This window comes from Ursus maritimus, unplaced genomic scaffold (genome assembly GCF_017311325.1).
Source record: "Ursus maritimus isolate PB19 unplaced genomic scaffold, ASM1731132v1 scaffold_12, whole genome shotgun sequence".
Taxonomy (NCBI): domain Eukaryota; kingdom Metazoa; phylum Chordata; class Mammalia; order Carnivora; family Ursidae; genus Ursus; species Ursus maritimus.
In genome coordinates this window covers 34,821,514-34,965,692 of record NW_024423564.1, presented here as the reverse complement: position 1 = coordinate 34,965,692, position 144,179 = coordinate 34,821,514, and the positions used below count along the sequence as shown (strand labels likewise).

Here is a 144,179-nt window from a genome sequence, read left to right as displayed (position 1 = left end):
AAATGGTCGTCAAAAATAAATGAACACTTAGAATTTGTTCCTAAATTATTGTTGTTGTTGTTGTTGTTGTTGTTATTAAAATTTGTCCCTAAATTATTGTTTGCTTTTTCAAAGGACCAATGGTGAAGATGGGCAGAGAGAGCATTTGAAATCTCTCTCAGTGATGATCTTTCACGAAGTTGAACGTTTCTAATACCATTCTTGGAATAAATAAGAGAAAAACTTTTGACTTTGAAATTCAGGTTGCAAATGTAGATTATAGTTTCTGATCTTCTTCTAGGGCCCTTAAAAATTAGTAAAGAAAAAGGAGACCTGTCGCTTTCTCCTCAATTCTTCCTGAATTCTACACAGTCTTATAGCAACAGATGATTTTTTTTTTCTAGGATACTTCTTGGGAACCTGTATTGTCTGCCCTATCTTGAGTGGTTTAGTTGACATCTTGACCTAAAAGTGTCCAAATATTGATTGTTGTTTATTTCGATGACAGCTATGCATGCTTCCTGTGTATCTATGACATATTTGTGGAATGGAAATGTTTCCCTTCAGCAGTGGTTCCCAGCCAAGCAAAGGAACTGTGAGATTGACCAGGGTAGTTTAAAAGATCATGCCTAGTCTGTCTATGCCACCTTCCCATGTCCTGAATGGTAGGAGATACTATGAATTTGGGGGTTGGCACAGTATCTTTTTTCATATGTAACTAATATAGGACCCAGTGCTCATAGATAGTGTTAGTTAAATTTGTTGAATTACGCTTTGTGTGCAACTGAGATAAACAATTAAGATTAAACCTCCCAGAACTAATTGTTTTTATAGAATGAGATTTGTTTCATTTTGAATTTTGGCTGACTTCATCTGGTAGGTTGAATGACAAAATAAAAGAATGTAGGTGTTCTCAAAAGATCTGGTCATCTACCTTTCATCCTCTGAAATATGTTAGTTCCTGCATAAGGAAGAAAAGGATTTTCTGCTGGGCAGTGCTTTCCTTATTCTTAAAGAGATTACTTAAAAGCCAGCCCTGGGAACTTTGTCCATGAGTCTGTTAGGAAGAAAGAGTAACACAGGACTGCAGCTTCTGAATATTCACTGGTTATAGCCAATAGTGCTAGGTTCTTTCTCTTATTTTCTCTTGTTTTTCTCTCCCATGGGGGAGAAAAATAGTTTTCAAAACATGACATCCCTGCTCAGAACAACAGCAAGGGTCTATCATGCAGCAACAATGAAGGGGAGGGAGAAAATAAGAGGCTATCGATACCGCTTGTTTTTCTTTACAAGACAGATGTGGGGAGAATTCTGCAGTTCTTGGACTCCTGATTCATTCACTTCCACTAATTGTGCTGAAGGTAGTTAGCAAAAGTGAACAGGCACACTGTAGCTTTAAAAAGTCAGCCATGAACCAGAAGGCAGTTGGTGCAGCTTGTGTGTGATTCCTAACGTCATGTTGGCTGAGAGCCAGCCTGGTTTTATTTCACTGTGTCAAATTGTACCTCCTTATTGAATTCCTTTGCCAGCCTACTTTGTGAAAGAAAACATTGGGGTTTCTTTGGCTGTTCTTGATAAGCCTATAAAAAATGACATGTTTTAGTTGCTTCTAGGTAGGTTTTCTTTTTACTCTTCCACAAAAAAAGAAAATAATAATAATAATAATAATAAGACAATGTAGTGTGGTGTTACAGAGTATCATTGTGAGTGTTTTGTTTTGTTTTTTTCTGAGATGCTTAGAAAATGGTGAATGTATAACAGTTTCCAACTGAAGTGAAATCATTTTGGCATGGAGCAGCAGCACTATCTTCTGTCTACTCTGTAACGGTGTGTGAATGTATGTTAATATCTATATGTATATTAAATGTTGGATTTCTCTGTGAATGATCTAAGTGGTTTAGCAACTGGAAGTTTGTGTGTGTGCGTGTGCGCGTGTGTGTATGTGTGTATATCAGGAGTGAAGATTATCCCACACTTAACAGTATTATTTGCTAATCATCTACTTCTCGAACAGTGATAAAATCTTGTGAATATACTAAATGATGCACTTGTCATGTCAGAGTAATCCCTAGAGAAGGAGTGCCGAAGTATAAAGTAATTTGAGAGGAAATGTATTTAATTTATGGCTTCAGCTGTAGAACAAGCACGTTTCAGAACTAGTTTTTTAAAGCAGTTTTGTTCATAGCTTTTTCATCTTGCTAATTACATATTAATTGTGGAGGGTTTTTATTTTTTCACAGCCCTCATCCTACTAAATAAAAAGACAAAGTGATGGATGCTACTATATCTCCTTGGATGTTTTGGTGATTTTCATATAAATCTAATGAGCTGCCTCCCCTCTCTTACACACATGCGCGCAGACACACACACACACACACACACACACACACACACACACACACATCAGCACCACCTTTCTGTGCTAAGGGCTATCTGACATTTTTGTGAGCTTCCAGCTTTACCACAGCATGGCCATCTCACAGACAGGTTTTGAGGCTTTCGTTGAGAATATGTGAGGTAGGGGAATACTTGCTGACAAAAGCTTTAAGTGCTCTTTTGCATTGCAATGAAAAAATAGAAGGTTTGTGAGTGGACAAAAAAAAATGCAATTAAAAAAAAAGAGAGGAAAAGAAAGAAATCATAGCCCGTGGTCTGAAGGGGCAGGAAAAGGGGGATTGTTTTTCTCGACTTTGACTCATTTATGAGTTGCAATGTCTTAAGTGAGAGCTTGGCACCCAGGGGAAGCTGTGCCAGTTCACACAGCACTTGTTTTGAACGAGGATTCAATTTCATTTGCAAATGCTTATTGTCAAGGCAGGGAGTGCCAGTACAGATGAAAGCACCCCAATCCGTCTCCTCTAGTTCTTTAGGTTTAATCACATCTCTCCAATCGCTGAGGGAACTGGAGGTTTAAACAAACATACGTGAACTGGTGTGAAGCTGTAAAAGGGACCATTATGTTTCCGATTCAGAATATATATTCTTCTCTCACTTTCTAAGAATTAAACACAAGCTTTTCTCCCTTATTGATTAGTTGCTGAAGTAAAGGAACCCTGCAGCCTTCCCATGCTATCTGTTGACATGGAAAACAAGGAAAATGGCTCTGTCGGTGTAAAAAAGTAAGTGAAACTGGCTTGTGAGTTCTGCTTCTGCAAACAACAGAGGGACTTGGTTTCTATTTTTATAGTTCTTGCTTATCTACTACAATACACTGTTTGGGGTTGATTTTGCGTGGTCTGCACTGGCCACCAGACTCCCTTCTCCCCCCGCCAACCCCAATTGCCTTTTTCTTTATTCCATTTCTAAGATGGAGATGACTCAGGCATCAAACTGTACATAAAGGGTTAGGGTGTCAGGCTTTGGAACAGGGACGGTGGAGGTTCTCAGCCCCGCATTCTGTATATTGAAACAAAACACTGAGCATACAGACTCTGCCTTCCAAGTTCATGGGCTACAAGGGTGGAGGCAGAACAGAGAATTTGAGTCTTTTTAAATAAAATCACCTCTATCAAAACTGAGACCTGTAGTAAAGGAAAGAAAAAAAGCTTTGGTTAGAATGTCCTACTAATTTTATGAACTGATCCTTGAATGTGAAACATTTTAGTACATAACATAGTGTTCTGTTTTCATGTCTGTTCTCACATTTGAAACTTTGTTTGTTGTGAGTTATATGCTTGATTCTTTTAAAAAGGATAATTTAATTGCATTATGTAGCATATTCTGAAACATGCTACGTATTTCAGGGGACCTCATAAGGTATCTGTGAGTATACGAAAAATATGTATATCCCTATTTAGATGTTATTTTGAGGCTATAACCACTTTGACTACCAGGAGAAAGTAAGTTCCCAAGACAGTGTTATCTGTTCCATTTTTCCATGTCATTTAGTTTAAAATTGCCCTCAACTTGAGCTTTGGAGAAAACTAATTAAATATAATCCATAGAAGTTATGATATCTAAATGAAGGAACTGTGCTACATGTTTGTGAGTAGAGGGTATATTTTGCTCTACAGCAAAGTTAGATTAACATAAACTTAATAAGATCTGCTTTTAAAGATTCTCATATAATATATATCAGTGCCATGCTGGCGTATGTCCCATTCTTGAAGTTTAGGTAAATGTAGGAGAAATAAAAGAGACAGATGCACTTTTTTTTTTCCTCCTGTATGAGTCTGATCAGTGCTTTCCAGTAAGTAGTACTTTGAACAGTGATGGAAGTGTTCTTCACTTGCACTGTCCAAAATGGTAGCCACTGGCCACATGTGGCTGTTTAAAAATTTGAAATGTGACTAGTATAACTGATTATATGAACTTTTAATTTTAAGCAATTTAAAAAGTTAAAAGCTTTATTGAGATATAATTGACATATAATAAACTGCATGTGTTTAAAGGATAAAATTTTTAAGTTTTGATATCTGTATACACCCATGGAACCATTACCACAATTATGATAACCCCCCAAATTTCCTCATAACCCTTTATAATCTCTCCCTCCTGTCCTTCCCTGCTACCATATCCCCAGGCAACCACTGATATGCTATCTGTCACTATAGATTAGTTTACTTTTTCTACAATTTTGTATAAATGGAATTAGTAAGAGTGTACATTTTTGAGCGGAGTGTGGGGGTGTGGTTTCTTTTATCCAGCATAATTAATTTGGGATTCACCCATGTTATAGCGTCTATCAATAGTTCATTACTTTTTATTACTGAGTAATATTTCATTGTATGGATATACAACAGTTCATCCACTTGCTGATAGACATTTGGGTTGTTTCCATTTTTTAGGTATTACAAATAAAGCTGCTTTGACCATTCGTGTACAGGTCTATGTGTGGACATATGCTTTCATTTTTCTTGAATATACAAGAATGGAATGGCTGGGCTATCTGACGGGTGTATATTTAACTTTTTAAGAAACTTACAAACTGTTTTCTCAACTGCTTGTCATTTACATTCCCACCAGCAGTGTGTAAACATTCCAGGTGTTCTATATCCTCATGAACTCGGTATGATCAATCTTTTTCATATTTGATATTATATTACGTATAGTTTGCATTTTCATTTCCCTAATGACTAAAGATGTTGAGCATCTTTTCATGTGCTTATTTGCCATCCATATATCTTTCTTAAGTAAAATATGGTCCAAATCTTTTGCCTTTTTATTGTGCTAGCTATTTATGTATTATTTTGTAGACAATTTTCATATATTCTGGATACAAGTCCCTTATAAACATGATTTGAAAATATTTTCTACTTGTATGTGATTTTATTCTCTCTACAGTGTCTTTCAAAATGTAGGAATTTTTAATTTCAATGAACTCCAGTTTATTTTTTATTCTATGAATAATGTTTATCTTTTTATTTATTTATTTATTTATTTATTTATTTATTTATTTATTTTTAAGATTTTTTTTTATTTATTTATTCGACAGAGATAGAGACAGCCAGCGAGAGAGGGAACACAAGCAGGGGGAGTGGGAGAGGAAGAAGCAGGCTCATAGCAGAAGAGCCTGATGTGGGGCTCGATCCCATAACGCCGGGATCACGCCCTGAGCCAAAGGCAGACGCCCAATCGCTGTGCCACCCAGGCTCCCCTATCTTTTTATTTTTTAAGATTTATTTATTTATTCAAGAGTTCGCACATGTGTGAGAGCAAAGTAGGGGAAGGGCATAGGGAGAGGGAGAGAAAATCTTAGGCTCCATGCCCAGGATGGCCCCACATGGGACTTGATCTCATGACCCTGAGATCATGACCTGAGCCAAAATCAAGAGTCAGATGCTTATCCAACTAAGCCAGCCAGGCACCACATGAATAGTGCTTTTAGTGTCATGTCTAAAAAATATTTGCCTAACCTAAGGTCACAAAGATTTACATTTTCTTAGATTTGGGACTGTGATTTTTGAGTTAATTTTTGTGTATGCTATGAGATAAGGATTAAATTAGTTTCTGGTGGTGGTGGTGGTGGTGGGGTTTTTTTGCCTATGAAGAGCCAGTTATTCCAGCACCATTTGTTGAAGTGTTCCTGCAACTTTGTTGAAAAATAATTGATTATATATGTGTGGATCTATTTCTGGACTTTTTTATTCCATTCATAATTTTGTATGTATTTATGTCAATGTAACATAGTTTTGATAACTATAGCTGTATAGGAAATCTTGAAATCAAGTAGTGTTATCTATCTAATTTTGTTCTTTTTCAGACTTGTTTTGTCTCTCCTAGGTTCTTTGCATTTCCAAATGATTTTTAGAATCAGTTTGTCAATTTCTACAAAAAAAAACACCTGCTGGTGCTTTGATGGCATTGCATTGAATTATAGATTAACTTAGGGAGAATTGATCTCTTAACAATATTGTATCTTCCAACCCATTAACACAGTATTTTTTTACTTAGGTCTTCTGTAATTTCTCAGTGATGTTTTATAGTTTTCCATCTGTAGGTCCTGCACATCTCTTGTCAGATATATCCCTACATAATTTTATAACTTCATGTTATTTTAAATGGTATTGCTTTTTAAATTTTAATATCCAATCATTTATTGATAGTGTATAGAAATACAATTGATTTTTGTATATTGACCTCATATTCTACAATCTTGATAAACTCATTTATTACTTCTAATAGCTTTTAGGTAGATTCCATTAGATATTTAACATAGATAATTATGGGGGCACCTGGGTGGCTCAGTTGGTTAAGCATCTGCCTCCGGCTCAGGTCATGATCTCAGGGTTCTGGGATCAAGCCCAGCATGGAGCTCCCTGCTCAGGGAGAAGCCTGCTTCTCCCTGTCCCTCTGCTGCTCCCCCTGCTTGTGCTCTCCTATTGTCTCTCTGTCAAATAAATAAATAAATCTTTAAAAAAAATAGGTAATTATGTTTTGTGAGTAAAGACAGTCTTTCTTCCTTCCCAATGTGAGTATATTTTATTTCTTTTACCGGCCTTATTGCACAGAATAGGACCTCCACTAACAAGTTACATAGAAGTGGTAAGATTAGACAGGCTAGTTTTGTTTTGTTAAGGAAAACATTTAGTCTTTTTTCTATCTTTGGTTTTCTATGTATAATATGTCTCTTTTTTGTCTGCTTTTAAAGATGTTTTTCTTTATCATTGATTTTAAAGCGATTTGATTATGAGACTTAGTATATAGTTTTCTCCATCTTTTTTGTGCTTGGAGTTTTGTTTTGTTTTTGTTTCTTGACTCTATGGGCTTGGTTTTCATCAAGTTTGGAAATTTTCCAGGCATTATTTTTTGGTTTCCCTCACTCCTCCTTTGGTGACTCCAGTTATGGTGTATTTGATCACTTGATATTGTGCCACGATTCACTAATGCCCTAGGTTTTCTTTCATTCTTTTTTCTCTGTGTTTCATTTTGGATAGTTTCTATTGTTTTGCCTTCAAGGTCACTAATCTTTCCTTCTGAAATGTATAATCTATTGTTACTCCCACTCAATGTGTTTTCCATTTCAGACGATGTAGTTTTCATCTCTAGAAGTTCAACTTGGGTCTTATTTTTGTACCTTGATATCTCTATTTAACATATTCAGTCTTTCCTCTTGCTTCTGAACATGTAAAGTACAGTCATTGTAACTGTTTCAGTGTCCCTGTCTACTATTTCTATCATTTCTCAGTCCATTTCAGTTGACTGATTTCTCAGTGAGAATGAGTTGTATTTTTCTACTTCTTTTCATACCTGGTAATTTTTGATTGAGTGTCAAATATTGTGAATTTTGCCTTGTTGGGTGCTGGATATTTTATAGGAATTATAAATATCCCTGATCTCTGTCCTGGATGCAGTTAGGTTACTTGGAAATAATTTGATCCTATTAAGTCTTGCTTTTAAGTTTTGTTAGGCAGGACTAGGGCTGCATTTAGTCTAAGGGTATTTTTCCCCTCTTACTGAGGCAAGACCCATCTTTGTACTCTAGCCAATGCTCATGAATTATGAGGTTTTCCTCCCTGGCAGATGGAGACAAACATTTTTCCCATCCCTGCATTATCCCTGAGGATTGTGCTCTCTAATTATTTGGGGTGGTTCTTTCCCCAGACTCAGTTAGTTTCCTCACATGTATGTGATAATCAGTGCTCTGCTGAGTACTTGAGGGAGGCCTCTGCAGATCTCCAGAGTTTTCATGCTGAGAGCTCTCTCCTCCCTAGTCTTTAGGACTGGCCTCTGTGCACAGCTTAAACTCTTTCTTCAGGCAGTAAGTGAATAGAACTTACCTTGCTTGTTTTCCATCCCTCAGGAATCACTGTCCTTTATTACCTATGTCCAGTGTCTTGAGTGCCATTCTTTCATATGTTTTTTCTACTTTTTTAATTATTTAGGCAGAAGGATAAATCTGGGCCTCATTACTCCATCTTGACCAGAAACAGAAGTTCCAGTTCATTAATACAACCACAAATGTCTAGTGACTAACCTAATGGACAGTGTAGAGTTCGATTTTAATAGAACCCCAAAAGGCACAAAACATAGGCTCTTATGGCTGTTTCTGAGATCTGCCAAAACTGGCACTTGTTTTGCTTTCATTTTATTTCCAGGCATGGAAAATATAGTTGCTTTACTAGGAAAAGTACTGTCACAAAGGGTCATTTCCAAAGAAGTCTAGGATAATAACCCTTATTCACTGGCCACATACTTGTGATCAGAGCTTTAGTTTTGCAAGGCTACTGTTTATGAAGTCCCTTCATATGTTTAGTACTTTTGTGTGAGACTTGTCAATCCTCACAACCATATTTTGAGGTATACATTTTTTATGGATGAAAAAACTAAAGCTCCAGGAGGTTAAAACCATATTATTAAAGAGGCATTTCACATGTTTTGTACTAAATTTTCTAAATCCATTGTGTATTTTATACTTTATATCTCAATTTGGATATAAAATTTTCATTGGAAATATTTGATCTGTGTTAGATTTCATAAGATTTATAGTTGAAAAATTAGAATCACATACCCAAATAATTCCAAAGTTAAAAATTCAAATAAATGAATGAAGTACCAAAAATATTATTTTTGTATTATACGCATATATATTGACACAACTGGTTCTTCTTTTTTAAGAGTGTTGATTTGACTTTGAAACAAATGCATATCAGTTTCAAAATGTCTGTCCAAGTTAAATAAATGTACTAAAACTTATACCAACTCAATATACTTAACATTGAATTCAAAGGGTGTTGTATAAATTTACAAGCAACTGTAAGTTTATCAGTGTCAATATATCATTTTTCAAATTTTTCTTAAAACTAATTTATTTAGAAAATGTAAAATTATTATTGTATACTACTATGGCTCTATTGTATACTCTGAAAAGTTTCAGTTTCAAATTTAATGCCTGTTTGGCCGGGTTGCAAATCAGCTTTTCCTTTTTTTTTTTTTTTCCTGAGGTATAAATTTAGTTCATTCACATGTAGTGTGATATCAATGAGAAAATATAATTTACTGTGCCATTTTGGGATCTTCATTGAAAATTTGGCAAGCACCCATTTGCTTTAATATTAAATCTTGAATTGGAACAATACAGTAGGTGTTTGTAAAATTCTTCTAGGACTTTTCCAACAAGCATTGGCAAAGAACACACATCATTATATTCCTTGTGTTCTATTTTTTTTTTTTTTCACAATTCCATCACCCTGGCATTGATCTGTAGCATTTGCAAATATATAACGAATGATTTAACAATGGTATCCATGACATTTCAAGAGTCTGCTTTAGAAAACTGAACATGAATATCATACAGTGGATGGAATAAAGCAATAAGGGAAACATCAGTCAGTTGTTTTAGAATTACATTAAACCCAGATTTTTTTTTAGTTAATATGGCTGAAGTACCATCCGTTAGAATAGAATTTAATTTTTTCATATCTAGCTGAAATTCTTCTTTGACAGATGTAAGAGACTTAAAAATATTTAAAGTTTGAGTTCAATTTTTCAGGCCATAAATTGACAATATTTCTTCATAAATTTGGAAGTTTTTTGAGACAAAGCATACTTCAAGTACTAATTGGTCAGTGTTTTTTATGTTGCACTATTCATCTAAAGCTAAAGAAAAGTAATTGTGTTTTTCAAATTTTGAACCAGTTGATCTTAGATGTTGTTAAAAGATTTTGTCTTCCTCAGGCAATTGTTGGGTGGCTTGACTGAAAAATCTTTCACTTTTTATGAAATACCTTTTTAGTCTTTTCTCGTAATAGCCTAAGAAAACTGAATATAACCAGATGTCTATGGAAAAATTGTTTTCTTTTTTGTGCAAGAATCCAAGCCATTTATAGCTATACAAATTTATAAGCTCAGATTCTGTTTGAAATCACTTCAAAACATTTTGTTGGACATTTAATTTTGAATTCAAGTGGCTAATGTCATTAATTCCTTTTTGATCATTGAGAAGAAAGTTACCAAATTTACTATATATTTGCTGAAAATGTCTCTTAATACTGTCCATTTTATTATCTTTACCATGTTTTTTACACAACAAACGAACAGCTTTTTCCTTTCGCTCTGCTCCAGCAAATTGCAATTGCTATTCATTGTGAAATTTCCAATATACTTTCAGCCAGCCTCCTTTTTTCTTTTTCTTTGTTTTTTCAGCCTCCTTTTTTCTTTACTGTTCTGGTTCAGTGCTAGTTTCGGCATCTCCTCTCAATTCTGCATCAGTAGTATGCTACCTTTTGAAACTTTAAAATTTATCCATACTTATTTTAACTAAAAAATATTTATTATAATTAAAATATTAAGAATGTCAAATTAATTACCCCATATGACATACAAAGAGATTCTCATAACTTGAGCTGTCCGCATCAAACACATTACAGTGTTATGTGGGTATGTAGTAAAACATCATTTGAACTGAGTCAATCAGTTGATACCAACTAGATTGGCCATGTATTTATGTATAATACTAGAGAGTACACATGCATCTGATAGGAGAACTTCAACAAATTAGCCTAGGTGATGCAGCAGTAAAAGTGAAATGTTGTCACTCCAAAACAATGGAGTTGTGTTTAACAGAAGCATATTTTATACCTGTTCAAGTTTTTACATTTAAATTTAAACTAATAAAAATTAAATACAATTAATAATTCAGTTCCTCAGTCAAATATTAAATGCCCGATAGCCACATAGGACTAGTAGCTACCATATTGCACAGGTATCTAGCCAGGTGAAGCTCTTGCACACCTGCACCAGGAGAAAGGTTACATGAATATGAAACTGAGGATAATGATTAGCTCAGGTCAGGGGAGTGAGGGGGAACAGATGTAGTTCCTGTCAAGATCCTAGCTTTTATTTTGCCTGGTGGGTTCATGGGTGTTTATTAAGTTTAAAAATAACTAACTAAATAACTAAGAGGGAGCCATTTTAATAGTTTGGACTATATCCCTCTAGACAGTTTGTATACAAATACTTTCTGTATCCATATGTATACGCATAGTCATATAAGAATATACACCTATATTCACATGAATTCAAAAATATACACCTACACACACAAGAATGTACACATGTATTCAAAGGACACATAAAATAAGCTTCTATTGAACAAGTGGAATTATAGTATTCTGTTTTTGTGGATTGTACATGCACAGATTTTGGATTAATCATAAACCTTGGTACATGACACTGTTATTATTGATCTATGTTTGGACGTGTTAGATCAATGTTAGAATTTTTACTAAATTCTAAAAAAAATTCTAGGTGTTTTACACGTATGTGCCTATCTGTACAAATCACAAGTATTCAATGTCAAATATGTATATTTTGCCAATCACTTAGTCTTAGTCTTACTCCCTTTTTCAACAGTTGGCCTTTTTTCCCTTCTTTTGTTTTCTTCTAGGATAGAGGAAGAACCAATGCTCCCACACAATAGATGCTTATAATAAGTTAGCAGCTTTTCAACAAGAAGCAGTTTATTTCTCTACCACCACGATGCCCCTCACCCCTCAGTGGGGAAGCTCTACTCCAATAGAAAACTGACAGTAGCAATGTTTAGCAAGGTCTGTCTTTCTTTCTTTCTTTCTTTCTTTCTTTCTTTCTTTCTTTCTTTCTTTCTTTCTAAAGATTTTATTTATTTGTTTGAGAGAGGGAGAGAGGGAGAGCTAATTAGTCAGGGGAGGGGAAAAGGGAAAAGCAAACTCCCCGCTGAGCAGGGAGCCCAATGCAGGACTCGATCCCAGAACCCTGAGATCATGACCGAAGCCAAAGGCTTGCTTATTAATCGACTGAGCCACAAAGGTGCCCAAGGACTTTCAAAAGAAGCTATTTCTTATTAATGTCATGTCTTTTCTTGCATCCATATCTCACCATATCCTCTGCCTTTGCAGTCAGTGTATGGTTTCATTTTGAAGAAAGACTTTTTTGTTAAATTTAGGACTAAAATTCCTTTTATAATTAGTAATGTGATACTTTTCTTTGTAATGGGTGCTATAAAGTTTTAAACTTGCTTTAATAGGGTAATACTAATTTTTGAGAGGCTGTTAACTATAGTAACTATTAAGCTAAGCATTAAGTTTTTGCCCATGTGAATTAGAGGGTTAGCAGGTGAATGGTAGAAGTAAAATATTAAGGTAGAGTGAGAAATTATTATTAGCACTGTTAGAATTTCAAAACTCTGGCCTTATTGTAGAATTATTAAAAAGACTTTTCATATAACGGTAATAACAATGGCTATTATTATTTAATCTCATTTAAAAAATCTAACAATGCTTATGTGTACAACAATCCACCAGTCAGGTCTCCATCTCTAAGGGAAGCAGTCACATTTAGGGTTAAATAAAGAACTTCATGGGATATAGGACACTTGGTTATTTGCCTGGAACCGTTGCCTGGCTCCTTAGCGAAGGAGGAAGAGGAAACTGATAGAAATAATTGCGTGCCTGATCACTGGCCTTCAGCTTTTGCTTATTTACTCCTAATCCTGTCCTTCTGTGGTGCTGCATAAACGATCAGCGGTCCTTAGATGTATGTTCTTTGAATGCAGTGAGGGAATTGTATCCAGCTGCTAGGTAGTTCCTGGGTACTCTCTCCCCATCAGGCCCCTCTCATCCGTTCTGTCGTCCTTTCCCAGACCCACAACCACACAGCTTGACTCTACCTGAATGCAGTGAATGATGGTTTCCACCATGCTGTTCTTTCCAGGAAACAGCAATCTGGAACAGGGGGTGATCATGATGGTAAGATACCACTATACTAAAAAGGAAATAAAACTCCCAAAACATTTTAAGTAGCTAAATAGGGAATGCCTCTTGATGGTTTGTCAGGAAGGAAGGAAGGAAGGAAGGAAGGAAGGAAGGAAGGAAGGAAAAGGAAAGAAAGAAAAAGAATAGGGAGGGAAGGGGAGGTAAACTGAGCCCATAATTCAAACTTGAAAAATAACCTTTCTAATCAGGATCTGTTGTTATAACTCTTCTGTAGGTATGTTTGGTGGGATAAGTTAGAGTGCTATGTGGTTTCTTGAATACAGATGATATATAGGAGTTAATGGTGATACTTGTAACTGGTACAATTTTATTTTTCTTAGTGAAGATAAAGTTCATTCCTTAATATTTTATAGTGATCTGTTCACTCTGATATATACTGTATTGGCTCAGGCAGCCATAACAAAATACCATGGACTGGTCTATCCCATTCCCCCACCCCCCTCCCCTCTGAAGTCCTCAGTTTGTTTCTCATAGTCCATAGTCTTTCATGTTTCATTCCCCCTTCTGATTACCCCCCCTTTCTTTATCCCTTTCTTCCCCTACTGATCATTCTAGTTCTTATGTTCCATAGATGAGAGAAATCATATGATAGTTGTCTTTCTCTGCTTGACTTATTTCACTAAGCATTATCTCCTCCAGTGCCGTCCATGTTGTAGCAAATGTTGAGAACTCATTCTTTCTGATTGCTGAGTAATATTCCATTGTATATATGGACCACAACTTCTTAATCCATGGACTGGGTGGTTTAAATAACAGAAATTTATTACTCACAGTTTTGGAAATGGGGACGTCCAAGATCAAGGTACCAGCAGATTCAGTTCCTGATAAGAGGTGTCTTTCTGTCTTGTAGATGGTCACGTTCTCACTAGGTCTTTACGTGGACTTCCTACGGTATGTGCATGCTGGCTCTTATAAGGCCACCAATCATTTTGGATTAGGATCCTACCCTTATGACCTCATTTAACTTTAATTGTCCTATCTCCTAAAAGCCCTATTTCTAAATGCAATCACATCAAGGGGAGGGCTTCACCATATGAATTTGTGGGGGTAGGGCACAATTCACTTTTGTCATATGGCCTTATGATAAATATTTCATTATTCCCTTAAATTAAATGATAACTTGAATTAAGAATTGAGTCTGTTTATTGTTTTGATTTGTCCCATTATGTCCACTGCAAATGACTACCTTAAAGAAGTGTACATTTCGGAAGAGTAAAATGCATAAACCATTGAGTCAGCCAAGCATATCACTTAAAGCATGAAAACAACAGGAGTTTCATCAAATCCAGCAAAGTTCACAAACATGCTTTATGTATGTTTTATACATTATCAGCCCTGAAGGGCTGCTGTTTTCTACATCGTTTCTGGCATGCTACCCATATCCCTACAAAAGGAAAACCGAGTTTGTCTAAACAGTAAAGCCACACCTAAATCCTCTGGATTAGTGACCACTGTGCTGTGGCTCAGAACAGGGAGGGAAAGCTCTTCAGGCTTGCACAGTTGTCTTTAGTATTGATTGGGATATGAAACATACACATGTTTGTGTTTAGCCTGACTTTTGGCATGACTTGTATCTGGTAGTGAATAAAAAATTAACTCATTGCATCCTCTTGAGAGGAGTGTCCTTATTTACCCGTGTTCAGAGGTCTTTTTTTGTACTACAAGGTTGAGGACAGGTAGGAAAAGAGGCAGTAATAGAAATCCCTTGTTTTCAGGGAGATGGGGGGAGTGCTGGGGAGACATGCCCAGCAGAGATATGTCCAAGACCGAGTGCCGTGTGATTTCAGAGGAGAGCCATCAGCCTGAAGGAAGATGTCTATTACAGAGGAAAGAAATGCAGGAAGAAGTCCTGTCTGTCCCTGGGACCTGCTCCTGGTGTTTCTTCTGAGTCAGGGCTCCAAAGCCTCTCTACGTACCTAGCACACCCTGACTCACCTTGCCGTGGTGACTTTTACTTCTCTGCTCTCCTTCCTCCATCTCTCAATTCCTCCTGCTCCTAAACCACTTTTTGGAATAAAGCGGGGTACACACATAACCATAACCTTTTTCGTCATTTAGCTGACTTGAGATTTTCCCCTTCGCTAGACAATGAGTTCCCAAGGCTCATCAAGTGCCTGACTTATAGTAGGCAGATTAAAATCAATTAATGACTGGAATAAAAGATTAGGCATATTAGGAACAGGACTTTTAACCAGTACCTTTCAAAAATGAGTAAGGTTCTAACCTTTGGAAGCTGAACCAACAGAGCTTTGAACAGCATAACCAAGCTGAGGATATGGGAAAATCCAGGGTGTTGCTCAGTTAAATTTCGGTACAGACTTAGAATGGGAAATAAGCCCGGAAAGTTATGTTTGAATCAAATTTCTCAATGCCAAGAGAAAGAATTTGAAATATACAGAAGGCTTGAAGAATTATTTGCTTTCTCAGTGCTTTCATTGCTTGAGTATGCTACAGCTAAATGCAGTCAACTCTTATTTAACAGAGTATTAAAAAATGAAAAATGTCCTGTCAAGAACCTTTGAATCATCCTTTCTCTTTTTAGGCCTGCCTTTTAGCCAGATCCCTGCTAGTTTGGTTGAAGGGAGAGGAAGAAAGGAGTAGAGATAAAACTAAAGCTCATTTAGTTGCTTCATTGTCAGATATGTCATAGGCAAAAAAAAAAAAAAAAAAAAAAAAAATTCAATATTAATTTATTACAATCAGAATTATATTGCTTTTAGCCAAAGGCTGTTCTAAGATATGGGCAAAGAGTAGTTTAATTTAATTTTGAAAATAAGTTATAAAGATCAAGGCAGTATAAAATTAGAATGCATTTCTGAGTGGAAACATAAGTAACATTGAGAATTACCTTTATAAAAGGAGTAATGTGATAAATATATCACCATAATAAATTAACTAGTGTCTAAAATAACTTTTGCTCTGAACTTTGAAGCAGAATTGCAATTAATGAGTATAATGGGGTTTTGAAATCTCATATGGATTGTATTTATCCACAGTTTCCTTTTGGTCTGATCAACCCTTAGAATCTAGAATATCATGAGTACTAACAACTATACACGTGCTAGATTCCGAGAAAATGTTTCAGCTATGTTCCACCTGCCTTCACTAATGTGTAAAGGGGAAGTGGAGACTTCTGCCAGCGCTTAAAATTATAATATGTCAACATGAAAAACACTCACAATAAGGTCTCCATCTGCATGTACCTGCCAAATTTGTTATTTATTGCATTTCTGTCCCAATGATTGTGTCTGTAGCTCTCTTTAAAAGTGAGGTGATTGTTTAATTAAGGGATAATTGTTTCCCAGTGTGAATTATCCATGCATGATATAATTTTTATCAATATACGATGTACTTAACCCATATGCACAGGGACTAAATGGTGACTGGGTTAAATGGAAACATTGGTTTGGTAAGTGATGGGACCATAGATAAATCTGCCCTTCATTTCTTGCTAATTTTTTGTAATAAGTTAAAATGCGTATATATTTTTTAAAGATCCCATGCCTGGAAAAATATTCATGAATTTATCATCCGTATACATGATATTTTAAGAAATGTTTTTGCTATGATGATGGTAAATAATAAATATCAGATGATAATGGAACTTTTATATCTGCCATCTCATTTCATCGGTGCAAAATTAGCAGCCACAATGGATACCACCATCTGGGAGGTGTTTTAAACAGCGCCATTTAAATTCCTTCTAGAATTTGACATGCACAGGTTATAAGAAAAATTTGGAGAGAATGGTCCATTTAAAAGGGAACAAAGTGTCTTAGTTTGGTCACAAATAGCAGTCCTTTAGGAGACGTATGGCTTTCCCAATGGGGAAGGGTGACACTTAAATCCATCCTCTGAAATGTACTCATAATTTCCTGGGGCCTCGGCACTCCGCCCCCACCCCCAACTCCCACTTTCATGCTGCCCTTGATCGTTGCCAGTTTTCTCCTTAAAACTGTTACCAAAACCACTGGAAACCCAGCGAAATTATTCATCATACTTTATAATAAACAACCTTCAAGTGACAACATGTGCCTGCATGTTCAGCCTCTGCAAGCCGTCCCGTCTCAAGGCCTAACTTAGGATGAGTTTGGAGCAACAGATACCTTTCAAAATCTCCGTGGAAGATCCTAAGGTGTCCATCAGACAGAACCTTCTGGGCCCTCCAGCCGTTGTGTCCTCAGCAGCACTTGTTCAGGCCTCAGTTCTAGTATTACTTAGAGGTAGCTATTTACACGTCTGCTGCCCTCGCCAGATTGCTAGCTCTTTGAGGGCAGGGTCTATGCCTTCCTATCCTTATAACCCTACATCTAGTCCTGGACTGAGAAGTTGATAGGCTTCAAGTAAATATCTGTTGTATCAAGGAGTTGAGTGGAAAAGCATAGATTTGGGAGCAAGCATATATGGAATCCAATCCTGGCTTTATCTACTATGTAGTTTGGGGTGAGTTTCTGAATCTTTCTGAGCCTTAGTTTCCTAAAAACAGGTTACAGTAGCCAGATGACAAGGAGTTCAGAGGCTGATAATAGAAAATGTACGAAAAGCATATTGTAGACTCTATGTCCTCTCTGGCTCTTAGTCCACCGATGTAACAGAGCTTTGCTGTGCATGAACAATGCACCCGAGACCTGCGCTAGGCGCATGAGAGCTGACAAGATGAAGACAGACAGGTTTCTCCTCTCGGGATGTGAGTAGTCTAACACTGTGATTTGTCTTCTAAGTTATTTTGGGATTCTTTGCTATCAGGCCTAAACTTGGGATGGATCAGTCACTAAATGCACTGGTTGGTTTCATGCCCATTTCTTCTGCTTGGGTCTCCTTACCCTAAATATGAGAGAGCGCCTGGTGTTCCATTGCTCCTCTTCTTCATGCTACACTGTCAGCAGTGTTGTAAAGTCTTTGTTCTCTGCCGTGTTGCTAATACTCAAGAATATTTCACAATTATGGAAGTGATGATGTCATATCCCAGTGGAGTAAGAATCAGGAAAGCCTCCCATCCTAAAATTACAATGCAGCATACTTTGTTATTACAATTAGATGACTATTCTTTATGAGGAAAGGCAGTTAATTGAAGTCAGCCACAGGGAGAGTGAATTCAGATGTTTTCTGGGGCACTTGAAAGTATATCCGATGGGACTCTCTGCTCACTGCTAGAAGTGAGCTGATCAGGAAACTTAAAAGATTTGTTAGAACAATGAACGCCTTTATAGACATTCTTCAAACCCACCTTAAGCAAGAGAGGGAAGGAAAAATGGTACCTTAAAGGAACTGCCCAGTGTCAGCTCATGATTGCCTGTATTAATGGGATGATAGAAAAATCCCAGCATGTGGATAATTTTTTAAAAAGCCATTTAGCTTTGACTTTATTTTTTTTTTTATATTTTATTTATTTATTTATTTGACAGAGAGAGAGATAGCCAGTGAGAGAGGGAACACAGGCAGGGGGAGTGGGAGAGGAAGAAGCAGGCTCCCAGCGGAGGAGCCCGATGTGGGACTCGATCCTGGAATGCCAGGATCATGCCCTGAGCCGAAGGCAGCCGCCTAACGACTGCGCTACCCAGGCGCCCCTAGCTTTGACTTTAAAATGCATAGTTAATGTTTGGCAATATTAGGGAGAAAGTCGTTTTTTCCCCATGTATACTACCTGTTAAATGGTAGGAAGGTAGGGGTGTGTGTGTGTGTGTGTGTGTGTGTGTGTGTGTAGTAAGCATGCATATATATAAGTGTATATGTACATGGGCATGCAGTGTTTATAGATTCACAATCTCTAAGCTCAAAAGGGAAAACACTATTAACTAGTAAGCATTGCTTTTCAATTAAATGTTGTGTTGATAAATCATTGATCCTGTGTGCCATTGATTAAAGGCTCTTTTGGCTTGAGATAGGACAAAAGTTTGGTTATTTAATCAAATATTTTAAGTTCCTACTATGAGCAAAACATTATGTGGGAGATGAAGCAGCGGTACAGCTAGTCCCTTGACTTTTGGATGTTTGAAGGTTTTCAGGATTCCTCAAAGTCTGGGCAATTTCATTTCCATTAAAAATAACATGAATCCTTTCAACTTTCACTAACATGTTGAACCTCTCACCCATGCTTAGCTCTAGGCCCAATTTTCTTCTCACCCTCTCCCAAGATTTCAGTTACTGTCTAAAAATTAAATCTCCGAAATGTGTACCTCCAGCCCACTCATCTGCTTTGAGCACCAGACTCAGTCTCGTATCACATCTCTGCTTGGATGTAGATGACACCCAGAATTCAGTGTATTCAACTGAACCTGGCAGTGCCATCTAAGTGAAGTTACACCATCCATCCAGTTCCATGACACTTCCATCTCCTTCATTCTGTCTAGTCCACCACTAAGTCATGCTGATTTTCTTGGTTAAAAATCTTTTAAATCCACACACTTCCTCTCCTTGTCTGTAGCCACCACTCTAGTCTGGATCACCATGATCTCTTGCATGGATGACTGCAGTAGACCACCTCTCACTGGCACCCCTTCTTCCCCTCTGGCTCATTTCCAGTTCTCTTTTTCAAGATGCAAATCTGATCAGGTCACCCCCTTTATGTAAGACCATTTAGCAAGTTTCATTGCTCCATAGACAAAAATCCAGAATCCTCAATGTGGGCTCCAAGACGCATGGCTCCTTTGACTGTATATATTCCTCCAAAGAGCCTGGAATAATCTTCACCCGATTTCATATGGTTAACTTCTGGCTGCTTTCTAGACCTTACGCCAAGAAAAACTTCCATAGGAATGCATCCCCTAGGCCCTTAAACTGTCATAGTACAGTGTATCTGTCCTTCATGGCACTTACCACAATATGCGGCTATGCATTTAGTTGTATGATGACTGATCATTGTCTGTCCCCACAGGACTGTAGGTCCACAAGAGTAAGGACCGTGTCTGCTCATTAGTGTATTCCTAGCAGGAGAGCTGGCAGGAGTTTTGTTCTGAAGGATTTCTCAAGCCAAGTTAAGCTATTTGGAATTCATCTTAAAGGCGATGGACAGCTTCTGATGGATTTTAAGCAGGGGAGCAATGTGATTAGATGTACACTCTGGAAGAATTACTTTGGATGAGGTGTAGAGAAATCCAGATGAACACTCCTGAAAGAGAAATGAGGCAAAGTCACAGTAATGGCGGGTCCTTGCCATTCTTTCTCTATTCTACTTTTCCTACCCCTCCTTTCTAAATCCAGTGAAGCAGATTACCCATAGAACCTCTCAGATGCTTGATCATCATCTAGTCATGTGAATATTGGTTGAGTTCCTAAGTATATGCTTGACACTAGGAATAATAAAATGTTTCAGGCCCAGATGTGTATCCCTAGCCCACATCTCCCACTCTGATGGGAGAGACTGTCCAATAAGTAGAGAGTATAATCCAGTGTGGAAAGTGCTGCAATGGGAGTTTGAATGGAGTTCTCAGATGCAGAGGTTATAATTAAAACAGTTCCCTGGTGGGGCCAGGGATGAACTAGGTAGGAATGGTGGATTGTGCCAAGTAGAAACAAATAAGGGGGCATTGTAAGTGGCTGGAACAGCATGTGCAAAGGCCCAGAACTGCACAACATATTCGGGAATGGCTTTAGCTCTGCAATTTCCCAGCTGCAGAGAGGATATGTGGGGTGGGGATGGGGAAGGTGGTAAGAAATGGGAAAAGATAGGTACATGGGGGCCATATTGTACAGGGCCTGGTGTTCTTAATTTAGGAGTATGAGTGTCATCCTGTGAGTTGTCAGAAATCATAGAACCACTCGTAATATCTCTGGATTAAAAACCAATTCATAAGGAAGCACTTCATATGAAGAGTCTAATGGTTTATGAGGAAAACAATGACTGAGCCAATAAGAGTAATGATGTCTTGAACCCAAGAAACACAAGAATGATTATAGTCCTGAGAGGTAAACCGGGATCTGGGCCTCTGAGGGAAGAGAGGGCCGTGGTTCTAGCAAGCTGGCCAGGGCCTGCCCTAGGAGACTGAGTAGTGAGCCAGGCCACACACTCTTGCACACTCCACCACAACAAGTGTCTGGGTTTGTGTTTTGCAGTTCCATGGAGAACGGGAGGCCGCCGGATCCTGCAGACTGGGCAGTGATGGATGTCGTCAACTATTTCCGAACAGCAGGATTTGAGGAGCAAGCTAGTGCTTTTCAGGAGCAGGTAAGTCGGTGTAGAGAAACCCATGATGAACACAGTTACGTCTTCCTCACAGCAGGCAGAGGGAGTGAGGAGGAAGAGGACCAGAGGGCAGTGAGGGATCTGTGAGGCTCTGCCTGTCTTCCACATCAAACACCGATTATACCAGACCACTGAGGAGGGTGGGAAAGGGAAGAAGAAAAGTGACAAGCTAAGAGAGAGAAACCCAAGCCCTGGGACACATTCACAGCTGCAGGAAGGAGGGCTAGCGCTCATTTACAGCTGCACCTTCCGAAAGATGGAACAGCCTTACCTGCACCACAGACACACTGGAGAGCAGAAATAGAGAAGAAAGGGAAATGTGGGACGGATCTGATGAGACATGTAGCACCATCCGCTCCTGGCCCCAGCACCAACCGAGCTAGGAAGCCCCCTCCAATCTGTGTTCCAGGTGCTTAGCAAAGTAGAGTGGAAAGAGCACAGATTAGAGTCAGATCCTGGTTCTTCTAACTCTGTGTGACTCTGGGCAAGTTACTCTCTCTCTCTCTGAGTCTTGCTTTCACATCCACAACTTGAGGCTATCAATGCCCAACTCGGTAGGGTGGTGATGTGAGGATTAGGGACTTTGTCTGCACAGTACCTAGGGTAGGTCCTGGCACAGTGTTCATGGCCCTAAAGTGTTAATTCCCTTCCCTCAGATCCAGGGTTGGTATTGGAAGGAGGGAGTAGAGGTCCCTCTCCATTATCTGGGTGATTCCTGACTCCCATTTTTTAGGCTGGGCCAGCACTGTAGGGATGGTGCTTTGACCATGAGGGAGCAAATTGAGGGGACATGTTGTGGTCCACACCAGACCAGCTCTGTAAGGAAACAGAGATCCTGTCTCCCTATCAGTGAAGGCTGCAGTTTTCTAAGCATTACATTTACTTTCCCAGTATTGTAATATAATTGATAGAATTATAAATTGAAGAATGTGTCTGGCTGCTTCTTCCATATCCATTTAGCTATCTCTTATTCTCTTAAGCTGGGTTTGGCTAGGGAAACTTTTCTAATATATATCTATATCTATCTATCTATATGTATCATATATATATAATATATAATTTCTAATATATATATATATATATATAAATCTCCTTCAATATTTTCTTTGAACCTGATCTCCGATCTCTCTCTCTCTCTCTCTATATATATATATATATACACATATATACATATATATACACATATATACACATGCATATATAGTTGTTGCTGTTGTTATTTTGGAAAATTTGCTGAAATAGCAGCTTAAATCACTTCACACCCACCAGAATAGCTAAAATTAGAAAGCTTGATAAATTTAAATGTTCATGAGGATGTAGAACAAACACATGCCCCTGTATTGTTGGTGGGGATGTAAAGTACTCATACGTCTACCCCATGATCTAGCAGTTTCATTCCTGAGTATTTACCCAAGGGAAATGAAAACATATGTCCATAAAAGGTCTATACAAAATTATTCTTAGTGGCTTTATTCGTAATAGTCCCAAACTGGAAACTGGGAGAACGTGGTATAGTCATTCAGTGCAATACCGCTAGTAATACAAAGGAACAAACTAGTAATATGTAAAGCAGTTGGGATGAGAAAGTATCATACTGAGTAAGAGAACCCTTGCACAAGAGTTAATAGTGAACAGTTCTTATCTTAGTCTGTTCAGGCTGCTATAACAAAAATACTATAAACTGTGGGTGGCTTATAAGCAACAAACATTTATTTCTCACAGTTCCAGAGGCTGGGGATTCCAAGACTAAGGAGACTGCAGACTGGGTGTCTGGTGAGGGTCTGCCTCCTCGACAGCTGTCTTTTCTCTGTGTCCTCACATGGAGGAAGGGATGTGAGAGCTCTCTAGGGCTCCTTTCATAAGGGCACTGCTCCGTATAATCCCCTCCCATAGGCCCTACCTGCTAACACCATCACCAATTACCTCTAATACCCCCTGGAGATCACGTTTCAACATATGCATTCTGGGGAACATAAGCATTCAGATCATAGCAATTTCATCTAGGTGAAGGTTGAGAACAGGAAAATGCATCATTGGTAGCACGAGTTGAAACAGTGGTTGCCTCTGGATAGGTGGGAGTGGAGAATGGCTGGAAAGCGGCATGAAGGAACTTTCTGGGTAATGGTAGCGCTCTGTGTCTTGGTGAGGGTTTGGGCTACACGTATCCGCTTCAGTGGGTACACCGCAGGTGCACAGGCATATACAGATGTTACAGATGTGTGTGCTACATGACCTGTACATTTTACCTCAGAATAAAAGGAACTATAAAAAAATATTAAGCAATTAGTAGTATGCAAACTGAAGTGATTAGGGGAATACACTGATTTATGCAACTTACTTTGAAATGCATCAAAATATGGATTGACAATTGGTTAGAGGAATGAGTAAAAGGATAAACATGATAAAACAAGTATAGAAAATGTTAATTGTAGAGTCTAGGTGGTGGTCTTGTGGGTGTTCACTATATGTTCTTACAACTTCATGTTTGAAAATTTTTATAAAAAATCGTGGGGAGAAATAGCTCAGGTTGAAAGGTGAAGGCCTATCAGCTGGAACATATTTTATTTTAGTTTTTAATGGAGTAATATCCATTTGTGTCATTACAGTTGAATAACTCTCTTCTAAAATTAAATTTAAATAATATTGTAAAAGGTTAACATACAAAAAGGACTCAGCTAAAAGGTCTCTTGGCCCAATTCCCAGCTGCCCAAAAGCATTTTTCAGATTGGGCTTTTACTCAGGCTCCTCTGAGGCAAATGGGGGGAGGGGGTGTCCTTTGGGCCTTGCAGATTCTGTGCAGGACCTCAGAATGGAGCTGGCCAGCTCTGAGCTTGGCCCAGGAGCGGGCCCTTTCTCCCAGGAATGACATCACTCTGGCACCAGCAATACCGGGAAGCCAAAGGGAACAAACTCTCCCAAAGCACTTCATTCAGAAGTCCTTCAAGTGGGGAAAGGGCATCATCTTGCTACTGTGCTGAGTCCAACTCAGGAGCCTGAGAGATGAATTCCCAGGGTACTGGAGTTTTGCAAGCATGGTCTAGAAGCTCGAGCTCCTTCATTCTCATGGAAGGGCGGTTGGGTGGAGGAAAGAGTCTGCCTTACGTTATTCCCTGGAAGTGATCCAAATTCTCCTGCTGCTGTGTATTTCTCATCATCTTTCCTCTTTTCCTTAAAGAAGGTAGAGGGAGGGCAAGGAGGGAACTAGTCAGGCTCATCCTGATAAGACAAGGAGCCACTGTGATTTCCATGAGGACTGAAGATCAAGATTTTTTTACCATGTTACCCTGCCTCTTCCATCATCCTTCCAAGGCATGATGATGGGATCCTTCAAGGATCTTCCTGTCAGTGAACTTCAAGTTCACCCTAGATAGGAAGACCGCCACCTCCAGCCCAACCACATGACCCTTTCAGGCACATCTTCCAGGTCACAGCAGCTGAGAAACAATAAGGAGGACCACATGCTGAAATCTCCTCAGGGAAATCTTTGCCCTGCCATCGGACAGAAACAGGACAGGGCTGGAAAGTACCCTTACACCACCTTGGAAAAGGGCAGGTCCAGAAAGGATATTCAGTTGCCAGTGATGTGGGGAGCTTAATTCCTTGGCCAACTATGAAGGACTGAATGTTTGTGCCACCTCCCCCCAAATTCCCGAATTCATATGTTGAAACCCTAACTCCCAATATGATGATATTGTGTGGTGGGCCTTGGGAGATAATCAGATTTAGATGAGGTCATGAGTGTGGAGCCCTCACGATGGGAGTAGTACCCTGAAGAGAAGAGACCAGAGAGCTTGCTCTGTCTTTCTCTGCCATGTGAGGATGCAGCAAGAGGATAGCCACCTGCCAGCCAGGAAGAGGGCCTCACTGAGAACCTGATCATGCTGGCGCTGTGAGCTTGGACTTCCAGGCTCCAGAACTATGATCAGAACTTAGAGCTGAGTAAGATAGTGACATTGATGCTGGACATGTCCACCCTCAGCTGGGCTGACTTTCAGGAGAACATCTGTCTTCGTGGTATGGTCTCACAGTACGATACTGGATATTCTGTTGCTGTAGCAACCAGACAGATGTGGCTTTCTAGCACTGAGACTCCCTGGAAGATGTCAGGCCATTGAGCGAGGTTTGTCCAAAGGGCAGGAATGGTGTCCCATGTTTCTATGGTGTGAAGCATCTGGTGAAGCCGGTGATCTTTGCATGACCTCCTTTTCTCTGAGCAGGCACAATGCCACGTGAAAATGATTTCCATTAAGTTTCCTTCTGGTAATGATCTCTATCAAGTTTTCTTCTGGAAAATCTCTTTTGAACCTACTGTGTAAGCCACAACTATAAGCCAAAAGAACTGTTGGAAGGGAAGTTCTAAGCCCCTGCCCAGACCCTTGCCCCACCCCCCATGACCCAGTGTCAATAGTATGTGTGTTTCAAGTTGTTTTACTCTTCTGGTCAGTCCCCTTTAAGACCAGTGATATCCCTCTTCTTTGGCTCACTGACCTCGTTAACAGTGCTCCAGAGAGTTCACTGGCCAATAAGAACAGGAGGCAGTGGGAGTCCTTCCTAGAGGCGGCAGTAATGACAACTCTGTCAGTATTCTCTTTCCCATGGACATCGTGGGGTGGTGGCTGTTTTCCCAAGTGTCTTCTGGCAGGCAGATCTCTCATGCTGTGGTGACTCCTAGTTTCTTTTCTCTTGATTGACATTGGTCACTGGAGGATCCTGAAGAGTTCGCCTTTCTAAGACTCAGATTTCTATAAAGTAAATGTTGATTTAAACAGACAGAATATTGCTCAAGCGGTTGCTTTAATAGTCAAGTGTTAGCTTAGAACTGGCCTTCATGAAGTATGCTTTCAATGCACAGCAAAGAGCATGAAACTACTTGAGCTCTTGTATATACACAGTTGAATTTTGGTGACTAGATAAAAAATTGGCACTTGCCCATGGATATGGGTTGCCTGGTTTTCAAGAGTCAAATGTACTTCAGAAACTTTGCTTTCCTAAGAGCGTTAGTTTTGGTGAAAAGCCATTTCTATTGACAATACTTTTAGTTGCCAGTTAAGGAATGCTGGCAGTCCAGTACGGCGCCATCACCACTCAGACTGGACCCTAATGCAGGTCCCAGATAGCTCTGCCCCTCATAATGTAGTCACTTCACTTCCATGTCTTCATCTATCTGACTCGTGTACTCAGATTATATGTGACGAAGATGGAAGGCAGTGATCTGCCATTCACTCAGTGTCATATAATTCATATCGTTCAGATGCCTCAAACTTACACGTGAGTAACATCAGTGATTCTGTTTCTAGAACAATATGTATCACTGAGATAATTTTTTTTATCAGAGTATCATGACAATATAGCAGGCAATTCATGGTGACAAATTAATTTTACTCTGTTAGCTCCTCACTTTCCCAAACCATATGTATAAGAGCAGTATTTTACTCTGAAATGCCCAACTGGTTGTTTAAACCATTCATTTGAAATGCAAAACGATTGGCATTTTTTTCATATGACTATTTGCTAACTTTCTGAAGCCACTGACTTAACAAATGTGAATAAAAATTCTCAGTGCTACAAATTGCCAAATAACACTACTTCCAAAAGGAGTAGTAAAGTGGGGAGGCCAATCAGAGCAAGTCTGAGCCTAATGGCCTAAGTCATCGCCAGATGGATTTCAACTGTAGTGATTCTGGTGGATATGTCTTTTCTTTTCTTTTCTTTTCTTTTTTTTAAAGATTTTATTTGTTTGAGAGAGAGCGAAAGAGCAAGGGAGAGAGAGAGAGTGAGTACAAGCTGGGAGAGGGGCAGTGGGAGAGAGAGAAGCAGACTCCCTGCTGAGCAGGGAGCCCCATGTGGGACTCAGTCCCAGGACCCCGAGATCATGACCTGAGCCGAAGGCAGATGCTTAACCGGCTGAACCACCCAGGCGTCCCTGTGGTGGATATTTCTACTTAGACCCAGGACAAATCCAGATTTTGGAAGGCCTAAAGCTTTTACAACGTTAAGAGCCCTCCTTGGGGAAAGAAATTCGAAAATATGAATACAAAATTTCTGAGACTAAGCTAAGCTTCATTAGCTTCATGGTAAATCCAGCTCTGAGTGAGACCTGTTAAAACCCCACAAATTGGAAGTAACTGTATAACTTTGTCAGCATTTTATAATACCAACTACTGAAAATATTTAAGGTGCCTTGACACCTGATATTTCTTAACAGTTGAAGGCTTCTGATATGCTTAAAATATTTTATAACATAATCAATAAGGGAAGTGGCAAGTCAAACTCTGCTGCTGCATCCTTCCCATCTATGAATATTTAGGAAGTAGTTAAAAAACAAATGGATGATGCTAACAATAAGAAAATAGCCAAGAGAATTGAAAACAAAACTGATAAGGAAAGGACTTTTTGAGTTTTTGATTGAAATAGAGTGGATTTCTATGAACCAAGAATCCCAAATGGTTGTTTAAGTCATTTATTTGAAATGAGACCAGTTGTAAGACATGATCACCTAGCCAGGTACATACATGGTGCTTCTTTGGCTTATTCACTCGTTCAAATATTTCAGTAGTTGTTGTAGCTTTTTCTAACACTCATTAAAATGAATATAAAATTACTGAAGTAAATAATGCTCATTATCACAAGAATTGTGATAAAATTGTGACAAAACCACCGAAACCATTGTAGGTATGAGAAACATTTGAAGGAAGCACAGAATTCCTGGCAGGGGGAGATCAAATACAAAGGCATGAGGACATGAGAAAACGTGGTTTATCTTGAGAATTCCAAGTGCATTGGAGTAAGAGGTGTGGAGCAGGGAACATCAAGAAAGAAGACTGAAAGAAACAGGGGTCCAGAATACAGATAGTCTTCTTTGCCTGGCAGAAAAGAGACTTCACCTGAAAGGCAGTGGGAAACCATGGAAGGATAATAAGTGGGAAGTGAGTGCCAGGATGAGATTTGTGGTTTTGAAAGATCAGTCTAGTGGCAATGTGGAGAATGGATTGGAGGACAAGGAGATGGAAGGTGGGAACACTGCTGCAATAATTCTACTGGGCAAAGGAAAAGATGAATTAGAAAATCTGGGGAAGATGGCCAGAAGAATTTAGTGGATCACTAGAAATGGCGAATGAAGATTTGTCCAATCTCTGTTCTCGGCCATAACCCAAGACCACTCAAGTTCACTGCCCACAGGTGGGAAAGGGAGGAGCTTGGATGACTGCCAAGTTTCCAGATTGGGTGGTTGTAAAGTAGTGCCATTAACTAAGATGTTTGTGGGAGGAAAGTTGTAAAAGGGATATAATGAGCAAAGTTAGGGGCACATTAAATTTGAAGGCCTGTGGTACATCCAGGTATATATAGATCTAGCAGACAGTTTGGGGAAGAGTGAGACCTAGAGGCAGAGATAAGAGGTCATCAGCAGTCATAGGAGAGATGAGACAGAGAGACATTTAGAAGGGGGAGAGGAAAAAGGCCAAGTTCAGCACCCTGGGGAATACCAAGGTTTTAACCGTTTAGAGAAGAAAGGCAACTAGCAAAAGCAACTGAGAAAGAACACTCAGGTAAGTGGGGAGAGAATCAGTAATGAGAGGTTGTACAGAAACCAATGAAGGAGTGAGTTTCAAGAAAAATGAAATGATCAACAAGGTCAAATTCCTCAAAAAGGTGAAGCCCCCGTGGGGTCTGTGAATACTGGTGGAGTTTCAGTGGAGTTGGGGCGGGGGGAGGGTGGGTGACTGTTTGGAAAGTGGAGGACCCTTTCTTCCAAGTTGAGGAGTGAGTGGGAGGCAGGTAAGTGAAGGGAGAACCAGTAACTGGAGGGTCATGTAAGCATGAGGATTCTTTTCTAAGAGAGGAGACGCTCAAACTTATTAACATGCAGGAGAGCAGCCAAAAGAATTAGATAGGTTAAAATTGAATGAAATTGAGGACAGTTAAATAAAGCAAACTCCCTGAGGATAAGAAAAAGGATGAGATCAAAGAGTATGGAAGGGCAAAGACATGGAGAAATTGGAACCCTCATGCATTGCTGGTTGGGAATATAAAATGGTGCAGCCACTGTGGGAAAGTTTATGGTTCTTCAAAAAGTTAAGCATAGAATTACCATATGGCTCAACAATTCCCCAGAAAGAATTGAAAAGAGGGACTCAAATAGATACCGGTACACAAATGTTCATTGTGGTATTAATCACAGTTACCAAAAGGTGGAAACAACCCAAGTGTCTATGAACAGATGAATGGATAAACAAAATGTGGTATATATCTACAACAGAATATTACTCAGCCATAAAAAGGAATGGAGTTCTGATCCATGGATGAACCTTGAAAACACTACACTAAGTGAAGTAAACCACTTAAATATTGTATGATTCCATTTATATGAAATATCTAAAATAGGCAACTTCATAGAGACACAAAGTAGATTAAAGGTTATCAAGGGCTGGGGGGAAGGCAAGTTACTGCTTAATAGAGTTTCTGTTTGGGGTGATGGAAAAGTTTAAAAAACAGATGGTGGCAATGATTTCACAATGTTGTGAATACAATTAATGCCACTAGCTTTTACACTTAAAAATAGTTAATTGAAATGGCCTGCTTCATGTTATACATATTTTGCCAAAATAAAATGTAATGTCAGTCATAATATATACGATTCAGTCCATTCAATTTCGTCAATAAAATACTCAACTCTTATTTTTTTTGTTTTAAAAAACTATGAAGGGGTTAATTCTGAGCAAGACAGGGATATCTTCCTCTATCTTTCCTATGCCCTGGGGACAAAGATGAGGATGTGTGCAGATCTAGCTAAGATTGCTCTTGTCCCCAGGGACCTTAAGGGAGTTCCTGACAGCCTCTATTTCCTTTGCTAAACAAGAGGCAAGCTCCTGTGCTTGGAGTGAACAGAATGGGGAAAGGTTTAATAAGGAATTAGAGGAGAGCAGTGAAGGTTAAGAGTGGCCATCAAGGGGAATGTGAGAGGAAGCTGACCAAGGATACATAGAAGAACCACTGAGGAATTTTCCTGACCCAGCCGAGACTGGCGCACGGCTCCTGTGTAGTGTTTCATCTTCACAGCTTGTTTTCCTCAGCTGCACCAGGCACAGGAGTCAGAGAAGCTGGATTGCTATTTTGCTTCTGGATGGGGTGTTTGTGACATGGGCACAGTGGATAACTAATGGCCTAAGAGGGCAATTTGAGAGGGCATATGAAAGAATGGTTCCCAGGGCCAACCAAGGGGTGCAAACTTGATACAAACGAGGAGTCTGAAGGCGACCCATGACCCTGGAGAAAGTGGAATTGAAATGTGAAATGTGAAATGAGAGTAAGGAGAAGAAGCGAGAGATCGGATAGGATTTTGGACTTTAAGTGTTGCAGAGGTAGGACTCTGCTGGTTGATGGCATTATTGAAGGTTCTAGAAGTGAAGGTGAAGTTGTGGAAATGGTGTATTAGAGTAGACTAACTGTTGTCACAAGTAGATGAAAAGATGTATAATGGCTTAATTATAGTAGAAGTTTGTTTCTTATTCATATAAATAGTTTATGGTGGTCTTGGGAGTGTTCTCCTTCGCTGTAATTCAGGAACCCAGGGTGATGGGGGCTCTGTCATCTTCAGTCAGATCAAGATCATCCAGGTATTGACATCTAGTTGGCATAAAGATAAAGAGCAAGGAGGAGCACACGTAGGTGGTTTTGTGGGCTGGGTGCACACAGAAAGAGGTACACATCATCTCTTCAGAGGTCATTGGCCAGAACATGGTCACATGGCCACACCAAATTGCAAGGAAGTCTGAGAGATGTGTAGTTATGTGTCCTGGAAAAAAGAGCAATCAGCAGCCCTTGCTACACTTGAGCCTCGAAGCCATTTTTTAAAGCATCTGCTGTTGTGATGCTGCTACTTAGTTTTGTTCTTAAGTCCAGAGATAAGTTTCAAAAAGGCTAACTTTATAAAGATAGCTGAAGTGAAAAAGCCTTGTCTGGCCATACATGGGAAGCCTTTACTTCTAATTCTGTTCCTTGTATCTATTCTGGTGGGGTTTTTTTTTAATCTATGCAGACATCTCTGTAACCCAGTTTCCTCATTTGATGAAGTGAGTTTCATTCTTTTTCCTTCATCAGAAATGTGTACAAGACTTTTTTGGTAATAGAGCCCCTTTATCACCCACTTTGTGCCAGCAGCAAATATTAAATAACAGGGAGATACACATTAAGTCACTGAAGGCATTAGCCCTCACAATGAACCAAAATGGATTTTGTATCGGATTTCAGGGCAAGACCCATTTTACTTCTGACTGTTACTTTAACAAATGAGGTAAAGACTTCTTTTTGAGCCACATAGATGTTTTTTTTTCTGTAAACAAGCTGCTCGGTGTTGGTTTTTTTAACTAGATGAAGTTTTCCTAATATGTATATTGTCCACCTCAGATTTTCCACCAATAGGAATGCAAGGCAAGCACAGCATCAGCTGAGAGTCATGAGCTGATAATGTTGAGCTCATAATCACTCCCCCCATATGAGCTGTGGGGGGCGTGGTGGGGCGTGGGAATTGTAGAGGACATCAAAGAGGAATTTCCTCACCAGAAAAGAGTTTGTTCTGACGACTATGTGAGAAGATTCAAAGGGTCTTGGTGTAGACTGGAGTAGCTTACCATCCTACTTTCCAAAATTATATGGAAGTTCTTCTGAAAACAAACTCTGCGTCTTGTAAGGAAAGGTCCTTTAAAGAAACATGACAAATTACTACAAAGTACTAGGGGTGCCTCAAAACGCATCCCCCTCTGATATTAAGAAGGCTTATCACCAGTTAGCTCTTCAGGTACATCCAGACAAGAACCCAGAAAACAGGGAGGCAGCTGAAGAGAAATTCAAACAAGTAGCAGAAGCCTATGAGGTCTTGTCTGATGCTGAGAAACGCAACAACTATGACAAGTCCAAAGAGAACTACATCAAAATTGAAAATACAGGTGGCTACAGAGACAAAAACTGCTTGAAAGAGGAACCACGGTTTGAGAGGCCACACTGTGGCTCACGAAATGTCTTTGAAGACAAAGACCTCTTCTCAGGAGATTATTTTTCCACTGATCGTGTGGGTAAGGCCACAAGATTTCGCTCCTCCTTCTTCGATGTGATCCCCATATTGGACACAGGATTTTCCACATTTGTATCCTTGGGCTCCAGAGCAAGTCCCCCTTCCTCTGGGACATTTGTACCCTTTGTAAGCAGTGGAATGGGAAACTTCAGACTGGTCACCACTTGTAGCCAGATAGTGAATGGCAAGAGAGTTGTTACAAAGAAAGTTCTAGAAAATGTGAGAGGGAAGACTGAAGTGGAAAAAGACAGCCTACTTCGTCAAATTCCTCCACGTCATCGGTAAGGAGTCTGTGCTTTGTTCTTTCACAGGGAGACTTTCCTATAAGGCTGGTGAATCTCATGCTTATAAAAGATGAAATTGGAATCTGAGAGTGTGTTGAACTAGAATGGACAGAAGTCAGCTTAGTTCAAACCTCTCCCTTCACAGAGGAAAGAAATAATGGACCAGATGATACACAAGAAACTAAGAAGCAGCAGAGTTTGGCTTCCATCTCATCTTCTGATTCTAACTGAGCCTTCTTTTCCTCTGCACCGTGTTTGGGACAGTAGAGACCACCACCACAAATACGGCCTTCTGGGTTAGTTGTAGGACCCTACCATCAGAAAGCCCATGGACTTCTCTTTGACTTTTTCCCTGTCCTTCCCTGCTTTTAACCAGTTTCCTCTTTCTTGACGGCCACTCTTTTTCTCTTCCTAACCTCTGTCTCTTCTCTCTTCCCCCCTCATTTTCTTCCCGTACATTTCCAATGGACCATATCACAATTAGCCTTGATTGAAAGAGCTACCAAGGTGTAGATAAGCGTTTGCAGAGAGAAAGAGTGAAAAGTATATGGTTTAAGATTTTTTAATATATTTTTTAATAGCTAGCATTTATTGAGTACTTGATAGCTATCAGGCATTCTACTTCACATGTGCTATCTCAGTAATCCTTTCAGCAGTGAAATACAATAGCTACTTTTCCTCCATCATATAGATAAGGAAATGAGGCTTAGGGAGATTAAGTAACTTGCCCAAGCCCCACCTAATAAGCAATAAAATAATGTCTTACTATAAAACACATGCTTATCTACTGAGCTACAACATCTAAGGATCCCTCTCATTTATTTTTACATCTTGGGTCTCGCTCTCATTGGAAATTTACACCTATCATCTCTAAACCTTACTTCCATGCATGAGTACTTGCTGGAACTTATTAAGTAGGCAAAGATTTTTTGCATCAATATTATTGTCCAACAGGTACTTGGTTACTCTTACATAAAGACAGAAGCCATGTACAAAGTTTCACTGAAACTGACAAATGATTATCCCTTAACACAGGGATGTAAACAGGATCCCAAGATGTGAACTATCTTTTTGTTTTGGCTTTAATCATGATGTACATGCAAAATCATGGGATTTTTAAATATCTATTTAATTGGATTTGGTCACCCACCAACCCCTTTATTTATGCTAATAAACAGACTGGGGTACAGAGGAGTGGTTGCTTGTGGAAAATTACTGATGGAGTCGGCATCAGAAACTCTGTCTTCCAGTTTCCAATCTCATGCTCATTCTAGTACACCATGCTGACTGGCAAAATTTGGATTTCATTTGCATCTCAGTCTTTTATAGAAGTTATGTAACAAATGATTCGCTTCCTTAATCAAGGAACTTTTCTGTGTTTGCAATTTTTATGAGACAAATTTTTGATGTAGTCTTTGAGCTTTTTTAATCTCACCGAGTCTTCTGAACTTGAGCAGGAATACGCCTACATCCCTCTGGCAAAGGGTAGCATTCAGGCAGGGAGCACACTTCCAGAAAGGAAGCAGTAGATGGATTTGGAATTGGAACATATCCTGTTCTTGCCGCTTAGTAGTCATTGAGAACCTCCTGTCTGTCCGGCACTGTGCTAGGTGCCTTACGTGAATGAATCGTATCTAATCTCTGGAATCCTTCAGGGGTTTATTTTCATTTTGCAAGTGAGGAAACCGAGGCTCAGGAAAGTCTGGTCCTTTACACAGGGTCACACAATAAATTGTGGAGACAGGGTTCAGACTGCAGTTTGCTTGACCTGGAAGCTCTCATTTCCATCATGTTGTGTTCCACTGCCATTCATCTGAGCTGCTATAATCATGACCAAAAAGGAAAGTTCTGTTGTATGTATGAGTTATATTCATTTCCAATTTTTAAAATGAGGATTTCCAGATGGAGCTTTCTTTTACCAACCCTAGTGTGAGGTGAACTGCAGTGTGGCTACTGAACAAAAGGAAAATCAAATTGGAGCATGAAACTTGATTTTCCATTTTGTCTTAAATAAAATCCAAATTTCAGCATTTTTCAGACATACTTGGCTTTTGACAGAAATGCTGAGTTGTAGAAGGACTTTTTGCCAGCAAAGATTAAAAAAAAAAATCACTTTCAGTTAGTCAAGGAAGTTTTCTTGTAGTGTAGAAATGAAAGCAGGGTCATCTCTTCCTCATGCCCTTTTAAAATATGTAAGAAGTTAAGTATGAGCAAACAACAACAAAGGAAAGTTGGAGAGCAGGAAGGGCTCTGCTGTTTTCTAAAGCGTTCCAAGTGAGTCCATCTTCAGCTCAGTTAATCTAAGCTAGGCGGTGAGCTTTGAAGGGACCTATGATTCAGATTCCTGTGACCTCATAGTGCCTTCAGAATTGCTACCGTGGTTTCCGCATGTCACAAGCTCCTCTGCCAGTTCTCATCCTTACGGGTTTTACTGACGGGCAGTCTTTGGGCTTACTAGCCGTGAAAGGAGAAGAAAATATTTTAGGGTTGGAAAGTCAAATCCTATGTCCTGAAATAATTTTCTACTTTTGCCCTGTCAACTAACTGCTTTTTTATACGCCATGTTTTTGAATCGTTGTCTCTCACAAATTAATGTGAGACTTTTTTTTTCTAGTTGTCAGCTTTCCAGAGTTCAGAAGCTCCATTGAGCAGTTAGAAGTAATTCCTTGTCCTTCTGCTCTGGTTCATGGTAGGTGGTTGACAAATGACGTGAGGACCATGGTCCTGTTGAGGAACGATGACAAGTGATTGTAGAACTCATAGCTCAGGAAGCATTTGCAAAAATAATCTCTTATGGAATCCTGTCAGAAACCCCCAAATCCCCACATTACCAACCGAGGAGGCAGAGGAGGAAGGGATTTACCTAAAGTCACAAAGTGGGTGTTTCTTCAGCCCGCTAGCCCAGTGCTTTTTCTCCACACACTGAGACATACGAAGCCCATTTTCTTTAGAGCCTGGCAAAACACAAGGGAGTTTGGAGGAATGGCCTTGTTGGGGTCAGTGTAGGAAAGAGTCAGTTTTGTGTAGTTGCAGTTACACCCCCATCCCTTTGTCTGTCCACCAGTGGGGGAGATGGGTACATGTGTCTGTACAGACATGTCGAGGCTTACTGAAAATGCAGAGCTGGTCCATCTCTTGAGCCCAGGCCCCCTAAAAGCCAGCTCATTTGTCCCCACAATAAAGAATAACAAAAAGAAGGTGGTATTCAGCATCCTTCTCAGTGATTCCTTTCCAGAAGTTCCAAACTACTTTCTGTATTTGGGATCCACTCCCTTTCATGGAAAGCCTGTTTATATTTCACCCCCAAAGCTTTGTGATCTCCAGGGCACTCTGGTTGGGTACGTGAAGGGGGTGGAAAGCAGACTCTGAGAGAGGAGGGGCAGAGCCCTGCAGCTCACTACCTTATTTGGAATCTTGACGATCCACTGAGAGGAAGTATGGTGGGACCCTCAACATGAGAGGTTGATTTTTGAGTTGATGCAGGATGATTCTTCTTTGAAAGGACAGGAAAGAAGTTCACAGAGAGTGAATCATTTTTCCACTGCCCATTGTTGTGATTGACAAGATTCCAGAAAACCTAGGATTCTGTGACCCCATTGGTTCACCTATACCACACATGTTTACTTGCAAGTGTCAGGAGAGACAGAAGGGTCTTATGGAAAGAACATCGGCTTTGGCTGTAGGCAGATGATTCAAATCCTGTTTCCCTTGCCTAACTTCTTAATCTTAGGCACATTAACTTCTCGCCTTGGTCCTTGGTTTGCCTGTAAAATTAAGCTGATAATCCCTGCCTGTCCTAATTTATAGAGTTGTTTTAGGAATTAAGTACACAGAAATTTTGCATAAACTTCAATACATTTTATAAATGAAAAGTGTCATTATTTCTTTCAGAAACAATACCTCTGATCCTTACAGGGGTATGTGCCAAGCCTGCCTGTCATTTTCTTAAGATGCGACTTTAGGGATGTGATCTTGAAAACGGGATCAGCTATGGGTTGTATTTAATCCAAAAATAAAAGTGGGAGATGGAACATAAAAATAGAGGAGTCCATTTTTTCCATTTAACCCAAGTGAAAAAGTAATGTTTTTAGCTTGAGGACAATCAATATGTATTTTCCTTTGAACTTCTTTTGTTCTTCATTATCCTTGCACTTTTGGACTTAATGTTGGTCTTACCCTCGGCTTCCGTTATAGGAAATTGATGGAAAATCCCTGCTATTGATGACAAGAAATGACGTGTTGACGGGACTTCAGTTAAAACTGGGGCCTGCCCTGAAAATCTACGAGTATCATGTAAAACCTCTGCAGACAAAGCATCTAAAGAACAATTCTTCATAGTACAGTCAAATTGGGGTCTTAGACCTCAAAAAATACATGATGACATAATCTAGTTTCATGTGATGAAACTTTGTAAACAGAATACATACATGTGTATATGTAAAGAATTTCAGTCAAATGAAACGTTATCCTATGGGATAGACTAGGCAATCCATCAGCTGACCTGAACTCAGCCAGGAGGAGCAAGGATGACTTGTGGACAGCATGGTTTTCCTGGTGGAGCTTGTCGAACAGAGTAATCTTTAACATAGTTGGACACCCCTCCCCACCAAAGGGGTTTTGTTCAGATTGCTTTCCCAAAATCCTTGAAAAAGGGTGGAATGGAATGACCCTCTGCTTACAGATGTAGGGAGATTAAAGACAAGAAAGCTTGGGGAAGGGGAGAAAAGAGAGAGAGATTGCTGTCTCCCTTGAATCCCTCTGCTCCTTAGAGTTTGTGTTATTTGGATGGAATTGCCGACACCCTCCTTTATAGAGGGTCCTCCACTTGACCTTATTAAGGTTTCACTGGGAAATACTGCGATGTTTGAGAGGAACGTGCGTCAAGGCCCCGACAGGAGCACAACCTCTGAAAAGAGAAACTCTGGTGTGTCTTGGGGATCTCCATCCACATTCAGCTTCTTTCACAGGGGGTAATGGTATTTTCTGCATAGATTTACTTTCCAATTGGCTCTTTATCTCTGAAGAAGAAAGCATTTTTTCACTTTATGGTTTGTATTTATACTGATTTGTTTCTGAAGGAATTTGCCAAGAGTTACAGATCAAAAAGCCTTGTTACTAGTACAGAATATTTTTATATATATTCCTTCATGATGGTGTAATATTTTTTTAATTGCTCTGATACTTTGTTTGATTCTTGGTTTGAGTACTTGTTTTTAAGAACTTGAAGAAAGTGAGCTTGCTACATCTCTGTTCAAAGAGACATTTGTTCAAATCTCTGTCTGTCAATGCCTTGTTGAATTGGTGCTTTGTGGTCGCAATAAAGCATTGCTTCAGTTTATTGCCAGCGTATGTTTGATCTTTTCTGTTTGGTTGCCTCTTCAGTTGGGATTAAGGATTGAGGTCATTCCTCAACACTGTGGAAAGAAAGTTAAGCCTAAAAAAAGCAAACAAACAAACAAACAAAACCTTTAGAAATATAAAACATTTTGATCTATTTGTGGGTTTCTTTATAAACTACATTTTCCAAATAGGCCTTGTTCCTTCTCTTGCCCCCATCCAAAAACCACGTTTAGGTGTCATTTTAGCCAAAGAATTATTATTTCTTCTTCTTCTTCTTCCTCTCCTCCTCCTCCTCCTCCTCCTCCTCCTCCTTCTTCTTCTTCTTCTTCTTCTTCTTCTTCTTTTTCTTTCTGTAGGCTAGTGGGGGTCATGATTTTCTGGAAATTTTGATGAAAGCTATGTACTTTCCCTCCAAGCAAAATCTTGTATTCCCACATCTAAAACTTTGCAGAGTTGATGGACTCCCCAAAGTTCTTCTGTCTTCCCCTTCCTCAAGTTAAGAGCCGCTATTTTAGAGAGTGTTATAATTCAGTCTCCTGTGAAGATAATTTCTCTAAAGAGCAGAAAATCTGAAGATGAGAGTGAAAAAAACACAGGAAGTGGTGTAATGAGTGGGGTTGAAAAATGCATTCCAAATTAATTCAATTATGGAGTGTATGGAGTGTCTGAAATTTAAGTAATGCTTTGTTTTGCAGGATAAGTGGGAGAAGGGGTTACAAAAGAGACATTTTCCATCCCCACGTTCTCGCCGTCTACAAAACATGCCAAACTAAAAGGCAGCATATAGTTAAGTACTGTGGGGAGGGGTGGTGATAAAAAGTGAGAGGTGCGCCTGCTGAAGATGTGGGCGGGAAAGAAGGGACACAGGATACAATAGGAGGAAGATGGGATGAAGAACTGAACTCACCCCTCTGAAAGACTTTCCCACAAGTGAAATAGTGATGATGTGTGACCCCTCTCTGCCTCAAAGGGATAGCGTGAGAATGTCCTAGCTCCGCTTCTGCACACCCACCTGAGACTTTCTGTATGACTCTGGAAAAGATTTGGCTGTAATCTAAAACTGCCTCCCTGCCTTCACCCCCACCCTGCCAGGTAATGTAAACAAGACAGAAAGGTGTCTTCATGTAAAACGTCCAGGGGGACCAGAAATAGCATGGCCCTCGGTAATGTTAGGGATTCCTCCTACCTTTTTGCTCCATCATGCATGCTATTTATTCCCAGAATCCTCTCATGGCCCAAGATGGCTGCTTCAGCTCTCCCCATCACCACTTGACTTCCAAACAGTAGGAAGAAGAAAAGGGGGAAGGAACATACCTCCTCCCTCTAAGGACACTTCCAAGAAATTGTACATACTTCCTCTTATATCTTGCTGTCCAGAATTCAGTCACATTGTCATACTGAAGCCACATGAGAGGCTTGAAATATTCTTTTCCTTAGAGCCCATGGGTCCAACTAAACAAAAGTCCCATTATTCTACAAATAAGGGAGAACGGATATTAGAGGACAATGTCCCATCACCACCATCAGCTGGCCATTGAATACTTGGAGCAAATGTCACTGAAAGTATGTCTTTAGTTGTATTTTTCTCTAGATTTGAACTTGGGCTTATTCTCCCTTCAGACCCTGGATGCTTTTATCCCAGGCACCTTTCACAACTACTGGAAGCCTTGTTCACTAACCCAACCTGACTCAACTAAGCTTTAGACCTGGGCTGCTCATAAATGCTTGTGGCGGCGGCAGGGGGAGAAAAGGAAAATATCTTAATTAAAAAGCAAGCTGAAGAGAATCAAATAATTTCTTAGGCTTCTGTTGACAGCTTTCAGGCAAAATTAGGAAATTAAAGATATTCTGCCTTTTCTTACACCCAGAATAATGCCTTGGCAATAACTGAGGGTGCTTTCTCCCCACCCCCAACCCCCAATTCAGGGGAAAGGAAGTGTTATCAAAACAAGGCCATCCGGAGAGGCGGGAAGTACTTGAAATTCAGCAGGTAGGCATCCTTTGTCTCCAAACAGCCCTAAACCCAGAAATGTCTGACTCCTTTCCGATCATACCATATTTCTATTAATGTGATCTAGGTCTGCAACTAGTAGCAAATACACACACATATGTGGAGAAGGACGAAATAAGCATAAGTGGGAATGAGCATGCCTTGGTACCAATATATTTTATGTGAGAATTGTTTAATGTTGAATTTGATTGTTCTCAACCAGAGGAGCAGACAGGATATCAGAATCGTGAGAGATTTTAAAAAATAATTGCCACTCCACCTCTCCTCCCCATCCCCACGTTTGATCCTTGGATTCAGACTCTACAAAGGACCTATAATGAATTGATTTGAAGGCGAGGTCACAAACTGGTCCCTTTCAGTGGAATCTGAGCTGACATGTTTTCCTTTGGCCAGTGCAGTATGTGTGTGTTCTTACAACTACATTTGCATTCTTCTAGGTGAGGCTGAAAGCTCCAATTTATTACACTCTTTTTAATTCCCTAATACCTTGCAGCCAGCAACTGCACCCTTTTACACTGTCATTCCACAGTATATGAAATTTAGACTGCTGACAGAGGGCAAGGACCACGCAGAGAGCCTCCTTAGTGTAAGTTAATTCAGGAACTAGAGCTTATCAGATTTAGTTGGGGAAAAAAAAAAGTGGCATAGTGCATTGCAATGTGCAGCACATTTGAGCATCATTTTTGATAATGGATATGATATGAATAATCTGCATATTCAGAGACCATTTGGTGGCAGTCTCCTTATTCTCTCCTCAACAAATAACCCTATGTGAGCTTGGATTCGGTCCCTCTAAGCTTAGCACACACTGTCAGGGTCACATACTGTCCTTCCGTTGCATTAGAGAAATAGATCTTAGAAGGAATTTAATTTGGAAAAGTCTAATGACCCTCAGTTGCCCAACCACTCCTATATTTGGAAGCCAAATGCAAAGAGTACTTACTGGTGGTGATCCATCTGCCTTTGACGGTCATTGCAAATGGGATCTGCAGGGGTCAGGTCTGGGCACAGAGCCATTAAGTGTTTTCTGTAATGATTTGGAAGATGAAGTTAAATGTTCAAAGAGCTGACTGCTGTAGGACAGATATGCTTCTTAGGAGAAAACCTGATAATTCTGCTTCTAAACCAGGAACAGAAGCCACAGGAAGGAAAGAGAAAGCAATGGGTGCACTAATGAGCAGCTCGTTAGTTTCATGCTGTAGCTCCATAGGCAATTAAGTAGTCTGGGTACCATTTCTGGCCAGTCATGGAAGTTCTACATAGAGAGAAAGAGATTAAAACGATCACATCTCAGGTTATTTGGTGACTGTGGCTGTGTTATATCTTTGCGAACCTCAAGGAAAGAGTTGTGTCCGGCCTAGCCCTGGGGCAGAATACTGGAGGACCCTGGGAGTAAAAGCAAGAGGAGTCTTTGGCTACCCACAAGCAGGGAGCTAGGCCAATGTCCCTTAACCTCAGGTAGGCAGAGTGTTCCTGTTTACCATTATCTTTAGGGAGACGTCAGGAATGCTGGGCATACCAGGCAATCTCCAAACAGAAAACGTGCCCCACTTCCACAGAACAGGTGTCTGTGCAGAGCTACCACCTTTACCATAGCAGAGGTGGAAAAGGGGTCAGTGAGTAAAGGTGTCAATAATACTGAACGAACTTGTTACCTGTAGCCCAGGCCATGGCCTGGGGAAGGGAGACCTACAAACAACAAAATAAGGGAACAAGATAGAATGTGCTCTCATCTAAGCATCTGAGATCACAGAGCTTCAAGACCTTAGGCTTCCACAAGAGTCAGGTAAAGCAACCGAGGAAATATCTTCCACAAGGTTCTCCAGTTCTGTCATCCATGGGGCAGAGACTTCTATGGCAACGTTTGCAGGTGAAATGTCTTCTTTCTAAATTAAAGATAACAGAATCTTTCGGTAAATTGCATTTCATTTCCTTTTTCAATGGGCTACACTCTATTTTTACATGCTGGGAAATATAGAATTTGAAAATAAAACTGTAAAACTCATCAGATTATAAACATATTTTGAGGGAAACTCAGTAAAATTCTTCAAGCAACCAGCAGTTCCTGCCTTTAAGAATTAGTGTTTGGCACTGTATGTTAACTACAATGGAATTAAAATATAAATACATACATACATATATACATACAAATAAATAAGAAGTAGTGTTTGGGACAGAGTTCTCTCTCCTGCACCAGAACCCAATGACACCAGTTGAGATACGCTGTGCTATGGTGGGTGGGAGCACTGGGGCTGCTCCACATAGATCTGAGCTTGAGTCCAGCCCCATCATTTACTGGACATGGGAACCTGGGTGGTTGTATGGCTCCTCTTGGCCTCAGGGACCCCACCTATTCTCTAGTGCAGAGACAGAGACAGAGCAGAGCAGCACTTGCCTGGCACTGTCCAATAAATCTATAATGGGAGCCGCACGTGTCAGTTAAAATTTTCTAGTTGTCCCATTTTTAAAAGTAGAAAGAAACAGGAAAATTAAATAATCTGTTTAATCCAATAAATCCAAATTACCATTTCCATACAAAATCAATATCAAAATTATTGATATACTTTACAATCTTTTTAAGATACATCTTCAAAAGCCACTGTGTATTTGACACTTACAGCACATCTCAATTAGGATAGAACACCTCCAGTGTATCATTTAAGAGTAGCTTCAGTTGAAAACCTAAATAACAATGACTTAGACAAGTAGGATTACCCTACTGTATAGATGAGGTCTGAAGGTAAGCAGATCAGGGTCAGGATAGCCACTCCACAGTAGTTGGGTCCCAGTGTTTTCCTAGTGTGTTCCTCTACCATCTTCAACACATAGCTTTCTGTGTGGTCCAAGATAGCTGCTTAAGTGTCATTTATCACAACTGTATTCCAGCTAAGAAGCAAAGAAGTGTACCTGTTGTCAGAAGTTGCATACAGCCCTTCTACTTGTATTTCTTGAACAAGAAGTTAGTCATTTGGCGGTACCTAGCTGCAGGGGAGCTTGGGAGCTATAGTGTTTGTTTCAGACAGCTGTGGCGTATTCAGCTAAACAAAGACAGGAGGGTGGATACGGTGGGGAAGAGAGTAAGCCTTCCATAATACCAGTCTCAAGATTGATGGAGAATTGAATGAGAGTACATAGTACAGCCATTAGTATAACAGGAAAAGTGCATTAAAATATGATTTTATTATGATGGTTTCACTCCATTTTTCAAGCCCAGACCAGTCACAGAATTAACAAACATATGCTCAACCCAAATAATGTTCATTTGATGCATTTTAATATTGCTAAAAGATAAAAACAATTACTTTCTTAGGTCCTTGGATTTTGGGTGGTTCTAGATACTTTATCTTCATAAGGGCACATAAAAGAAAAAAATTTGCATTATTTAAGCTCCATGAAAAATTGTTATGCTGAGTTAAGGGAAATGTGCTGAGCAAAATGCATGTAAGTTTTTATTGGTCCCCAAAGGCCTAGAGAAGTTAGTTTGAGGCATTTGGTGAATTCTAAATACAACTCATCCCTAATTCAAAATGAATTGTCAATGACATTCAAAATGGTTTTGTGAGACTAATGAATGGGAGACCTCTGATACCTTTATGATTTTAATGAAGACATGTGTGGGTCAATAATAAACATCAAAAAAAATTTTTTTTAATTTAAAAATCTAAGTAGATCTGCATTCATTAATTTGAGCCAATTAGGTTGACATCAGTCTGCTTAATTATCTATTTGGGCAGATTTCATAATGAATTTTTAATGCTAAGGTGACTTCTCCCAGCTACCCTAATGTCTGTAGGTTATTCATCAGCCTTCTGTACAGTGTGCATGCAGAATGCAGAGTAAGTTAATGTTAGCCTAACCCACACAGAGTTAAAAAGGAAAACACTGAAGCTATGAATCCACATTGGAGGAGGAAGGGAACACTAGACTAGGGGTTCTGATCCTAGTTCCGCTACTGACTTACCTGTAAGACCTGTAAGACCCTGTACAAGGCTCTTAACATCTGTTGGTTCAATTGCCTATGTAAAATAAACAAGTCCAACTGGAAGTTTATTTCAGCAATTTCTATGATTTTCTAAGAGTCAAATAATTTGAGTTATATGTGTCACTGCTCTCTCCACCATTAAGTGAAAACTCACAACACTGTCCTGCCCCATAGTTTCTTTTCCTGTTCATAAATGTTCTTAGGTTTCAGTCTGATTGATTCTCTTTTGGCTGTGCAGTGGGCTGGGAACAGCTGTTTTTCTTGAGAATTGTCTAGTTTACACTTTGTACAAACCTATAGCTTTATGTTTAAATTGCTCTCACTGTATACCCTGGTGGAAGTATCCTACCTCTAGGAATAGGGCCTCTACACAATCAGAACCTAGAGTTGAGGGGATGAGAAAGCACAAATTTCCCAACTGGGTCACTGGGAATGATGGTGAGTGGGGCCAGTCTTATTTTTACCCTTTGGTTAACAGATCCATGTGTTCTACCTTCTGGGGACATATCACCACATAAGAGTAAAGTATTTAGGGAATATACCACATCCTGGGGGATGGTATTCCATCATCACATAGTATCATCTCCAAGCTGGCACCTCAGCTGTACCTTCAAAAAACATTTCCATCACCCTTATCAGGTCAGCAGCTTCCAGATGGTGCAGTATGTGATAGGACCAGTGGATCATATGGTCATTTATAGACTGTCATATCGTCTTTATTTTAAAGTAGGTCTCATGGTCCCTTGATCTGAATAATCTTGTGCAGGATTATGTAAGCCCTTGGATAGTGCTGCCAAGTGTGTCCCTATGGGCAGAAAAGGCAAGTCATACTCAATATACCTATCAATTCTAGTTAAGATAAGGCACTGCCCCTTTCGGGGTGAAAGGGGTCCAATGTACTCAACTCACTGCCAAGCGGCCGCTTGTTGTTCTCAAGGATCAGTGCCGTGTCAAGTTCTCACTTGATTTTGGTCTCTACTACTGGAAAGTTGGATGTTTGTGAGCAACAGTTATGATCAGTAATGGGAAGTAGAATCCCATGCTTTGGGGCCCATGTATGGCCTCATTCTCTGCTGTCATGGCTACTCTATTCATGAGCTCACTATGCCAGCATTGGGATTGCCAGTGACAAAGGCCGACTGAAATGAACTGGCCAAGTCATTCTGACTACTTGATTGGTCGGTGCCTCTTCCATGATTGGTACTCTTTGATAGACATTATGCAATACAAAGATCCTCACATTTAATGTCCACTCCCACAATGACTTGTGCCCAGGTCTCAATTTATAAAGATGACAAAATGGAGAAGTTGATGCCATTGAAGGAAGAATGTATTACTTACATTTCCTGAGAAAAGGGGACATGCCATGCCATGCAGGGCCACAAGGGAAGCATCTGGTTTTGGTCCAAAAGCAAAAGCAGGGGTGAGGGGAAAGCCTAGAACAGAACCTTTATTGAGGTTTCCGTGGGAAAGGCAAACCAGGGAAGAGCTTAGGATTGGCTGGTTTGAATGATTCTGTCAGGCTTTGGGGCATAGGGACTGTCTCTTCTCTAGCTGTCTGGTTTCTGGTCCTGGGTTGACTTAGCACAGAAGAAATACTGGCTTGGTATGTGAGTTAGATAAAGGAGGTGGTTGGATCAGACAAAAGAGAAATGCTCCTGAGTAACTTTCCTTTCTTTAGGAATTAGCTACCCCTGGGAAGGGCGCTCTCTCACTGGGTCTGTAAGGCCCACCAAGATGTCAAAACATCATAAGATACAGAGAATAAAAAGCATGACTAATACATATAGATCCATTTGCAGATTTCTCCCTTCTCCCCAATCTGCCAATATTTTCTTTCCAGGAGCCTGACCAACCAAGCCATTTGCCCATGATTTTATATATATTCTTACCTATGGCCACTTTTCTTTCCACACTTTTCTTTCTTAGATGACCCTTTGGTGCATTTCCTAAAGCTTTATGCATTGAGAGGATTTCCCTTCAATGCTGTCATAAGAGCCACCCTCCTCTTATGACCATAAGTATGAGAGGTGCTGGAGACACTGCTGGATGACATGACGTTTGGGACCCACATACCTTTCTTGTGTCCTGTAGCTCTACTTATGCCTGATTCCAGATCTACCATTTCCATCTTACACTGGATTGCTGCTGGGCTCACCAAACCCTAATACTTGGTGGGTTTGGTAGACACCAGCTCATGATGAACAGCTCTGGTCACAAAGTCCCTCCATGTCCCATAATCAGACATTTGTCTTGACCAAGACTCAATAACACTCCAGGAGCTCTTTTTCAAATAGTGAATTATTCTCTGCTATAGATGGCATGCTCCAGAACCCTAGGAGTCAATGTTGTAATTTTCTTATTGGGGCTTTCTATAAACCCCATACAACATCTTCCTCAATCAGGTACATTTCTAAATAGCATAGTTTCTGCTAATTCATATGGCTGAAGCATCAGGAATGTTTGCACCCAGCCTGGACCTGCTTTGGGCCCCACACAAAGCTGAAAGACTTTGTCACCCGGTAAATGGGTTGGACCAGTATTTCCATTGGAATATCCCAGTGAGATATGAAACTTGGAAAGACTACCAGGTACTGTGCTTTCTTCTTAGTGATAGAAAGTTCGAGATGCAGCAATGTGTCCTTTGGAAGAGATATCCCGGAACACCCTAGACCAGAGTTCATGGAACTTTTCCTAGTTAGGCCAGAGATTAAATATTTTAGGCTTTGTGGGCCAAATAGTCTCTATTGCAACCACTCAATACATAAACAATACATAAGCAAATGGCTGTGTTCCAATAAAATTTATTTACCAAAACAGATGGTAGGATAGATTTTTCCAACCCCTGTCCTAGCCTAGAAACTTCAGTAACACGGTGGGCTCCTGCTAGGTTTCTCCACCATTCTCTAAAGTACAAGCACCACTTCTTGCTTTTCCAATTCCATTAACATATCATGGGTACAGTGAACCAATGTGATGTTCTATGGAGTTTCTAGATGGTCCAGGTCTCAGATACAAAAAGTAGGAGATTAATGTAGGCCTAGAGCAAGACCATAAATTTATACAGTAGACCATCCTATGTGAATGGAAAGTGCTTCTGTTCTTCCTTCTTGCTTTAAAAAGCTGATTGGGGCGGTGTGGGGGCATCTGGGTGACACAGTCAGTTAAGCATCTGCCTTTGGCTCAGGTTGTGATCCTGGGGTCCTGGGATCGAGCCCTGAATCGGGCTCCCCACTCAGCAGGGAGTCTGCTTCTCCCTCTCCCTCTGCCCTTCCCCCTGCCAGTGTTCTCCCTCTCTCTCTCTCTCTCTCTCTCTCTGTCTCTCTCAAATAAAAAAATAAAATCTTTTAAAAAATAAAAATCTGATGGGTTTTGTCCAAAACCGTCAGGCTCCAGTCCCATGTATGATCCTCCAGCTCTTGTGCATATTCACTGAATCTTTGCCACTCTTTGGGCCCGTAGGCCCCTTCCTCCCTTAGCCGTCCAAGCATGTCTCTGGCTGGTATATGATGTAACCTGACCCTATTTATAGGTCTGATAGCCTGAAGGGGAGGTGAAAAGAGACTCCAAGTAGACATGCAGAAGGCTTTGCACTGTCTTCAAGCAAGGGTGGCAGTGCTAGCTTTTAGCAGGGAAGAGTAGTCTACTTCTGCCAGCGCAGAGAATTCAGGGAAATCTGAGGATTCAAGGTTTCGGCTGCATCAATCAGGAGCCTGACCTTGGTGTATGGACCTCTCAGAACTGAAAATCCAGTCTTCCTCGGAGCTCTGCTCTTCTTATAATTAAGTCCTAGGCCTGATTCTAATTTTTTTTGATCATCTGGCTGTAGATTTTCTTTACATGCTACCAAGGAGGTCCTCTTGCTTTCATGCTTTGCATTATATTGGTTATTAGTCACCCTTATCTTTTCATTGTCTTTCTTAATGTATTAATGGTTCCCAGCAATACCCAAACAAATGCCATCATCCTTAGTTATTACCCCCAAATCTCCCAAGCATCCAAGATATTTCCACAGAGTATTCCCTTCCTCCAGTATCCCATCCCAATTCACCTCAGGTGATAGTTTTAACAATTGCATAATTACATTTCAGAAGCTCACCGCCAGGTGGACAGTGGGTGGTTCAGCTCCCACAACCCCATTTTAGAGCCTCCTTCCTAGAAGCACTCCTAGATCGACAGGTTGGCTTCCCTAAGAAACGTACAGTGAGACCCCAAGCTTTTCATGCAGGTTTATTAAGGATCACTCTCTGAAATAATGCCCGTGAGCAGCGAAGGAGGCAGGACTGGGCAGAGGAAGAAGTTAGATTATGATGCAGTTGCAACAAAGACCTCAGTCAGTTAGGAGCTCTGGGGCTGGAGTGTCCCTGCAGAGTTGTCCCAAATGAGGCAAGAGGGTCGGGACTTTGTATCTCCTATACTGACCAGCACTGAATGTGAGCTGCTTCCAGGGGGTGGTTGTAAACTGGAGTGAGGCAGCTTCCTTTAGCCAAGGGCAATTCCTGCAGAGGGACCCAATGATAAGCCAGCAGAGGCCAACACTTGGGGCATCGGAGTGCTTTGGTCCCAAGGGAGATTTGGGTGATGCACACCATGTGTAACAGGAGATTTATTACCCATTTTGTGACCCCAGGGGAACCACTGACACACTGTGAGGATGGCAGAGCAAAGGATGGAATGAGCCTGAGACCACGAAGCTATCCCTGAATGGCCAGATCAATCCTGAGACCGCTTATCTCCAAACTTCTTAAGTAAACAAATGTCCTTCCAGTTGAAGACACTCTTAGGTGTTCAGTTACTTGCACCCCAAAACATTTTAACTCATGCATGCGTTATCTCAGTTAATCCTCAGTTACTCTGTAAGGTAGTTATTATTATTATTAGACTCATTTCAAAATTACAGAACTAATATTAGGGTTACTTGCCCAAGGTCACACAGCTAGAAACTGGAGAAGCCCAGTCTGAAACCTAGCACAATCTAGGTCCAAAGTCCATGCTCTTTGCCCTTTCATAGACATCGACATGACAGCTAATCAAACTGAAAGGGGGATGTGACTATCCCCCAGGTACGAAGGAAACAGTAGCCTACGTGTAGCTGAAGATCCAATACGCACTGGAAGAGCTGCTCTCTCAGCATTGTCCACAATAGCTAAACCGTGGAAGGAGCCGAGATACCCTTCAACAGATGATTGGATTAAGAAGTTGTGGTCCATATATACAATGGAATATTACTCGGCTATCAGAAAGAATGAATTCTCAACATTTGCTGCAATATGGACGGCACTGGAGGAGATAATGCTAAGTGAAATAAGTCAAGCAGAGAAAGAGAATTATCATATGATTTCTCACATCTATGGAACATAAGAACTAGGATGATTGGTAGGGGAAGAAAGGGATAAAGAAAGGGGGGGTAATCAGAAGGGGGAATGAAACATGAGAGACTATGGGCTATGAGAAACAAACCGAGGGCCTCAGAGGGGAGGGGGGTGGGGGAATGGGATAGACCGGTGATGGGTAGTAAGGAGGGCACGTATTGCATGGTGCACTGGGGGTTATACACAACTAATGAATCATCGAACTTTATATCGGAAACTGGGGATGTACTGTATGGTGACTAACATAATATAATAAAAAATCATTAAAAAAAAAAAAAAGAGAGAGAGCTGTTCTCAAGAAGCTCACTGTCCCCTGACTCGCTAGAGTGGGTTGAGTGGTTCCCCCCCACTCTAAATCCTATGTTCATGCCTTAATTTTGAGCACCTGTAATTGTGAACTTATGTGGGAAAAAGGACCTTGTAGATAAAGGATCTTGAGATAAAGAGATCACCTTGGGTTATTTGGGTGGCGCCTAAGTCCAATGCCAAGTGTCCTTATAAGAGTTCCACAGAGGAGACAGACGGAAGAGGCAACGTGACCATGGGAGACTGGAGTGGTGCAGCCACAAGCCAAAAAACCAAAGAAAGTACCAGAAGCTGTAAGCCAAGGACAGAATCTGAATCTTTAAAGCAGGCACAGTCCTACCAAAACCGTGACTTTGGGCTTCTGGTCTCCAGAACAAGGAAGGATTACGTTTCTGTTGTTACGTACCATCAAGTGTGTGTTGACCTTGTTACAGCAGCCTCAAGAAACTAATATACCCGAGGTCCTTCTCTCTTCTGTGCTTTTTTTTTTTTTTTTGGCAAAATTTGTTTTATTAAAGTGATGTAGAAATGAACCTGCAGTTTCTCCAGGGTATGCCTGCAAAACCCAATTGAAGTTTGTTATTTTTTATTTAAATTAAATTAGCCAAGGGATAGTACATCATTAGTTTTTGAACACAGTTATTTCCCTTTCTCATATAAAGGAATCAGTCTGACTTTCTTCCAAGTTTGGTTGAATATATTCCTCAGGTGGTGAAGTTCCAATGGAATCCTCACACTTGAAGGATTGAGAGTAAACTACTTCCGTGACGGAGGTGGAGGCCCTTACAGAGGAGTGAATGAGCGTTTTGCTGGGAGGAAGGTCCATAGCCATTCTTTCTCAATAGGATATCCGTAGAATCCAAAAACTGTAAGAATTCCTGAGAAAGAGTCCGGGCGAATGGAAGAACAAAAGGCAGCTGCGTTCTGAGAGAAATGAGAACAAAGACTATGAAAAATACAAAGAGAATAAGTTTCCAGTATTTGGAAGCAGGAAGAACCCAGTGAGTCAGAAGGTTTGAAATCCGTGTCTTCAGAAAGAAACCTTGGTTTCCTCTTGAAATGCAGGCGAGGAAGCAGAAGCTACAAAGGTTGGTGCAAAGGAGACTACAAAAGGCAAAGTCCAGTCAGTCCCAAGTCTGAAGGGAAAAAAAAATGCTCTTTCTGGACAGAGGGCTAGGAGGTTAGAAAGAAGTTCAGATTTCTGTAGTTAAATCTTGCATGTGGTTGAAAAAGGTAAATTCTGTTTCAATAACAAACAAGAAAAACACCGTTTCCAAAGAGTGATTTCTATTATATTGAGAACAAAGGGAGAAAAAGCGGGTTACTGAAAGTGATGAGTGGTATGAACTTAAGTCTGACTCTAAAAAGAAGAAAGAAAGGAACACATTTCCTGAGCCTGTTTCTGTGAAAAGGTAGGAGATGAAAATTTAGAGGATTTTGACCAAGTCTTAGAATTTTGGCTGCCAAAACCACAAGCCCCAAATGACAGCTGCTCCCTTGAGCGCTGTGCAACCTGCCTCCCAGGCAGCGAGTCCCCCTGCGTTGGGCCCCCACGACTTGAGGTGGGGTTGGGCGAAGGATGGGGAGAAGGCAGGGGAGAGCGCGGTAGAGCAAGTCTGCTTCCCCGAAACAGGGGAAAAGCGTCCTAGCCTTCTTCAAGGAAATCAGAAAGTGTTTTGATACAAACGAGCTCACACATGTTGTACAGGTCAGGCTGGCCTGCCCCTCCGCCAGCACCGACCAAACCAGGTGAAACCCCAAGCCTGGTTTTCAGCACATAGTTTACGATTTTAACCACAAGAAAACATCCTCCCCCAAATAGGAATCTGGTCCTTGAAAATTTCACAGACACAGGCTTTCGTGCCGCACACGGCACACCGGGGACATCACGTCCAACAGCTCATGTGCGGTCCGTTACCATAAATGTTGTAGGAGCTCAGGAGAAACACAATGCATGTATGTATAAAATGCGCCCCAATTTCTAAGGATTCTGCTCGAATCTGGATTTCTTCTCAGTGTTTCTAAAACTTACATGACCAAGATAATATCTGGTAAGAAGGGCCCAATTAAGTCTTTTGTTCTTGTTGTTTGTTTGTTTTTAGAAAAAAATCATGTTAAGCTCTAAATTGTTCTTTGCACTGGATTATCAGATCAGCAGAGGAAGAAAATATACCCGCTATTCGGCCGTGCAAGTGACATGCTGTACGCACATTTTGTAACCTGAGTATTCAATGCGGCACAAGACTGTCCTTTTCAAATTATTTCTTCCTTCTTATCTCATGTTCTTTCCCAGCCAGGCATGAGCCTGTGCGTGGCCTCCAGCATCTTCTAGGGCTCACTGCGCCCAGACCTCCCATCTGTCATTTCACTCACAAAGTCCAATGATGATTTTCTACTTGGGTCTAATAACACATGAAAAGAAGGCAAGCTATCTCATTTAACAAACACATATAGAAATGTCTGTGTGTCAGGCATAAATATGATCACAGCACTGTACAGACATTAACCCATTTAATCCTGAAAAAACCTCTGAGATTCTATTCTCACCTCTATTTTACAGATGAGGACACTTGTCATAGAGCTAGTAAGAGGTGGATCCAGGATTGAAGTGCGTTTGTGAAATTAAACACTACGCCATGCTAGCTTAAGTTATAGTACTAGAAAGAGGAATGAAGCAGAGTTATCAAACAATACTAGGTATTCATATGTAACCATTTCTTAAAAAAATGGAGATTTTAAAAAATTAATAAATGGAGATTTTTTTAAATGGAGGAAGGTGATCTGGAATGTTCATGTGGACAGGTTTTCATCACGGGCTTCTAAAATTACAGTTTATTATGGGCACCTGGGTGGCTCAGTTGGTTTAGTGACTGTCTGTGGCTCAGGTCATGGTCCCAGAGTCCTGGGATCGCGTCCCACATTCAGCTTGTGGGGAGCCTGCTTCTCCCTGTGACCCTCTCTCATCTCATGCTTTCTCTCTTGCTCACTCTCTCTCTCTCAAATTAATAAATAAAATCTTTAAAAAAATAAGAAGAAAATAAAAAAATTAGAGTTTATGAAGCTTTACAGTATATATCCATATACAGTAGTTGTATTAGTCAACTGATATAAAGATAATCACCAGTAAAATATGTACACACCTTTAAATCATCAATTATATTTATTTCTCCATAAAAGTAATAACTCTTCATATTTGAAAGATCCAGAAAAACACATGGCCCAAAAAAAAAAAAAAATCATTCCTAATCCCACCATCTAGAAATCATCACTGAAATTTTTTGAAACATGTATTTATTTATTTGGGAGAGAGAGAGCTAGCTGGAGCACAAGCAAACAGGGAGAGGGGCAGAGCGAGAGTGAGTGCAAGAGAGAGAGAGAGAATATTGAAGCAGACTCCCTGCTGAGCACGGAGCCGGATGCAGGACTTAATCCCAGGACCTCAAGACCATGACCTGAGCTGAAACCAAGAGTTAGCCACTCAACCAACTGAGCCACCCAGGTGCCCCAATACTGACATTTTTATAGAGTCTCTCGTCTTCTTTCTCTATGGATGCTCACTGACTGGTGTATGGACTTAGCATTTATTAAATGTGTTCTTTTTGCCAAAGTGATGCATTATTCAAAGAAAAACAAGTTATATTTTTTTTCAGTGTCTACTAAATATTCTCTAAGAGTTGTAAAAGTCATAAAACCAATACATTACGATTACAAAAGTACTTTTAGAGTAGAAATAAACTCCCAGTGATACACATACTAGAGCATTCTTAGATATTCAAATATTCAGTCTAATTGAAGTCACAATGGTGATAATTTTCAAAATAGCATTTCGTCATTACATTTTCTGCATTGCCCAGAGCAAAGTTTTAGCGTCAGTAAGTTGAAAAAAGTACTTACTCTTAAATTTGTGCACAAATTAATTGATATGACACATGCCTTAATTCACGATTATTTTCTTAGTAAATTGATTCTAAAACTTCTCTAAGATAGGAAGGCACAAGACAACTAAAAGAAAATATTGATTTATGACTATTCTCATACTGCTCAGCATTTGTGAAGTAAACTGTATCCACCAAGTATGTTATAATTACTAATCACAAAACACCTTGCCGAGCTAGTAGTAGAAGAACTTTTTCATAAGGAGGAAGATTAACACTATAAATCAACACACTAGTTTGAACATTTGCATGGCTACATGCTATGATTTCCAGCATCACAAGAGGCTGAAGGAATTCCTCAGTTGAGAGTAGACTTGCAGTGGTGGTGGCTACAATGTCACAGCTTCGAAGCCAGCTTCCTCTTGACCGTCCCGGTAATTCTGCCGTATGGATTGTCTAATGGTAGCAAGACCTGTAGAAAAACCACGTGGCTACTTCAGAGGCATTATAATAGACCTCTCCTTTTTTCTGTGAATCAACGGTAAGTCAACAACAGAAACACAATTCGCTAAACAGCAAAATGTATATGCCCTACAGTCATACAGTTATTTCAAGTATGGTAATGCCTTGTTTCCCTCTCAATAGTTGAGAGATGAGTTGATTGTCCAGAACATTAAAGAGTTTGTGAAAAAAATTAATCATTGGGATATAAATGTTTCTCAAATGCATTATATATATCCCTGCTTTTTCAATAGAATGTGGTAAACATAATTTGGCCTTTGCTTGATGAGTCACTTCGAACATCAGTCATGGTCCAAGGCTGCAATACCGCCATGCCCTCAGGAACGCTTGAGGTCCTCGGGGCTGTTAGCCCAATACTAAATGGCTCCAGACAGCTGTGAGTTTAGAGTGGTTCTGTCTTCCACCCTGTCGTTTGTCACATCTCTGCCGTTGTCAGTGTGTCCTAACTCCCCGCTTTTCATGTGTTGCCTTTCGTGAGGGCCCCAGAGCAGCACCGGCCGTCCCCAAAGTGCAGACACAGACCCGGGGCGACTGTTCAGCCTCTCGGTGTCTTCGTGCAGAGCCCTGGCCCGAAGGAACTGGGCCTTCCTGCCTCGGGGTCCCCACCCGTTATTCGGGTGGGAGCTGAGGAAGCTGCCAATCTGAATTCTTGGATATAGAGACACAACCGGCAAGGCCGGCAACAAATCTTGAACTGGGATCAGTGCAGGCCAGAGGTGTTTGGGGGCCCCGAGGAGACCTCCTTTCTCTGCTAGGTTCCTGAGCTAAGCACTGTCCCAGTCGTGACCCTTTTCTGTTTGGGGCCCCTTTGTTTTACCTTTGGTGGGTTTGGCCAGGATTATTTTCGGGTCCCTCTTCTACTCTTTAGAAGGTAATTGTGTCAAAAGGCTTTATATTCTAATTAATGGTGTTCTGGTAATCACCGTGCTTTCCTTCCACCGCAGTAACAATGCTCCTCTCTGCTCAGCTGAGTGAACGGTACCCGGGATCAAGGTTGCTCTCCCCTGCCACTCAGAGTTCTCTAGCAGCTATCCCAGGCACCTGAGCATGACCTTCGTTTCACAGTGCTGTTCCCCAGCCTCCACCTACAGCTGTGGTGGTGCAGGGCCCCCCAGAGCCCAGTTACATAATTTGCAGAGCAAACACAAGGTGACTGGCCAGAGGACTGTGACTAAGAAGAAGGCTCCTAGGTCAGCCGGCCCAGAATTCTATGGCCACAGAGACACATTAATAGATGGCCCCTCCCTCCCTCCCCCTACACACTAAAACCAGCTACCAAGGTGATGTTTTTCAAATTCTAGAAGCCTGTGAGAGGATGGATCAAATAGAGAAATCCTACCATCCTGCAAGTGGTTCGAGAGGGAAGGACAGTTCTAATCTCCAAGGCCCCACTACTTCAGGCTGTTGAGTCAGACATCCCCACTTGGTTTAACCTTCTGTCATGGCTTAAAACAAGTCCAGGTAAGTGTTTTTTCCAAAACAAGATTTCCTTTCAAAAAGTACACTTCCTCATCTCGCTTTCTATATTTTTTCTGTTGACATTTTCTGTTTATATGCTACTTAAATTGACGACTTAATCCAAAGTTAAAGACGATGAAGGAAAATGAAAAAGGAATCATTTTCTTCTCGTCCTCGCCTCATCGTGGAAGCATAATGAAGCCGTGACCTTGGGTGGCACTTTTCGGAGAAGCAGATCTCAGAGCTGTCTCTCCTGGCACACTCTGTGCTTTCCTTGTTTTTCACTCCCTGCAGCCTCCAACCCTCCTCCACAATCACTCATCCACTTCTAGGGTACTCCAGCCTCAGGTACCGAAAGGCCCAGAGTCTAAGAGGACTCTAATCAGTGGCAACTATAAATACTCCAAAAGTAACAGCTGTGAAGAGTTTTGCTTGGTGACATTATCATCCCAAATTTATAAAGACAAGTAAGAGTGTGGGGGCAGGGGGTGGATGTAGTTTAACTATTAATAAAGTTCTCTTACCTCTTCCTTGTTGACCAGCCCCATGTTGGACATGTCTATGTTCAAGTAGTGCATGTTCGGCAGGCTGATTTCCATGTCTTCTATCTGGAATCCGAAGTAATGTGGGTCACATTGGGCAACCGTGACTCTCTCTCCCTCTATCACTCCTCCCCTGCAACCTACCTGCCCGAGAGCCCAGTACTCAAGTTCCACCTCTGTCCCTGAGACACCCTCTGGTGGTCCTCCACTGCTTGACAAGGTTGTCTCCTCACAGTCCTATTACTAGATGGTGGATCCACCCTTTTTCCCTCCAAGTATAAAATCTGTTCTCAGAAAAATGAGAGTTCTGTGGGTCAGAAAACTCTGAGAGCTTCGGTATCCAACTGGCCTCCTGGTGCTGGCCTGTCAACCTCCTAAATTCTTCCTCAGTCCATTTCCCCCTCTCTAGGCCTGTTGCAAACATTTGCAGGCCCTGGGGTAAGAATATAATCGGAGGCCCACATACCAGATGTTTAAAGTAATGAATAAAAAAAAATAAAAATTAAAGTTACAAATCAAGCAAGAAACATTTAAGTGAAATATGTTCTATCCTTCCAAATGGACAAATATACCCTCATAACAACCTGGAAGGCCAGATTGTAATTTAGAAATCTCTGACTGCTTGCAATGCCATGCCAGGATGTGGTACTGTGGGAAGAGCCAGACCCCAGCCCCTGACCCATCCCACCTTCTCTCTTGGACTCACATGGGTGGACACTCTTGCTTACATGTCAAGTCTCATCCAGACCTCCTGCAAACATCTGCCCCTTTCACTTACTCCCCGGCCTAAGGGTGTACACACTGATGTCATAATCTGCCTCCAGAGGATGCGTCTGAGGAAGAGGTTTGCACAGTTTCTGAAAGTAGTCTCGGGGTTATTTGGGCAGTTAATTCTGGGGTGCAGGTATCCAGAGAATGATCTAGAAAGGGACGTGTGGGTCCCTGAAGGATTTGTTGCCTTGGCCCCACTGACTCTTCATCCAGTGGAGAGAGACATAGCCAGAGAAAGGCCTGGGAAAGTGTTGGGCCATGGCAAGCATCCCTCTTACCCTGGTCTAAGGGTGAAACTCTTCCTCTCCATCTCATCATGAAACTAAGTTCAGACGCTTCTTGCCAGATTTCTGCTTCCCAACAGCCTCCAACAGGTCTCCTTGTCTGTAATCTGTTGTCCTTTTAATTTATCACCTCTCTTTTAGAGTGATCTTTGTAGAGTGCCACACCTTGGTTAAACCCCTCCGTGGCTCCGAAGAGCTTTCAAGTTAGAGTACAGACTATAAACGAGCACACAAAGATCCTCCTGATCTGGTTCCTGCCTCATGCCTGGGCACGTGCACTTTCACTCCTGGAGTGTCACGTGTGGCAGATCCTTAACAACCAATGACTGTTCTACGATGCCTCCTTGTCTCTATGCCTACCATGCTCCCTCACCCTTAAGTATGAACCCAGAAAACCCCTACTTGTCCCTTGACTCGACCCAAACACCTCTCCCTCCAGAAAGCCTGGCTGGCCCTACGTCCCATACCTGAGGTAAACGCCTTTCCCTGTACTTCCATAACGCTCTATTGCATCATTAGTTTACTTTTTTTTCCTTTTACTCAATGATGAACTCTTTGAGGGTAGGCACCCTAATTTATCTTTGTATTCTTCATGTGTTGACAGAGATATAATAACCATCCTATAACATCAGATGGATGGATGGATGGAATCTCTCTGCGTCTATCCTTAATTCCTGGCTACCCTGAAACAGAGACCCTTGGCCTAATATATCCTTCTTTCAGGGCATTTGAGTGTCCTGATATGAGGCTTAAGTTGTGGCAGGTTGAAAAGACCCACAGAATTTTCAACAAACCTAAAGAACTATAGCAGTGGCCTGTGTTTTCAGGTTGAACAGATTTTTCCATTTTTTGCTCTCTTCTCACTTGCTATAACAAGCTTTTGAACAACAACAGATGTCATTTTTCATGTGTCTTCCACTGTCTTATTTTAACTCTCAACTCTCTGTCAGAGCTGACAGGAGACACAATAAGTTCTCTTAGTCTTCAGGATGGCAAGTGACAAAACATACCTCAGGAACCCGGCTCAAAGAGTGCACCTGGATGTCGTAGAGGGTCTTCTGGACAGAGGGTGAGTACTCGCCTTTGTCATAGGGTCCAGCAAATTTCTCCAGGACAATGTCCCGAACAGTATCCCTAAAACACAGAAAAGAGACCTGAGGACTCATAGGGTGGTCTTTTAGGAATGCACTGTAAAGCAGGGAAGTGGTGACCTTCTGTTCCCCCAGAAAACAATTTTACTGCTGATTTTAGGAGAGATTAATATCCTGTAATGCTTTTCCCCTACACACACACATATCCCATCCAACAAATATATTGTCACTAGGCTATCTTCATCATCTGGAAATAGGGTCCACTGGGCACTCCAGAGTAAATCTTCCTTACATTTGAAGAATCCATGAAGAGAACTTCCAAATACACTTGCGCCCTTACTGCTCATTTGGCCAGTTCTTTGCATTATTATGATTTTAGGGGTTTTATTCTGTGCCAGGCTCTGTGTTAAGGATTTTATGTGATTACTTCATTGAATTCTCTCAATATACCTGAGGCAGGTACTATTTTTAATCCCAGCTTAGACATGAGCAATCTTAAAAGTTAAATGATCTACACTAAGTCCCTCTCCTTAGTGGGAGGCCCAACTAAGACCCTGATTCTGCCATGTTCAATTTTTTGCTCTTTCCAACAGACATACATCAGCCTGCTGCCAACGGGGAACACTTAAAATGAAAAAGGAAAAAGAGGATTGAGGTGAGGTTCTCTGTAAGCATTTTCAAACCCATCACGTAATAAAAAGAGCAAAACTACGCCAGTGGAAGGCAGTCACCGGGGGGCAGATTCCAGCTTATCAGAAAGTAATGTTTCTAACAATCAGATCTTCAGCAGAGGAATGAGATGCCCGGTCAAAAAGCAAACTCAGAGTCCAGAGGCCTAATTACTGCTTGTCAAGGCTAGTATAATAATAATCACACCTTTACATTGTTAAGGCACATATCATTTCTAAACTGCTTCTGTGAATATCATCTCATTTTGAGTTTAGCCTACAGTGACCAACTGTCCCAGTTTGCCTATGACCAAGGGGTTTCCTGGGACATGGGACTTCTCAGTCTCAAAATCAGAAAAGCCGTTGGCAAACTGGGGTGAGTTGGTCATCCTCATGTAGCCCTCTCTGCATCTACTATGAGGTAGTAAAGACAAATATCATTACCCTCGCTTCATACAGTGATTCTTAAAGTGTGGCTCCTGGGCCAGCAGCATCAGCATCAGTTAGGAGTTCACTAGAAATGCAAGTTCTCAGCGCCCCCCTCCAAGACCTATAGAATCAGAACCTCTGGAGGTGGGCCCAGTAATCTGCATTCTAATAAGCCCTCCAGGTGATTCTGATACACAATCGTGTTTGAGAACTACTGATGTAATCAATAGAAAAACAGAGGGTCAGGGAAATTAGGTGGTCCATTTGATGTCATTTTAGCTAATAGCATCTAAGATTTCAGTGCAAATTTACTAATTCAAATCAAGAGCATTGTCTTTCTGTTGTCCAACAGAAGGGACTCTGAACAGTGGGGAGGTTGAATTGGATGGCCTTTACGTTTCCCTTTCAGATGGAAGAGCACATGACCTTGGGGCCCCGGGAACAGGGCAGAGGTGGTGCTAGGCCCTAGCACATGCCCATACCAGGTAGCATCAAAATCCATGTCTCTGCACTGGTGATAGCGCCATTTGCAGTACACTCGGGTCGCAAAACACCGGTCCTTCACCTCAGGGAGGGTGGTGAACTGGTCCTTGATGAATCCTTCGAATCCAGACTGGGTCGTTTTCAAGACTTTGAGGTCTTTGATTCCAGAATGAATGACTGGAGGTCCTGTTTTAAGTAAAAATGTAAGAGGGGATGAGGACATAAACAAAATAGTGTCTTCTTACTGATACCTAGCTCTAAGGATCCTGGTCATTAAAATATGGTGCACTGTTTGAACAAAGAACTGCCTCACTGCCCATGTTTTCTGTCTCCATGTCTCCTCTGAAGTCCAAGTGATGAGCATGGTGTGCCTTTCTCTCCGTCTGGATTCCATGACTCCCTGCCTTCCTCCAGCCCTAGGAGAACGGAAGGTTGGAGACTAAACCTTCTTGTTGTGTTGAAACCCGCAGAAATGAATACCTTCCTTTCAGCTACACATACAGGTGACTTCTAGGCCAAAGCCCTTCCACTTTTTGAGATCTCCTTTACTCAACACATAATCATGCTGATTAGTAAGCTCCTCCAGAGCAGCTCTTCTGTTTGCTACTCTGACCGCCTTTACGGGGTGAGGGAGAGTTGGTCCTCGTGTTGATCATCTACACTGGATGAGGACTCCAGTTATCATCAGACTCTCAGTTCTCTTGTGGTCATGAACTCACTGAAACCAGACAACTTCATGAATGGGCAGCATTGCGGACATGGCTCAGCCGAAATAGAGACCGGGACAATGAGGCAGTGACCCATAGGGCATAGATCTACCTAAGTGAATATCCATATAATGGCTTTTGGGCTAAAGGAGAAGGGACAAAGTTGGTTCATGGGGACCTGGGGGAGAGAGGGCAGAGTTGGCAAAAATGGAGGGGCTGATATGGCTTTCCTGCAGTCCCTGACTGTGTGAGGTGAATGGGGGAAGTGGAGGGGTGATGGTATAACCTGAAGAAGCAATTTACATGTGTACCAGGCAGTTCGAGCGCCTGGTCTGGGACAGGTGGGGCACAGAGTTAGTGAGGAGAAGATTCTCTCTTTTTCTATGTGGAACACACTGTAGCTCTCGCAGTTTGGTGAAGCTTGAATAGAACATGGCACCAGGTGACACACTGGGAAACCCCAGAGTACAATGTTCTATAGAGAACATCATTTTTACCAAAGAGCAGGGACAACTAGCACAGCCAATGCTGAGCAGAGCCAAGGAAGCAGTAGTGGTACCCTATGGGTGCAAACTTCTCTCTAAACATGTGTGAGACAGACTTCCAGACTGTCAGGAGGTGGGAGAGTTTGACTGGAGAGATCCAGCAGTTTTGTAATGAGAGACCTACAAGGCCAGGAAAGTTCAGGAATTAACATCACCATAACCTAATTTGTGCAGGCTAGTGAGGCTGGATGTTCAGGGTGCACTTGGGTACAAACCCCGAGTAGCACGGTGCCATGACAGGATGACTAAGGTCATCTCTTTTCAGTCCTGATGTTAGGCCTGATTAATATCTATCTTTCTTGGCTTGTTTGGTGTATAACTCAAGGGCCAGAGGCATCAAGCATCACTATGTTGTACATGGTTTTAGCCGAAGGACAAGAATATAGTTCGATCCTCAATTAAAATCCAGGGCAGCTCTTAATAACCCAATAGCTTACATCTTCTATATGGTTTAAGTTGCTGTGGATAACTCAGGAGCTGTGGAGTTTAGAAGTAGGTAAATAATGACTATATTTTGATATTTTCCCAGCCACATGTGTACATTTACCAAAGATAATGATGGCCAGTGGCTAGTGGCAGATCAGCTGATTAAATAAGGTCTTCTGGTCAGAGTATTCCAGGACAATGAGGTAAAACTGAAATGATATTTGTTTAACACTCTGAAGTTCTCTTCGGAAACTACATCTGAAGAAGGATCAAGAGAAAGGCACTAACTATGTCCTCATGCTTTAAGTTGGCTTGATGTAACAGATTTGAAATGTATGAAGACATGGTTCTGCAAAATCAGCACTACTAAATGCTGTGTAGAGCTGATCCAAATGAGTCTAACTTTAAAATCCAAGAGGATTGCAGAAGCAATCAATAAGTATCTACTGAATGAATGAGTGAATCCGTGCAACAAGATTGATGCACATCAAAAAATAAGTATTTCACAGCTTAGTCTCTTTTTCTTCTAGACAGTTCTTCTCCATCAATCTTTACCATTTCCCTTCCTGATCACACCCACCCAACTATAATAGACAGCATGGCAAGGGAGGGGGAGGACATCGCCATTAGCTGAGAACATCCAAACTATCAGCATGCATATAGTTGCTGCCTTTTTCAGTCTTTATCTTACTTAATCCTCACATTCTATTAAGCTTTTTTATACAGGAGACTTTCAGTCATTTACCCATAGTCACATGGCTAGAAACTGGCAGGGGTGGCATTTGAACTCAGCACTTCATTATTTCCTCCTTTTTGGATCCCTCCCAATCCCCCACGATGTTTTCCCCTTCCTTTAACTCTCTCTTCCCATTTCTTTACAATAAGAGGCCTTTCCAGGAGACATGAAGACTGCCACCTCCCCTTCCACAGTGTTCTTCGAGAGCCTTAGAGAGAGTACCCAGCCTGAAAACTACTATCTCCATTGATCTGAAACAGAAACTGAAACACCATTTTTAGAAATGGCCCCTATGTGTCTGGAAAACTTTTTATTCCTTAAAATTTTCCTATGAAATACAAAGACCCCATAAAGAAGTAACTTCTTAAGCCTTTGTAAACTAATATAATCTATTTCCAATAGTTGTCCCTTCTAGAAAAAAAATCCAATAGAAATGAAATGTAGGTTTGCAAAAAAGGAACAAGTTTAGAACAAGCAGTGGGAATCCTCAAGGGGGGATAAACAAAAAGTTAATGAGAACCAAAGGCAAATTTTACCTAATTCATTTTTTCCTATACAGCTGGCCTTTATCACCAACATCCATGTAAGCCAATAAGACTTGGCTCCTCCAGTGGTCTTAATTATGAAAGGATTTCCGGATACAGTGTTGCATAGTGGTTGAGGCCACAGCCTTGGAACTCAAGATTTCCTGAATTCAAATCTCAGTACTCTCTGTGCCTCTCCTCCCCCTCAGAAAATTACTTAAACCCTCTCTATCTTGAGTTTCTCATCTTGAAATTGGAGATGATCACCATACCTATTTCCTATGATTGATAGATGTCTGAGGTAATATCTGTAAAGGACTTAGTAGTACGGCTGCCCCATAGAAAATGCTTTCTAAAAGTTATCATGATTTTGCGATGCTTGACTTCTTCTTACCAACTTTAACTACCTGTGAATGTTTCCCAACTTTCACAAAGGCTCACTGGGTTCTGAAAACGACCTCTGGCATGCCATCTCTATCCACCTCCAGCCCTGGGATGAGATTTATTGATCTCTGGGGAGTGTCAGTTCTGCTAGGCAACTTTTAAGTGATCTATTTTCTTGCTAGAATCTGAAAATGAAGAAAGAAGTTGCATTTTCTAATGTGTCCTGGCCTCAGTTTCACATAGAATAAAATGTTTTATGTTCCCAAAGACAATTAACCGTTGCCACAGTTTTGGCAGAACACAAACCATCTACTCTGGTGCGTGCTCATCATTCTGTGAACAACAACAACAACAACAAACCCTATTCTCTTTTAATGTGAAAAATTGTTCTTCCCTGGCACACATTAGACACTCTGGATGAAATCAAAGAGCTTATTTTATCTTCTCTGTTGGCGGTGCCCCAGCTTTCTGAACACTGGTACGAACCTGAGCCTTTCAAATTCATGGACCCAACAACTAAAAATATGATGCCTCACACACGCTAAAAACAATTCCAATTTAGACTAACAAAATTAATTCAACCAAAAGGACTGCCCTTTTCTAGGTTACTTGTCATGAAACCACTTAATCAGCTTTTTTTCCCTCTTTTTTTTTCCCATGGTTATAGTGTAATGCAAAAGAGGATTTTTCACATTTTACTTTGCTAGAACATAATCTTTGCTAGCTTTTAGTGTCCTCCCACACACTTAACAGATTGTGGTTTATCTCTCAGAGAAGCATACATCCTACCCCTTAGCTCTCGAAGGGAAAGAAACTCACTGCAAATTAATAGAAAATAAGCCCAATTCCTTACCTACGCATCAGGTGTCACAAAGCACAAAGCTTTATTGAGCCAAGAAAAAAAAATCCTGTCATGAAGAGGATAATTGCTTCCATGTTTAACACCTCCAAAAAGGACACAAATAGCTAAAAGGAGGATATTTTAAAACTAAATTAAATCATTCTAGTAGAAAAACCTCAAACTTGTAAAGAGCTAGAAAAAGTGAAGATTAAATATCGTTTGTCTTTGAGAGTCCATTTCACTCATGTAGGGAGAGTGTAAGTTACCTCCGTGCAAAGGTGGTGTCGGCCAGGTGGAAGGAAGTTAACTGGGCTTTTGAACAACGAGGTTGTGATAGAGATGATTTTCAAAGACTTGTGTGTACCAAAACTCTTCTTTTGGAGAAACTGAAGAGTGTTTCAGTCTTGATATCAAAAAAGACATACACAGCCTTCTTGGAAATGAGCCGTCTCTATCCTGGGTCTCCTACTTCCTCCCTCTCACTTCTTCTGCCTGCCTAGCCTCTGAAATTTCAGTTTCATCACCCCCCTTCCTTAAGACCACCTCCAAGGCTCCACTGGTCTCCATGTCAATAGATTTTTTTTTTTTTTTTACTACCAGAAGACAATTATCTCTTAGTTGACATGTCTTCTCCATCTACCATTCCTCTACTTAACCATGCTTTAGCTGAATTTTTATACCTATTGTCAGATTGGGAGGAATTTGATTCTTAAAGAATTGTGAGTTATAATTCAAATACTGCAGTGGTTTGGGGGCCAATTTAGTCCAAATTAGTGACTCAACCATCTCAGCAACTTCAAGACTTGGCTACATTTGTAGTTCAGGGAGACACATGAGAGAAAGAGTTTGGAAGATCCAGGTTCCTTAGAACGCCTAAGCCAACAACTCAGAACGCACGTGCAGAGCTGAGCTCTTCTCTCAGAGTTTGGCAAGTCACAAACATAACAGTTGTCATTCCTTTGGGTGGACAAATTTCTCTCTTTCAGATTCTCTCTTGGAACTAACAGACTTTGAAACAGGTGAAAGTACACTTAATGATGTAGCTTTCAAAGATCCACTAGGAAAATAGTGTAATGGGAGCTTTATAGCAATTCCCAGGGCCTAAAATGGTGCTCGAGATTCAGTAGGCTTTCTATAAATGTATGTTCAATTGGTAAGAAAGAAGCTAGACCATTAGTTACATATCCTGCTGGGAAGAGTCCCTTTGGGGAGCAGCAGGGCTGACTGTGTGATTAAGTGCATGTGTTTGAGGGGGCAGATTCTCTCCAACTAGCTATAGCCCCTCACCAAAAGCCGTACTTACAAGTTTGTAACAGTCTTTGCCATGTGAATTGGGGGGTGGGGGTGGGGTAGATAAGGATTATTTTCTTCAGGGAAGTCTATGCAAGGACATTTCTTATGACAATGTTTGCTCATTGACCTACCTCACAGTATCTGCAGTTTTATCTCTTGGATAACAAGCAGATTAAGAATTAAACTCTGCCACCCTAAGATCATAGATCCTTACTCTCCAAAGAAGGACAGAGTACAAATATCATTTTATGTACACAACACTGGAAAATACACATACTCATATACGTGTCCACATACATACTGCATACACTTAAGGCAACAGATCCCTCTTCCCCTATCCTGACCCTGCCAGCCCCGCATGATATTCAGAGGGACGCTGGACTCTAGATGAGTCAAACTGAGGTTCTGGGAACACCACCACAGCAACTGCTGTACCCTGAAGATTTGTGGCTTTCTGCAGAAAGAAAAAGCTTTGGCTTTATGATGGTGACCAGTGTTTCCTTTCTGCAGCAACCAGGTGACTAGAATTCAGGCTGATGATAGCTCCTGGTAATTTCTGGAAAGAACAAGGGTGTGAAGAGCAGACTGTTTTCTTCCTATGATCCCCAGAACCCTATCCTTGGCCACTCCACTTCCCCCTCCAGGCCCTGCTAAAATATTCTTGTGCAAGTCACCAGTGACCCATTTGCCAAACTGCACACTTATTCTTTAGTCTTCTTGCAATCCTTCTGAACTTCTGAATCTTCCTGTGGCAAATACTGCTTGCTGTTTACTAAATCCATTTCCTCTTCCTCCTGGGTGCCTGGCTAGACTACATCTCCCAGCCTCCATTGCAGTCGGGTGTGGCTGTGTGATTGGGTTCTCTCCAGTAGAAGTGCTGTGTGCTAGTCTCAGGCCTGGTGTTATGCTTGAGGGGTTTTGCCTCCTCCTTTTGCTTCTCCAAGCTATTTTCTTTTCCTAGTTGTCTGGCAAGCGGATCTACTCTCAACGTGACCCCAAAAGACAGAAAGTAAGGATAAAAAAATGTAAGGTTGCATCAACCTGGGTTCCTGAACAACTTCCTGGAGCAGAGCATCCTCCAACACACGCAGGCACGCATGTGCCCGCACGCGCGCGCGCACACACACACACACACACACACACACACACACACTGAACTGAACTTTTGTAAAAAGCAGTGAGCTTCTTGTATGGAGCCACTACATATGCACCTGTGTGTTATGATTCCTGTTATCTTAATACTGTCACTGATTTCTTGAAATGTATTTTTCTTTTGCTTCCATGATACCACTCTCTCCAATCTTCCTTCTCTCTCTCTGACCTTTCCCCTGTCTGACTTTCAGACTGCCCAACCCATGAACTGGGGAATTTCCCCCAGTCCTCTCACTTTCCTCCTCCCAGCTCACGTGTTTTCCTGAAATGGCTCCTTCTTGCCCACAGCTTCACCCACCATCAGTCTGTTGATGGTCTCCAAATCTATCTCTATCCCTTATTCCCCACATCACCAGCTTCCCCTTGAACATTTGTTAATCATAGGTGTTTTCCTCAGTCAGTTCCCTCAGGCCTCGGACTTTAGGGCAACTTTAACCCTTCCATCTTCACCCCTACCCAATCCCTCACACCCGTTCAGTTCCCTTCAGAAATGCCTCACCTAATGCCTCCTCTATCTCTACTTCTCACTGCCTGAGATCCAACTCCCTCATTTCTCCATCTCTACAACAAGGTCCCAAATTCCGCCTGTCTCTCCAGCCAGTGCACAGTAACTTGGTCAGAATACTGAACGGTACACACACACACACACACATACACACACAAAGACCTTTCTTGGGTCTCTATTGCCATCCTAAATAATAATAATAGCAGCTGTCATTTAAGGAATGCTTCCTATGTGCCAGGTACTGTGCTAACATGCCTTGTATTAATGTTTATCTCCTTTAATTCCCTGAGCCATTCAGGTGAACGCTGTAATCATCATCTCATAAATGAAAAACACTGAGGTAGCGTAAGTAACTTTCTCACAGTCGCAAAATTGTTAAATAGTGGAGCTCAAATTCAAATACAGTGTAGTCTGATTCCAACACTTACAGATTTACCACCATGCAAAACTGCCTCCAAGTTAGACCAATCTTGCTAGCATGGCACATGAGGCCCTTCTAAATCCAGCCCAAACCAATCTCTTCATTTTCATCTCAGCTCCTTGCATTCTAAGAACTGACCCTTTAAACTTGCTACTACTCCTCAAAATCTTTGCCCTTTAAAATTAAATTACTTGCCCAGGATGGTGGTCAGCATAAGACAGATGTCCAAAATATTTTAGTTTCCTTCTTCCACTCCTTCATAGGTCCTACCCATGCACATTCTGTTTCTTCCGCCTGTAATTTTCTTTCCCCTTCTATGCCCAGCACATCCTGAATCATTTTTCAAAAGTCAATTGGAATATTTCTTCCTCCAGACTACCCTAGCAAGAGCTGGGGTTTTGCACCTCTTTGCCTCCCTTGCATAACTTCGATTCGTTTATTGTGGTTTTTAGCCCCTGAAATTGTAACACATCTTTTTATAAATCTATCCCCTACTATTCATCTACTGTAAACTGACTAGGGCCAAGAAATGTTTTATTCACCTCTGAATTTACAACCCTAGGATACATAAAAAGTCCTCAAAATCCAATTGTTGAAAAGTATTTCAATGAATGACATAAGCATATTTCACTCATGTTCTTATTTTTTACTTAGCTCTCCCCAAATCTAATTCTAGCCCCTACTATTACTCTATATACTTGAAAATGAAAAGAGGAATACACTAAATATCGCAAAATCACTTATGATTTGGGTTAGAGCTATGCTGATCAATATGGTAGCTGCTAGCTCCATGTGACTCTTAAGCACTCGGAATATGGGAAGTGTGAACTGAGATGTCCTGTAAATATAAAATACACACAGGATTTCAAAGACTTAACACTTTATAAAAAATGTGCAATATTTCATTAGTAATTATATTTAAGGGGCATTGTGGATATATTGGATTAGATAAAATATATTATTAAAATTAATTTCTTTTTGCTTTCCTAATGTGACAACTAGAAAATTTTAAAATTACATGTGTGGCTTGCATTATATTTCTGCTCAACAATGCCAGTTTAGAGTTTATAATTTTATGAGGCTAGTCCGTGTCGTTTGGGTAGGAAAACACTGGCTCAGGGAATCAGTTTCTTTTTCTTTCTCTCCCAAAGTCACATACGGAAGGAAGGAAGGAAGGAAGGAAGGAAGGAAGGAAGGAAGGAAGGAAGGAAGGAAGGAAGGGAGGAAGGTTACATTTCAACTAATAGCTCAGTCAGCAAGTCAATATATCACATGGCTATGCATTTGGGGGATTAAAAAATCATTATCTTTTCAACTTAATTTAACAGCTAGTTATTCAGTCTCCTTTATAGGACAATAATTACATAACTGTTAATTAAACACTGAGAAGGCCCTGGCTGTGCCTGGGATTTAATACAGATAGCGAAAATTATTAAACAACAGCTAATACACTAGAACTTTCTAAGGGAAGGTATTATCCAATAGAACTCAGAAGGGACTTATATTTTATTAACTTTATAATATTTCTGACATGGATGAGATCCTACCTCCAATTCTTACTGAAGAGAGCTAGAGAAGAAAGAGAAGGAGATACAGAAAAGGAAAGGTAGGGAAGGTGAGGAAAGGACAGGAGAGGAGAGAAAAGAGAAAGGAGAAGAAAGGGAAGATTAATTGCAAAGGGAAAAAGTTCACAGTCCACACTTTCAATTTCTGATTATCATGGAAGTTTATTTTTTATTAGGATAGAAACCTATCTACCATGTTTGGCTCCATGGCTCTTCAAGGTCCTCTACTCTAACTCACAGCCAATTCATGAGCTCTGCTCTGACCATCTCAACCAAGCAGTGGGAGACAAGCTTTGGGAATTTTGATATTTGGTAAGTTCAATCATCAGTACTAATAAGGTCTATATCGTAATTATGTTCCACAGTTAATTTTTAAATTTCTTAGTAAATAGAAAGAATTATATAATTGTCATTGCTATTTAAATGAGGTTCATTCTATAGTAATTATAATAATATCAGTGATTTTATTATTATGAAAATAAAATGTCAGAGAAACTCGATTGTTATTTACTATTTCCTATAAAGGTTATTATAATTATAGCATGGTATGGTACAAAAAGTACAGGTTAGAAAATTCAGAGATTTGGGGTTTTGTCAGCCTGAACCTTTTTTTTTTTTTCTCACCTCAGAATCAGATGATAAATACGATCTACCTTATTCAGCCCCTAGATTTATTACAAAATGTATTATTTCATTTTTACATCAAGATAAGAAGTAGATAGTTTTTAAATGTATTCCAGAGTCGCAATGCTAACTCCCATCTCAGATTTAAATGCCTTCAAAATTCTCTACAGTTTTCCTCGATGCTAATAAACAGAATTGTTTAGAAGAAAAAAATATTGAAATTGCTATTGCAGAATCAAAACATGAAAAATATTTTCTCACCACCCCTCATCTGTTCAACCTCACAGAAGTGCGTTCCAGTGGGAGTGTGAATAAATGCATGGACATGCTTAACTCCATTCTGAAAATTAGAAAAAAAAATTGTTTCCAGTAAAATTTCAGCACATGTCATAAAGCCAATTTCTTTAATTAAGCTGAGAGCACAAATAACTGAGGTAACCTTTTCAAAACGTTTCCAAGGGACTTCTTCCACATAGACTTGAGCTCGGGTGACATGGTTAAAAGAAGAAAGGAAATGATCACAGATGTTCATTGCAAAAGTTTCTATGCTTTTCATCTGTAAAAGGAAACAAAATACTAGTGATCAGGAACACTTGCCCCATTTAAAAATAATTTTTAAATACCCATGGAGTTCTCTTCTTCAAGTGTTTTTTAGAATCAGAGAAATACAGATTTTGAAAGAATGTGGTGAGGTGAATTGGCCCTTATCCCAATTTTTCACGAGGTCTCCTAAGTGCGGTTAATAGGTCACCATTACCAGGTGAGACTACCCTGTTTTTAAAAGAAACCTGTTTTGCAGGAAGAAATGTGTCAATCAATGGATGAGCAAAATGAAACTTAACATTTAGATTCTTCTTACGGTGAGCTCAGTCATCACCCATGCCAACTACAGTACCATGGTATACTCCAAAATGTTCTGGTGTCTTTATGACATCAGCCAGTGGGCCTTCCAGTTTCCCAAGGAAAAATGGTAATGTAGGGCCACTTCTGCTTCCTCGCTTTTTTGCAAACAGGTCTTCTATGGACCATCTCCACCCCATAAAGTAGCTCCCTACTCTCACACAAATTCTTCATAATAATCTCTAGACAATGTGTTACGGTCTTAGCACAGTCTACAGACGATCTATGGCTTTGCTTAAGGTGGACTATTTGTACAGGTTTCCCTGAGATAGTTCTGTGTTATGCCTTTCATCCCAGAATAATTATTTAGCATCTTATTTCACTCTCAGAAGTGTCCTAGTTTAGAAAATAAAAATACTAACTCAAAAAGATGTGTGTTCATTGCAACATTATTTACAATTGCCAAAATATGGAAACAATTTCAGTGTCCATCAATGGATAAATGGATAAAGAAAATGTGGTGTGGGTGTGTGTATACTATATATAGCTAATATATAGCTTATATATATTATTTACACCATATTTATATGATATATATGATGTATATATATTTTATATATATAAATGATGGAATATTATTCAGTTATTTAAAAAATGAAATCTTTAGATTTGTGATAACATAGATCATAGATGAACCTTGATGGCATTATGCTAAGTGAAAGAAGTCAGGAAAAAACAAATACCATATGTTCTCACTTATATGTGGAATCTAAACAAAACAAAAACAAACAAAAAAATCAAGCTCATAGATATAGATAGCAGATTAATGTTTGCCAGAGGAGAGGGGGTGAGCAAAATGGGTGAAGAGAGTCAAAAGGTACAACCTTCCAGTTATAAAATAAATAAGTCATGGGGATGTAATGTATAGCACAGCAAATACAGTTAATAATACTGCATTGCCTATTTGAAAGTAGCTAAGAGAATAAATCTTGAAAGTTCTCATCTCAAGAAATAAAAATTTATTTCACCATATATACAAATATCAAATCATTATGTGGTACACTTGAAACTAATATAAAATTGTATACCAATTATACCTCATTTTTAAAAAAAATCAAAAGAAAAAGGTGCCTTGGTTTGGATAAGAAATTACATGGTCATTCTATCTCTAGTGAATAAATTCTAATGGTTTTTAATACCCAGGTCCGTTCCTTTACTTTTCTGCATCACTCACACAATACAGGAAATAGAAGGGTCTGCGATACCTGGCCCTCTTCTATAGCTCAGGACAAAAGCCTATTTTCAATTTATGTTTTCAAGAGAGCAATGCCTTTGTCCATAGCCATGTTTATGCTTGCTGGGGCCACTCTGACTGGCAAGAGAAAGGTTCAGCAGGGAGGAAGGCCTTGCAGAAATTATATTTCAATTAGTCTGTTCATTTCATACATTTTGAGTGTGGATTTCATGCAAAAGCATGAGAAAAGAGGCTTTCCAGTCTACATTTCTTGTCTTTTTAGACTTCTTAGCAAATAGAAACATTATCTTGAGTTGCCCAGAAATCTACTGGTGGTCCAACACAGCTTCACTCACACTTAAAGAAAGTGAAGGTGAAGTGCTAAAATAGCAGATTCTATCAGCTCCAAGACCCTTCTGAAGAGGACCCCTGCCATGATATACAGACACTAAGTGGTCATGGAGTTGGGAAAATTGGGAAGGCATCAAAAGTTGGGCAAATATATTTCAAAATATATCTTATACTCAAGATTTTCTTCTCTAGTAACACCAGGAAGAGAAATGGTACTTTCTTCTATAAATGTACACCATTCTAAAAGAAAAAAAACAAGCAACAGGAATCAAAGAAATGTATGACAAAAATGTGTAAAATTTGATTCCGAAATCCTCCCAGGGCCTTGATTTGCCAATGATTCTAATTAAGAGAGAACACGTAAATTTGTCAGATAGGATTCTCTTCCTAAAAGATGTAGTAAGTTGAGAACCAACAAAGAGAAGAAGTGAGCTCAAGAAGAAGGGGAAAAAAACGTTTCTGTAAGGCTGAGAATTTTAGAATAGAAATTTAAAAAAATTAGTGGCTTTAATGTAAAAGCAGGGTTAAAAAGTAAAGGGAACTTGCAGTAAGCAAGTGATACCCTGAAGGTATAGTATAGTGAATTCTGCATCAAGATAGGCGACATCTAAGAATAATGACACCTACCCCTTTAAACTTTGCCAAGACATGAACTGTGTTCTTGATGGTGTCTGTGGGGATGATGTCTGAATTATCTCCATGCACGTAATCTTTTTTGGATCTCAGAGTCAGTTGCACTGAAGTTGCCACCTCTTTAATGCTGTGGTATTTTCCATTGCGCTGAATATGGAGAACTTTTACCATATCCTTCCCATAGCCAGTTCGGACGAACTCCACGTCCTCATTCTGCAATGAAAACACAGTCCTCTTACTGAAGAAACCTAAATGAAAGCAAAAAGTCAACTCCAAGCTCCTCAAGCCTTGATTTAATCACATAATTATAAAAGGTGAGAGTTAAGAGTGTTCATGAAAGCAGGACTATATCCAACCTTTGAAGAAAAATGGGAACTTTAACGGAGAAAAGAGAATTGCGAGAAACAGATGAAAACATATCCAACTAGCCTGAAGACAGACAGTAGATGGCTTTTTTGATAATAATAACTAATGATAACAATAACAGTATCTCCTGGACCGAACTATGTACTCTGTTTTATTTAATTCCTGCTAACTTAGTCCTTGTAACAGCTCTATAAACTCATATTATCCCCATTTTACAGAGGGAGAAACTGAGGTTCAAAGAGTCTAAGTGACTTGCTCTACTTCACATCGCTAGTGAAGGACAGAGCCAAGGATTCCTACTCCGATCTGTTGACTCCAGATTTTGTCCTCTGAACCACTACGTAGACAGCCATTCTTCTATAAAAATTTTTTGACTATGTTAACTGAAAATAATTATATCCTCTTTTGTATACCGAGTGATATTCTGGAGAAAATGCCCTGTGATCAATAAAAACAATTTGAAAATTGCTTCTTCTACTTGCTGCTGGGAAGAAGAGTAATTAGTGACAGGGTCCAGATTACCTCCAGGAGCACAGAGCCAGGGCCATCTGGCTGCAGGGACAGCTTCGCTTTTAGCGAAGAGACACTTAATAAAAGCCTGGTGATTGATTCATTAGTAGCCTTATCTGGAGCCCGAGCTCTTACTAGTGAATACATCTATCTCCACTGCTAGGATTCAGAAGATTTGTCCCTGGGCTTTACTGGTGTTTGAGAGAAGAGGCAGGAGGGAGCAGAGGGGCAGAAAAACCTATTTTATTTAGCATCAAAATTGAACATTAAAATGGTAATGAAAGAAACTGACAAAAATGAAAGTAAATCAGAAACAAATGCGGTGAGAGTCTGGGGAGGGTCACAAAGAAGGAACTTCACCTGCTAATGGCACACAGGCAATATGCTGAGGGCTGCCTCAAACGCTATTTACAGAAAGCACCACCAGATCCTCTGGGAGGAGTTGTAAGGTACTAACCGACATCAGAAATTATTGTTATGTCCTTAATCAAAGTGAGAGGGATGGGAGGCGGTCTTAAAGCTCAGGATAGAGCCTGCTAGGACATGCTGCTGATTTAAGGGACGACCCTTGAAGGTCCCTCAAAAGCCTCTGACCCAATTTTGGAGGGACTCATCTTCAAGAACAGGATCAGTAAGAAATCTCAAAGAGCAGACTTAAAAGAGTCACTGCTTGTGATTACAGGGACTTGGGAATCAGACCAGGTCCAAATTCTGTTTCGCCATTTTTAGTTTTGTGGCTTGCAACAAATAATGTGTTGGCTCTGAGCCCTCAGTTTCCCCGGCTGTACAAACGGAGATAACCACCCCTACTTGTAGGAGTTGCTGGTGAGTGTGAAAGTCCCGGCTCAGTTCCTAGTACCTAGTGGAGCAGTGAGGGCCACCCCAACAACCGTGGCCACGTCAGGCCCGGCTGTGGGCACAGGAGATGGCAAGAGGGACTTTGCATAAAAGCACCAGTTTTTAGAGTAGAGAGCACTGCTGGCAGCAATCAGAGGAAGACTCTGACATGTCTTTTGAGCCACAAGGGATTCCACTTGGGAGAGAGAGGCACTTGGCTGGTTTGGGGCCCCTGGACAGCATGAACGAGGGGCCAGAACCAAAGGTCTCCAAGATTGTCCATCAGCCCCAGGACACAGCAAGACTCAACAAATGTGACTCCTCAGTCCTACGCCCTGCCACTAAACACCCAAGCTACAGTAGCTCAGTCTGCGGAAGCAAGCAGTTCCTACATGATACATAGAAGGATTCAGTGACAGCCACCCTTCAGGTCCCCAACCCTGCTCACCTCTCCAACAGTATGCCTTGCCACAGCCTATTTCAAACTCTGCTTCAGCTCTCCTGAGCTCACAGTGCTTGCCAGACTCTGCATGGTTTCTCCACCTGTAGGCCTTTGAATATGCTATTCCTTCTTCCTTGGACACCCTTTCTCTTCCTTCAGCCCAACTACCAACCCCATCACCTGCCGAACTTCCTCTAGTCACCCTCCAGGTCTCAGATGCCGCTTCCCCCGGTAATCTGCCCATTTCCGTCAGGTCCAGAGTAGGTGCCTCTGCTCTATGCTCTGGAAAGAGTTATTGCCTTATCACAGCCTTTATCAAATTATATTGCAATTGCCTCATCATGTGTCTGATTTGTTAAAAAAAAAAAAAAAAACAGGAAACTATGAAAGCAGGAGCCATTCTATTTTAGTTGCCATGGCAACTGCAGTGCTCAGCACAGCGCCTAGAACATGAATAGGTGCTTAACAAATGCGGCACGAATGAATGAAGGGTGCACCACCACCTCCGCCTCTTGTGTGGTGACACGGAGCAGTTAACGAAAATACCACCAAAGATTTCAATACAGAGTTGCCACTTCAGCTCAGACGCCAAGCAGGAAGTTCCTCTTCCTGGGAAAGCGGGGAAGGCGCCATCTGCTCTGTGATCACCACAGCCTGGAGATCACAGGCACAGCCGACTGGAGAACAAAGACCCGAGAAGGGCAGAACTGAGTGTAGAGAGAGTCAGGGCCGCAGCACGAAGTGCTCACGCTGCTGACAAGACCGAGCTCTCCACACGGCGCCGCCATCATGGAGCTCCCGCGCGCGCGTGCAGAGAGGTCCGCGCTCCTCAGCAAGCTCCCGGCCGGCCCGGCCCCGGAGCAGAGCTCGAGCAACCACGTTTACTGGGTAATAAGTCAGAAGTAAAAGGACGCAACCATCTGCGGACAGAGCAGAATGGAAGAGCGACGGTGTGGGATGCCTGAGAGTCTCTCGGCAGGACCTGACAGAACGGATAACAGGTCCAGACCAGAAATGAGGCTGTTCTCCTCAGTAAGACTCCCCCCGGTTCTGTAGTCAGAGAAATCAGAAGGAGGTGCCAGAACCCTGTCGTGTATAAAGCACAGCATGGTGCAGAGATCTGTGTCCAAGATAACTGCACGATAGAATACGAGGGTCGCTGTCCTGTGGAGGGTGGGCAGGTGGCTGAGAGGATGGGCTCTGGGCTCTGGAATCAGGCAACACAGGGGCGAACCTTTGTTCTGCCATCTATTAGCTCTGCGCGTGGAGGCAAATTTCTCCATCTATAAAATGGGAATAATAGCAGTGCCCACCTCTCAGGATTGCTGTGAGGATTATGTGAGAAAAAACACAAAGCACTCAGAAAAGGGCCTGGCAAATAGTAAGTGTTCGATAAATGTTAGCCATAATTATCATTGATAAATAATAACTACATGTCAAATTTTATATCAAAGGGTTCCAATTACTGTTAGAGATAAATACCCAGATTGCACACCAATCCAGAAAGACTGCTGCTATGACAAGGCCTACTTCTGCCTTCATACTTTGGTTGTCTGTCCTCAGGCTTGTGTGGCTTCAGGAAACAAAGTTACAAAAGGAAACTCGATTTCCTAGAGTAATACTCTGGATGAAACATCAGACCGAATAAATTTTTACCTGGCTCTACACAGGAAAAATCCCCTTTTCTTAGACATGTCTTGAAAGATAAGGGGATAGAAATCATTACTTAACTCCAAGTAATGTTGGAGAGAAGTCTCTGAGATTGTAAATTAATCTTATTTTTCACTTCTGTAATGAAATAGTGAGCATTTTCTTATTTGCAGGCCATACTGAAAAGGATGTAGGCTGTCACTACAGGTCTAAGGGTTCTTAGCCTGGACTCTGTTAACCCCTAGAAGACCCAGTGGATGGATTTGAGGTGGAAAATATTGAGAAAGATTAAAAAAAAAACTTTTGTAAATTTAAAAATGACTCACATTTTCTCTTTGGTCTTAGAAGAGCTTCTGTAAGCCTCATCTCTTCCCTCCATAACAGAGAGAAATACAAAAGTGCTAGCTATTTAGGACCCAACACAGGTATAAAAATCAACTCCGTTGCAGTGCGCCATGATGGAAGAACTGTGCGTGGAGACAGGCCTTTCTTTCTGTCTTTGGAATGTTCTGGAGAAGTTCTTCCAGTTCTGTGCCCAGGTTTTTCCTTTGCCTATTTTCTTGGGTATTCATGAACAAGAAGATTTCAGAGAAAGATGCTGAACTAATATGAGAAAAAGGAGTACTCATCGGAACTAAATATCTCTTTGGCAGATCTTAGCAATACATAAGGATAAGAACAATAATGGTGAATCATAACCTTAGAAGCAGCTGGTATTTTTTTTGGCTGCCTAGGATCTACTAAATGTCAGATGGGAAAATATTGATATCTAGTAGAAAATGTCATGTTGCTTTAGGCTGTAGAGTGGTTTATTTTTGCCATCAAGGAGGGATATGTCCTGAGTTATGTTCAAAGTGTGACTCTGAAGGGATTTGTCAAGCAGATGCTTCAAAAACAGTCTAACAAGTCATATGCATAATTATGGTAGAAGGAAGGTGACCTGTTACCTAATGAAGACTCCATTTGCAGGTGCTCAGTGATTTTCATACTCCTGCCGATTACAAAGGAAGAGAAAACTCATCACTAAATGTCAGGGGAAATGCTAATTTTCTTGCCAGCCTCTCCATGGCACCAAGAGCCTTAGGGCTGGGAACTGGAGCAAGGCCCTCGGGAGCTTCTAGGATTGGGGGCAGGAAATGCCACAACAAAGAATTGATGGAGACCTCCAAGAATGAAGTGGGAAGAAAATTTTACTGAAATGCATACACTGAAAGATATCTCTTTCCAAATGTGTAAGTCTTGAGAATAAAAATAGCGGTAGCAACCATTTAGTGAGGATTTCGTATGTGTCAGGAACTTGACATGTATCATTCCTTCTGATCCTTTACAAGGACCCCGTGAAGTAGGTATTTGTAATCCAAGTTTGACCAAGGGAGATACGAGGATTAGGTATCCTGCCAAAGTCACACAATTACTGGGTGACAGAAGGCAGGGGGGACAACCCAGCCCAAACGACATGCTCTTTCCCACTACAGGCAGAGTCCCTCTACCCCCTGGACGGCCAGCCCACTGGGGGTCGAAACAGAGGGAGGGAAACTGCCATGTCCCTGCAGAAACCTGAGTTTCTATGCCATTTTTAAAATTCCATTCATTGGAATCTACATTATCTTATCTGTTCCTCCCAAAATCTCTGCAATTTAAGAGGAAGAATTCCTATTTTAAAAGAAACTACATCAGGGATGTAAAGTGAGCTGCCCAAAGTCAGGGGGCTACCAGACAGACTCAGGCCGTGGAAAGAGCCCTGCTGAGACTGAAGAGACTTATTCTGCTCACACTGGACCAGGCAGAACTTACCAATGCCCAGAGATACCCCGGTTCAAGGCATCACTTTTTCTAGAACTTAAGTCATTATTTTAAATTGCAGGGGACTTCTCCGCTCTGATCAATTCCGTGTGTACGGCAAGGACATTTAAGTTGTGAAGTAAGGGAGGAATGAAAAGCTGGTTGCCCTTGGGGGCGGGATGAAAATTCAGCTTCGTGTCTTCAGTAACAGGCACTACGTTTGAGTCAAACACTTTTATCGGGGCAAGGACGACTGCAAACACGAGCGATATAGTTTTATTTGTGGTCATTAAACCCGTATCACCAAAGGACTGTTTTAGTCCCATCAGCAAAGATAAAGACATAACTGTGTCACAGAAGAACAGGAAACAAGGAGGGAAGGAACCAGTGTTTAGTAAGCATTAGTAATGTGCCAGAGGCTACGCACACAGCACCTCACTGAACCCCGAGAGCGCTCTATGAAAGCACAGATCATGAGCCTCACCTTGAGAAAAGGAAGCTGACAGTGTTGAGGTTAAATAGCTTGGTCAAAACCACATGGCTGTTGCCAGGGGCTCCGGGATGGCTCAGTCGGTGGAACATGCGACTCTTGATCCAGGGATTGTGAGTTCAAGACCCATGTTGGGTATGGAGATTAGTTAAAAATAAAATCTTAAAAAAAAAAAAAAAAAGCCAAAAACCACAAGACTTTTGAGAGGTAGGGCCAGGCATGGAACCCAGGTCTGCCTGATTGTTTTCACTACACCCAGCTGCCTTTTTGACATAACATCAGAAGTTCTTTAAAATTGGATTTTGCCTGCATACTCATTTTTATTTATTTATCTGTTTAGATTTAATTCATTGTAAATTCCACATAACCCCAAAATAGAAACCTCTGAAACCGTTTTCATTCAATCTATTCATTCATTTATATTTATTTAGCTCCTTCTAGGTGATAAGCACCATGGTAAGTGCAAGAGATACAATAGCAAACCAGGTGAACATTGTTCTGCCCCGATAGAGATTATACACTAGAAGTTTATGCCCTATACACTAGAGCAAACCTTTTCAGTAAAAAATCAAAAAGTTCGTATTTTAGGATTTGCAGACCATATATATGGTCTCTGCTGCAAATACTCAGCTCTGCCATTACAGCATAAATAGTTACACATAATACATAAATGAATGGATGTTGCTGTGTTCCAATAAAACTTTATTTGCAAAAACAGGCAGGGGGCCAGATTTGGTCCACAGCAGTTTGCTGACCCCTGTTCTTGCGAGGAAGGCTCAGAAAGGTAACCAAGTAATTAGAACACATTGTGATAATTACTCCCATTGAAAAAATACTGTGACCTCTGGGATACCTAAACCAGACTGAGGGAGATGAAGGATAGCTTCCAGGAGGGACTGGCATCCACAAAGCTATGAATGATGAACAGGAATTAACAAAATAAAATTTTCTGGCCTTCTTCCATTAATTCTATTTATGTTTTCCTTTAACAACATTTTCCATGAACAATTCTTTGTTTCACAAATACCTGTATCATGTTGCTTGTCTCATCAGTTTTCATCAAAGTAATTCCAGTACCCACCCTTCCTCCCAAAATAAGTATATCAACTTTTTCCTTCAGTCTGTCACATTCTGGATTTTACTCAGCACATCAACAGTCTTCTAGAAGTTTGAACAATAACTTAAACAGGTAAATTTTCTGACATGTAAATCATACCTCAAAAAGCTATTGAAAATAAAAAAATAAAGCCAGCAACCCGATTTCTAGAAGTTCTCAAAGGATGACCAAATTTCAGTGAAGCCTGCATAGACCAGGGTGAGGAGCACCCCAACTTTATCTCAAACTCAAGAAATTTTCATAGATAAAGCTTCAAAGAATATGAACTCATGGCCAAAAATAAAAAAGCACACAGGGTAACAAGGTATCATGAGATAGAGTTGCAGAAACAATAGACAGCGAAGTATGACCTGCAAAGACTTCAGATATTGGAATTATCAAACACAAAATATAAAATAACATATTCAATATTTTTACAGAAATTAAAGAGAGAACTGAGCATATCTCCTTCTTGAGATAGAGTGTATCTTCTCTTGAGCAAAAAACAAGAGACCGTAAAAAAGACCAAGTAAATTTGAAGAAAAAAACCAATAGCACCTCTAGAAATGCATTACTAAGTGCATTAGGAAACAGATTAAACACAACTGAAGAAATACAATTAGTTACTTGGAAGAGATAGATTAAGTAACAGAATAATATCGCCTAAGAAAGAATTTGAGAACTGGAAAATAGACCCAAATAAAGAATCAGGATTAATACAGACACACAATAGACAGAGTATATGCAAGAGACATAAAATGTACTAGAACAATATGACAGAATGTGGAAGAGGCATAATTTCAAGGAGATCGGGACTGAGATCTTCCAGAATTACTGGATGAATGAATGCAAATTTTCAACTATAAGCTAAGAAGCCCTGACCAAGTGAAGAACTCTACCTTGTTCACTATACTTGGCTAAATTATAATGAAGGGATTTTCTACTGTTTTTAGAGGTAATTGTACTGTGAAGGATCTGTGATATTTTTGTGATCTTCTACCACTTGGGCTTCAAAAATGGGTAATATGAAAACCATCTCTCCAGTTCACATTTTCTCCATCCACCAAATTCCGTTTCTCCTCACATTACTTTGCTGTTTTTAGTAAAAACCAGGACACACTGGAATCTAGTCTTCAGGGTAATGTTGAAATCCCTGGAGCCCCTCAATGTCCAGTACAGTGTTTGATACCTAGTGATTGCATAACAAAGGTCACCTACCGACAATCAGCACAATCAGATCAGCAACAACTGGAGATAAGAAAGCTTAACTGAAGGTTATATCTGAAAGAAAGTAACCTAACAGCATTTTTCTAGACCTTGAAATAAAAGTGGATTTAGCAAATAACATCTGAATACAGATGTCCCCCAGCCCAACCACAGGAAGGGCTCACGTTGTAAATAATCTTAGCTAACATTTGTGGATCATTTACTTTTGACCAGGCCCTGTGCTAAGCATGTAATGAGGAGAAAACAGGAATTATTTTATATCCTAGTCAACAAATGTTCTTTAGCCTACATAACTGAAAACAAGTTGCTTATATTCTCTAAATGCATCAATGAATCTTAAGCCTATTCAGCTATTAGCATTATACTACCAAAAGCTATCACAAGATAAATTATTTTATTTTAACTTAGAAAGATAAACTTCATGCTATGAAATTTTTAAAAATTGATGAAAAGTTTGCAGTTGCTGAAATCTTTTTTTCTGAATGCAATAAAAACATATATAAAACAAAATGTTACCCACAGAGAAGTGATCAGAAACTTTTCTTTTTATTTACCAATTTGATAGGTTGCAAACCTGCCTGGCTCAGGGCAGCATGCATCAAAGTTTAGAGTGTACTAGCATCACTGCAAACCTTGTAAAAAAAAAAAAAATGCAGATTCCTAAACCCAAGTGGAAGAATTCTAAGTTAGCAGATCTGTATTGAGGCCCAGAATTCTGCCCTTTTTGCAAGCACCACAGGAAAATGTGGGTGGGTGGTCCAGACAACCCTCACAAAACTCGGTCTTTAGAGAAATAGAGCCCCAACCCTTCACTTTCCCATGAACCTTGAGTCCTGAAAAACTCCCAACTCAACCGTAGGAGATTTGCAAGATTCCAGTTTGGTCTGGATCCATAATCAGAGGAACCGATCAGAGCCATAATGATTTCTAGGCATAGGGTAAAGTGCTACTTTTCATGACAGCATCTTTAATAACTGACTCAATTAAAGAAATTCTTTTCATATGCCTATCTACGCCCTTCCCTCCTCTAAAAAGAGAATGGTCTCACCTTTTTATAGTCATTGTGGTAATGGGCCATTTTCTCTTGGCCTTCAACTTCAAATTCAGTTTCAAGAGTGAAAAAGAATAGTTTGGGCAAAACAGATGTTTTCTAACATGTTTTATTTGACCTGAAGGGTGAGCAGTCAATATGTTTACCTGATTGCGTTAAAACCAATTGGACACCAAGGCCTCTTGAAATGAAAGCACCAAGTTGAGTGGCTAAAACCAGAGGTGGAGACAATATGTAAACATCTTTGGTAAAATACAATTAGATTTGCTCTGACTTTGAGGCAACCCTTTGAAGTACACTTTAGGAAATGTTTACCGAAGAATGAGAGTATTAGGAGTGATAGATTCTATTACTAAGACATTAGGTTTTGTCATTTCTGCTTAATGTGTGAACGCCAAGCATTTGCTTGCACTCCTGGACCGTCATGAGGGAGAAAACACGAAATATATTTAATTCAACATCCACTGATCAACATGGGGTTCCCCTGCCCACCGAACGTCCCGCCACATGATGTTCACTCCAAAGAGTTAACTATATATCCCTTTTTTTCTCTCCAGAACTTTTGATGACTTTGCAAGCCAGTCAACAATTCAGCACAAAAGCACCCGGAGTCACGCTGGCATGTTGTGACAGAAGCACACAATCGCATGAGGTTTACCCCGTTCTGAAAATGCCCGGACAGCGAACGGCAGAGGTAAGTGGAATCCCGCGTCAGCGCCCTTGCAGCCTGAGACAGACCCGAGACTCAGAGTCTGTCGTAAAGGTGGCAGGTACAAAATGACAGCAAGACCTCTGAGAACAGCCCTCGCTTTGCTCTTCTTCGGCCTCTTTGCAGTCCTGGAGGCAACAACAATATCGTGCAGGAATGAAGAAGGCGAAGCCGTGGATTGGTACGTGAATGAAATGCGAGGATTGATGCCTGCAGGTAGAAAGCCAGAGGATCTGGGGCCAAGTGGCTCACTCTAAAGTTCCAAAGGAGTCTTCCACCCTGCCTCTCCCTTTTAAAAAGAGAGGAAATTAAAGTGTGTAAATGAGCCAAATAGCCAAATAGGGGCAGCCTCCTGAGTGGGGGAGCATCCCCCCGAGGAAGAGCTGAGCAGCTCCTCGTGAGCCTGATTCGCTGGTCCCAGAGGGGCAAGGCTGGTGGCCACAGAGGTGGGGAGAACTGACAGCCTCTCTCAGTTGGCAGTTTCCTTTCATTGCATTGTGCCTTTCCTAACAGGATCCTTCCAGCATCCTTTCAGAGACTGACAAAGGAGAGAAGGCAGATTACTTTTCGCCTGACGTGCGAGCTTGCTCTTCCCCTTATGAGAATGAGAAAGAGGGCTTGATCGAACTGTTGGGTTAACCCTGTTTATTAGGCAGCACAAGGCAGCTGTTGGAGTGGGTGCTAGGTCCCTGGCCTCCTTCACAATGTCAGCAAGACTAAACACAGCGTCATGGATTCTTGTAAAGCTTTGATCACCTTTTCACTCTTTAATTAAGGTGTTTGGTTGGCATCAAGCTTTGTGTGAGCTTCAGGCCGCAGAACATAGATACACTCATTCAGTCTCTAAGCAAACAGTAACTGAGCTCATGCCAGGCCCTGTGCTGAGTTTTGAAAATACAGATATGAACGAAACATGGTTCTTGCCCTCCAGGAGATCAGTTATGGGGTGAGGGCATTGATGGGGACATTGGGGAGCATAGAGCCCAAAAAACTTCTCTGAGGAAGTAGTTTTGAGCTAAGTTGTCTTTTTTAAAAAAGATCTTCTCTATTTACTCATGAGGGGGGAGGCAGAGGGAGAAGCAGTCTCCCCATGGAACAGGAAGCCCAACGTGGGACTCGATCCCAGGACCCTGGGATCATACCCTGAGCTGAAGGCAGACACTTAACCTACTGTGCTACCCAGGCGCCCCCGTTTTGAGCTAAGCTGGTTAGAAAAGCCAGGGAGCTGCAAGGGCATCTCAGGCCCATGAGGGAGCAGTGAGGAGGTACAGGGGCAAAAAGGCAAAAAGCCACAGAGAGGGCACGGAAGCAGTTCAGTGTTGCTGGTGCTTTAGGAGAACGTGGGGAGATGGAAGGAGGGAAGCTCAATGGGAGGCGACAGCCAGGTCATGAAGGGCTTCCTGTGCTGGACTGCAGAGTCCACACTCGACCCTCAAAGGGAGCTACTAAAGACCTTCAAGCAGGGATGTGATGTGGTGAGGCTCATATCTGAGAAAGCACACTGGCAGTACTGTGAAGGGAGCTGCATGGAGACCCGTCTAGAGTCATGGAGACTAACAGGACTCGCATTACGGGTGACATGATGTGTGGACCCGTGTTAAAGAAATGGCAGTCAAATTAGAGAGGAAGGAACACTCTGAGAACACTTGCTCACAAATGGGCTGAGGGTCACAGGAGAGAGGGAGGAGTTAAGAAAGAGTTCCGGATTGCTGGCGTCTCTGACCGTTCGGCTGTGTTCCCTAGCTGCAGAGAAGAGCAGAGTTGGAGCAAAATATTATAAACTTGGTTTCAAACAGAGGAGCTGGAGGTCTCTGGGACATGTATGCATTTCGGCTTCTCTGGACCTCAGCATAGAGTGTGGGCTACAGACAGATTCAGAAGTCTTCAGAATATAACTGAAACAGTTACCCAAGAAAAAGGTTTAAAAGCGCGAATTCTCATCCGGCACGTCGGCATATCGTGACACTGATAGTGCTCCAGCTTTTGGTGGTGGGCCACCACGGTGGGATTGACACATGGAATGTGTTTTTGCCACAACTGAGAGGACATCTTTCTTAGCAATACCCGTCAGAGAGAACGCTGAGCCGAGTGGACAGGGAGGCAGCCTCGAGCTGCTACAACTCACTGTCAAAGGGCAGAGGAACCTCAGGCCAGCACCAAAGAATAATCTCATGTTCCCTGCCACGGGTGAGGACCCTGCCCTGAGAGTAAGAACGCATGCGCAGGGCAGGAAGGAGCTCATGTAAATAGAAGCAAGCGTAGAATGTGAAGCTTTTACGGGCAGTGTGAGACCCTGGCATGTGGCAATCGTGAATGCATTAGAATGTTTGCTTCATTGTGAGTATCTGACAGTTCATTGTGGGATTTTTGCTGTTAGAGAGTATTTGGCTAGCCCCAGGTGTCTTTGCCCTCTGAGGACTTTCAACATTGTCTGGAAACATTTTGGATTGGCACAGCTAAGGAGTACTACTATCATCTAACAGGTAGAGGCCAGGGAGGCCGCGATGCCCAGGACAGCCCCCTCAGCAAAGCATGATCTGGCCTGAAATGTGAGCACAGCACATTGAGAAGCCCTGGGCTGCATGATCCAACCACCTCCCCTCCCTGTGAGGTACCCGAAGAAGATATACAAACAGGAGATAATAGTAAAGAAGGCAAAATGCTTACTTGATTGGCTGGTCTTAGCCCTGAATCCTCAATGCAGGGTGGTCTGATAAACAGCTGAAGAATGTGGCCTAGGCCACAGGCTCAAGGGAGACACCATCTACTCTGCATGCCAGACCCAAATCTCAGACCCAGCCAGCCAGCTACAAAGAGATGAGCACGCCAAACACTTGGGGCAGAAGAGAAAAACACATCCAAGGCCTTTGCCGTCCAGCCCTGGGCTTTGGCCTCTCCCCAGTGCAGCCATATGGACTGTGGAGACAGAAGAGAGCCACAGTCAATGTGTACAATGCATACATGGGCTTCCACTGCCGGGACCCTCCCCGCCAGGCCGGTTACTGTCTCTAGACATGTCCAGTCAGACTCACATTCCCTCTCTGGGAAGGAGCAAAGCTAAGGGTGAGAATAGAGGCAGAAAGCTGGAGCAAATCCCTTTCCTTGGACTTAGGAAACACAAGTAAAATAATTTGTTTAGGTGCTTAACACCAGAAGAGCAGTAAATGTTAGTAATTTGTAATTTGTAATTATTTCCTTTGTTAGGTTTACCTTTTATAAGTTACCTAAGAGGCAAGACGAGGAAAGCAGGCAGACTGGGTTAGAGTACCTATACCTAGACTCTACAACCAGAAGCTGGAGGAGGAGTAAGCAACTCATGAATACCACCGAGAGTGTGTTGGGAAGGACGTTACAACAGCTATATGAAGCATCTGCCTCCAAGGTAAGCTATAGTTAATCACTCGTCTGGGTCATACAAAGTGCATCAAACAGAATCTACAGTTTCCAAGAGATTTTAACAGCTAACCTACCAAACCCCCAATCCTAGCAACTTGAAGCAAGCCAGCAAGAATCTGAATCAATCTAGGACCTTAAGGAATATGTCATCAGACTCTACAGCAATGCCAAATTATTGGCACATTCAGCACTATATCCAATAGTATCACTGGGTAAGGTGTGAACTAATTACATATGGAAGCCTTCTGGCTGCCAAACTCTGCCAATTCACTCAGTACTTGCTATCTTATCCCTCTGACAGAAATAGAAAGGAGCCCCCTCCTGTTACAATGCAATCTAGACCTGCAGACAATACACCATGAGCGATGGATTACTTGTGCTATGGTGGGGATGAGTGGTGCTGGCCCACATAAAGGTTTCCATGTGGTCTTCCTTTTAATTTATCATTTTCCAAATAGCAGGTTGAGAGTTAGGGCTCTAGTGCAAGGCCCAGACCTAACTTGCCCGAATGGAGACTAAAACTGCTATCTGGACTTGATCAGGCAATGAGCTAACCAGCCAAAGAGACACAGGTAAGTAGGCTGCTGGCTCACTGTGGGCAGTCTCCCAATGTTCCAGGCACCATCTGCTGTTCGGTGACAAGATACAGCTTTCCAACCAGGGGCGACAAGTAAAATCAAACAATAATATGCAGTTACACACATGTATGCATTCCTAACACTCACTTATAGAGAAGTCGATGTGTATAAATGATTCAGCACTTAGAGTGTGCTGGGCCTTTCCATAGGTCAATAAATTTAATCCCCACAATACTGTGTCAGACCCTAGCACTACGGTACATGTATATGTGAGTATTACTCAAAATGCGCAGAGTGTTGTCCTTATGTGTGCTAATATGCACTTTATTCACCTGCCATTAAGACCAGCCTTCAGAGCCAAATGACAAAGTAAGAATTTATTTGTAAGGTGCACCAAGTGCTATTCTAGGTGCTTTTTCAATTTATTTAATCCCAGCAGCAACCCTGTTTTAAATTACTAGATTATTATGTAAAGTCCAAAATGCCTGCTTTCCAAGGTTGGAGATGGAGGCCGGGGGCATAACCCATCAGTGAGAAAATCAACACTTCCATTCTTCCCTTCCCCACTGGGGAGAGAAAGGAGAGAGCAACATGGTAGAGTCTCTGTCATTTACCTCAGTTGGAGCAGATGGTTCTTCCTTTGGCAGAGTATACTAATGATCTTTGGAGGCACAAGACTAGCCCCAGAGCCCAAGAGGGCAAGAGAGCTAAACTGCTCTGCAAAATAAAACAGAGTAGATGAGCGCTAGGAATAAGAAAGCGTAAGAAACACAGGGGGGGACTGGGAGCAAGTCCGTGCGGTGATGTAAAACCATTCAGTGTTTCGTACCCTCAGTAAAACCTGCTCATACACAAGGTCTTGAGTGCTGGATTCTGGAAAGAAAATGACAGTAAAGGGGCTGATTTCCAAGTCTGATTGGCATAGAGCCAGAAGAAGAAGAGCAACGATAGTGGGTGACATCCAAGGGAGATGGGGTGTTCTTTGGAAGCTGGAATTCTGTGCCAGAAGTGATGGTGAAACATAGCTCCCCCACCTCTCGATCTGGAATTCTAACGGAAAGCGGAATGCAAGATCAGACCAACTGGTTTTAAATCTCAGTTGTCAAGATGACCTAGGCCAGTATCTCAGTTACATTTGGAATTGTTTCCCTTCTTCTGCCTTTGTCAATAAGAACCTTCCACACACATTCATAGTAACACTTATCAAACTATATTGTAGTTACCTGTACTTTTCTGTCTACATTCCCTGCTAGACTAGGGGCAGAGATTGTACTAGTCTTATCCAACTTCCAGCAGCCAAAATAATACCCAGCCTATGTGTTAAAGAAATGAAACGGTCCGGAGGCACATGTGTAGGCTTACCTACTTGTACGTCCACGGTCTTTCCCCTTTATCAGAGAGCCTCTCTTCACTTAGGGCTACATCGCATTTAACTTTAGCTGTTACCCTCCTGGTTAGAATAATAAACTTCATCTATTAAAAGAATAAAGTTCTTCATGGAATCTTCCCAGAGCCCCTTCACATTGCACGCCAAAGGCACACAATGGCTTCATGACCACATTCAATGCCAGTTCATTCAATCCCTGTCCGAGTTCTCCAGCAGAGGCTATCAACACCAACAGTACCTATGGTCAATTGTGGAAAGTGAGGGTAAGAAGACAGGTGCATTTCCTGGATATTCCTAAATATAGTAGCCAGGAATGTTCACAGACTATATGGTGAATTCAAAAAAAAGTTTTTAGATTATGTCAAATAATGAAGCAATTGTAAGGGACTCAGTTATTGACTTTTTTTCTGAGAGAAAAGGAGGAGCCTTTTTTTTTAAGCAGCTGTGTTGTCCTTTCTTGCTTTTAATTATGTCCCCAAGACTTTTTTTAATATCAACGTTACTGGCTTCAATAAGAATCGCTGCATCATGACACAAATGAAATGGAACCACACAGAACAAATATAAGGACGTTTCCAAAACATGACATAAGAGATACCGCCAAAATAATAGCTTCGTTTTTACTCAGAGATTTGGCCAACTGTTTAGAAAATTTACTCCTATTTTGCCTTACCAGAGGAAATCCAATACCACACATTCAGTTTCACCACTTTTTCTAAGCAGGAAAATATCAGGCAAGAAAGGTGAAGTGACACTGAGAAATGGATTGAAGGAAAATCCTCCCCTCCGGGGAAGTAGTGGGAGCGGAGTGAGGAATCCTGATTGAACACAAAACTATGACCAAGCGGTGAAGCACAACGTAAGCGGAGGAGCCCAGACCCTGACCGCCAGTTCCGCATCGTGCCTCTAATATCAGTGGAAAAAACCCAGGTGGAATCCTTGGCTGGTTGTTCCGACTTCATTTCCTGAACAAATATTTAAGTACTCCTTTATTATACACCGGTTGCCAAATGAGAAACGCGGGTCCAAAACAACCAAGAGAAATAGGAATATTGCCCTCGCACGCACATCACGACGCAGAGGGTCCGGGTCCCATAAGACGAAGCCATGCATGGTTGAGAATGGGACTTCCTGTTCCCTGTCTTGCGTGTCACAAAATCCGTAACGATGGGGAAGCTGCCTATTAGGAGAATGGATGCCTTCTCATGTGTTCTAATGAAAGCTCTGTATTGCAGGCGGGGTAGGAATGTTGTGAGCATTTACGAGTGTGAGATTTACACCATTATAACCCTAATGTGTTTGTGCAGAATAACAACACAGCCTATCTGCTATACAATGATGGGGCCCCTACATCTGCGAATTACAGCAGAAAGTATGGACACACTAAAGGTATGACGAAAGCTGTTGGTTTCTCTTTCCTACTGGAAATCAACATCCTCTAAAATGTTCTATCTTGAATATACTTATGTCACACACTAAAAAAGATAGCTTTTCTTTTTAATGGTTTATTTTGAGTTATCAAAATTATGATTTCTATATCATAGGTTATAATTATATCACTTGACTTGGAACTCTCCTTTCACAAATTCCATTTTATTTCTTAACATTTAAAAATACATGCTTTAGGGGCGCCTGGGTGGCTCAGTCATTAAGTGTCTGCCTTTGACTCAGGGCGTGATCCCGGTGCTCTGGGATTGAGCCCCACATCGGGCTCCTCTGCTGGAGGCCTGCTTTTTCCTCTCCCACTCCCCCTGCTGTGTTCCCTCTCTCGCTGGCTGTCTCTCTCTCTGTCAAATAAATAAATAAAATCTTAAATAAATAAATAAATAAAATAAAAAAAAAACCCTTCCTGGAATCATGACCAATCTCTTAAAAAAATAAAAATACATGCTTTATAGCAGAAATCCAAGTACTGACTACTGGGAATACCAGCCAGTCTATGTGTGTGTGTGTGTGTGTGTGTGTTGTGTGTGTGCGTTTGTGTGTGTCCGCACACATTTCAGTCATGTTCATTGGGGTATAATTTACATAGAATAAAATTCACTCTACTTTAGTGTACAGTTCCTTTTGAAATAAACACTTTTGAAAAGTATTTTTAAATAGATTTTTTTATATTATGGTAATTTTGTTACATATATTACAATAATTTTATAGGACATTTTATTTTTCTACTTATAAGCTATATATATGTATATATATTATTTTTATTATGTTATGTTAGTCACCATACAGTACATCATTAGTTTTTGATGTAGTGTTCCATGATTCATTATTTGTCTATAACACCCAGTGCTCATTACAACATGTGTCCTCCTTAATACCCATCACCAGGCTACCCCATTATATATTACTTAAAAATTCAAAATGCCAGCCAACAAAAAAATCTGTAATCCTAAAACCCTTTAGATAATCACATTAATACTTTCTACTTACTTTTTCTTTGTATTTTTAAACATTTTTATAAAACTATTGTAATGACTATTTTCAACCACTTTTCAACTTAATACATCATGAATAATTTCCCATGGCAACAAGTATTTTTCAGAAGGTCCCAAACTCAAAATGCCTTCAGGGGCAAGCAAATGGATGTCAGCAAGCCAGGTGGGCTGAGCCAGCAGGTCACTGAAGAACTGGGGGGTGCATAGTTTGTCAAAAGGGACAGAGAGTACTCAGATTGCCTTTTAGGGATGCATTTTTTCAGATGTTGAAACTTAGTATTTGTGGAAAATTTCCCCAGTGTTTAAATGTTGGCAATAAACTCAAAATTTCAAAAATACTCTGCGAGCATAATAATATGTATCTGCAGGCTAGATTTGGCCAGTAGGCTGCCACTTTGCAACCTCTGATTAAGAATATAATTTGTAATGGCTGTCAAATGTCATGAGCATTGAAAGCTTTTGATTTAGCCAAGTTGCCCTCCTGATGGCCCCATTAGCATGGAATGCGGCAATTTTTATAATACACCACATTCTCCAACCTCTCCTCCAACAACCCTCAACTACCATTCTCACTCCACCCTGTTAGTTGCCGAAAGGGTTTGGGAAAAAGACTGGAAAGGGAATGGGACCCCATGTCCAGAGGGGGAGTTCTCTTTGTCAACAGGTGCTTGACACCCTGTGGCATTAGTACCAGAGGGTTAGGATTTCAGGCAAAGAGCACACTCATCTGGGCAGAAGAGAGCCCCTAAAGGTCATCCAGCTCTGTTAGGCAACAGGACTTTGGACATTTTCCACCTGGACACAGGGAATGATTCTATATCCACTGAAAGACCAAGAGTGTTCTTTCTTAAAGTGTGTTCTTTGCAAAAGAAATAACTGGCAGGCATTTGGTTCCCACTCTAACAATAAGACAAACATGAATAGCTTCATATTTGCATGGTCATATGCAAACTGGAAAGTCTAGTCAGCATACCCAAACTATCCCAATTTATTTATAAACACAGAGATAGTCACAGATGCCTGTTGGATAGGATTCATTTTGCCATGTCACAAGATGATGAAAATCTTTCTGTTTCCTTCCTTTCCGGTTTTCATGCTATTTTGCTCTAGAAATCTTCACCAAACACAATTAACTGGGCTGTTTTGGCATGGCTTCTCTTTTAATTCTCTTTGCCTCTTGTTGCCGGGCTTGTGGGATTGACTAGTCTTCTACACATAAGCGAGCATCGGTTTCTTACAACAAATTACCACAGGTACATTTCTCCATTAGTTATTTGTCTCTTTCAACTCTTTTTTAGCCAGCCTTTGAAAATAGCTTAGCTACTTAGCAGTAAAGAGACTCATTATCTGAAGTTTGCCAGGTGACTGTATAGTTTAACAAGGTCAAATTCCAATTTAGCAAATTTGCATTCTGCCAAAACAAATTCTCCTTAGGTTATAACATGAAATTCCTCTTAACTCTTCACAGGGCGGCTGCCGTGGCTCTCTTTTTGGTGGCTTACGATCAGTAGTGGGGCAATGTGATGTGTGCCCGAATTGGTTTTGAAATCTTTGAAAAACAAGCATAATCTTTGTGATTATTCATGGAATAAAACATTGGCCTGAAATATAAATGGGCTTCAGTGCTGCAGCTTTGAACGCTATTGTTGGATGGAGATTTGTTTTTCTAATGTATCTGTATGAACTGTATTTTGGGCAGGCTTACTGCTGTGGAACAGAGTCCAGGGGTTCTGGCTGATTCATTCTGTTCCCCGGTTTCCTCCAGCTCCTGAAGAAGGCTATGATTACCCACCCACAGGAAGAAGACATGGACAAACTGGCGTCTGCATAACTTTTAAGTACAACCAGTATGGAGCAATAGGTAACACTAGAGTGTGTTAAAAAAGAGAGAGCAATGTTAAAGGAAGGATTCGGAAATGCATTCATAAATGTATTACTTCATCTATTGCTCTATTCATTAACACTCTGATACCTAGATTCTATTAGATTCTAATATTGGCATTGCCTTGGTGAGACCTTGAGCAGGTTCACTTCCTAGACTTTTGTTTCCTGATCCACCAATGAAGTCTTTGAAATTGATCAGGGGTAGTATTTTCAAATGTCTGCAGTGGCCAGGCAGGTAACAAAAGTGGGTGAAACAGACAAGTAACAAAGCGTGGGCAGTAGGGACAATAAGGAACTGGGGTGTTGATTCTCCCCTCAAAAGCCTCAGCTCTGCCATATGGCTGTGCAGGAAAGCAGACCTAATTGGTTACAGATCTCCATAGTTTTCGAGAGGAATTAGAAATCTAGGGATGGGAGGATGAGAGAGAGTCAGAAAGAGAGTATGGTCTTAATCTTATTTTAAAAAATAATTGTGCAGAATACATGTTGCCTGCAGGCCACCAGCTTGACAAGCTCCAAGCCACATGATCTTCCTTTAAGATCCCAAGCTCAAGTGGCCAAAAATACTTGGATTTGGAAAACTATGGTGGGGGAGAAGGAGAAGTAGGAACGCTGTTTTACCAATCTCTTTTTACCGAGGAGGCTGCTAAATTGTAGTAAAGAGTGATTTACCTCTAAGTATAGGGCACTTTAGAACATATTTTCCATCAAATTTCACCTTATGGCAAGGATTACTGAGGCTGTCACCCACGTTAAGCCCTGGTTTAACTAACCGAGTTCCAGTAATGATTATGGAGATGAATAGCATAGAGATTAGGTGTGCATGCTGATGAGCTGATCATTCTTTAAGCTGGGTGTTCAGTACATGGGAGTTCTCTACTTTGCTATATGTTCATAAGTGTGAAAGAAACATATGGCCTCCAATGCCAGACTGCCTGGGTTTGAATATGAACTCCATCAGTTACAAGCTTTATAACCCTGTGCATGCAACATAAATCCTCCATTAATTCATCTGTGAAATGAAGATAATGATAAAAGAACTTACTTAATAATATGGTTGTTGTTAGGATTGAATTAGTACACCCATGTAAAAGCCATAGAACAATGCCTGGAAAGTAGAAAGTACTCAGTAGGTGTCAACTCTTTTAACCAAGAGTGATCTGAAAGCTATTGGCTTAAAGAAGGGAATACTCTTGTTTTTGTGTTCTGCTTTGTTTTATTTTTTAATTCACAACAAGATCTGTAATATCAAAAAGCATGTCCATCTGTGTCTTAATTCTCAACTTTTCTTTCTGTTTCTTGATTCAGATTCTCAGCTCTTGGTCTATAATCCAAACATTTATAGCTGTTCCATCCCAGCCATCTTTCACCAGGAGCTCGTTCACATGCCCCAGCTGTGCACCGGGTCCAGCTCTTCAAAGATCCCTCACCGGCACCTCACCACACTTCAGTCAGCCCGGGGCCAAAAATTCCTCCATTTTGCAAAGTCTGATTCTTTCCTTGATGGTATGAAAGATCATGATCCAACCATATGTAACTCAGCTGTTGGACTCACTTTGGATTGTATAGCGGAAATATTCTCATTATGCAGGGGTAGGGAAGTAGAAGAAAGGGAGGAAAAGGAAGGAAAGGGAAAAGAGAAGTTGGATCAGTTCAACCGCCAAAGTATCTCACAATCAGCCAGCCAGGGACCAGTGAAAACTCCAGCCTCTTTGGGCACAGGACCACAGCTGTCCCCTTCTTTTTCCATTCCCTAAGCAGTTATTTTAAGCCTTCTTTACTCTAAAGTCCTTTACGTTACCCTGGCGCCTCATTCCCAGCCTGGATTTTTCCTTCATAGAACAGAGATCACCAAGGAGAAAACACTTCAAGGGCAAACTCCACTCAAAACAGTATGAAGGTTCCCCAAAAAATTAAAGATAGAAATATCACATGATCTTATAATTCCACTATGGGGTATTTACCCAACGAAAACGAAAACACTAATTCAGAAAGATATAGGCAGCCCTATGTTTATTGCAGCGTTATTTACAGTAACTAAGTTATGGAAGTAACTCAAGTGTTCATCAATAGATGAGTGAGTAAAGAAGATGTGGTATATATACACAATGGAATATTACCCAGCTATAAAAAGAATAAGATCTTACCATTTGTGGCAAAATGGATGGACCTAGAGGGTATCATGCTAAGTGAAATAAGTCAGAGGAAGACGATGATTTCTCTTATATGTGGAATTTTAAAAACAAAACAAATGAACAAACAACCCTCCCCCCAAAAAGCAGAAATGGACCCATAAATACATAGAACAAACTGATGATTCTCAGAGGGACGTGGGTAGGGCAAAGGATGGGCAAAATGAGTGAAGGGGAGTGGGAGGCACAGGCTTCCAGGTATGGAATGAATAGGTCACAGGAATGAAGGAGCAGCCTAGGGAATATAGTCAATGGCATAATAATGGCGTTGTCTGGTGACAGATGGTAGCTCCGCTGTGGTCAGCATAGCATAAGGTACAGTTGTCGAATCACTATGTTTTATACCTGAAACTAATGTAACATTGTGTGCCAGCTGTACCTCAATTTTTAAAAACAGCTAACACACACACACACACACGCGCACACACGCACACCCCAACTCTCAAGAGTCTTATCTGTTTCCATTCCTTTTCACAAGTTTTCCCTCATCCCAACAGAAGCAGTGCACCCCCTTATGCTTTGGAACCTCAGAATACCTTGATTCATCCACTTGATCTGTTCTCCTTCTTGTACGTCAACAGACCCACTCTCTAAGCTCTGTCCCCTTAACACACAAACATTCCTAAAAACGCTCCCTCAGTTCTAGATCTCCTATATCTCTGTTTTTTTTTTCTTCTCCTCCAAATTTCTTTTTGAAAGACTTCAGAGCCTTCACTTGCTCAGCGCTCCTTCACCGCAGTCTTGAGCCTCTGTCTGTAGACACTGCAATCTCTCCCCAGTCACCAGTGACTCTCTTAGTTGACCTCACTGTCTTCCCTCCTTGCTTGCTTGCCTACTTTGTTTTATATTAGATAAAACTGACCGAATGCCTACCACCTGCCAAGCCCTGAGTTAGGCACCAGATAGAGATCCAAAAATTAGCAGGACTGAAATAGCCTCTGCAGATTTTGGCACTATTAAAACCCTTTCCTTCTTGAAACACTCCCCCTCCCTGATTTTTGGGAATGTACAGTCTCTTGGTCTTCTTCCCACTCCTCTTAAGTCTCTTCTGCCAGGTCCTCTTCCTCAGCCTGCTCCTTAGGTGACTGAGTTGCCACGTGCTCCTCTACCCTTCCTTATCTCACTCTACATACTCACTCCAGCACTTCCAACAAGCCTTCAGGTGATTCCCAAGACTAGATCTACATCCCAGACCTCTGGGCTAACAGCTGTATTCAATAGTGGCCGGGACATTTCTACTTAGAGGTGGCATAGCCACACCAAATTCAACAGGCCAAACTCATCATTAGCCCCCACAAATCTACTCTTTTTCTGTATTCTGCATAGTCAACTGGAGACTCTAGACCCCTCCTTTTTCTTTACCCCTCTATCAAGTCATCAAATTCAATCAGTTCTAACTTTCTGCCATTTCCACAGTCCACACCTGTGTATTATCACAGTTATTGTGACAGTCTGATGTTTTCCCTATCTCCAATCTAATGTATCTTTCTCAGTTCATCCTCCACATTGCCTCTCGAGTGATGTTTATGATCATAAATCAGTTTCCGTTAATTCTCCATTAACAGTTCTTTAAAAACTCCCCCATTGAGGGGCACCTGGGTGGCTCAGTTGGTTGGGTCTGACTTGATTTCAGCTCAGGTCATGATCTCAGGGTCATGGGATCTAGTGAGCCCTGCATTGGGCTCTGCACTCAGTGGGGAATCTGCTTAAGATTCTCTCTCTCTGCCTCCCCTCTGCTCACTCTCTCTCTCTCTTTCTCTCTCTCTAAAAAAAAAAAAAAAATTGCCCCATTGATTTCAGGAAAATCCAAACATTTTGGCATGATTTGCAAAGATCCCTAGAAGCCAGCCCCTGGATACTTCTCTAGTTTCATTCTTTCCGAAGATCTTTTCAGGACAAAAACATATGTTGCTTTCTTGTTGGTGTAGAACAGAAGACATTTTAAACACCAATGTCATCTTAGTACTAACAATAATAACTTTTATTTGCATATCACTTTAGCACTTACAAAATGTTCTCCCGTCCACTATCTCAATTATGTTGTTATTATTGTGCGTATGACATCCACGTATCAGGGGTGAATGATGATTTCCATTGCTGAGGATATTTTCAGGGACTTATCTAAGTGTAAATACTAACCTCACTATCTCCCTGTAAACTCTAGACATCTTTGCAGCCTGGATGGCTCAACATTTGAAGACGCACTTGCTAACAGAAACCTGGCAGCGAAAGAGACAAGAGCTTCCTTCAAACTGCTCCCTTCCTTACCATGTCTACAATGTCAAAGCAATTAAGCTATCTGGACAGTCTTATTTCAGTTCTTACCAGGATCATGCCAAATGGTGTGTTTCCCAAAAGAGAACCAAAAATAGCTGGACCTGTATTGGAGACCTAAATCGCAGCCCATACCAAGCTCTCAGAAGTGGAGGATTCATTTGTACCCAGAATCAACATATTTACCATGCATTTCAAGGACTGGTTTTGTATTATGAGCACTGTAACTAAACTTGGTGAAAGGACATATGTGCTATCATTTTCAATGCTGACGATGGGTCTTCATCAGATCCATTCTTTATATATTAAAAGCCTGTGAATGCAGTTGTAGTCCACATATGATCAAATAAAATGCTTTTCTACCATGCTTACCATTTTATCTTCCACCTAGTGGCAATTTATCTTTGCATTTATATGTCATAAATATAAATTATTATACATAACTAAAGTGAGAATGGGTGGAGTGGAAGAAAAAAATATTCTCAATTGTTCATAGATGGACTGAATATCTCCTAGATTAATTTCAACTCCTTCACAAAGATTTTCCTGACTCTTCTCCTCATCCCCTGTTGAAGGGAAAAAAATCTCGCTCTGTATCTCATACCACTTAGTCATATTCTTCTTGGAGTTCTTTTCACTGGTTTATGGTTAAGTCTTATTTATTATCCTTGCAGCTGCTCCTTACTAATCTTACAATCTTAGGCCGTTCACTTGAACTCTCTGAGGTTTGGTTTTCTCATCTATGAAATGGAAATAATGTCTAGATATGTTTAAGCACCTAGCGCAGAGCCTAACAGAGTTGACACTTAAAAATAATGGTAGAATTTGAATATGAATCCACCTACTAAGTTAGAAGAGACAAAAGAAAGCTTTGAAATGAGTAATATTTTTCAAAAAAAATTTTAAGTCAGATTAAGAGAAAGAAGTAAAACAAGCAAATATAACTATGATATAAATAAACAGTTATACATTTGCATTAAGTACGAGTTGCCTAATAAAATTTGAAATATGGGTCCCAATTTCAAGAAAATTACAATCTAACAAGTAATCACAACAATAACCAAAGCCAGCACTAATTGAGCATTTACTATGTAGTGAACAGTCCACCCATATTTCCTAATTTGATCTTCATAATGACGCTATGCAGTGTGAATTATTATATCTCCATTTTTTACTGACAAAGAAACTGAAACCTACAAAGCTTCAGTAACTTCCCCAATATTATAGAGGTCATCTGACCTCTAAGGCAATGCTCTTTACTTCTATTCCAAGAGACAACAAAGGAAAGGATGCAATATAGGATAATATATATATGGTATCTTAACGCCAACCAAAACTCATGGACAGAATGGCACCTGTTCAATGAAAAGCAGAGAAAAAGTTAAGTTTGTCTTCCTGTCAGAAGCAAAGATAAGCTAAGGGGATGTTGAATACTAGCTAGCTTACTTGCATGCTTGAATGTTTGAAAAGGTTTGAAAAATACGTTTTATCCTCACAGAGAGCATCTGAGCATAAATAATTCCAATAAAATAGGATTAAAAGAAAAACTAAAAAGTACAAGATTCTGACTTTAAAGGTGAAGAGGGTCAGAACTTGATCCAATAGGAATGAATGAAAAGGAAAAAGAGAAAGCAAAGGTCAATTGAAGAAGAAATTTTATTGGACTAAAAATACATACAGTAGGTGTGAGGTTTCCCCCAAAAGGTAAATACAGACCTTCTAGAAAAATGGTTTTATCTCAAGCTCAACAGAAGAATCTGAGAGAGAGTAGAATCAAATCAGAATCCATAGGGGCACGTGGGTGGCTCAGTCGTTAAGCGTCTGCCTTAGGCTCAGGGCGTGATCCTAGGGTCCTGGGATCGAGCCCTGCATCGGGCTCCCTGCTCTGCTTGGAGCCTGCTTCTTCCTCTCCCACTCCCCCTGCTTGTGTTCCCTCTCTTGCTGGCTGTCTTTCTCTCTGTGAATAAATAAAATCTTTTAAAAAATCAGAATCCATACGATAAAGAGTATAAGACTGTGACAGAGAGAAGGAAAAGAAGATGCTGGCCTACTGGCAATGCACGTTAAGGATGTGCTTCCCAGTGAAGGGGAGAAGGGCAGATCTTAGACCCTCCTTGAGGAAGGAAAAACGCTGGAAAGGAATTGAACAGCCCCCGTAGTTCAAGGAAATCAAATACTGACCTTGGGAGGAAGGAATATACCTTGGTGTTGTAGTTCCCTGTGATGAAGCTTAGGAGTAGCCACAGCAGACCAAAGAAACTAGTATTGTTATCTTTCTCAAGCATATGCCCAAACCCATTACCCATCGTGCTGATTCCTATAGGGACACTGGGGTGTATCTTTAGGATAATAACATCACTGGAAGGAAACTGAAACTTTGAGATTATAGGGGATGTTTACATTGATTCCCTCTGGGAGGAAGCGAAGGATATGGGAGATATCAATGAATGAAGTTTAAGTTCTAAACCATGGTTTAAAATACTGGCATTAAAGACTCACGTCTAAGATGGAAGTGTACTTTACAAAGAAGTATAAGATTGTGTTTGGCTGGAAACTACTTGATGTAATTGCCGAGGAAGGAAATTAAAAACAGAAATTAACCTATGGCAGTAATTAGGATTGAAGATGGCAATTCTAACACGGAGATTCCAAATCATTTCAGCTGTGCCCTCACACCCTTCTTAGGTGTGAGCTACTTAGAAAAGCTCTTTTCCCCAGTCTATATCACATGACACTTTCCTCTCCAGCTCCAAATGCTTGTGACACAAAAGAAAATAAGCCATATTGCATTCCAAGGCAATACAATTCAGAAAAGAGTTTGAGGTAGGGGTACCACAACTGAGTCTTGGTGCTGAAGCACTTGATCTGAAGGGTTATGTCCACTGGAGACAAGATCACCATTGCCTGCCTTGCGCTTGCTGACAGAGAATGGTGAGCTGCAGAAGCTAGAGAATGGTGCAAATGCACCCTGAGTTCCAAGGAGCACAGAGAGATACCAATTCCAAATGTCCAGTTGTCAGATGAGCTCCTTGTGGAGCCCAGCTGTTCTCCCTAGTCACATCCTCTATGACACCGCTATATTCTTTCCTTAAGTATCCCATTTTTAGTTTCAGTTGGTTTGAGTAGGTACCTATTTCTTGCAGGCAAACAATTCTCATTTAAGTCATGTAGAAACAAGAATGACAATGGGAGGGCAGTGTCAAATAATTTCAATTAAAATAATAACTGAGGGGGGCACCTGGCTGGCTCCGTGGGTCAACATGAGACTCTTGATCTCAGAGTTGTAAGTGTAAGCCCCACTTGAGGTGTAGACGTTACTTACAAATAAAATCTTTAAAAAAAATAAATAAAATGAAAAAAGAAAATAGTAACTAAGAGATGGGTCATGCACAATTCTCCCAGTCCCACAATCTCAGATGTTTTGCATACTAACACAGAATATGGGTTATAAAGGAAGTACACTGGAGACTGTAGCATGGTATGGTAAGTGTACTTTCAAGGGAATAAATAGGAAGGATTTGGTGGGGAAAGAATAAGAAAGAGGAACAAGATAGCTTCATATATTTGGACATTTACTAAGTGTCTCATTCAGCTAAAACAATTTTTGATCAATTTGTAGCTAAATACACTATTTCATTTTCCAAAGAGTCGGTGAAATGACCAGAGGAATTTCAACTCTGAGCCTAAGACTTGCAAGCAAGGAGGAGTTCACTGGTGAAGTGAAAGAAATGGAGCCCCAGGAGAAAAGTGTCTCTGGATGATTATCAGAAAAAGAAAAGTTGAATGTAGTTCAAGTTAGAAAGTCTGAGACTGAGGTATAGAAAACAGGATGATTCCATGGCAGAAGATTCTTAAAGAGAATGCAGCTCAAGAGTTTAAGATCAAAAAGAAATTCTGACTCTGTGATTTCTCCATGAAGAGGAAAGGGAGAAAGCAATGTAATTACACAGCCTGCTTTCTCACGGGCTCTTCCGTAACTTAGGTGCGGACAAAGCATGGGAGAAAAAGCCCATTGAACAAAGAAGAATAGAAGAATGGCACCAACCCGTGTACAGAATTATGTGAAACTGTAATATGAAACTTGTTGCAAAAAATGTTAAGGTTAACAAAAAATAGTTTGTACTTACATTCAATCAAGATTACATTGGAATTAATAGGAGTTTGTGCATGTCAAAAAAAAAAAACACCCAAAAAAACAAAGCAACCTTTGTCTTTTTTACTTCTGACTTTTCAGTAAAGATGAATCATATTTAAACTAAAAAGGTAGAAAAAAGTGGTCAGGGAGGACTAAATCAAGGCCTCTGCAAAGCAATCTTCAGAGAGCACGCAGCTCCCCACCGTGAATTCAAGTTTCCAGGCTCAACAAATGGCAGTGAAAACTACTGAAAGACCAAAGATCATTAAGTAAATACAGAAGACAGGCAAATGTCACTTTCATTTATAAAATCGAATGGTAGGTGTATTCTTAAATGTAATCCCCAGGATGTTTCTGCGTGGCTCTTAAAAGGGCCAGATTTTTTTTTTTTTTAAGATTTTATTTATTTATTTATTTGTTTGTTTGTTTATTTATTTATTTATTTGACAGAGATAGAGACAGCCAGCGAGAGAGAGGGAACACAAGCAGGGGGAGTGGGAGAGGAAGAAGCAGGCTCATAGCGGAGGAGCCTGATGTGGGGCTCAATCCCATAACGCCGGGATCACGCCCTGAGCCGAAGGCAGACGCTTAACCGCTGTGCCACCCAGGCGCCCCAAAAGGGCCAGATTTTTAAGCACTTAACCAAACAATCAACGAGACAATCTGCAGGTATGAGCATGAACAACTAGGTTCTCTAGGAGTCAGGCATCTCTGACTGCCTCATTTGCCTTTTTGACAAGAGTTGTAAGACCCGTGGACCATAAGGTTGTAAGAGGTATAGTATAGAATCCTTGGGCAGCAACACACAAATGCTGCTCCTGATAGCCTTCCAGTCAAGACAATAACATTGGGTGAATGTGAGTACAGTCCAGTGAATTTATGCGTTACTCAAAGAGTGGATTTGTGTCACTTCGAAAGGAGGCTCTTGGGGTCACACCCAAGCACTTTTTCCAATTTAATCCATCAAACATACTCTGTTCTGGACTCTGTGGGGAGCAAAAGGAACAACAATGAATAAAACAGACAGTCTCTGCCCTTATAAATCTTATACTTAAGTCTGGCCTTAGCCCTATTCCATAAACATTTTAAATGACGTCAGTGAGTATTCAGAAAACATATCTATTAAATTAGTATATGACAAGCAGGTTAGTGCAACAGCAGATCCAGCAGATGATGAAATTGCATCCCAAGGGAACTTGAAAGGCTGGGTTAATGGGTTAAATCAAGGAATACTAAAAATAGTAAGGATAAATGTAAGACTCTGCCCTTGAATATAAAAACCCTGCACAGTGGCCATCTCAGAGGTGTAGGTTGAGGGGAAGAACAGTTTAGTAGCAAATTATATTGAAAATGATCCAGGGGTTTAGGCAAAAAGTCAACATGACTAGACAGTGTGAATGGCTGAAGAAAGAAAAAGAAAAAGCTAATACAATCTTGAGATGTATGAATAGAACAAATTAGAACGAGTAAGGAAATAGACATCCTCTATCCTGTGTTGGTGACCGAGATAATCACGGTTATGAGGAACACGGATTGGAGGAGGAGAACAAGAAATTGTCCAGAAGAGTATGCCTTCTGAGACGGTAGAAGGAACAGTGGAAAGAAGTGGAAATGCCTATCCCTAAAAGGGCTCACTGGGGACAGGATAGATATCTTGAAATATATAAAAGACTATTCTGTGGAGACTGGTCTACATTTGTTCTATATAACATCTAGAGGCAGAGCCAGGGTAAAAGAATAGAAAATAGAGTGAGCCACATATAGCTCAAATTAAATATTAGCTGTGTTGTCCAAACCTCTTGTTATGACCTATGAGCTCCACAGGACATAACCCAGGCTCACTCTCCAGCCACTCTCCCTCCTTTCCCCCACCCACTCACTGCACTTCACCTATTGCCATCCTTCCTACGCCTCAAACTCTCCAAACTCACTGCCACTTCCCAAGGCATACACTTGCTGTTCCTGCTGTCTGAAAACTTTCTCTCCGATGTGCACATGGCTAGCCTCTTCTGATCAGTAAGGCCGTCGGCATTAAACTAATTTCTTCTAAAAGGTCTCTTCTGGTCACCCTAAGTTAACATCTCCAGGCACTCTCTAATGCAACACCCTTTTATTTATTTCATTTTAGTATTTCTCACTATATGACATTATCTTCATGATGGAAAGTAGATTTTTGCATCCTGTTCACTGTCAAATTTCCAGTCCCTTGTGCCCCACCTGGAATACTGGGTGCCCAGGATATAGGAGTTGAATGAATGAATGAATGTATAGATGGCAAGATCTGGCAGATATGTGTTTGAGTGATAAGAGCAAAAGCTCGTTGGGAAGGCTGTGGTAGAGGGGAGTCCCACATTGAGAGGTAGAACTGGATGATCTTAAAGTCCTTTTCAAGCCTGAAATTCTATAATTAAGCACTAAATTGTGGGATGCATGATAATTTCACTATTGGTTCAGAGAGGGGTAATTCATGAAGACTGGAACAGCCATGAAGTTTTCACTGAAGAGGTAGACATCAAGGGCTCTTCGAGGCAGGTGAAATTTAGACAATGGGAATGCAAAGAAAGATATTCTAGGAGAAAGCAATAGCGTGAGCGAAGTCTCAGAGGCAGACCTGAGGAGAGAACCACAAGGAGTTAGGCTCGACTAAAGGAGAGGATGTACGTCAGGAACTTGAGAAAAAATGAGACTGGACACGTACGGCAAAGCCACAATGCAAGGTGGGACCTTAAAGCCAAGCTATGAGTTAAACTCCAGGGGCAAAACCTGAGAATTCTTGAGAAGATAGATAAACATCATGGTAAAGGCAATGATTTAAGGGAAGTTAGTCTCTGGTAAGGTCTGAGCCTGAACTGATTTAGACTAAATGATGTCCCCTCCACCCTCAAACAATTTACTTCTATTCTATTCCATTTTAGGAGGTTCTGACAATAATCCTGATGGGAGATTAGAGGTCCTGACCCAAGACAGTAACCAGTGAAAGAGGAAAAGATGAATGTGAGAGACATTTCAAAAAGGAAAAAAAAAAAAAGCTGCCAGGATTTCACTTCTAAATTAATAATAACTATAGTTATTTCCATGATGGGAACCCAACATATGCTAGGTACTCAGTAACTATTCGCTTATGTACCATAAAAGATGCCACCATTGAACACTGGCAAGATAAATACAAGCCTCTGTGTAAGGATGGTCACAGATTTGCACATACTCTCTCGCTCAGATTCCTTTGTCACCAGTGTCCTGCAGGTGGCTGGCTGATCATGGTCAAGTGGAAATGATGTCCTCTATTACAAACAGGCAGCCTCTATGACTATCTGGCTGTGACCTTATTAGACTCGTGCTCCATCCAGACCAGTTATAACCTTATGTGACCAGACCTATACAGACAGCACCATAAAGGGATTCAAGTGATTTCTTATCCATCTTGCCAGCACCTAGACATTCAAACGAATGTATTTCTTTCCAATTACTCACTTTAAAAGCCCATCCCTTAGTATCATTCTTCCCACCCTTTGTGACACTTCTCTTTACAAAAGACTTTCAGAAGCCACACACCAGCCAAACAATGACAATGCCTCATGGCTCGCAGCTGAATCCCCTTTGAGCATCATCACAACTCCCTGCCTTAGGCCTCGGTGATGGGAGATCCCCGTCGGCCCTAACCCCATTGCATGCCTCTTCCCTGTCAACGGGCCTCTCTTTCTTCTCCTTGCACTTGACTCGTTTATTTCTAATATTGCTTGATTTTTGTTGTTGTTTCTTCCTCCAATGTTTTCCAAAGCTCTCTGAAGGAAATGTTAACTATATTAGTATTATTTAAATGAATTCAGGATGCTACCCCTTGAGAGCCCAGTTGAATTTGGGAAGGAGCAGAGCCTGGTGTAACAGCTCAGGAACCACACAGCCTGGGCTTGAAACCTGGCTTTGCCGATCCGGAGCAATCACCAGCAGTGTGACCTTGAACAAATGATTTAACCTCTCTAAGCCACTTTCTAAACTAAAGAACAAGAACGTTAATAAGAGGAAGAAGATAATCTATGTAAAGCACTTAGTACCTAGCACATAAGGAATTTCCCCATTTTCCATTTTAAACTGTCAGAACAACAAATATTAACTACATTAATTAATCTTATTAACTGAGAGGTTGCGGAAAAGTAAAGGCCCCAGGTGTAGTGCCTTCTACCAACTGCTCGATTCCACGAAGAAGTCAGTCTCACAGGTGAGCGTAGATAGAGTAAAGGAAACACAGAATGCCCTTTATTTGAATCGTTCCCTTTCTCCATGGTGATAGCATTTTCTCAATAACAAATAGACAAATAAAAGCTAGTCTTTTTTTTTTTTTTTTTTACTTTATCTCACACTTGAGGAATCGGGAGGAAATGAATGGAAGAAAGAAATGCTCTCAGAGAAGAGGAAGTAAAGCCATCAACCTTCCCAACATCCAGGAAAATTCTTTGCAAATGTTTTCGGGGCAACATTAACAAGCCGCCTGAAGGGCGCTGCCGCCATTATTTGCAGAGCAAACAGGCAGGAGGCCCTTCCGGAGAGCAGGGCTTTGGAGATTTAAATTCCAGTTCTGCCACTTTCCAAGCAGCCTCGGGTGATTTACTTTAATCCTCAAAGCCTCGATTCCTCATCTGTGTGTTGGAGAAAATTAAGAAAAATAACATATGTGACATTCTCATGCAAGGTAAGCAGGCAACGTACATGACTTCTCCCCCTTAGGGCCATGGTAGCTCAATAAAACTGTGTGTCCTCATCAGGGTTTCTAGGCTACATCATCTGCGGTGCACACGGTACTTCAGTATAAAGGAAGACTTTGTATCTGAATATGAGGCAGGCAGGTGTTCAATCAATATTTGATCATTTGTTTTGGCTTCTGTGGAAGCACTCTGTGTACCCACTATCTGGTCTAGGATCTCCTTCCTCACATTTGTAGGCAGGGAAGCCACCAGCCTCCCGGGTCTGCACCATGCTCACCTAATCCCAGGATCCTGTCTAGTTCATTCGCCACTGATTTTCTTCATTTCCTGTAGTCTCAGAATGTTTCCAGTGGTTTGGCAGGAGAGATGTCCAAGGAAGGCAATCTTGTTTTATATGTTTGGACGGTGTGAAGCTTCCACTATGTTTAATTATCACTCTACGACTGGGAGGCATTTCAAACAGAATTGAAGGAAAAGGAGTAATTTAAATGATTATCCTAAACAATAAATTGCTCTGAATGTCACATATGTAAAACCTTCTGAAAAAAGGGGGCTGTCTCACTGTTTTCCACTTTGGGTAAGAAGATTGTCATAATCCGTAGAGGCTATGGAGTCGTGGGGGGATGGTGAGCTGCTGATACGGGGGAGTGTGGGTGGGTGGGGGGATGGGGGGAGGTCCTTTCGAGTCTCGAGTCTCCGAGCAAAGCCGGAAATGGAAATCCCACCCTTTGATGCATATGTTATAAGGGAGAAATACATCAATTAATTTTGAAATGACTTCATCTTATATGGATACATTTTTTGCATTGCTTTTCTATTTTTTATCATAGTTTTAAATTTTTTTTCAGTTTTAAAATATTTTTCTTCTTATTAAAAAAAGATACATGTTCACAGATAAGCAAAAGGAAGACAGTACAAAGTACTGCAAAAGAGCAGATCAGAGATTGCCTGGGGCTGGAGGTTGGGGGAGGTGGAATTGATTAGAAGGGACATGAAGAAACTTCCAGGGGGAGATGCACATGTTTTGTCTCGATTGTGATGGTGATTACAAATGTGTATGCACTGTCAAAATTCAAGCTGTGCGCTTAAAGTGCGTGTATTTTGTATGTCTCTTGTATGAGTATGTGTAAATTATACCTTATAGAGCCGGTGAATACTTTTCAAAGTACTTCTGTCATCACCCGTACAAAACTGTTAATACTCTAAAGTACATTTTTCAAATGATTTCTCTGTATCTATATATATATGCATGTTTGCTTACACACAAAAAAATGGTATCTTTTTTTTAATCAAATATAACTGGTTCTTATCGATTTTAATTTTTTACTCTCCTGCTTGGAAGTAGATTTTACCGCCATAACCGACTGCTCCCACAGAGCTTATTACATAACACTCAAGGGAAACAAATGCTTTAGGGAGAGAGAAACGGAAAACTATTTTCACTTGTACAGCTTCCAGGATCTCCTTACTGGTGACTCAATGATCATTGCACACTCAATAGGCAGGGTCTCGCCGTATAAATGTTGGATGGCAACGTTTGCTGTTGATAATCAAACGGTAACCGGCTGCTGAGAAACCCACTGGCGGTTGCTGCGGACGGCCTTGACTACACCCCCCGGGCCTCTGAAAATGTGATCCTACCCGTATGTGTGTGCCTGATGGACAACTATACAAGCCTCTGCATCTAGAGTTTTCCTAGACATTTCAAAGGAGAGGACAACAGAAAAATCAGACTCCTTCCTCCAGCAGCACAGCTATCATTTTCCAGAGGTAATTGGAAGACAGGGAAAGCTTTACCCTCCTAGAGTCTCTAGCTGGGTCTAAGAATTAAACTGACATAAAACTAATTAACAGGAGAAAATCATACCCATTTTATTTAATATGAGTTTTATGTGACATGGGAGCCTTCGTAAGGAAACAAAGACCCAAAAATGTGGCAAAACCTAAACGCTTTTACACGAGGTTGGTCATGAGAGACAACTGTGCAAAAGTTACTTAAAAATACGGGGAAGCTAAAGGAAGAAAAGAGTCATTTTAACAAGGTCTGTTTGTACAGAATTCTCTCAGCTTCGACAACCCGATTCTGGTGATAAGAATGGTTTTTTCCTTCCAGGTACAGGCCAGACATCTTTCACATGGGCATCTCCGGCTTTTAGGAAGAAAAGGGAAGGTCAGAACGCCCTTCTTGAGCTGGCTGTTTTTCAAGTGCCTTTAGCTCGCAATACTCCGTTGCCAAAATGGCGTATTTTGGAGTGACGTCGTGCTTTCCTTCCGAATTCTGAACCCCTCGGTGCCAGCTCCTTCTTGCCTGCGGGAGACCTCGAGAACGAGGACGGAGCCCGAGAAAGCGGAGTGAACCCATCCCCGCAGTTAACTGGGTGTCGGCGCACACACCCAGTGCTCACCTGCCCTGCCTCTGCTCGAGTGTGCAGGTGCGCCCACAACGACCTATACCTCCCATCGGGGCGTTAGACGAAGCTTCTAACCGGAGGGTATCTGTCTGGGGTGAACCGGTTCCTAGAGAGCGGGAAAGGAAGCTGAAAAAATCTAGCCACGTTTCCCAGGGACAAAATAATGTGGGCCCATTGTCAGGAAAACAGGAACAGAAATCAGACAGCAGTCAGGTTTCATGACTCACTGAGAGCAGCGCCCAGCAGCTCAGACCATATGCAGATGAGGGGTTAATGAGAGCCTCCTGGTGACTCCGTCTACACACCTCCAGGAGAAAGAAGAGTGCCTGGCCACCAGCGGGAGGCTCGAGCACGCTGTAGGCCTTGCCGGTGGTGTCTCTATATCCAAGAAGTCAGACTGGCAGCTTCCTCAGCTCCCACCCGAAGAACGGGTGGGGACCCCGAGGCAGGAAGGCCCAGTTCCTTCGGGCCAGGGCTCTGCACGAAGACACCGAGAGGCTGAACAGTCGCCCCGGGTCTGTGTCTGCACTTTGGGGACGGCCGGGGCTGCTCTGGGGCCCTCACGAAAGGCAACACACGAAAAGCGGGGAGTTAGGACACACTGACAACGGCAGAGATGTGACAAACGACAGGGTGGAAGACAGAACCACTCTAAACTCACAGCTGTCTGGAGCCATTTAGTATTGGGCTAACAGCCCCGAGGACCTCAAGCGTTCCTGAGGGCATGGCGGTATTGCAGCCTTGGACCATGACTGATGTTCGAAGTGACTCATCAAGCAAAGGCCAAATCATGTTCGGAACATTGTGTTTAAGAAGGCAAAGTAAAGCATTTTGGAAAAATCACTTTTCAAAATAAAATGTTAAAGTCACCATTTAAGTTTGGGTTATACTACATGGCTATTAATAGTACCTCCACTTAAAATATTAGGTGTATTCTGGGGCCTCCTGGGTGGCTCAGTCGTTAAGCGTCAGCCTTCGGCTCAGGTCATGATCCCAGGGTCCTGGGATGGAGTCCCGCATCGGGCTCCCTGCTCAGCGGGGAGCCTGCTTCTTCCTCTGCCTCTACTGCTCTCTCTGTCTCTCATGAATAAATAAATAAAATCTTTAAAAAAAATTAGGTATATTCTATGTTATTACATTAAAAATCCCATCCAGAGAGAATTGATTTTTATCTTATACAGTCTTACTGTTATATAAATATATAAACACAAATATACCTATTTTTAAATCACAAATTCCATAGCTTCCTTCCTCTTCCAGGACCTGATGCCATTATTTATCTCCTCCCACGTTTTCAGCCACGTGCTTTCTACTAGATCTTTCTCTTCGGCATATAAGCATGTTCAAGTCTCTCCTGCCTTGAAAATAAAACAAAAAAAACCTGCCTACAGCACCTACGACTGCAGCACCCCACCCCCTCCCAGAACTGACCTCTGCCTTTCCTTTCTTTCTTAATCAGACTTTTAGGAATGGTCTGAATCTTGTGGCCACTTGTCCAAGGAATCTTCTCTTGCTAATGTCCAGTGCTCTCTATTTAAAGTTTTATTCTTGGGGCACCTGGGTGGTTCAATCAGTTAAGCGTCTGCCTTCGGCTCAGGTTGTGATCCCGGGACAGGAGGGAGCCTCGAATCGGGCTCCCTTCTCAGCAAGAAGTCTGCTTCTCCCTCTCCCTCTGACCCTCCTCCCCGCTTGTGCTCTCTCTCTCTGTCTCAAATAAATGAAGTTTAAAAATCCAAAAAAATGAAGTTTAAACTTATCTTTTGCACCTTTTCATTTGCACATTTCACCGTGCCCCCTTCTTAAGCCATGCGTTCCTCCAGGTCCCTGTTTACTGCTCTGCTTTATTTCTTCCTACCTCTGTCCTACCAGGGTCTCCTTTCATGTTTCCGTTTCCCCTCAATGCCAATATTTCTCGGGGTTCTATCTTTAGATCTCTTTCACTTGAAACATTCTCCCTGGGCAGTCTTACCCACTATTGTTTTGATGACACCCATATCTATGTTTCTGACAAAGTTCTCACGTGTGTGTTTACATGCATCTGAGTGTGTAAACACGCTATCGGAATGGCACTTAAAATGTCCCATATTCAAGACTCCTTTCTGCTCATCAGAGCTGCTCCTCCTCCATTTTTCCCTGTTTGGGAACCACTCATCCAGTCACCCAACTTTGGAGACATCATAGATTCTTCCCTTTCCTTCCTCCACTCATCCAAGTAATCACCGCTTCCTCTTGATTTTGCTTCCTCAATAGCTCTCCTATCTGTGCCTCCTCTGTGCTACTTTACTTACACATCGGGTCAGGAGAGGGCCTCAGTCCTCCTCTTCACACTTCAGGTCTTGACTCCTGAACGTCTGTGTTGTACTGCTTGGCTTCTCTTTGGAATTCTGCATTTGCTAATCTGGATTTATTCTCACTCACTATCCAGGACATGAGGTCCTGCTTCTGTTGTGCAAGCCAAAGCCCGTTCTTCCCCTACTCTTATCACCACCCTCCATAAGGATGAGAGAAACAGGGTAGTTTCTCTTGACTGAGGGCACTCCCTCAGAAATCCCAGCCCAATCATAATGAATTTATTATTCTGTATTGGAAAGATTGGTTCCTTCGTTTTCTTCCACATTATGCTCTGAATTATTTTACAGTTCTTTCAATATCTAGACCCTGAGTGGGCCTAGTTCTAATATCTGCCTGGCCTTCGGCTATTAGCCATGTTTTATTGGCTCACCACATGTCTGTTAATTTTATATCATATGCCAAATAGTAGACATAAAAATATCACAGAGTTCAAGTGTTACCTTCTACCAGGGAAGGCTCCCCCTTTTTCTCTGTTAAACTGAGAGGGTAAGGGCTTGGTTCCTTCAGTTACATGAGAAATTGAGATGTGTTGGGCCTGAATTGCAATTTAACTAAGATTTGCTCTACCTCTGACCTGTCCCTTTCTAGGGCATGGCTCTCCTGGGCTTGTATTTTTGAGCCTAAGGGTCTCATCTTCTTGGCCCCGACAGATTGCAGGAGAACCAGCCCTGCCGTTCAGAAATTCCAGCCCACCTCTTCAGCCTACCTACCTGTCCCCCACAACTTCAATATCTGGTGAATGTCTTAAGGGGAGATGAGAAGCATTATGAAACAAGGTTCTCCCCAGAGGGTCTTTGTTTCCTAAGCATTTCTGGTGAACTCTGTCTCTTAGAAGCTTTTTCCCTAGTTCTGTAGCCTCCTGTGTGGCACCAAAATTCAGCAAATATGTTAGGGGGGAAACCAGTCATGCATTTGATTCTCCTCCTTCTTATTTGTCACATGGTCCTATTTGTCACATCATCCTTTTATAACTGCTAAGAACTTTACCGGTTTTTCTTTGCCCCAGCAGAGGTTCTCTGGGTAAGCAATCCCCCCACCCAACACTCTACACAGCAAATGCCCTCGGGAAAAAAATATCAGATGGTGTCTGCTCTCTCTCTCTGGAATTTCAGTGCATGTAATCCTCAGTGATTCCATAGCAACCTGATGCCTTGAAAGTACAATTTTTGTCATTTATAACAGGTTACCGTAATTGTTGTACGAGGAAGAATGTTGATTTACCGTGGTCTATTCTACTATGTCTGACCCAGAAAAGAAAGTCCCATGTAAGGCTTTTTGATACTTAGCTCAGTATTTTGTGCATAATACACAATAACATGCCAAGCAAAATTTAAATTTATGAAAAAAGAAATCATTTAACTTTTCTTAGCCTCATTTCCTCCTAGTAAGATACTGATACATTCCATAAATGTAATGCTTAATGCTATACAAAATATTTTCAGTTCAAGAAAGAATATGGGCCATATTCCATATTCATTTAATTCTCACAATACCTCTTCAGTAGGATTCATAACAATGACAAGAAGGATAAAGGTAGCTGCTAGTTACTGAGTACTTACTTTGTGCCAAGCCCTATGCTAAGTAGTTTACATATATTATCTTATTTAATCCCTACAATAAACTGGGAGATGGGTATTTCTCTCCCCAATTCCATAAAGAAACGGAGGCTGAAAAATGTTAAGTGACAGGTCTAAGTGCTGAAAGGTGATAAATGAAAAGAGTTGGATTCAAACTCTGCACGTTTAGTTCCCGGTCCTGGATATTTTTCTCTGCACTTCAGCGTTTTGTCTAGTATGATATCAGGTTTCCTATAGGGTTCAACTAAAATACCTAAAATTCTTCATCCTACTGTCTTTGCTAAGTACTACCCAAATATAAATATAAGATATAATTACGAATGAGCTGTCCCAAGATGATACTGATGGATTCAAACTCTGCACGTTTAGTTCCCGGTCCTGGATATTTTTCTCTGCACTTCAGCGTTTTGTCTAGTATGATATCAGGTTTCCTATAGGGTTCAACTAAAATACCTAAAATTCTTCATCCTACTGTCTTTGCTAAGTACTACCCAAATATAAATATAAGATATAATTACGAATGAGCTGTCCCAAGATGATACCCAAGCACTTAGAGGTGGGGTAAGGACCTTGAATTGATTTCCTCTTATTGAGGCAGGTGCTTTTGCCTTCTTCAGATGACGTTTCACTGGTCTCAGATCTGGACAGCAGTAAAAATTGGTAGGATGAATGAATACTTAGAATTAGAGATGGGTCTTTGGCCACAGTAGTGAGTAAATCTAAACCTCATAGGTTAGGCTAACCTCTGAGTTAACCAGCCAGAGATCAAAGAGATCAAACTGCATTCTATGACGGGAGACTATGTTGGTAAAAATGAAAGCTGTCCTAACAACGTGCTGTCTGTTGGCTAATCGAATTTAAAGAAAAAAATGAAAGCTATCCCATTTGTTTCTTTGAAATTCACTACTTAAAAAAAATAACAATCTTAATTTCATATGTTAAATTATTTGTTGTCATTTGGAAAAAGAGAAAGATTTACTCCTGAAAAAAAAAAAAAAACCCAGCCATTTTAGAAACTAAGTGAATAAAATGCACACTTTTTATCATAATGAGCTAGATTTCTCTTTATTCAGAATCATGTATATTTTTGTCATCTATTTCTCTCAAAAATGCTCACAAAAACTTTCGCTGCCATGCTTCTATTCAGGGTGCCGATAAGACGAAGGCAAAGTGAACTGGCCGTGTGTCTCATCAGGTGTATCATTAGATAAGGATGGTTGTGTATCATGAGCTCTAGTTAAAACACCATCTCTAATTCTTTCCTTATAAAATGCACGTGGCAAATAGGAGATACAAACTTGTCCTCACCGGATAAGAATTTTAGGAAGTACATGATTATCAAGAGTCCTGGATTCTTTATTATTTCTGCCTGTAAGCTATTATTATGCTCAGCGAGTGGGTGGAATAATTATTATCAACAGCGTAATACTTGCAGGAAGAATTGTCCTCATCTGTTTACCTCCTGTGTGTATAGATCGCATTTGTACGGAGAGAAACAGGGTTTATATCTATCTCACAGAGATATAACTAGATGTATTTAGCTACACATATACATGTGTGTATACACACGTACATATACGTGTGCGTACTTACATACACGGGGTACAAGGTACTATACATACAACTAAGCTTGTATACATACAGACATGTGTCAAAGTAGATCTTTTGTGTAAATTATTATATAGCTATTTCCTGATCTTTCAAGGTGTTTTCAAATCTATTTTATCATTTCCTCTTCACAAAAGCGTGTGATGTTAATAAAAGCAGAAATAATGGTACAAAGAGTTCGGTGAACTATTTTGTCCGTGGTCACGAGCAGAACTCAGATGACAGCTTGGTCTCCTGACTTCCTTCTCACAGTGCTGCCACCCTGGCTTGATAGGCGTCACTCCGGCTGAGTGTAGGAAGGACACCATGTCCTCATTGCGATCTCCTTGAATCAATCCACTCAGACAAAAGGTCGTTTTAGACAGGAACCTGGTTTTGACTGATTTCTTTCACTGCATTGACCAGTTTAAATAAAATGAGCAAATCAGTGTCTTTGTTTCTGTGTCACATAGACACTGCCTAAATACTGACCAGGTGCGGTAACACTAGCCTCCGTGACCCATTTTAAACCCTGGCCCCTGGATTAAACAAACACCTCTTCCTCTAATTGGAATGTGAGCAAAAGGCAAGACAGAGACGATGAAAAGACAGCAGATGACATCTTCTTAAGCAAACACTATTGAATTACAAAGGCGAAAAAAAGCTATTTTTAACCATTGCAACCACGAGGGAGCAAATGTATTGATCGTATCACTGTTTTTTTTCCTCCTTGTTGCTAGGATGTGGTCTATGTTAAAGATAGTCGTTGCCTTGGTGAAAATCTTCGCAGAGCAAAGTAGTACTGCTCCCCCTGCTGACCAAGAGGCCAGGCTGGGGTTTTTTTGTTGTTTTTTTCAATTTAAAACAAAACCACAAAAACAAAACAAAGGCGAGTAGACATCTTTAGTACATAGCTCAGGACTTTACCCGCAAAACTGTTATTTCAAGAATATTAGAAACTTACTGAAACAACACTGGATAGTTTCTTTCCTGCTCTATATGGCCACATGAAAGGCAAATTCTGACCAGGTGCCAGGTTTCTCTCCACTTGGGGCCATTTCTTTGTTTTATCTCTTTAACCCGGGGTGAGCCTCAAGAGTAAGGTTTTTCTCACCTTGACAATTTAAGCAGTTTGGGTGCCATCTGAATTTCTGAAAAGGCCCAGAGCAGGAAATTGCTTATAATATTAACTAGTGATTTTTGCCTGTCACTAGTTACTTGTTACAGAGGAGAGGGAGAAAGAAAGAGAAATCCACAAAGGTTTAGTTTCTCTCACCATGGAAATCACTGAAAGCCCCAACATTAAAGCTGAATTAGGGACTGGGTGGTCAGATTATGGAGGGGGGGGCTCAACTGCTGAATTTGAAGGGCCTGCAACCTATCCAGTCAGCTATGACCAGAGGGAGTAGGATTCAAGAGAGGGGCTGGGAAATGAAGTTATGGACTTAAAAATCATCAGCCTACATGTCAGAGTTGAAGTCACGGGTGTGGGTGAGGTCATCCAAAGAGAAAATATAGAGAATGAAGAGAAGAAGGCTGAGCATGGAAACTTGGGGAATATCACCAAACTTGGGGAATATCACCAAAGAATGGGCAGAAGAGGAAGCATTAGTGGAAACTGAGACAGAATCCTCAGAGTTTGGGGCGGGGCGGGGGGGAACTAGGATGAATTATTATCAGATTGACCAAAGGAGGAGAAAATGTCAAGGAGGGAGAAGTCAACAGTGTCAAAAGCCAGAGGGAAACTGGCAAGTCTAAGAACATAAAGAAACCATTGGCTTTGTTATGTAGGAGGTCCCTGGGGACACCGAAAGAGTAGAGTGGTGGAGGCGAAAGCCCAGTTTAGTGACAGTTTAAATGAGAAATGAGAAAGTAAAAGTAATGAGGACAAACAACACTACAGAGAAATTTGGCAGTGAAGTAGAAGACAGAAAGGGGTGGTGCCCACAGGAAAGAGTAGGGCAGGAGACACTTCCCTAAGACCAGATGACTTGAATACACTTGGAGGGTAATGAGGAAGAGCCAGCAGAGAGGGAGAAACAGAGAGAAGAACGAGTGGTTCAGAAAGATTCAAGAGAAGTTGGGAGGGGAAAGGATCAAGAGTTTTTTAATGATTTTTTAAAAGATTTTATTTATTTGTCAGAGAGAGAGAGAGAGAGAGAACACAAGCAGGAGAATCAGAGGGAGAAGCAGGCTCTCCCTGAGCAGGGAGCCCAATGCAGGACTCTGTCCCAAGACCCTGGGATCATGACCTGAGCCAAAGGCAGACGCTTAACTGACTGAGTCACCCAGGTGTCCCACAAGCTGAGTCTTAAAAGAGTAGAATACATCTCTCCCGGGACAGCTGGACGGCAGGAAAGGATGTGCAGGTGACTTCTGAACGCTGGTTGGGGGGCGATGATTTCTGGAGGACCACACTGAGATGAGGGTTTAAGGAGACAGGTCAAGGTTTTTACTGCTACAGCAGTTGCTATGAGAAAGGGAAAATCAAGTCTACTAAATCTTCTACTAAAGATTTGTAAAAGACTCCCAGGGCAGTATCGAGGGGACAGACAGTGGGACTGCAGATCAAAACCCAAGGAGACGAGCATCAGCACAGTGAAGCGCTTTTTCTCCAGCAACAACACGTCAACCAAAGGCAGGAGAAGAAAGCATAAGGAACAGGGCTGCTCCAGAGTTCTAGATTGCCAAGGGAATGGACAAGAGAATATTGTCTTGGTGGGACTGTGGCAGTGAATGTCTGGCTGTGGTGTGCCTGAGGAGCGTGAAAGGAAATGAAGCTGGTGTGGAGAGAAGGGAGAGGGTGGAGGGTGGAGGCTGTGGCTGACAGTGTGGGAAACTAAGGTGAGATCCAGGGACACCAAAGAGACTGAAAAGCCCATTTAGTGAGTGAGTAAACTTAAGGAGGTTGGAGGACAAAAGCTGGAGTCTGAGAACTCAGGAGCTCTGGGACAGAGCAATTGTTGGTCTATGAATTGCCGGAGGGGAACATCCATGACACTCTCTGAGGTAGAATGAAACTAAATCCAGATGCCAAAACCCTGAGAGAATTCCTCAGAGAATGCGGCAAGATGAACCTAAATATCAGTTATAATGATTATAAAAATGGGAATCTGTGGTTGGCTCCCATCCTTTAAACTCCTACTCTGTACCAGGCTCTTGGTGAAGGTCATTTGCATATATTATCTCCTTTAATTCCCATTTAGTTGTTGCTACTCCGTGAGGAGTTACTCCCATTTTACAAAAGATGAAACTGAAGCTCAAAGCGATTAGTGATTTGCTCAAGATCGCTCAGGAGGACAGGGTAAAGATGGAATCCAAATCTTCCCCAGGCCATAAGCAGTGTACTATACAATTTAGTGCTATGTCCCCAGCAGCTAACAACACCAGGCACATTTTAGGAGCCTAAAAATATTGTTAAGGAAAGAAGGAGAAAAGGAAGGAAGAGAGAACATAAATTAATGACAAAAAAGAAATGAATAAAGGACTTGAAAGCTCACATGTTTTTCCTCCACCCCTAGCCTCCTGGGAAGGGCGGGGTCTAAGAGGACAGCAAAAGCTAATTCCCAGCAGGGAAAACCAGAGGAGACTTCATTGCTCCCCTCCTCTTCCCTCACCGTTAAACATAAGGTTTTATTTTTAAATCAGAGCCTACACTAATGAAGTTGCCAACATCAAGCCTTCCTGATTATCTTCCATCCGTCCTAAATTGTCACGTGGGCCACATAAATAAAACAATTTGTTCTTCCCTAACCCAGACCTCTCCAAACACGGATTACCACTCTCAGCTTCCTGCCAATCCTCCCTCCACCTCCATTAAAGTAATGAAAACGAGCTCAGATTCCTCTGAGGACAGAGATACTATGAAAGGAAATGCAGCTGGATTTTGCTGGTCGAACGTTGAAGTGAGAATGAGAAATGTTTTGTGTCTTTGTAAACTCACAGGGAAGTGCTTTCCCACCAAAGTCCCTGGAAAGGAGGACATTTTCACAAGTCTCTATTTTTGGCTAAATATTTTTAAGAGTGCAATGTTGTAATGAGCGAAAACTTAGCAGTTGAGTGCGGGCTCTTGGAATAGTTTCAAGGACCCTTATCCATCAAACCCAGCCTCATGACACTCTGGTGAAGTGTTGTGAAGCCTGTGACTACCAGGGGGCCGACGCCTCACCCTCCAAGGAAGGTGGGGGCAGGTAAGCAACAGCCTCGATTTCTTCAGCACAGAGATCAGACCTCCAAGAGGCAGGAAGAAGTACAAAACGAAGCTGTTGGACAAGTCCCTTCCAGCGACTCAGGCCGTTTTCAGAGGGCTTCGCGGGGGAGTGTTTCTACCGTGTCTCTGGGCTGCTCTGGGGATGCGGAGGTGAGGAGGAGAAGTTGGAAGAGGCGGGGACCCATTGCCCATTGTCTAGCACCGCTCTACTTTTACTTGTCTCATGTGCTAGATTCCTAAATAAGGTTTTTTAAGCAAAGATCATGCTAATTAAGAAAACAAACAAAAATAGAAAAGCTGTAAGGTTCTTTCTAGTTTTAAAAATACACTATGATTATAAATCCATGGAGCAGCTACCCACGAAGGAGAATGCTGTCATCCGCTGTGGTTTAAGGAGATCCGCAAAAATCTATCCTGCAAGATCAAAAATCTATCCTGCAAGATCCTACGTGGAGGATTGAAGGAGGAACGGCAGCTAGGAGAGGTTCAGATTGCTCAGGGGAGGAAGGGGGGCTATCAAGGGGTCCCGAGGGAAAGCACAAACTGCCTAGGGACATCGCAGGGGCTCAGACAGCCTGCAGAGGAGAAGGGCCTTGAACAAGGCTATGAGCACGTAGGAAAATTCCACGCTTTAGCTAAGACTGGCCCTAAACACAGTTTAGGCAAAAAGCTTGAATTTTTTTCTGGTATCCAAGGAAACATAATTAGGGGGACACAGGTGGTAATCCCTCCTAGAATTGACAAAAATTCCTCAAAGCTTTGAATACTAGGTTTGTGTCAAACAAACAAGCTTGGCTAATCAGAGGAAATCAGCAACTCCAATTAGATAAGATGAGAAAAATGTTTAAGACCTTTGGGCCTGGATGGGACGTGGAAGGATAAGGGACATTATTAGATCCTTGTCTATTATAAGCCTGAGGAAGAGAGCAGACGGTGATTCTCAAATCCAGGGTCAATATAGAAAAGGTAACATTCTATCTTTGTAATATTTTATGTGACCAGGATTTTTTAGCTTATGAATAGTAAAGCCCAAGGACAGAGGTAAAGTTATTGTTAGTAGAAAAGTAGAGATTGAAGATAATTCAGACATTAGGCTATTTCTTTTGATTCTTGAATACCTGTATTCTCTCAACAGCAGCTCTCACATAATAGGTGTTGAATAAATACGTGTTGAATGAACAAATAATGAAAAATATTTGTTAAAGATTTTATTTATTTATTTGACAGAGAGAGAAAGAGAGAGCACAAGCAGGGGGAGCGGGAGAGGGAGAAGCAGGCTCCCCGATGAGCAGGGAGCCCGATGTGGGGCTCGATACCAGGACCCGGAGGTCATGACCTGAGCTGGGGGCAGACGCTTAACCCCGACTGAGCCTCCTAGGCACCCTAACAATGAAAAATTTTTGTGCATGTTAAGCCATGGGATCATTGAAGCCTTTCCTTACTGAGGCCACCAATAAAGTCTTCTAGGGAGCGCCAGGGGGATCCTTGCGTAGTCTCACATTGCTGTTAGCCGAACGTCACCACTATTATTACATACTTTAATATCCAGAATCAAGGATTCCTTCGTGGAAGGGTTGTGTAGGGGTCTCTGCAACCCTAAAAATGTGCTAAGCCCCTTGCTAGCAGCGTATATAGAAACCACAGTTTGCTTCCAGGGACAAGCCTTTGGGATAACAATGTTGAAGTTTTCCAATAATTAATTACAAAGTAAACTCAGTACAGTGGCGATGCAGTGCATTTAAAGCAATTCTAGGAAAATATAAACAATTGCAATGTAAATAAAGAGTTTTCTGGAAAGCAGAACTGGTGTGAAGGCTGAGTTTCTATACATAAAAGAAAAGAAAGCGAGTTTTTATTGCATTTCTTGTCAAAAGATCTTCTTGGTTGGAATTCTGAGACGAGATTAACACAGTCAGGAAGGGCCTGCTCTTTCAGAAGATGAAATTTTGTGAAACGGGATATGTTTCTACAAACACAGAATGTTAATTAGAATCATATTTACATGTCTGTTCCCAAATCTCATCATTCATTTGTTTAAATAACAATCTCCCTGATGATTACTGCTGAGCCAACTGTTGAATATTTAAAAAATTATTCCCTGCTTAGTGTTCAACTTTATCGTACAGTAACCTGTCACTAACGACAAACCTTGATCATGCCAAGCATCCTGTATATTACTAACCAATTCTTTTTTTTTTTTTAGTTTATTTAACAGAGATAGAGACAGCCAGCGAGAGAGGGAACACAAACAGGGGGAGTGGGAGAGGAAGAAGCAGGCTCCCAGCGGAGGAGCCTGATGTGGGGCTCGATCCCATAACGCCGGGATCACGCCCTGAGCCGAAGGCAGACACTTAACGACTGTGCCACCCAGGCGCCCCATTACTAACCAATTCTTATTTCATGAGGGTGTGCCTATTCCAGACAAGATGGGATGATTATAAACCCAGAATCCAGCTGTCTAGCCATCCATCCTACTTTTACCTTTATCTGCTTTTATTCTATTCTATTAAAAAAAGGTGTCAGGATATCTCACTCCTCTGCTCAAAACCCTACAGCAGCCTAAACCCAAATCCTCACATAGTCTGTAAGCTCCTGCCTGGCCTCATCTTCCGTAACCCTGCACCTGGCTCACTCTGCTACAGCCACACTGGCCTTAAATAAGCCAGGTGCGCACACACACACACACACACACACACTCACACACACACACACACACACACACATTCTCTGCTCAGGACCTTTGCACTTGCTGTTACCTGTGCATGGAACATTCTTCTCCCAAATATCCCTGTGGTTTGCTCTGCTTTTCCACAACTTCTCTCAAACATCACCTCCTCAGTATCTAGCAGCTCCCCTATTTAACACCATAATATTACTCCCACTCTGGACATTCCCAACCCCTTTCCTCTGTTTTATTTTTTTCTCCTTAGTTCTAACCACCATCTAAAATAATATATGTTTTATCTTGGTTTCTTTCTTATCTATCCCCTCCCTAGAGGGTAAGCTCTATGAGAGGAAACATAGTCCTCTGTTTTGTTCCCTGCAGTACCCCAGCATCTAAAAGAGTGCCTGGTATCCAAAAAATACACGTAGATATTTGTTGAATGAAATGCGTGAAGTCAAATAGCACCAATCTCCTGAACTAAGAATAAAAAGAAAAAAGGTGAAAAAATATGTAACTTCAATTCATTAGGCTTTACTACTTTGGATCAACTGCTTTTGATACGGTTAGAACACCTGTATAATTTGAAGCTTCTGATTAGCAAATATTTTTCATTCACCCAGAGGTTTCTATCTTCCCACAAAAACTTCCAAAGATGATGTAATGAGTAGAAAAAATATTGCTTTGTATTTCATCCACGTTCTCTATTCCTTTCTATCACTTTAAAGGCATAATGAGAGGGATCAGAAGTAAAAGCAAAAAATATAGATAATGTCAAATTGGGCAAACTGTCCCTGAAAAAAAAAAAAGTTGGTCTTATCAATGGAAATTATTATGCATGGCCACAACAAGGTTTTCTTCAATGAGGCACCCTACCTGGTTTGGGTTATTTAAGCCACTTAATTCAAATGAAAATAAGTTCCCCCCAAATTTTATCTACTAATGGGCTGGAAGGTAATTCTCTTACACAAGGAGGCAGTGTTGCTCAGAAAAACTCAATATTCTACTTCCCTAGCTAAGTCGTGGCTATGAATCATCACCATACACCCAAAACCACTACAGAAAGAACTAGCATAATTTTCCGTATGACTATCTGTTCAATTTCTCCAAAATGCATTACCTTCTGAACGAAAGTTGTTGCAAGAAACCCAACACAAATGTATTTATAAAATCCCACTGGAAGGTGCTCTGTTTGAATGTTCACTCAATACAACCTTGTTTCAGATCCGGATTTTGCCTTCCATGGGATCTCCGATAAGACTTTCTTTCAAGAACGCTTTTAAAAGGTAACTTTAAATGAAAAAAGCAGGCCTCTATAGCCTACAAATTTTCAAGGGTTAAACTTGTTTCAGCAGGAAGTAGAGTCTTACTTTATTTAAATTAAGTCTGCAGCTATCCGGGCCTTTGTTGGCAGTGCTAGTGTGAGTACTAAGAATTTCCCTTCTCCTGCTCTATCAGCATCTCATTAATTCACTCTTAGAGATAAAGAAATTGACAAGGTATGCCACGGAGATTAGAGTGACTGCTGAACAAAGTCACAATCAACCAGTGTAATGGGCTTTGCTTGTGAAATCAACTCTCAATTACTCCCTATGTGGATTACTATTTGGTACATTTTCTAGCGGAATGTTAATACCAGCCTGGCTTTCTGCCGCTATCAGCATTCTCCCAAACCCACTCGGCCTGCTCCCAGCTGATGGGTGCTTCTCAAACCAAAGTCATTATAAATACCACCCGCCTAAAGCCGATCATGATTAGGAAGGAAAATCCGCTACAGGATAATAATGCAACACATTCCAAGACCAAACAAACTACCCAAAGTTTTAAATAATTAGCACCACAATCTCTCCTGCTTCCTATGGTACTCGTTGCTAATAGAATTGTACCTTTTTTTTGAAGACACGATATTTTTTAGGCATTCTCCTTTTATTTTTTGTAGTTTCATGCTTTTATTTAAATTCCAGTTTGTTGACATAGAGGGTACTATTAGTTTTAGGAGTAGAATTTAGTGATTCATCACTTACATATAACATCTCACGCTCATCACAAGTGCCCTCCTGAATCCCCATCACCCATTTAGCCCAGCCCTCCATTTGTTCTTTATAGCTAAGAATCCGTTTTACAGTTTGCCTCTCTCTTTTCTCCCCCCATGTTCATCTGTTTTGTTTCTTAAATGCCACATATGAGTGAAATAATACTGTATTTGTCTTTCTCTGGCTGACTTATTTCACCTCGCATAATACACTCTAGCTCCATCCACATCATTGCAAATGGCAAGATTTCATTCTTTTTGATGGCTAAGTAACAGTCATATATATATATATATATATATATATATGCCACATTGTCTTTATCCATTCATCAGTCAATGGACATTTCGGCTCTTTCCACAGTTTGGCTATTGCTGATAATGCTGCTGTAAACATCAGGGTGCAAGCACCCCTTCGAATTAGTATTTTTGTATCCTTTGGGTAAATTCCTAGTGGTGCGATTCCTAGATCATAAGGTAGTTTTATTTTTAACTTTTTGAGGACCCTCCATACTGTTTTCCAGAGTGGCTGCACCAGTTTGCGTTCCCACCAACAGTGTAAGAGGGTTCCCCTTTCTCTGCACCCTGACCAATATCTGTTGTTTCCTGTATTGTTAATTTGAGCCATCTGACAGGTGTGAGGAGATATCACATTGTAGTTTTGATTTGTATTTCCCTGATGATCAGTGATGTTGAGCATATTTTCATGTGTCTGTTAGCCATCTGGATGTCTTCTTTAGAAAAAGTATCTATCCATGTCTTCTCATTTTTTAACTGGGTTATTCGTTTTTTGGGTGTTGAGTTTTATAAGTTCTTTATAGATTTTGGATGCTAACCATTTATCAGATATGTCATTTGTAAATATCTTCTCCCATTCTGAAGGTTGCCTTTTAGTTTTGTTGATTATTTCCTTCGTTGTGCAGAAGCTTTTTATCCTGATGAAGTCCCAAGAGTTCATTTTTGCTTTTGTTTCCCTTGTTAGGCATACACCTAAAGGCTTAATTCAGGACCCTGGGTGACCCAATGACTTGCATTTTAAGGAGCTGGTCTGGAGAAGAACAGGTGTGTTTAGAGCTCTCCCTGGCTTCTTAGGAATAAATCCAAGGAGCCCTCTTCCAATCATTGCTTATCTTCTCTTCAATTCTCTCCTCTATTCCAAATCTAGGTTGACGTGTGTTTTAATTCGATAAAAAGTTGTTTATAGGAAACTTTTCCAATCTCAGGATAACCTGGGCATGCCTTAGTATTAAAAAGCAGGATTTGTCAAAAAATTGAACAGTCGAGATAGTACAAAATCCATTGGGGCCAGATATAATATTTTTTTCTATTACACGTGAATAAGAAAGCTTAAATATGTGCTCCTGAGTAACAACAAAGACAAGGAAACTGGTGTTCACAAGGAGACCCAATACTTAGTTTCAACATATAAATCATTAGAACTTAAGGAATGAACCAGTGAGTACAGGAACATCTTAGTGACTATCACGTCAGTCCAAGTTGGGCACTCAAGGTTTTGTTAGAGGATATTATCATTGTCCTTTGTGACGCAGACCATCAATAAATGTGTATCTGGAAAAAATGTGTTGCTGACCATAACTGCAACATTATTTACACTCCAGGTTCTTTCCAAAAATACAATTTTGCACACGTTGCTGCCAAACTCACACTGGCAGCTCGCGGACTGGAAATATTTAAAAAGAGTTGCCTCCCAAACACGCTATACATTTATTTCTCTAGATCAGTGATTTTTCACTTTTTAAAGGCAAAGATTGCTTTCTTCAAAGGAAATCATATTTAGAACCCCAATTATTTATTTATTTATTATTATTTTTTTTAATGATTTTTTATTATATTATGTTAGTCACCGATACAGTACATCCCCGGTAGAACCCCAATTTTTAAATAAATAAAATAAGGCTACCCTGGTTAAAATGGGGGTAGAGGCCCAGAGCCCTTTTCCCACACACTGCTGCCAGACCCCCAGTAAAACCTCTGTGCCACCCTAGAGCTCTGAGTGGTTTGAATCCATGGCTCAAGATATTCTCAATCTTCTTGTTGTAGCAAACGAAACCATCAAGAGAGATAGACATCTGAACAATGATTTGGGTCTTTATAGAATAAATTCTCCAAAACTGCATCAAACTTACTCAAATTGCATTGAGTTACTTTATTTTTAAATTAATTTGGATATGCTTAAAAAGTAACCCCTAAAACAAGAGTCATGTTTAGTATAATGGTCAAAGGTGTAGATTTCAGAGCTCGACTGCCAGAGTTTCGAATCACAGACCTACCATTTATGAATTGAATGATCTCATGCAAATTACTTGACCTCCTTGTGCCTTTGCTTCCTCATCTGGGAAAAGGAGTTGAGGACAATAACGGTACCTACCTCAGAGAACGCCGTGAGGATTAAATAAAGCAATTAGAAAAGCACTATTTATGAAGCGCCATGGAGAACGCTTTTCTTTAGCCATCAGCATGAAGAAAGTGTATCTTTCACCCTTAACTGTGTATTTTTATTACGAGAGCACTGCAATTTTTATAAATGACTATGAATTCTGTGTTGTGGCCAAACATAAGGATGTGTCTCCACTTCTCCCTTGGGAGGGAGACGCAACTAACTCATGGGAAGCACATGGGAGGGCTCATGGGAGACGCAACTAGCCGTTCTCACCCTGAAATCATACAAAGCCTCAGAATATTTTGTGAGTAATGCAGGTAACTACTACCGGTACTACTACCACTAAGTCAAAGCTGGCATGTAAGTGACGCATGCTATTCTCCCCGCGCTGTAAGTACTCTTTCCACTAAACCAGCCTGCATTCCAGGTTGAAGGAAGAGCAACACCAGAGAAATGAATATGGAACATGCTTATGAAATAAATATATAAAAGAAGTCAGCCTGAGTTTTATTTATCAAACATTAACATTAACATATTATGTACCAGGTACTTTGGAATATGAACTGTTAATATTAAATAATGTAAACCTCATGCTAGCCCTTTTGAGGGAGTTATGATTATCCCTATTTCACATATAAGAGAAGTGAGGCAGGGAGAAGTTAAGAAACTTCTCAAGATCACACAGCTAGTAAATGGTAACACAGGCAGTCTGACTGCAAAGGACGGCGTTTAATCACCTTGTGATGAGGCCTCTCTTTGGCGTGAGGAAGAGAGAATGTCAGAGCTGGACTTTAAGAGGATTAAACCAAAAGACAGAAAGTAGAATGAACTAGGAGAGCTGAGTAGTGACAATTATTATTATGTGCTGAACACTGATTATGTGCCAGGCATTCTACTGAGTACTTTACATACATTCTGTCAGCTAATTCTCACAACAAGCCTTTGAGGCCAATACCATTGTGCTCTCCACTTTATGGGGAAGGTAACTAAGGGTCAGGGAGGTTCAGCAATGACACATAGGCAGGAAGTGGCAGAGCTAGGACTCAAACCCAGTTCTGCTTGACTCCAAACCTATGTTCTTAAGTGCTCACAAAATATGACTTTATGGGGCACCTGGATGGCACAGTCTGTTGAGCATCCAACTCTTGGTTTCGGCTCAGGTCATGATCTCAGGGTTGTGAGATCAAGCCCTGCGTCAGGCTCCGCTCTCTCTCTCTCCCTCTGCCCCTCCTGCTTGTACACACACTCTCTCTCTCTCAAAAATAAATAAATAAATCTTTAAAAAAGTATGACTTTATGTGACATATATTTAAAATAATAGGAATGAAGAAGGAAAACTGATGTAAGACATGCTGCAAAGAAGGAATCCATAGAGTTTAGTGCCTGTTGCGACTTTATCAAAGAAAGAGGAAGGGTTAGAGATGACTAAGGTTTGAGTTCGAGTAACCTGGAGAAGAGAGACATTGAACAAAGAGATAGAGAAGTCAGGAAGAACCAGCCTCTGAGAGCAAGGTGAGTTCTTCCTTAGACAACACTCATTCCAGAACAGGAAAACCATGTGTGGGACAGAGCTGACATTTTCACACTAGCTCACGCTACTCACCCATCAGATTTTCTAAAACCAATGCAGGGGCTGGACTGCAATTCCTGGTTTTTGCTTTTCCAAGCAAATTTTTCTGATTTCTTTTACTATGTGAACAATGAACATGATTTTAAAAGTCAAGTAAGAAGGAAAAATTTTTTAAGGTGTTGGTTTCTTAAAGAACAGGATGGTCTGTTTCTTCAGGAGTTACTGGTCTGTGTTTAACTTTTAAGTAACCACAGAACCTTTGCACAACACTCACCAATATCTTTTTAAAATATTTATTTATTTATTTGAGAGAGAGAGAGAGAGAGAGAGAGAGAGGGAGAGAACAGGGTGAGGGGCTGAGAGGAAGGGAGAGAAAATCCCAAGCTGACTCCATGCTGAGTGTGGAGCCTGACACGGGGCTCAATCCCACCACCCCGAGATCATGACCTGAGCTGAAACAAGAGTCAGATGCTTAACCAACTAAGCGACCCAGGCACCCCAATAGTCGCCAATATTTTGGGGTCAGATATACAAGGAACATCCTGATAGGCAATGCCATCTTAGCAGAAATAGGAGTTCCACCTTTTTGCGAAAACTTCTGTTTCTTCTACACACCTTATCACCACCACCACCAGAAAAAGATAATGAGAAGAATTTTTCTGAGAAAAAAATTCTCGGTTGGTGAAAATGTCAGGTTTCTGCTATTAATTAGTTGTGTGACCTAGACAAGTAATGCGACTTTTCTGTTCTCACCTCCTTCCTCTATAAACTAAGGAGGTTGTTTAGACTCAGTTTCGCTCAGACTTAACTAACATCAGGGGACCGATGGTAGGATTCTTTCCCATGCTTTATGTTCCATTATTCAAGAAGGTAGAAAGAGGGACTAAAGGTCTGGAGCCTAAACAGAATATTAGAGCTGAATGTGCTGCTACAGTTCATTTCATGCGATTCCTTTAGTTTATAAACCAAGAAGATGAGGCACAGAGTCTGGATCCAGCTGGGGAGCGATGAAGTCTGATCCAGAACCAAGATCCTGATTTCCAGCCTTGGTCTTTTCCCACTACACCACAGTGTCTTTTCTAACAGGCTCATGTAGAAATATTTGCCCTAGATGAACTCAGAGTGAGTTGCAAAAAAAAAAAAAAAAAAAAAAAAAAAAAAGCCAAAATACAAAGCCTCCCTGACCAGAGAGAGATTTATGTGTTAGACTTAAGGTTCTTATAAAATGAAATCCCATAACACTTCAACTGCAACATAAAAGTATTAGACTGTGTTGTGTGCTTTTTATAGAGCAGTATAATGGCTCCAGCCTCAGACAGAACTTCTGGTCTTGCCACTGCAAACACCACGTAACCTGGAAAAGTCACTCTGAAGTCTCAACTCCCAAGACCACAAAACGGAGGTGATGGTATCCTCCTACTTAGGGAATGCCCTTGGCCAAGTCTACATTTGTTCCCTACATCGACTTTGCTGCTGGAGGAGCAAAGAGGAAAAAAGATGTCCTGAATAAGATAGACAGGAAAGAAAGGGGACAGAGAAGACGCCAGCCAAGTCCTCCACCACATCCCAGATCCCCATCTTCAATTCCCCTCTCTTTACCACTGGCCCTAAAAGGATACAGAAATAGAGGAACAGCAAATACAAAATCCAAACACAGAAACTGAAGTGAGAGTCCACTTGTCACTGCCTGAGGAGCTATGGGCAGACGTATGCACTGCCCACCTCAAGGGCTGCCTGGGCTCACGCCTCTCTGCTGAGTTGCCAGGTTTAATACAACCATCCGGGGCTTATCTTGGAATTCCTTAGGGATAAGCACTAAATGAACACAGAAAAAAAACAACAAATCAAACAAGTTCGTTGTTTTTATAGATCAGAGTCTTTTTACCTTCCAAACAAGAGTGAAAATGAAAAGATGCATCCTTTAAGGCAAAACCAATCTGGAACATAAAGTAGCCACCCCTCTGAACATAAAGGAGCATGCTGCTCTGACACTTGGATGCTTCAAGTCTTCTTTGGGGTCCATTTCTGAATGATGGACCTTCTGCTAGTCACAATTCCAGGCCAAATGTACTTAGTACAACTCTTACTCCAAAATGAATTTATTTAAAACACACACACACACACACACACACATATTCATTCACCAAGAAGTATTTATGAAGTGCCTCCTATGTGCCAGGCACTGTTCTGAGTGCTAGGGAGTGCAGTGAGGGAAATAGACCAAAATCCTGTGTTCGTGGAACTTTGGTTCTGTTTGACATCTCTCCCTCTTTGTTTGCAAAGTGCCTAATTTCATAGATGTTTGTTAAATGAATAAATGATAAATAACATTTGGGGCAACCTGTGAGAATCGAATGGATTGTAGTATAAAGATGAGTAGTGAGCCACATAAAACCTAAAATGTATTTATTTTTTTAATCAATCCTTACATTTCATCTCCATTCCCCTTCAACTCTCCTTTTTCTTATTGGCTAGACTGTAACAAAATAAAATGGAGGTAATTCCTAGAAAGTGTTTCTCCCAAGGCCCTGAGTTAAAATATCAACAAAGGAAAAAGAAGCTCTTATAAAGAGAAAAGAAGGGAGAGCCCACTAATGATCATCCTCATTCAGTGAAGTCCTACATTCAGACACCTCACGCTTCTAGGCTGAGCATCAATGTTTTTATTGAAGAATAGACGACATACCATATTATATTAGTTTCAGGCGTACAGCGTACAACATAGTGATTTGATACCCGTGTACATTATGAAATGACCACCATAACAAGCATAGTTACCATCTGTCAAACAAAGTTGTTGCATATTAGTGACTTTATTCTCTGCTGTACATTAAATCCTCATGTCTTAATTAGTTTATAACTAGAAGATTGTACCTTTTAATCTCCTTCGCCTATTCTGTCTATCCCTCTATCCCCAAGCATCAGATTTTTAGAAATCCAATGGAGTAGCATCTCAAACCAACACTAAAATAAGTAATAATCTGGCTGAACACTTACCTTAAGGAGGTTCAGAGATGACCCTCTACAGGCTGGCCTTTGGGGTTCCATGTTGGTTTAGGTTCATCTGAACCCAGCAGAGTACTGCTGACCTCCAGTCGTGGCAACTTCATTTTCATAGTGTCCTGGGTGGTGCAGCCTATGGAGGGATGGGTCAGACAAACCCAGGTGTTTCATAATACAGTCAGGCACAAAGCGTGTCCTTTGCCTCTGGGGAGTAAAGTTATGAGGATGAAAGGTTATGAGGGAAATCACCTCCAGCATCAAGGAATAGCAACAAATATGGAAACATAAACATCAAAGCCGAGGTGATTATTAAAACAAATCTCCAAAGAAAGAAATGCCATCATTGGATGAAGCCGCCTCTCACCTTCCCCTTCTAAGGTGACTAGATGAAAGAGGAAAGATATTTATTATTATATCAGAAAGTTAAAAAATAATGAAATACCAGAACATCACAATCACGTCCCATTTGGTAGCATAAACAATGCTACCTTCATCTCAGTGTAGCCTCTCCCTAGAAGGACGGCCTGTAACGAAAAGAATGAACTCGGCTTTCTTTGCCGCCACTCTTGAGCAAAGTACCATTTGTATTACTATCGGTTACATCCATATCCAAAGAAAACAGCAGAAGTCAAACAAAAGTTTTCAAATAATACTAAGGACATACAGGTTAAAAGAAATCATTACATATATATACAGATATGTATGGACATGAACAAGAATAGAGAAATGACATTACAAGGTCAAGAGTACAAGCTACCTCTAACTGATGATGGTAGCAAGAGGTGGATTCAAATCTTAATCCCCCTCTTGGGTCATCCTGTAAGAAGGGTAACTTTACTACTGGGAATGAGAAAGCAGTCAGAAGTAGTTCTCTGTTTAGAAGAACCTAACTAATGATGAGCAATAGCTCTAATATGTATATTGAAAGAACATGTTCACAACCATTGTGACTTTCGTGAAATGTCCCTCGTCAGCTGAAATGCCCTGCCTAAGAAAGGCTTGGGCAGGGGATGGATGGTGGTGGAGACACAGATGTAAAAGGAGGATAGAAGCCATAAGTGATAATTCATGTGGTTTTGTTGAGTCCTCCTCTTCACCTCCATCCTCTACGTATGGTAAGGCCCCAAATTTCTGCGTCGAAGAAAGGAATGACAGGAAAAGGGAGAATGAGAGTATGATCAGGATTAGAGGAAGAACTGTTTTTCTCCCTTGAGCACGGGTTCTATGAAAAAAGCTGTATAAGCTGGTGAGAAATAGTGCAGAACATGGGAGAGATGGACACGCAGGAAAGGAAGTCCACCATTCTAAATTCCAGTCCTGACCCATGATAAAATACAGTTATTTATTGCACCTCCATACATTCCCCATCTGGATTGTATTTACATAAATGCATATGGGAATGGCAAACGTCAGGAGGTGTTCATGAAAAAGATGACTAAGACATCCCCTTGCCAGTGACCCAAAAGCCAATGCTTAAGATGGACAGGCTGTGCCCCAAACACTCTGACGGGAAGGAAGAGTGGCTTCCAAGAGCTCTTTCAGATGATTTGGAAAATGCATAAAGATTGCTCATCTTTGGACACAGGCATAATCATTGCTGGCCTTATACTGACTAAAAAGAGCCACCACAGACCCAAGAAAACAATCCAAGACACCTAGTAATAAGTGTACACTCATGAGTAACATATTACGTAAAACAAAAACTACAAAAAAATACAACAAAGTGATAATAATGATGTCTTGAAAGGTACCACTATTTTTACTATTAAACCAGTGGGGTGTTCTGAAGTGTGAACTACTTTTCTTTTCTTCTTTTGTGTCTTTTCATTTTTCTTCTATCTCCGACCCTTTTCCCAGTTCAAAGACATAGAAAATTATGTGGTTATTAGCTCTGAGCAGCTTTGGGGCAAGTGGAAAGTAGAAGAGGCCCACAAATCTCTCACTACTCTTCCAGGACCTTGGGAGAATAGTCGTTTTATGAAGGAGAGGAAAGTCCCAATGCTAAACATTGAAAAAGTGTCTTGGCCAGAAATAAAAAGGGAAGAGGATTTTCATAAGTAGAGATCCCCCTTGTTCCACAACCACCAGTGTGGAAGGTGAGCAGATGAGGTCTCAGGTTCTGAGAGCAAAGCAAACCTAGTCCTCCTTCTTGCCAACGTATTTGTCCAGCAGCAAGGCCCACAGAGGAAAGGGCTGTCTGCCGTGTCTAAGCTTGTGCGAGGACAACAACCTCAGTACAAAATTTCAAGCTATTTTCAGTAGGTAAAGGCAAGCAGAGCATCCCCACAAGGGAGGTATAAATCAAGGTTCTTGGCTTGGAAGCAAACTATATCTGGTTTGAGCAAAAAAGAATGTATTACCATCAAGCAAAAATAGAATTTATTGGAAGGTTATGGGGACATTCAAAGAATCAAAAGCAATCAGGAAGCACCTAGTTCAGAAAGGGGAAGACTGAGTTAAATCTGGAGACCTGGATAACAGGAAGTATGGGCTTCCTCCAGGGTGCTGACATCAAGTGAATCAGCTACAATCTTTTCTCATCCTTGAGTCACGCCTCACAAAATTTAAGCTCCTGGAGAAAATGAAGGAAGCTTGCTCAGATCCCTTGTTCAACTTTCAGCTAATGAGGGTCTGATAGCTCCTACAATGATCACATTGTAGGAGATGGTAGGCATTGGGGAAGTTTTAACACTCGAAAGAAAAGACAAGGTGTTATTACAAAAAAATGAAAGAGGGAAAGAATGGAAGCTGGGCAGGCATAAACAGTGTATGCCCACTACAGATGGCCACGTAAGATATACAAAAATCTCGTAAGCTTGATTACTGCTTAAAACGTTATTCATGTATGATAATCAACTGCAAGAGTTTGGAGCTCCATTTGATTGAGCATGCAATACATCCTGTCACTTCCCTGCTTATAACCATTGTTACAACCATCTGTTCTTTCCAGTAAAGTTCCAAATTCCTTCCTGTTCTAGTCCTTGTCACTTCCTCCAACTTCATCTTCCATTCCCTTCCTTCTCTGAATCTTATGTCCCCGTCACACAATGGGACTTACACTTCCTTGAGCACATTGTCTTGTTTCATATCTATGAGTCTTTACACGTGCCACACCCTCTGCTGGGAATGGAATGGCCTTGCCTATTCCTTGTCTGCCTGGAGAACTCACTCACCCTATTCAAGCACTTCCTCCTTAGGAATGCCTCTCTGATGCCTTCTTATTCCTGTCACCCTTCCCCCCCACTACTTCTCTTCTTCATTTTGGTACTTCTACTGTGCATCTTGCACATGCCTCTGTTTTTAAATTTATTCTCCTGTGTTGTAATTATTTGTGTATGTGTTTATCTCCCCTGCAGATCCATGAACTTTTGGGAGGGGTAGGTTCTGAATAGATGGTCGTTGAGTGAACTAATGAACTTTCCAATCAGACACCAATATTCACCTAGGGCCCACTCTGCTACAGAAGGCGATAGTAGAGAGTCATGCAGCATATCAATTAGAGGAGGAAGTCTCTACTAGGGGTATGCAGACCATCAGTAGGGAGACAAAAGTGGTCTAGGTAGGACAAAAGGTTTTCATTAGAATCTCCAAATATTCGTTCTTCCTTAATCCCCATGTTTACCTGCAAGCATAGTGCACCACTTTCTGTCTGCTTTATTTGCTTTATTTATTTTTGCAAATTTTTATCTTCATTTCAGATCTGTAGTGGTAAAGTGTATACTCCAAAATATTATCATCTTTTCAATTATTAGCAGAACACTTGGTTTCATATGGTGGATCATTTTATGGTGTAGCCCCTAAGAATACGGTACAGAAGCCAGATTGCCTGTGTGTGGGATCCTGGTTCTGGTCCAATGACTCTGGGCAAGATATTTAATTTCTCTGTGCCTCAAATACCTAATCTATAAAAATGAGGCTCACAAGAGTACCCAACGCATGGAGCTGTTGAGAGAATTAAATGAGTCATAGATGCAAAGCACTCAGAACATTGCTGGGCATGTGAACAGGGCTAAATAAACGTTAACTGCCATTATTATTGCAATAAAATGTACTTCCTACCATATCACCACAGTTTTTTTGGTCAGTAAAATAATATAGTAAATGAGAAGTATAATAACAGAAAAATATAATGAGTTTGTCTTCATCATGGTAGGATTCAGGTTCTCGGTGAAGTAATTATCAGGACATAAGAAACAATTCAAACCCACTGTAACTGAGAATGACCCTTAAGGAACTGATAAATAAGTGGGGGCAAAGAGAATAAGCACAAATCCAAATCCACTAAGGGATAGTTGAAAATGCTTTCTTGCATAAGAGCTTAGGAATTGGAAAATAATCAAATATGAGTCCAAAGGAGTTACTTAATTTGAGTGGCCAAAAAAAGAAGGGGGCTGCCTTTTAGTTTGGAAGGAAGGCAGGAAAAAGTCTCAACCTTTCTGAAAAACAATTTTTTTGCCCCACTTAACATGGGGAACTGGAACTAACTAATGAATCCGGTTGGTTCATGAGTCAGTATTTACATTTTCAGTCAGTCTCATTTCCTAGAATCAGAGCTGCAAGGTTTACTAATCAGTCATGTATCAGAGTTTCTACTCATTTACTCCAAAACTGTCTTGCATTGAAGGGAATTTAAGTAATTTGCCTACTCACCTAAGTCTGTAAGTCCAGTTGAAGCTGATGCTAGATGAAACTGGTTTTCCTGGGTTTCTAAGCATGCTGGTCACTCAGTAAAAATGATATAACGAGGTATGTTATAGTTTTGTTTGGAAGTTTTCAAATGGTAACTTTGTTTATGTGGGAAGATGCCTAAAAGTCCAAACTTATTTCTGTAATTTTTATTGCAAATTGACTTTTCTGTGGTCATGAAAATAAGCACTGGTTTTAAGGTCCAGGGTCAAAGCTGAGCGATCTTACGATAAGTAAGCCTTAAGACTTCTGAAATCACTGAAATATATTTTCTTCGTCCCCAGTCATTTAGGGTTTAGTTTCTTTGGGGTGTATATTAATGAATGAAATGAGATTACTGGCTATGGAAAAGTGTGCTATTTCAGTATGTTTGGAACAATATGTGAGGATGTCTTGGAGGGTGAGAGACATGTTACCTTGGAAAATGCCGTAAGTCAAATGGAATTTGGAATCTAACGGCCTCCACCCATGATGGTAAAGCCATAATAATGAATAGCCTTTGTTTTTAGTTAGCTAAAATCTCACCCTACAACCTCACTTCTACCACCTCAACAATTCACAAACTCTCTCAGTTTCCCAAACTGAAACTTACACATCTATGTAAAATTGCACCAACCCTCTCTCAGTTTCCTTTTTCCTACCTAAGGTTGATCCTCTTCCTGTGCTCTGAATCCCACCCCAAGTGCCTTTTCCCATGTGTTCAATTCCTAATACCCTCTGTGCTGAATCCTTTGCATCAGCTTTCAAACATACCCAGTATCTTCACCTATGAAACATTCTCCTTTAACCTTACCTCCCCCCCCCAACTACCACCCTGTCAGTGTCCTTCCCTCCACAAACAAACTGAGAAAGGATTTGTCTACTCTGTCTTCCTTTGCTCACTACACACTGCTTTTTAGACCCACTTCAGTCTAACTTCCATTTCCACTCCCTTGAAATGACTGTCACTAAGTCTCAAATGGTCTCTAGGTTTTTAAACCCAATGGACATTTTAATCTTCACCTTACTTCAGCTCTCAACAGCATTCAACATGTTGATGATTCTTCTCATCTCTTGGGTTCTAGTCTGTCACACGCTCCTTGTTTTTCTTCTACTATTCTTCCCCAATCTGTTTTGCCAAGTTATCCACCTCTATTCAACATTTAACTGTTGGAGTTCCTCAAAGATCAGTCCTAGACCTACTGTTCTTCTCATGCTATATCCTCTCCAGTTAGTTACATGCATATTGATGCTTTCAGTTATTATCTATATACCAACGTCTCCCAAATTTCTACTCGTAGCTCAGACTTCTTGGAGCACCAGACCATTTGTTGATCTACCTAGTTGAGAATTCTAGCTAGATGCTATAAAGTACATCACGTTTGAAATATGCAAAATCAAAGTCAGGGCCTCTCCTCTGCTCTGACTACCTGGTCCTTTCTTGACTTTTCCCTGTCTCACCATCCCTTCATTTTCTAGGTCAAAATGGGGAATCACCCTTGACTTTCTTCTCCCTCATCTCCCATATTCAGTGTTTCAGGATGGTAAACTGTTCTCTCTCTGTGTTCTCAGAATTGCTACCAAAGCTCCAAAGCTGAAGACAACAGGCATCAAGGAACCTCCATCATCGAAAGATAACCAGTGGGTTAATGAGATGCACCAGAACTGGTTTTGCTCTTCCAAGCATCAGTCTCCCTTCCTTTGCTCTTCTCCCCTGCATTATGTGTGTGTGTGTGTGTGTGTGTGTGTGTGTGCACGTGCCCATGTGTACACACACACACATATACTAGAGGAACAAGAAGGGAGTCCCTGGGGGCAAATGATGTGCCTCTTCCCCTCCCACAAGCCAAGTTAGAAAATCCAAATTAGTTGTAAAGACAAGAAAAGTCTTCAAGAAAAAGATACAACCATCTCATTCCTGATTGGACATCGACTAAGGAATAGACTTGTTAATTTTCTGCTCTAGGCAGAAAAAGAAGAATTGGAGAACATAGAGAAGTAGTATCGGCTGGGGTGGCAAGATGTTCAGATTTCCCAGAAGACACCAGAGAAGAAAGCCAAACTTGAAGAAATCGCTGGTAGCTTCCCAAGAGAGCCACACCCAAGTGAGGGAACCCCAACACCAAGAGGCTGTGGGGTACATTGTTAATGTAAGATGTCAAAAGAGGTGACTCCTCCCACATCAGAGAACTATACAGAGGCCTTTGCAGGGTGTGTCTTAATCAGCTGTGTCAAGTACATTAGGCATGTCCTCATTTTGTACGAGGCTAGAAGGCACAGTCTTCTGCAGTTCAAATGGTAAACCTACTTCTAGCAGCTCAAATTTTAAACCTCCCCATGAATGATTTGAATGTAAAATCTTATTCCTGAGAAAAATTTTTTATTCCTGAGAAAGAAATCCAGAAGACAAATCAATCATTCTCCCGGTCTCTCGACCAACAATTTTGTAATTGTGTCAACCAAATAATTTTCAATTTATTACCTCACCTCAGGGAATCATAAAGATAATTCTTTCCCACTTTCTATAATTGGGATTTTTTTAGCTTGAATTCATTTTGCCAGGGCCCCTGAATGGCTCAGTCTGCCTTTGGTTCAGGGTCCTGGGATTGAGCCCCAGGTTAGTCTCCCTGCTCAGCATGCTTGTGCTTTCTCTTTCTTTCTCTCAAATAAATAATAAAATCTTTAAAAAAGAATTCATTTTGCTGATATTGTATCAAGCTCTACCATATGGGCAAGAGAAAACAGGTTGAAATACTTCAATGTAAAATAAAACAAATATTGATCTTCCTTTCACTACTTCAAACTTCATGCATCTGACTCTTAAAAGATCCACACTGCACTTCATCAAGTGCTTTGTTCCTGATCATTCACTGCAGAGTCGAGAAAAGAAAATGAGTTACACGCAGATGTATGGGGTTGTTCATTTAAAAATTTACTGTAAGTAATATGGATCTAAAGACATGACTCATAATTAGTTGAAAGAGCAATGGCCTAAGAATTAATAATTTGTGGTTTAATCTGGGTGCTGTTTTTTTATCTCTTTGAATTTCCATTTTCCCACTGGAAAAACAGTGATAATTCCTATCTTGCAGCTATTTATAAGAATTTTAGAAGATCTGGGGCGCCTGGGTAGCGCAGTCATTAAGCGTCTGCCTTCCGCTCAGGGCGTGATCCCAGCGTTACAGGATCGAGCCCCACATCAGGCTCCCCCGCTGGGAGCCTGCTTCTTCCTCTCCCACTCCCCCTGCTTGTGTTCCCTCTCTCGCTGGCTGTCTCTCTGTCAAATAAATAAATAAAATCTTTAAAAAAAAAAGAATTTTAGAAGATCTGAGATGATATATTGGAAACATTTTGAGAATCCCTAATGTTAGATGTATCATAATTCTTGTTATTTTCAAGTAGCTTTGGTTTTCGTTTACAGAAACACTACCAAGGGATATAAGAGAGAGAAATGGTTCCTTCCTAATTTTTCAGAATTTCTCAACACATATCAACAGCCACAGCAAGATAATATTTGTGATCCTTGATTACCTTAAAAAGCAAAATATAATAAAACAAAAAGCATGGGAGAAATAAGACTGGTAACTTTTTGTTCAGCCCAAAATTTATTTTAGAAATGTTAACTTCACCACGAACTATTCACCTTCAGTCTTGAGTGTATTTCATATGGATGATTTAAAATTTTGATATTCTGGTTTCCACTGACAAATTCTGCATTTTGACAAGTTTTGATGAAGTCTATTCATTCTAGACAATTTATGCAAACCTAACTTGAATAGTTGATTTTGACTTTATCCCCTTGAGTTCCTAGAACTGCCCTGATTAAATTTTAAAATATAATTACAGGTAGCACATTGAGTCAGTCAGTTAGTCAGAGAAATCTGAGCTCTGAATGCCTACTTCCTGCAGCGCACTGCATTAAGTGCTCTGGAGGAGGGCGGGGGTGGATGGGAACAGTCATCCATGAAATGATTTGAGGATTATTATTAAAACAACATATCACCGAGTACAAAGTACTCAAGTAGGAATATACATAAAAGTTCAAGGAAGGAAGAGTAAAGGAAGCACCTTTCCTGCTTTCATCGCCTGTCCCATATATTTAGCAAATGTGTTTGGTGACTGTTAGTAGTCATCTCTTGCTAGCATCCCAAGGAAACAAATTAAACAATGTTGCTCCACCTGACAAATGGGCAGCCTGGGTTGGTGGAGAGCAGTCCTCTAATTTCTTTTATCTGGTAATACTTCAACAGCTTTGTAAAGTGAAGGGTCAGAGTTGATGGGGGGGTTTAAATAATTTTTAAATTTTGAAATAATTTTAGATTTGTGAAAATATTGCAAAAATAACACAGAGAGTTCCTATACACCCTCATCCAGTTTTCCCTAATCTTAACATTTACTTTGCCATATCACATTTCTTAAAACCAAGAACCAACAGTGGCACATTACCATTCCTAAACTTTGGACTTCATTCAGTGTTTATTAATTTACTGCTAATGTCTTTTTCCAGTTCCGGGATTCGATCCATACACCACATTGCAAAGAGACTAACATCTTTTGACTGAAATTTAAAAATCGGCCATTTGGGGGCAATGAAGCTAATCATTGTCAAAATACCAATATGAGGAGTAATAAAAATAAATTGAGAGTCTAAGAGCTACCTGGGCATACCACAGTGTCAGGTTCTTAACTAACTTCAGCAGGAAGTAAGCCTGATCTTAGAGTCAGTCATTACCTCGCTTTCACTTTCTTAAAGACTTCGGTTGCATTAATATGAGCTTTACATCATTGCTTGGGTATTTTTTTGATATCCCTGAGAATAATTCTTTTGATATCGCACAGTGAGGGCACCTACATTTTCCTATATGAAGACACAGATAGAGGCTGATTGGGTTTCCAGTTAGGGAAGCTTACCACAGTCGCTAGAGAAACAAACCTTTAAAAGTCTGCTTATTTGGATCAGAAGATAATAACATATCAAGACCAGTGGGTCTACAACTGGGGTATGCATCAGGATCACCTGGAGGTTGTATTAAAACAGAGATTTCTGAGTCCTGTCCCCAGAAGCTCTGACTCAAAGGATCTAGGCTAGCCCAGGCATCTGCATTTCTAACAAGATTTCTGGAGCTCTGGGTGCTCCTGGTCCTGGTACCGCACCTCGAAAATCACTTTTGTTGATAGTTGCCTAAGAGAGAAGTAAAGTCATTTTTACTGACAAGGTATAATTATAGGTCCCTAGATTGATATATTGGCTATCAGTCGGATAGGGAATCTGTTAAATCTCATTCCAAATCTGTTAAATCTCATTCCAAATCTCATTCCAAACTAAGTCAGAAAATAAAACAAATACATTGGTTTTCCATAATGGTTTTCACCATTTCATCTCCCTTTCAAGGAATGCAATCATTTTTAAAATAATAAAATATTGTTTTTAACAATAGTAAAATATCGTTATAAATGAACCTTAAAATTGTGGCCTGAAACAAGGCCTCTGGCTGATCAATAGAAATTAATAGGGGTGAGGGATGTAACATACCTCTTCTTCAGCAGCGTTTCTTAAACCTTAACATCTTTATGAATCATCTAGGGGGTCTCTTAGTTGTTCTGGGGATGGACCCTGTGATTCTGCATTTTTATCAAGCTTCTAGATGATGCCATTACTGCTGGCCCACTTTTGCAAAGTTTTAGGAAATACAAGGTGTTCTAGCATCTAGTGATCCCTGGAGAACACTGGAACTTCTTAGCATGTCTCTGTCATAGAAAGAGTGCCTTTAACTAAGGCAAATCTTGGAATATATCAATCTGTATCCTGAACTCTTTTATTCTTTTAGAATGAAGAAGGGATAATTACAGGGAAACTGAATTAATAATACCTCCCTGGAGTGTAACTGGAACATGGTGGAACTTTTGGAATCTGATCACTTACTGAGGGGCCTTTTATTCCTAAACTCCCCTTTTCCACCCTAGTATCAATCTAGTAAGAATGACATAGGGAAAAAATACATAGGATAAGAGTATAACCCAGTTTTGCAATTTCTGCCCATATCACTATTGTTAATGCTGATTTCATAAACACATCTTCAGTTCCTCAGACTGACCTTCCATCTCCTTATCTCTCTCTATCCCAGAGGTCCTCCTGGCTCTTGGGATAGAAATTTCAAGGAAGCTACTGACATTTGTCATTTCCCCTAAATGAAGCCTAGCAATTTTTCAACTTTTGTGAAGGTGAAGACCAACATTATGTAAGATCTTATCATCCCTATTAGAGTGTAAAGGGATAAATAAGGTGTCTTTTCTTTCTTTCTTTTTTTAAGATTTGTTTATTTATTTGAGAGAGTGCACATGTGAGCAGGGGAGGGGCAGAGGAAGAGGGAGAAAGAGAGTGAGAGTCTTAAGCAGACTCCCTGCTGAGTGCAGAGCCTGACTTGGGGCTTGATCTCGTGACCCTGAGATCATCACCTAAGCCGAAACCACGACTCAGATGCTTAACAAACTGAGCCAGCCAGGCACCCCAAGGTGTCTTTTATTTCTATTTGATCTGGTTGCTACAGAAAAAAAAAAAAAAGAAAAAAGGAAACTTCAGGAAAATTGTAAAGGTTTGTTGATTGTCTCAGGAGAAGAGACTCTATGAGAACACTTTCTCTTCCACAGTGGATCAGAAAAGAAAAAAAACTTCAGTCAAAAGGAACAAATAGAACAAACCTTCGATCCCTCGAGATGCTGCCTTAGGATCCATCATATGGTGGGTTGGTAGCTTATATCCTGAACAAATTAATAGGGTGGAAAAACTCCAACAAAGCAGTCCTTGGACTGCCTCTGTAAATAGACTCCAAATATATTCAGGGTTTCTGATAACGTCGCTCTTGCTAACCAATGGTGGCAATGGAAAAGTAAGCCAGCTTTCAGGGGGCCACAGGTAAAGAAAAGGCCCTCATCACCCACAACTCCCCTGAACCCCTGCTTCCAGCCCCTGCATTGCCATCAGTGACAGGGGTTGGGGGTAGAGATGGTGGGAGAAAGTCCCCACCCAGTGAAAATCAGAATTTTGGGAGACGTTTCTCCACCACTGTAAGCTTGACAGCTTACCAGTTCCAGTATTTGAAGACTTCTGATGAAATTAGCACTGATTTTAACAAATGTGATTTTTTTGATGGTGTATAATGAAATGTGTCAACTTTTGGAAGATACGCGTAACTCAATGAACCAATAGTTTCCAAATGACCAATGAATGCATGATGTTACAAAGTCATGCATGGGTAAAAGATCCATTCAGAATGCAAGACAGACCTATAGATTTTAATGTGGTAGAGTACATATAGCCTTCTGGTATGATTTCAGATTACACAGGGCGACTAACCTTTAGGAAACTTAAAACTTCTCAATTTTTGGTGTAATATCAAAGATGAATATCCATAGTCATCTGAAAAAGCTCTTAAATACTCCCTTTTTCAACCACATACATGTTTGAGGCCACATTTTCTTTATATACCTCAACCAAAACAGTATGTCACAACTGGTTAAACGCAGAAGTAGGTATAAATCCAGCTATTTCCTATTAAGCCAGACATAAAAGAAATTTGCAAAGCATGTAACAAATGCCATTCTTCTCACTAATTTTTTTTTTTTTGGAAAATACAGTCATTTCCATAGAATTTGTATATTATCATAAAATGAGTTTATTGTTACTATTTTTAGATAAATAAATACATATTTAATTTGTTCTCAGTTTTAATTTCTACATGGTATATATTGATATAACCTAAATAAACAAAAACTCTTTGGGGTTCTCAGTAATTTTTAAAAGGGTATAGGGATTCTGAGACAAAAAGTTTGAAACCTGCTACTCTAAGCTAAGGACTAGGCTTCATTACTTTTTATTTTATTTTATTTTTTAAAATTTTATTTAAATTCTTGTTAGTTAACATACAGTATACCTTTCTTTTATTTTCTTTTCTTCATTTGAGAGAGAGAGCAGGGGGAGAGGCACAGGGGGAGAGAGAGAGTCTTAAGCAGACTCTGCACTGACAGAGCCAAACACGGGGTTCCATCTCACAACCCTAATCTCATGAGCTGAGCTGAAACCAAAAATTGGACACTTAGCCAACTGCACCACCCAGGTTCCCACTTTCGTTTTAAATATTGTGTCTCTGATAATTGCCCAGTATGTCTGTTATATTTTATGTTTGTAAAATGTATAGTAGAGGATATTTTATTTCACATAGTAATTCTTTCTAAAGTTATGGAAAATTAAAACATAAATATGAAGAAAAATTAAACAGTACTGGCTGAAAACAAAAGAAATAACTATTTGTATCTCTAGTCTGCGTGATCTAATCACTACATATGGGTTAATTTTTATGGAAAATATATCCTCAGCTACCAACAAGGGACTTACAAATACAACTAATCTGGCTCTTAGAAGACAAGAGAAGGTGTCGTTCTAAATTTGGTCTTCTTTATACAATAAGGTAGCAGTCCTAGAACATTTTACACTTTTTGGATTTGCTCGTGTACTGGTTTGTCTTTCCTCACTGGAGTTCTTTGATGACAAGGAGTAGTTTCTTTTTGACTGCTATAGCCAGAGGATCTGGCACAAAGTATGACTTAATAAATATGTGTTGAATGAATCAATCAACAGAAAAAATTCTTAGACACATAAAAGCCCTTTCAGGTTGCTATTTAAGTTATATTTATGGTTACTCCATTACCAGAAACATAAGCCAGAGGCACCTTATACATTCCAACGATATAAATAAAAGCTCCTTTGATGAACTCCACCAATCAGAAATCATTTTCAGAGGTAATCTTTTAGTGAAACTGAAATTTGATGGTGGTGTTGCTTTCCCTGGTCAGGTAAGAGTCAAGAATATGTATCACCAGGGGTACCGGGCTGGCTCAGTTGAGAGGGCATGCAACTCTTGATCTCAGGGTCATGTGTTCAAGCTCCACATTGGGCTTGGACCTACTTAATTCAAAAAATAAAATAAAATAAAATAAAATAAAATAAAATAAAATAGTATCACTGGCCAAGTCACATGTGGAACTCCATACACTATGGAAATAATAACAGGCAGAAAAAAAATCTGTTTATCCAAACAGCTCACCTTCCTGCTAAGGATCAAGCTACTTGGAAAATATAGCAAAAACGGCCCTTGTATCCTATAGCCTCATGGCCAAGTTTAGAATATGCTGGAAAAAGTTAAATGCCTCAAGGGGATGAGAAATTATTCCAAAATCACAATCCGAAGACTTATTTCTGGAAGAAAACTTCTGGTTTCCTAATATATTTCTGGTTTCTGGTAAGGCCAGCACATGCATTATGTCTCTTTCATAGTGTGGAGTATAGAGAGAAGACAGTATTCACCATATGATTACTCTTCAGGTTTTTAATATTGGAAAAGTCTTCATGTTTGAGTCACTAATTCATTTTCCGGTAGGAGGGGGTATGATTCTAACATCTCCTCCCAAAATTGTACTGATTCTATTCTTCTTGACTTAAACTTCTTTCAAAGGAGAGTGGCTGTTGTGAGAGTCCTGTTGACACTATGAAATCCCCATAATAACTTTCACCCTACTTCCTGGGTCAGTAAAGCCTGAGAAACAAACCTCATTAAGCACTTAGATAACTTAAAGTATAGAGCAAACAGAAAAGAGAACTCTCAAAATTCCTTGAGATAAGTAGTTTAAGTGACCAAAACAGCTCTTGGGTACCCATGAAACACCCACAGATGAGAGGCTAGTTCTGTAATAGGTTTATTGTTCTTGTCAAAAGAAAATTCCGAGAGCTTTGTTTGATAGGAACGTTCTATTGAGCAAGAAACAAAACTGTTCACAGACGGACAAGGAGACTTCAAGCTAAAAGGGGTTAGGAGCTCAGCTTTTAGCAGCTACGGCTCAGTTTGTAAAGCATGAATGAGGGAGTACGTTGCTGTTGTTGTTGTTATTTTTTAATT

General features: G+C 40.8%; 3 protein-coding genes across 3 annotated transcripts in view; 2 read left to right on the top strand and 1 right to left on the bottom strand.

Annotated features, from left to right (window-relative positions):
• The window catches only part of SAMD13 (sterile alpha motif domain containing 13), a 39,855-nt gene extending 1,820 nt beyond the window's left edge, over positions 1-38,035 (top strand). The window contains exons 2-4 of the mRNA XM_040627100.1: positions 3,014-3,098; positions 21,222-21,333; positions 36,898-38,035. Of these exons, the coding sequence (XP_040483034.1) occupies positions 3,014-3,098; positions 21,222-21,333; positions 36,898-37,041 (341 nt within the window). The 3' untranslated portion in view covers positions 37,042-38,035. The remainder of the gene's footprint in view (positions 1-3,013; positions 3,099-21,221; positions 21,334-36,897) is intronic.
• A 15,290-nt stretch (positions 38,036-53,325) lies between these two features.
• LOC103662970 (uricase) lies at positions 53,326-82,096 on the bottom strand. The gene is made up of 8 exons (XM_008690667.2): positions 82,067-82,096; positions 72,613-72,831; positions 70,000-70,116; positions 69,822-69,900; positions 59,837-60,023; positions 58,177-58,300; positions 56,094-56,177; positions 53,326-54,061 (listed from the first exon to the last, which is right to left on the bottom strand). The coding sequence occupies exons 1-8, from the start codon at positions 82,094-82,096 to the stop codon at positions 53,987-53,989; spliced, it is 915 nt and encodes a 304-aa protein (XP_008688889.1). The 3' UTR covers positions 53,326-53,986.
• Positions 82,097-82,846: 750 nt separating this feature from the next.
• Positions 82,847-97,158, top strand: DNASE2B (deoxyribonuclease 2 beta). The gene is made up of 6 exons (XM_008690819.1): positions 82,847-82,959; positions 85,983-86,160; positions 89,447-89,528; positions 92,277-92,438; positions 93,770-93,967; positions 96,818-97,158. Exons 1-6 carry the CDS (start codon positions 82,847-82,849, stop codon positions 97,156-97,158), a joined length of 1,074 nt encoding a protein of 357 aa, XP_008689041.1.
• The last annotated feature ends 47,021 nt before the right edge of the window (positions 97,159-144,179 follow it).

Bases quoted from the DNA above. Each gene is read 5' to 3' on its own strand.
- LOC103662970 (XM_008690667.2), bottom strand. From the start codon at position 82,096: ATGGCCCATTACCACAATGACTATAAAAAG. The intron at 58,301-59,836 runs GTATGGGCATGT...TCTGTGTTTTAG, and splicing joins ATGGATTTTGATGCTACCTG to GGATACTGTTCGGGACATTG. The intron at 54,062-56,093 runs GTAAGAGAACTT...GTTTTTCTACAG, and splicing joins GGCTGGTCAACAAGGAAGAG to GTCTTGCTACCATTAGACAA.
- DNASE2B (XM_008690819.1), top strand. From the start codon at position 82,847: ATGACAGCAAGACCTCTGAGAACAGCCCTCGCTTTGCTCTTCTTCGGC. The intron at 82,960-85,982 runs GTACGTGAATGA...TTCCTTTGTTAG, and splicing joins GAAGGCGAAGCCGTGGATTG to GTTTACCTTTTATAAGTTAC. The intron at 89,529-92,276 runs GTATGACGAAAG...TATTTTGGGCAG, and splicing joins AAAGTATGGACACACTAAAG to GCTTACTGCTGTGGAACAGA.